This window comes from Ambystoma mexicanum, chromosome 3q (genome assembly GCF_040938575.1).
Source record: "Ambystoma mexicanum isolate Mex_15411 chromosome 3q, UKY_AmexF1_1, whole genome shotgun sequence".
In the NCBI taxonomy this organism is placed as follows: Eukaryota; Metazoa; Chordata; class Amphibia; order Caudata; family Ambystomatidae; genus Ambystoma; species Ambystoma mexicanum.
In genome coordinates, this window is record NC_090926.1 from 424055377 (window position 1) to 424199555 (window position 144179).

Genomic DNA, 144179 nt, shown 5'->3' on the forward strand with positions numbered 1-144179 from the left:
TTGTCTCCTATAATAAATGTGGAATTTAAAAAGAACATGATTTTTCAATTTGTCCAAGGCCCATGTGCACTGGCTGAAAAGTAGATAGGTGTCCTCGGGACCCTTAGTCAATCCCGTAAATTTGGTGACATTACATTTTCTTTTATCCATTACCAGTTGGTAAGCTGCGCGAATACTATGAATATTGAAGAACCCTTCTTGGCTAAAGATGCATCACTGGAAGGAGCTATGGCAATATGTATATTAACCATATCTAATTCCGCAAACTTTCATGGAACAGATATAAAGTGTTAAGTGAAGGCCACCCAACAACATTATAAAAAGAGATTTGACCAAGGGCACAAGGTGCAGGATCAAGAGTGGGAGGTAGGAGGCTGGGTTCTGATGTATAACCTGTGCGTTAAGGCCAAGTTCAAGATTGAAAAATGTTGCACCCAAAGAAAGTATCATCTGTGAGATGTGGCGTAGTGGTGTTGGAAGTGTGTATGAAGGGACAGTTGATGAGGGAAGACATGGCTGCGTCCGAAGATAATGATTGGTAAGAAATGAACGGGAGCAGGCTCAACTATATGAGCAAGTGCCACATACAACAGGTCTACCGTCAGGAAGTACAATTGATGGTCCTAGGCACAGTACCAAAGTATGTCCACCTAGAAGATGGGATGAGTAAGTGTGCAAATAGTTGTCCTTTCTGATTACTAGGGTATGGTTTTTGGCGGGTACCATTGTAGTGTTCTCTGTGGGGAGGAGGACCTGCTGGGTTTTAGTTGGGTGGAGTGAACGTTGAAGGTGGAGTGGTTGAGTGGGTAGAGCTGCCGAGTGGATGACTGTGAGAGGAGCTGTATTGAATAAATTAATTAACCTACCCACAGTGTCATGCATTTCTTCAGTGTATGGTTCCAAAATAGATCTCCAACGACATTGCCATGAAGGGGAGACCTTGCCATGGAGTGGGCTAAGGAGATGAGCTCCTCAAACCAACAACTAATTGGCAAAGAGGAGGCATTATGATATTTTTAGTGCCATGAATGTTACAAAAAGACTGTTAGATGAACGGATTTGACAATTCAGGTCCAGATACGTTAGGATGCCTTAACATCAAAAGGCTACAGACAGGCTCCGTCCATCAGCAGGAAGGGCAGGGGTCACAATCTCCTGAGAGAGATGAAATGTGGAAATGACTGTTGGGTGGCGGAACGCTCGACCACAATGGAAGGTAACTGACTCTGTGGTGGGGAGGAAATGGGCAACAAAGGAGGGCTCCAAGCTCTCCTATCCTTTGGGCCAAGGTGATAGCAACCAGAAAGTTGGTATTGAAAGGGACCAGGGATTTGATCCTAGGCATAGATATGAAACCATTCCAGAGGAGCATGCAGACGATGTTGTCTGCTGCATGGACCTCCACCCAGGTGTCCTGGGAAGTTCAACTGGTCACCCATTGATCCTGAGAGTGAACAGAGATGTTGCAGACTGAAGCTGTCTTGTAGAAAATCTGACAATGTCTCGTGAACCGCGGGTCAGAGCCACCAGATTATGGTGCCGCACCAGACAAAATATGTATCCAGTGCCAGAGCAGAGGGTAAAGTGTCCCCTAGATGTTTGCACTGCTACAGAAATGGGAGCATAGAGGCCTTGCCCTCTGAGGCCACCCTGTCGATGTCCAACCCATCCATTGCCAGATGATAATCTGCCAGGATGGAAGGGGGAATCTGAGAAGCAGAAACTGAGGGGCCTCTACCAGCAGGAGGAGGGGGGAACCAAGTTCTCTAGGTCCAGAAAAGTGCATTTGTGAGCCTGATTCACCGGGAAATCAAAGGAATGGGGAGAAGGGGTGCAGAAATGTGGAAGGACAGGTTGTGGCCAGTGTATAGACAGCGCCCACCCCTTGCACCGGAAATGTAGAGCAAAGAAGGGCAGTCTGTGTTTGAGTCTGCAGGCAACAACAATGTTCACCTGTGGAAGGCCGAAGTGGTGAGTGATTACACAGAATGCAGCAGTACTGATGGACATCTACTGAGAGGAGGTGACGTTCCTGGTAAGGGATTCTAACAGGGTGCTATAGACACTGCTGAAATGTGTGGCCTTCAGACCTCTTCTCTCCCCAAGAAATGAGCTAGAGAAAGGTAAAGGCCAAGGACACAGTAATATGTCCTCTATAGGGGCTGAGATACGAGCCTGCTGTTGTGTTGTCAGTTAATACCCTCAGCATTAGGGACCTGATACAAGAAGAAACCCCAATCAGAGCTCATCGGATGGTGTTCAGTTTCTTCAGTTGGAAGATCAGAAAGACTCCTGGGGGAACACCGCCCCTGATTAGTTGTGGCCCCCTGGTATGTGCCACACCCTTTAGCAATGCCACCACTGGTGACGACAGCTGGTAAGGGAGGATTGCGAGGAAGTCCCTTGAGGAGATTGTCCTAGTCTAGCCACCAATGAAGAGAGGCCACTACCTGAGGAGAGAACCCGACAGCACTTTGAAGTTTGCTGACTTTGGAGAACAGTGGTGGCCTAGATACCAAAGGCGGGTCTATATGTGCATACGTGGCTCAGTTGTGACAAACAATGTGGCCCACATCAAACCATGGATTCGTACCATGTCCTGCCTGAAGTCCTATTTAACTGACAGATCCAGCCCACATCCTAGATGATGCAGAGTTGCCTGAATTCAGGAAGACACACAGGTCTTGGTTATTTGGAAAGAGTGCTAGGATAAACAGGCGATTCTAAGTCGGAGTCAGCTGAGACTTCTTGAAGTTGATGAGAAAGTCATGAATGTATAGACCCACCCATGCACGCTTCGATCCAGCACCAGTCACACTGATGGGAGCAGCAGAAGCGCTGTCTGTACAATCAAAACAGCAACATTATAATTGGGTACCCCACATCCACGAAAGAGAACTAAAAGGGGATGGTATTGTGTTGCTGTGACTTCATGTCCATTGTCCTCTGATGTCACTTCCTTTGGCGATGCGCATTCCGTAGGCTACTCACACCCTGCCTACACCAACTAACTTTCGTTCAGGCAGAGCCCTGAGTCGTAGGGTTTACTGTATAGTTTTTTTTTTATAAAAGAGAACGCTAAGTATTTGACCCCTAGTCTCATTGTTTTCCTGTGCTATTTTCTCCTTCGTAAAATTGCATCTCTTTCCGAGAGCTGTGCAACTCCTCTGGCGCAGGGCCCATGTTGTGGTCGTCTAAATAAAGCGTTGATAATGATTTCATCTGTAGCTAAACGTTGCTCTGACCACCCGTGGTGTTCCGCGAGAAGCGCGTCGAAATGTGTAACCATCTATCCCTGCCCTTTGAAAGGGCGGCCTGCGATAAGTTGCACTGTGAAAATCCACGATAAATTTTACATCGAAAACATCTGTGTGTGTGTTTAGTATCACTTCTACGCCTGTTACTTCCAAAGTTAATGTTTTTCGTGCTTTGCCAGCAATAAACACCTTTAGATATCTCTTTTCCATTATATCTGCTCCGTTTAAAATTCAGCAGGTGGTACGGTGTTGTAAATGCACAACTCTCCCTACAAAAGGGAGCCCTCATTCTTAAAAATGGCAGCCCAGCCAGACGGGTAATATTCTCAGGGGGAGGGCGAGCGCAATCGCCATTAAGTGTGGAGCTGCCCATTAAAGCCCATCATTTTTACAGTGATGAGTGCTGCTAAGTGGGACATTGATACAGAGGACGTATGTTCCAAATGACATTTACGTCTCCCACAGGACGTGTCAGACATGTGATAGGCCTGTTAGGATGCCTGCACTGCTTGATGAGCGAAGCAGCGTTCTCCCGACGCGATCTGTCACGCAGTCCTGGCGGAGAGACACAGTGATGCGCCTCGCGTTGAGTGACAGCTGATAGGTATGACGAGAGTTACTGGGTAAATTGATCCTACGAGCGGGCGCGCCAATCGGAAGCCTGCCGAGTCCTCGCGGGAGTTGGGTGTCTTCCCGCTCGGACACTGAGATGTATGGGTATCTTCCTGACCCAGGCCGGGGTCACAAGCTGAGGCTCCATTGAACCAGCATATCATATTCAAAGGCGACGGTTACAAGATCTGGGAGCCAGGTATGCGCAACCGTCTCTCCCGTGAAGGGCTCAGGGTGTGAGTAAATGCGTAGCTCACAACTCACACGCTTTTGGCGGCTGTCACCCGCCTTGTAAACAGCTGACTCACCCGCCAAGCCTCCAGCACGCCCATTCATTTCAATGGGCCTCTCACCCTCCAAAAATAAAATCGTGTGTTTTCACCCGTGACACAAATGGTTGAGATCTATGTAAATTTGTACTCAATTGTTTTTAATACTCAGGACACATGGGATAGGATTGTTTGTGGACCACAGTTTGTGGACGACGTGCCTCATAAGCACACAGAACAATGTGCCAATGTTAATAGACCGCCGGGAGCGCATACGTAATTAGGTGTTTTAGGATGGGTATGGGTTAGGGGGATACCGAGTGCTAACACCAGGGGTCTGGCCACATAGTCTGCTCATGTGCGTGTTTATTTAATACAGGCTTATCCATTTCAATAACACCATCCAGATTTGGTGAAGAACTGGATGATTTGTGCACTTTCACACCAATGCTAGAGTAAGGTGGTGGCAATTCACTATCATTATTCAAACATGGCCATGTGTAGGTTTTGTCTCATTGGCATTGGAATCACAAGGAGACAACTAGTGTTGTCTGTGGGATCTATAAAGCACACCTTTACCATGAGTGCTTCAACACACTGGGCCTCATTACACGGAAGGAGGTAACCTTCTGGGTCCGGGTAGGCGGTATGGGGACTTACCTGGTCATTCCGACCCTGGAGGACCCGGTAAGTCCCCATGCCAATTACCATTCCCCGTTCCCATTCGAGCCCCCATAGGGCTCAATGGGAATGGGGAAAGAGCTAATTGCGGTACCGTTATTTGCTCTGAAGTCCCTCAGCGGGTCCCTTCCTTAACGTGTGGTCTGACCACACGTTAAGGACGGGACCCGCTGAGGGACCTCATAGTAGGCGGTAGGGGATTACCGTGTAATGAGGCCCATTGACTCTGGTGAGCTCGAAAACAGAATAACTAGATTTGCTCAACTGCAAGTCATGCTATTGAAGCATCATTGCATTGGATTGAATTTAAAATGTGCTGGTGCATGATTCCCTTATCCTCTTATTTGGGTGGTGTGCCGGCACAGATCCTCTTGGAGCAGTAACTCACAGTGGCAGTTCTAATCGTGGTCCCATGAGGGAAAGGTGCGGTCTGCAGACCCCTTACAGCCAGCCCCCCTAAGGGAGGTTAGGTCAGGGGCAACACACTCCTACTGGGAGCAAATCAACACTGAATAACATGGGTTTGATACCCAGTGCCGCGTTTAGAGGATGGAGGCCTTCATGAGCGTAATATATAAATAACCAGCTTCACATGAATTGCTACCGCTTGCTAGATCTATCCTATCCATTGCTTCCCCATACACACTCAAGGGGGTTCCAAGCGCACTCCTATCGGGAAATGACCCTTCTATTTGTCATCCATCTTCATAATTTAAGCAGACATGCATTGATAATCAACGTAACTTCCTGTCATTTTAATAATACATTTGCAGTTCAAAATGTAATTAAATTAAATCCCTTATCTATAGTATACATAATACCATTCATACAACATTACTTATGCAAACCTCCAATTATTCAGAATAAATCAAATTCAATTACTTGGAAAACCCTTTTAAAATTACACGGCACGCTGTAGCGGCCGTGTAGTTATGGTTAAGTTGTTAAACTCCTAGGAAGACCACTTTTTGGGCGGCTTCTAACTTTGCTCCCCCTGGACCAATCCTTAACAGACGTTGCCAGAGGTGTTGCTAGGTCTGGAAAAGACCCGGGGCTATGCTGATGTTAGAACTATTGGGACTGGGGGCTAGCTAGCCTTTTGGCTGTAGCTCCTGAGATTCTATCCGGGGCTACAACCAAAAGACCAGGGGCTATAGCCACCTTAGCCCCCCCCTAGCAACGCCTCTGCACGTTGCAAAAATAGTATATGGCCCGCTCTGAATTGTTTTCGAAAGTTGGGAGAGGTTTTGTGGAGGGGGGGCAAAGTTATACAGGGGTCCCAAATATATATTTTTTTCCATAGACTGAATGGGCAAAAACTTTTGCGCATGCCTACAGGCCGAACGGCTAGATGGATTTTAACCAAAAGATGCGAAAGGAGCGGGGGGCTTGGTTCAGAAAGCATGCTTTTATGTGTTTGTTGGAAATCCGACCAGCACTTTTGTTGCAAAGAACTGAAATGTACGTCTCAAAAATTAGTGATATCTGGCTCTGCTATGCGGACCCATTTCCCTGTTTGTTCCACAGACAAAAGTCTCATTGGCTTGCGGTACACCGTGATGTCGGCGAACATTGGACGCGGCCGATGGTTGGCTGGAGGGAAGCCTGCAGTCAGCCTTCGTTACAGCATGGTAGCTCGTGCTGCGACCTCTTACCATGGTGACTGGTGGCAGCTCAATTGCAGAAGGGGGGTGCATTGCACATGACATAAACATTGTAACATAGCATGTGCTATGTTGTGGTGAGTGTGATAAGCGCGTAGCCTCTTTCATGAATGGCTGGAGGCCTTGCATCGACAACTATGGGCCCTGGTTGCAAGTAGGTTTGACATTGTTGCCTTGTGTGTGTGTGTGGTGTGTCAGCATCGCATACATTGTTGGTTAGATGGGAGTACCAGAAGTGAGCTGACATGTGTATATTCTTGGTTCCATGGGTGTGGTCAATTTTAGAACATCCTACAGTTTTTGGTGTATGGCTGGAGATGGTGCAATGACAAGTCCTGCACAGTGCCCACTGGGTGCAGTGTTGGAATACTGCCAGTATACAAGAGGGAAGGGTTCAAGTGCATCTTCTATGTGCTTGGATACTGCAGTGTGTGAACTGGGTGCAATGGTCTAATAGTGTGTGCACAGAAGTGGACAGGGATGAACTGCATATTTTATGGGCTTGGGTAGTGCCCATGGTGCAGAGTGCTGACTACTGTACTGCACTGTGAAGTATTGATTGTAAGTAACTCCAATCAAGCAATCCCACTAAGTCAGTGCCTTGTCTGGGATGCCCAAGGGAAGCCCTTATTTATATATTTTTATGGCAAGTTATAATCTGGATGATGAACCCTTGTATAACACCCCTCTCTTAGAATCCCCCCTGACCCTACTGAGCCAAGAAGTAGGCTTGTTTTGCAAATTTAAAAGGTTTATTTGAAAAATTAAACAATATATATATATATATCACACTTTTATAATAAATTAATAATTGATATCACACTTATGAATATAATGTTGATCAACAATGGGTAATCTGACACTAGCACACTTCTTTACAATCAATGAGGAGTTGGTATAGGATGGATAAGGCAGCGAAAATACTTTTATGGTTTCGAGGCAAAAGCAATGAGGAATGAAATGCAGTACAGAAATAACTTGATTTGATTTTTAGCAAAAGATAATATAATCACTGTTTCTCTGGCAATTCACCCACGCCCCCCAATGCAATGTAAGAAATGGAAGGAGGAGCACACAGTTCTCAGGAATGCAATCAAATACAATACGAAATTCAGTTCCCCCCCAGCAAGCTTAGAGGTAGACAGGTAGAAGTTTGAAACACAGGCCCCAAAATGCTTTGAATGTGATGACAATGAAGTGAGAAATGTGCTAAAAATGCTTTTAATTCCCTCTAGATGGCAGGGTGGGTGATATCTAGTTTATATTAGCTCAGGTTCACTTTAGCGATGCTCTATGAGTAACTGGCAGGTTAAAACGAATTTTACCAAAGGAAAGCAAGGAGCTGCTGATTTGTACACGTGGCTGAAATTGTGCAAAATGTCAAATCGCGGCAAATTTAATCGCGTGCGTCGAGCGTAATTACGGAGGCACTATAAGGAGTAGGAAGTCGGTTCTAGGTTCGTTGGAAAGCCTAGAATCCTAGCTTTAAGATCGCTCCTAGCACAAACGGTTCTGGAGATACGGACGATTTTGTGAAGGTAGTTTTTCGGATTTGAAATTTAAAAGTTCAAAATGACAGGTGACAGTTTTCAGCTTTAAAAAGGACAGAATGACACACACGATTCCTATGAGGTAGTTCTAAATAGGTTAAAATAGTTTGGATTAGATTATTTTAAACTAAGAGATTGGTTTTGCACAGTGAGTACTCACACTATATTTTTGAAATAAGCCGTCAGGGTCTGGTCAGGTTGGACGGGACTTCCGGCGGGTGGTTCTGAAGTCCCGGCTATCTGGGTCAGCTCTGCTCTCTGAGTCTCTGGTCTCTCTGGATCTCTGGTCTCTGGAGGTTGATGGATTTGAAGTCTGGAGTCTCCCGGAAAAGCGTCCCGCAAGAAAGTGGAAAGTGAATGTCCCTACCTGTCCTGCACTGTCTGCTTTTATGTGTTTAGAAAGTGGGTGTGTGCGTGGCATAACTGAGCCTGCCCCTCTCTACTTGTCATTGGCCCAATTCTCCCCTCTCCCATGATTGGGGGAAGGAAATGGATTGTCATCATGATGATGTCTGTTTATGGGTCAATTTGCCCACAAATCTATATTTGATTCAAATACATATTTCCCAGGTACACAAGTGGTTGACATTACATGTACATATTACAGATGAATTAAGACAGGTCTCTGTTCAAGCCCCATGTTCCTGCGAGCTGGGATTCAGAAATGACAACATTTTGCGCTTTTTGGTCGGTTTACCAATATCGGACATTTACCAAAAATTACACAAATGTGCGCAAGGAGTATGGACATTAATTGATGAAGTGTCAGATTTTTAACATGCAGACATTTGGAGTAAGACCCTATTTTCCGCTAGCAACCCCCCAGAATACACCACAGGGTCCTAACACCTCTTCAAATGTGCACAGAAAAATCCCAAGAATAATTATATTATTTATATAATTTTGATCAGTCCGCACTATGAGTTATCTATCTTTTTAAAATTATGCCCTGGTCAAAAAGGGGTGTGGCTTCCCACATCACATGGTGGAATAACTGGTTTATCCACTTCCCCAAGCTCAGTTTGCTTTGACAGGCACTGTCCCTCCCAGTTTCTCCCAAGAGGAAGCCATTTTACGACCCCCCCAATATAACATTTGCCTGAGCCCAGGACAGGGCTTTGTTCAACCTCCTGTAGTCTGCAGGTACCCCTCCCTTAATTCAATCAGAGAGGTGTGATCTCCTATTGGCAGGGGCAGCAGGATGCAGCTAGGCCTGGGAAGAGTGGCTGAGCCGGTTTCTCCTATCGGGGGTAGTTGTCAGGCAGAATTCAGCTAAATGTCACTTTAGTTCCCAGTTTTCTACATTCAAATCCAACTTACATGCAGCTATTTTTTTATATATACATTAAATAATTACTTCCTTCAAGTCATTTCAGAATATAGTTTTACATTGTATCCACCTCTTAGCAAGTCTTTCCTTGGCCTGGTTTTGGTTAATTTGTTCAGTTTTACACAAAAGTCTGGTGGTTTTAAAACGCCGGCTTTCTGATAGTGGTGAGCACCGGTATTGCATCCATTTTTGACATTAAGAAAATGAATTCCCCACAGTTCTGGGTTGCTTTTGGCAATCAGCATTGCCATTCCCAATGGTTTCAGGCTACTGTGTGTGTAGCCCAATGGTGGTTTTAGGCAGTGCCCTCCTGTGCTCACAACATAGGCAAAAATGGGTGGCAGCCTATTCTTCATGTTTTCCCTGTGCACTCTCTGGGGAGTTCTGGCCATCATGATGTTTTCAATGCCAGTACTGCACAGTTGTATGGTAGGGCTTGGCTGCATGGGTAAAACATCCCACATGGTTTCTGAATAGATTGTTGGGAACAGGGCCACTGCTGTGAACAATGTTTTGGTTTGGTTAGTAGTAACAACATGGTATGTGAATGAAAGTGGGTAGGGGTGCCGGAGGCTGTGTTATGTTTGTAGATTCTGCTGTTGCATGTTTCCATGTATACCTGTATCATGGTGCAGAGGTTGGGAAGGAGTACCGGTGACTGTGGAACATTTGTGGGTTGTGGTACTTGGTCACATGTTGGCATGCCTGGTTGCATTACGTTGTGGTGGGTGTGTCCAAGGCCTAGACTATTGGGTGCATGGTCAAAGGCCGTAGGCCGTAGGCCATGCACCCAAGAGCCAGGGCCTTGACCACACCCACTGCAGCAATGCAGTTTCGACTCTGCATCGGGAGGTGGTGATCTGTAAAGAATGGTTGTGGAACACATGTTAGACTTGATAGAGCACCGGAAGTTAGCTGACCTGCGTATATTGTTGGTTCCATGGGTGTGGTCATTGTTGGAACATCCTACAGTTTTCGGTGTATGGCTTGAGATGGTGCAGTGACAAGTCCAGCAGTGTGGCCACTGGGTGCAGTGTTGGAGTACTGTCAGTGTAGAAGAGGGCAGGGTTGAAGTTGATCTTCTATGTACTTGGATACTCTGCTTTTTGCAGATTGGTGGGAGTAGGGCCAATGTTGTGAAGATTTTGTGGTTTGCTTGGCAGTGACACAATACTTAGTGACTGGAAGCGGGTAGGGGTGCCGGAGGCTGTGGTATGTTTGTGGATTCGGCAATCCGTTACATGTTTCCATGCATCACTGTGTTATGGTGCAGGGGTTGGGTAGAAGTTCCACTGGATATGTAACATTTGTGGAGTGTGGTATCTGGCCACATGTTCTTGTGCATGGCTCCATTATGTTGTGCTGGGTGTGGGCATGGCCTAGACTCTTGTGTGCATGGCCAAAGTCGTGATGGGTGGTGCTCTGGATGACTTTGGATGGTGAAATCCTCGATTCTTTTGCAGACCTTTCTACTGGAGGTGCTTTGGAAGCACACGCGACGGGCACTCTAAGTGTTTAACAGTAAATATGGAGTGCTGAACAGAAATTATAGTGTTGGATGCAGAGGTCTTGCATGTCAATGGTGCATGTGTTTGTGAATATTTCACAGTACCCAATAAAGGAGTGCTGGAAACACCGACAACTATGGGCCCTGGTTGCAAGTAGGTTTGACATTGTTGCCTTGTGTGTGTGGTTTGTCAGCATTGCATACATTGTTGGTTCGATGGGAGCACCAGAAGTGAGCTGACATGCTTATACTGTTGGTTGCATGGGTGTGGTCATTGTTAGGACATCCTACAGTTTTAGGTGTATGGCTGGAGATGGTGCAGTGACAAGGCCTGCAGTGTACCCACTGGGAGCAGTGTTGGAATACTGCCAGTATAGAAGAGGGAAGGGTTCAAGTGCATCTTCTATGTGCTTGGATACTTCAGTGTGTGAACTGGGTGCAATGTTATAATAGTGTGTGCATAGAAATGGATAGGGATGAATTGCATATTTTATGGGCTTGGGTAGTGCCCATGGCGCAGAGTGCTGACTACTGTACTGCACTGTGAAGTATTGGTTTCTGAATAGATTGTTGGGAACAGGGCCACTGCTGTGAACAATGTTTTGGTTCGGTTAGTAGTAACAACATAGTATGTGAATGAAAGTGGGTAGGGGTGCCGGAGGCTGTGTTATGCTTGTAGATTCTGCTGTTGCATGTTTCCATGTATAGCTGTATCATGGTGCAGAGGTTGGGAAGGAGTACCGGTGGCTGTGGAACATTTGTGGATTGTGGTACTTGGTCACATGTTGGCATGCATGGTTGCATTACGTTGCGGTGGATGTGTCCAAGGCCTAGACTATTGGGTGCATGGTCAAAGGCCGTAGGCCGTAGGCCATGCACCCAAGAGCCAAGGCCTTGACCACACCCACTGCAGCATTGCAGTTTCGACTCTGCATCAGGAGGTGATGACCTGTAAAGAATGGTTGAGGAACACATGTTAGACTTGATAGAGCACCGGAAGTGAGCTGACCTGCGTATATTGTTGGTTCCATGGGTGTGGTCATTGTTGGAACATCCTACAGTTTTCAGTGTATGGCTTGAGATGGTGCGGTGACAAGTCCAGCAGTGTTGCCACTGGGTGCAGTGTTGAAGTACTGTCAATGTAGAAGAGGGCAGGGTTGAAGTGGATCTTCTATGTACTTGGATACTCTGCTTTGTGCAGATTGGTGGGAGTAGGGCCAATGTTGTGAAGATTGTGTGGTTTGGTTGGCAGTGACACAATACTTAGTAACTAAAAGCGGGTAAGGGTGCCGGAGGCTGTGGTATGTTTGTGGATTCAGCTATCTGTTACATGTTTCCTTGCATCTCTGTGTTATGGTGCGGGGGTTGGGTAGAGGTGCCACTGGATATGTAAAATTTGTGGAGTGTGGTCTCTGGCCACATGTTCTTATGCCTGGCTCCATCATGTTGTCCTGGGTGTGGGCAAGGCCTAGACTCTTGTGTGCATGGCCAAAGTCGTGATGGGTGGTGCTCTGGATGACTTTGGATGGTGAAATCTTGGATTCTTTTGCAGACCTTTCTAATGGAGGTGCTTTGGAAGCACGCAACGGGCACTCTAAGTTTTAAACAGTAAATATGGAGTGCTGAACAGAAATGATAGTGTTGGCTGCAGAGGTCTTAGATGTCAATGGTGCATGCATGTGTGAATATTTCACAGTACCCAATGAGGGAGTGCTGGAAACACTGACAACTATGGGCCCTGGTTGCAAGTAGGTTTGACATTGTTGCCTTGTGTGTGTGGTTTGTCAGCATTGCATACATTGTTGGTTCAATGGGCGCACCAGAAGTGAGCTGACATGCGTATATTGTTGGTTGCATGGGTGTGGTCATTGTTAGAACATCCTACAGTTTTAGGTGTATGGCTCAAGATGGTGCAGTGACAAGGCCTGCAGTGGGGTGGGGCCAAGCCTGATTTGCATATGGTCTTTCCCTTCTGTAATGGCTTGGCAGGCGAAGAACGGTGGTCTGGAGGGTTGCCCAGAGCATTGCCAGTGGTTAAGATTAAGTCTAAACCTTCCAGCCATCACCTCTTTGTTTTTGCTATGTCACCCCGAGTGGGACGGGTATGCCCAGACGTGGGTCCCGTGCCTGCTGGGCCTAGAGACCCAGGCTACTCCTCACTGATGAGCCCCAACAAGGGCGAAACATGTTTGGGGATGCTTGTGGTCTCGTGCAGAAGGGATGTGGCCTAGCAGTTCGGGCTGGACTGCCCCTTTTGGGGTGGGGCCAAGCCTGATTTGCATATGGTCTTTCCCTTCTGTAATGGCTTGGCAGGCGAAGAACGGTGGTCTGGAGGGTTGCCCAGAGCATTGCCAGTGGTTAAGATTAAGTCTAAACCTTCCAGCCATCACCTCTTTGTTTTTGCAGTGACAAGTCATGCAGTGTACCCACTGGGAGCAGTGTTGGAATACTGTCAGTATAGAAGAGGGTAGAAGAGGGTAGGGTGCAAGTGCATCTTCTATGTGCTTGGGTACTGCAGTGTGTCAACTGAGTTCATTGTTCTAATACTGTGTGCATAGAAGTGGATAGGGTTGAACTGCATATTTTATGGGCTTGGGTAGTGTCCACTGCGCAGAGTGCTAACTACTGTACTGCACTGTGAAGTATTGGTTTTGTGCACTGAAAAGAGTGTTGGGAGCAGGGCCACTGCTGTGAACAATTTGTTGGTTCGGTTGGCAGTAAAAACATAGTATGTGAAAGAAAGAGGGTAGGGGTGCCGGAGGCTGTGTTATGTTTGTAGATTCTGATAACTGTTGCATGTTTCCATGTATAGCTGTATTACGGTGCAGAGGTTGGGTACGTTTGTGGATTGTGGTACTTGGTCACATGTTGGTTTACGTTTCGGTGGGTGTGTCCAAGACCTAGACTCTTGGGTGCATGGCCAAAGACCGTAGGCCGTAGCCCATGCATCCAAGAGCCAAGGCCTTGACCACACCCACCACAGCAATACAGTTTGGACTCTGCATCAGTCAGAGGGTGGTGATCTGTAAAGAATGATTGTGGAGCACATTTTAGTCTTGGTAGAGCATCAGAAGTGAGCTGCCATGCGTACATTGTTGGTTCCATGGGTGTGGTAATTGTTGGAACATCCTACAGTTTTCGGTGTATGGTTGGAGATGGTGCAGTGACAAGTCTTGCAGTGTGGACACCGGCTGCAGTGTTTGAATACTGTCAGTATAGAAGAAGGTAGGGTTGAAGTGGATCTTCTATGTGCTTGGATACTCTGCTTTGTGCAGATTGGTTGGAGTAGAGCCAATGTTGTGAAAATGTTGTGGTTTGGTTGGCAGTGAAACAAAACTTAGTGAATGGAAGTGGGTAGGGGTGCCGGAGGCTGTGGTATGTTTATGGATGCTGCTAACTGTTACATGTTTCCATGCATCGCTGTGTTATGGTGCTGGGGTTGGGTAGAAGTACCGCTGGCTATGTAATGTTTGTGGATTGTGGTATCTGGCCAAATGTTCACATGCATGGCTCTATTATGTTGTGCTGGGTGTGGGCAAGGCCTAGACTCTTGTGTGCATGGCCAAAGTTGTGATGGGTGCCAATCTGGATGATTCTGAATGCTGAAATCGTGGATTCTTTTGCATAAGTATCTACTGCAGGTGCTTTGGAAGCACTCGCAACGGGCACTCAAAGTGTTTAACGGTAAATATGGGGTGCTGTACAGAAATGATAGTGTTGGATGCAGAGGTCTTGGATGTCATTGGTGCATGCGTGTGTGAATATTTCACAGTACCCAATGAGGGAGTGCTGGAAAAAGAACAGCGGAAAGGGAAGAAGTACTGTCCCTGCTTTACTGCGGTGCAGCCCTCACTGTAGCTGGGAAAGCACACGTGCCACATCCTGCCATTGTGAGCATGGTGGGCATGGAAATGGAACTGTGGGGATTATCCATTCAGGTGTTCCAAATACTCTGTGTGGTCAGGTTGGTAGAGATGGAGATACATACAGTGCTGATTGTGGGTGATACTTTTGTGCATCAGGTGTGCCGTGCAAATAGGCATTGCTGATAATTCTGGGTTGGAAGGAGTGGACGCTTTGTGGGGCAGTCTCTATGAGTGCAGTTTCCGTGGGATGGTTCGCCTTTGCAGATATGTGGCTTCTGGGGCTACCATTTATGTTGTGGTGGCACATTATGGAAGTCTACATTTGGGTTGCATGTTATGTGGACGTTTGCTCCGTCACCTGAAGAAGTTAGTTGAATGCAGTGATTCTGATTTTTTCCACTGCCAAGGTCGTTTTCTCATGCATAACACCAAGAGGAGTATGGGACCATGCCGGTGTAATTTGTCCCGAGCCACAGCTCGGAAGGTGTCTTATAAACAGAAGTATGTGTGAATTTATGCACACTGCTGGGATGTTCTCCACCCACTATGAGATCATGAGGTTGCAAAATATGCAGTGGTTCTATAACAATGGCATTTATTTGACCGCCATTAGCAATGCCATTTTCCTTTACACTGTGCAAGAAATGTTGACCAGAATTCGGTAAAAATATAACGAGGAGAAGCAATCAGAAACTTATATGAAAAGAAAAAAAGAAGTTGTTTGCAAGCATGTAAAAAATAAACACGTAACAAAAAAAAAGAAATCTTTTCAGAGCCACCACTACAGACCCAATTCCTTACCCAGTTTCAAATTCCCCCCCTTCCTAGCACAATAACTCTGCGGATTCTGGGTAGTTTCAGCACTACACGTGCCACATCCGGCTCTTTTCAGGATGGCAGGCATGGAAATGGGACTGTAGAGGCTAACGTATTGCTCAATAAGGTTTCTGGTTGTGGTGTTTATGAAAAAACTGTGGCAGAAGGACTATTTGTACAGAGAACTGCACACGGCTATGGTTGAAGTGTGCAAGGTAAGGGGAAGGCATCCTGTTTGTATGAATGCACTGTATGTACTTGTTGTACGTTGCTAAAAAACATTGAATGCTGCTTTTGTGCGATATTTGTATGAATTTTGTAGGAGATGGGTAAGTGCGGAACAAAATTTGTAGCATTGTCGGAAGGAAAGAAGAAAGTTAGTGTTCGGATATCAGAATGGCTAACATGGGTAAATGAAAACATTGAACGCATATTCCATTGCAGTGCACTAGATGGTAGGTGATGGGAGAAAGAACAGTACGTCTTGTAAGTACATTGTGGACATTTAGTGGCAGACAGCCTGCTCACAGGCACTTATAACAGAGTTGTACAAATATTGTACAGAAAATGTTTCTACCTGTACTTTACGGTGATGGGTGGCTATGTGGATGAATGTGGATGCAGAAATCTTGGGTATTTATTTATTTATTTAATTTATTTATTCAGATTTATTTGAAGCGCACGTCAGCCCGGGGGCATCGTGGCGCTGTTACATGAAGACATACATAATATGGTTACAGTGGAAGGAAGATGGTTACAAAGCAATTTTCATTACAGGATACATTTCGTATCAGACGTATGCGTATGCGTATCCTTCACGTAGGTGAAGGAGTGAAGAAGTTAGTTGAATAGAGTGGTTCTGAGGGATTTGCGAAAGGAGTACAGCAATGGTTCTGCTCTAAGTGAGTTGGGGAGGGCATTTCAGAACTTAGGTGCTATGTGTGGGAAGGCAATGCCGCCAGCTTTGGCTCTTCTTACAGTGGGTACTCAGAGTTGGTTGGTGTGATGGCTTCTTCTGGGACGGATGGAGGAGTTCTTTGTTGTAGTTTCGGATAGGTAGGGGGGTGCTGTGTGATTGATGCACTTGTGTGTGAGAGTGAGGATTTTAAAGTTGATTCTTTCCTTGACTGGGAGCCAATGGACGAGTCTTCTGGCCTGTGAAATATGGTCAGTTTTGGGGATGTGTAGTGCAGCGCGGAGGGCGTTATTTTGCACTATTTGGAGCCAGCTTAGGTTTTCTGTCGATGTGCCTGCCAGGAGGGCGTTGCAGTAGTCCAGTCTGGCTCCTATAGTAGCTCTGGCTATGGAGAGGCAGTTTGGCGTGGTAAGGTAGGGTTTTATGGCATAAATGAGTTTGGTGGTCAGAGCAAAAGCTGAGGCGACGGCGCTGGTTTGTCTGGTTATAGAGAGTGTGGCGTCAATGTAGACTCCTAATGTCTTGACAGCAGATGAGACAGGTATCTTAATACTGTTGATAATCATGTGAGAATAATCGGGGCTGAGTTTAGTTAGTTTTTCGCTGGGGGCTAGGATGATGATTTCGGTTTTGTCTCCGTTTAGGCAGAGACACTGATAGCCATCCAGGTTTGGATAGTGGAGTAGATTTTGAGGAGGGCTTCTGAGTCTAGATCGTAGTCTCCGGAGAGGGGGAGGAGAACTTGCGTGTCATCTGCATAGTTTGTGTAGGCTATGTTGAGGGAGTCCAATAAGTCAAAGAGGGGTTTGGTGAATAGGTTATAAAGGGTCGGTGCAGTGACAGACCCTTGTGGTTCTCCACAATTTATAGTGGTTGGGGGCGCTGTCCTGGTCAGAGTACACTTTCATGGCCCTACCTTCAAGGAAGGATGTGATCCAAGTGGTTGCCTTGTGAGAGAAGTGTGCAGCATTGAAGAGGTGAGATGTGAGAATGCTGTGGTCGACCAAGTCAAATGCAGCAGAGAGGTCGAGCAGTAGGAGGAGAGCAGGTTTGCCTGTGTCCGTTATTTTGGTAATTTGATTCTTTAGATCTAGAAGGGCAGTTTCAGTCGCATGGTCTTTGCGTAAACCTGATTGTCAGAACTTTCAGAACTTTCTACTGGAGGTGCTTTAGCATCAAATGCCACTTGCACTATGAATGTGATAAATATGAAGTGTTATACAGAACTGACAGTATTACATGCTGACGTCTTCAATGTGATTGGTGGATGTGTGTGTGACTATTTAACAGTACCCAATGAGGTAGTGTTGGACAAAAAATAGTGGAAAGGGAAGAAGGACTGGTCCTGCTTTACTGGGGTGCGGCCCTCGCGGTACTTGGGGAAGTGCGCGTGCCACAGTCTGTGCTACTCATCATGCGGACCAATGGAAATGGGACTGTGGTGATTATCCAATAAGGTACTGAGGATGTGGTTCACAGGAAGGGGCAGTAATACTGTTTTTCATTACTCTCCGTAGTGAGGAGGGCTGACATGGAGAAACACATTGTGTTGGTTTTGGGTTATGCCTTTGTGGTAGATCTGCACAAATATATGGCCAGGAAAGGCACGTGATGGTGATTTAGGTTTGGAAGGAGTGGACGTGTTGTGGTGCGCTGTCCATGTCTGCAGTTTTGGCATTTTTCTTGACCTTTGCACACAAGTGGCCAGTTTTACTACAGTGCACGTTGTCGTCGTACATTATGGCGGCATGCATTTGGGTTACATGACTTGTTCGCGTGTGTTCAATCAACTGAATAGGTTGATGAAGGCAGTGAAGAGGCTTTTTCCCACTGCCCAGGTGGTTTTTTCTGCCATAACACCAAGATGTGTATGGGACTATCCTAATGTATGCTGTGCCCAGCCAGAGGCTGGAAGGGGTCTCATCAATAGAAACATGTGTGATTTTTTTTTTTTGTCCACTCGTGGGATGTTCTTCTGCAACCATGACAGCATTCATTCGTGAAATGCGGTGTGTTTCCATGCAAATGGAATTTCTTTGTCCAGCATTGGTAATGCTCTTTTGTTTGCCCATATACTGGAGGCATAGAAAAGGTTATTGTAAGAATGTGAGGAGGAGAAGAAAACGGAAACCCTATAAAAACCAAAAATAAAAGCGTTTCTCTAGAAGCATATAAAAAAAGGCTCTTTTGAGAGCCACCGCTGAAGACGAAATCCCCTACTCTGAGTGCAATTTATTCCCCCAAGCCTGCACACAGCACCAAAGCCACATCCAGGGCTTTTGAGGATGGCGGGCATGGAAATGGGACTGTGCAGGCTAAGAGATTGCGCAATAACATTTCTGGGTGGGGTGTCTACACAGAGGAATGTTGTTCAGAACTGATAGTGTTACATGGAGAGCTCATCACTGTGATTTGTGGATGCATGTGTGACTATTTATCAGTACCGAATGAGGGGTTGCTGGAAAGAAGATAGTGGAAAGGGAAGAAGGGCTGTTACTGCTTTATTAGGGTGCGGCCCTCACGGTACTTCGGGAAGCGCACGTGCCACATACTTCCCTTGTGAGCATGCTGCCCTTGGGAATGGGATAGTGGAGATTATCGGTACTGAGGGTGTGCTTCACAGGAAGGGGTGTTAATACTTCTCTCCATTACTGTGCGTAGTGAGCTGGGTTTACATGGTTGCCATTACTTGCAAAGGTAATGTAGCATAGCAGAAATTGTTCCAAACTCAGTTACAGCTCACAGCTATGTAGTCTGCTACTCAGTTCTGAAAAGCTACCAACAGAATGCAGAGCAGCTCAGGGGTGTGACCTTTTGTAGGGCTACTCCAGAGACCTTGCAACCGGCAAAGAGGCATACATCGTTGAACCAAATACATACATGTACAATGGCACATTGTGGGGAGTTTGTAAACATGCCATTTCCCAATAACACTTCGTAGATTGCAGAACATTGCACTTTTCTACTGATCGTGGCCATGCCATAAAGGCCCACGCGCAGGGTGGGTGCGGTCCCATGGTGATGTCGCTCATGTTCTCCATGGGGACGGCTGTCCGCAGGACGTGTTTTGGGTGGAATATTTTATGCACATGTGCACAGGTGTCCTATCCACTCTGTTGGGATCTATGAAGTAATTAATAGTGTGACACATGTTCGCTGGCCATTTTGGGTCATGCTGGGTGCTTGTAGGGTATAGTAGGTGGGATGTTTATATGTACAGCTACCTGTAGGACGTGGGTCGGCACCTCGACCTACTTAAGGTTTGTCACAAATTTCTTTGCATATGCTGGACAGGGGCAGTGTTACCAGGAGATAGAGAAAGAGATGTGCATTCACGTACTTGTGTAATGGACAAACATTCGCTCCCACAACTAGTTATAGGTGGTTCACAAGGAGCGAACATGCGGTTCGTACTGGCGTGATGCAGTTGCCGCCATTGTGATTGCGGATAGGCCGGGCAGGTGCGGTGTCAGTAGGACACCTCCTTTTTTCCTTAATTGCAGTAAATCCCACCAGTACTGTGAGCCGCTGAGTCATAACAGCATTTTGAAACCAAAGGAAAAGGCACATGTACACTCAGCAACAATTTACATATCAATGTTTACTTCCACACATTCATACATGCCATTACGAAAGGTAGGGGGTAGCAGACGTGGATACTTATTGTTGGGAATTTGGGATTTGCACAAGTTGGTCGTGAGGGGAGGAAGGGATTGAGATAGCAGCGTAACGTCTCTAATCACACAGATTTTGATGGGCTGGCGGGCTGTGAAATGAGGAAGGGGTACACGTGCAGGTTGGGCAGTTGTATTTTATTTTGACCATACTATGTCCTTGTACATCATCTGATAAGGCGGCAATATTGTTCACCAATTCCTCAATTTTGCCTTCTAGGCTGTCCAGCTTGCTGTTTGCAGAATGTCTTTCTTTTTCTGTGCCCGTATTTTGTTGTTGAAAGGGTGCAGCTTGTGCTGACTTGCTTTCCTTTCCAATATGTTCTCTTAAAGAAAAAAGAAATCTGTTAGGTGTACATAAAGCAATAGATATTACATATTTTACGTTTCAGAGTGTGGTGCGTACCAATGGGGTTACTATCATAAGTCATTGTGTCATGAGCAACATTTTCTTCCAGCCACTCTAAGGTGCTTGCCACTGCTGCGTAAAAAAAGAAATGTTATGCTTCTCAAATGTTGTATACTGCACCACCTGTGCAATTATCAGACAAACTTCAGGGTGCTTACTACGTTGTAGTGACGTTCTGGTCTCAGTACTTTCCAGTCCTTACTCTGCCCGTTCGTCCTTTGTTACCATGTAAAGTAGCAGTGCAGTAAGATTGTTGAAGGCAGACGTCACTTCTCTTGTTGGTGCATTCTGTTACGGTGTACTCCATATGCCTTTGTGCTGTTTGTTTCATAAGTACACAGTTTGAGGACCTCCCCTTTTTTCCATTGCACTTCATGCACATGATGCTGTTTGTATATGTTCCTTGGGTTTGATGAATGATACCACTGCGTAAGAAAGCCCCAGCCTTTCTGAGCAGGTTGGATGCCACCCGAAGTCCGCAGCCAGATGCATAGTCCACGACTGCTGTGCGCATTAACAGGGTGCCAGCAGTTTCAGTATGTTCTACAGTACATCTTTACAAGCTAAAGGTATCCTGGTAAAAACCTATGAAATTCAGTAAAAAACTTTGTTAAAGGGACGTTATGGTTAAGTTGCACTAGTAAAAACCTATGAAATGCAATGGAAATTCGTTGTTACAGGGCTGTTATGGTTACAGGTAATGCTGAAGGCAATGCCTACGTTTCTACATGAGGTGGTGCATGTTATGTTATGTTACTTGGCATTTATATAACGTCTTATGTATCATTGGTATGACCTCAAAGCGCTGGTAGGTTGAACGCCCTCAGGAACCATAGTTCATGTCAGTAGAGAGAGAGAATGTGGTATGGTGCGTGGGCGCACCGGATATGTGTGCAGTTGGTGTGGTTGTTGCACGATAGCTGCTTCATAGCGGTAGGTGTGGTGCTGAGGAAATCAGTTGGATGTATTCAGTCTGGAGGGTGGACACTCAGACTGAGTTCTGGCTGCATTAGGTTTGAGGAGAGGCCTAAACTAGCTGGAATGTGCTGAGCTAGCTGTGTTTTATTAGGATGATGAGGTGTTCGTGGGGTCATGTTTGTATGAGAACAGCTTGGCCGAATGTGTCATAGCATAGCTGTGTTCTAGTTGAGTGATGGTGTATAGGAGAGAATAAGCATAGTAGTGTGATATGGTGGTTTATCAGTGAAGCGCTTGCAGTCAGGCACGGGAGCAGGACAGGGTAGTGTACATAGCGGGATACGTATATGAAGCGGCATGGGGATACAGGTACATAGCTGTTGTTCCGTCTGCTTCATCCATTACATCCGCTTCATCGGTTCCATCTGCTTTATCCGTTTATCCGATTCATCTGTTCCGTCCACTCCATCTGTTCCATGCACTCCATCTGTTCCATCCACTTCATTTGTTTCATTCATTCTATTGGTTCCTTCCGCTCCATCCGTTCTATCCACTCCATCCGTTCCATCCACTCCATCCGTTCCATCCACTCCATCCATTCCATCCACATCATTCACTCTATCCATTCTGTCGACTCCATCTGCTCCATCGGTTCTATCACCTCCATCCCTTCTGTTCAATCCATCCGTTCAATCCACTACTTCATTGACCCTATCCACTGTGTCCTCTCCATCTGCTCCATCCACTCCATCCACTCCAAATCGCTCCATCCACTCTATCTGTTCCGTCCGTGCCTACCACTCCATCTATGCATTCACTCCATCCGCTCCATCCATTCTATCCACTCCATCTGTTCTATCCACTCCATCCGTTCCATCCACTCCATGTACTGGAAAGAAATCTATAATGCAATGGTGTTTATATCAATACATTGGTTAATGAACTATTTATGTCATAATAGTTCTTCCAATGATCCCGGATAGTTTTCTGCCAACATTACAATGACAATCCCTTGTGGAGGCTTTTTGTGAAAACTAAATCCACATGTGATGTCATCAGTGATGTCATCAATGACATTTGTGAAGTCATCTTCGATGGCATGGGTGTTAGTCCTTGCAGTGCAGAGAGGTAGCGCAAGTTATGGTTGCTTAGCTCACCATAACTGGCGAATTTCTGGGGTTTTTCGGTTTTACCTGTAACCATAACGGCCATGTAACAACGTATTTCCATTGAATTTCATAGGTTTTTACTAGTGCAACTTAACCATAACTTCCCTTTAACAATTTGTTTTCACTGAAAAAAAAAAATATATATATATATATATGTCTTTAGCATCACTTAATTCCTATCAGATCACAGCAAGTCTAGCAATAATGTTCTTCGTTCGCCATTGTGCTTATTTTCTATGTGTTTCAGGTATTTCAGTCCTTCTTCAGGAAGTACAGATCTGTCTTCCTGGCAATAATTAATCATGCCAAATTGTAGTAAAATATCTTGGAAACCTATATGTGTAAAAGATCATCCAAGTGATTATCTGCTGACCTTATCCATCAAACGTTCATGTCCCGCTTCATATAATAACTTTTTCAGATGCTGGAATTAAGGAAATCAGTAAGATTATCTTGAAATCACGATTTATGGTAGTAATATTCATAACAAAATGCTTACTATTTTGTTGTAGAACCCTAATGTTCTCTTACCTACCGATTTTTCAAACCTATAAGCCAGCTAGTTGAAGAGATTTCTATTCCTCAACATGATTTCTATCTCACCTCCTATAGCTCCACTGCCGCTCACCTGTTATAAAAAAAAAACAGTATTCTGTAATATAGTTCTCCCTTTAGAATATCCCATTATTGGTCAATTTTTCACATGCACAATTGTCTTTCCGCAAAATACATAAGGTGTCTTGAATCAAATGATCTGCTCAGACCTACGGCATTCTTTGAACTCTGTTTATAAATTTAAGATGGAGTCAAGTGTGGTTACTTCGCATCATGATGTCACACGCGCAACATCCACTGTGTGTCGCTGCCATCTTTAAAGAAATTCACAATCCCTTGCGGCAACCACCATCTTAATATTATTCTACTCCATCATGGTTTATAAAATTAAAATATTGCCACTTCTTTTGTTGCTACAAAATTTATAAGGTTCCTAATACAGTAACCTAATTTAACATCTTATTAAGGTTTAACAATATCACCATTCTTTCAATGTCCCACTAAAATAACTAGTTGTCTTATATTTTTCTCAATTACCTACCCTTGTCTTCTAAACATCTCATCATTCCATCTTAAGAAACAATCTGTTGGTAGCCAAAGTTCCTGTGTGTGTGTCAGTAAGCAGTTGTTTTTCTCAGCCAACTAAATAACGTTTTCAAAAAATGCCAGCAACACGCAGCCATCACACCATGTGACTACAGTTATTATACTCATTCCAAACACCAGGGGTGAATACATTGAGTCTCACCTTATTTGAGTGAAAATATTAAGGGAAGAACACAAGGCATTTATTTAGTTGGCTGAAAAAACCCCAATACATTTCAATGAAGGGAGTTTGATTTAAGAAAACAGTATGTTACAAACTTTGGGACCCTTTCAAAACAAACATAAGATGCAGTTATTCAAGGACAGGAAAAACCCTGAGGAAGCACACCTTCTGTGAATATCAAATCCACATTGTGTGAAACATGCGTTGGTCTACAGCTCAAAGTGTTACAACACAAATTGTGAATTGTGTTACACATGTTAGAGAAGAATGAACCAAATTATTTGATGTCATACCAAACGTTCATGATTAAAAGCTGTTGATAGAATCTAAGCTGTTATTTGTTGTGAGTATTATATATGTTTCATGTGCAAGTATCAGCACACCAATTAATGCTTATATTTTAGATTAGATACTGCTGAGCAGGCCTCCAGATAAGGTGCGTACAAGGCCTTTTTACGCATGAAAATCTTGTAAATACGACAGCTTTATTTTCCTGTGTACATTTACACACAAGTTTAGAGGAGAGGGTAGTGCAAAGGTCAGGTTACTTGACAGAAACCAGAACGCTTCTTTTGATTTTTATCTGCATGGAGGTAATTGCAAGCCATGTATAAACGCCTCTGAAACAGAATGTATTTATCCGAAGCCTTTCAAAAAAAGAAACTGTACACTGTGACAAAAGAAATGGTTTCTTTCCATTCCGCTTCCGCTGTGTTGCTTGCTGCAAACAGAAGCACTGTGCATATTTATTTTCCTAGCATTTTAATATTGTAAAATTAATAAAATGGAAAACTTGCAATTGAGAATTAATATTTAGTAACAAATTATGCTTTTCCCAGTGAAAGCAAACCAGTGTTGCACAATTGTATTTTTCTGAGTTCCTGAGCTGTGTGCATAATCATGCGAAGGCAGATCATTTTTACACTTATCATTTAATTTACACTCTAACTACAAAAACAGTGTGTAAAATGATGACTATGAACGGTCTAGTTTACATCCATTCAACCTTGCAGTCAATGGGGTACATTACTATAAATGTTCAGTGTCAGTGGCAGCAGAGTCTTTGTTCAAGGGTGAGTGATGGTCATTACACCAATTACAGGTGTTCTAACTACTCAAATCTTCAAGACTACAATTAAAACATCCAAAACCTGACTCTCCAGGAAGTGGAAGCGCTGTTAAAATAAATAAATGAAAGTTACATTTGTAATTGAAATAGAAACTCAGCAAAACCTGTCTCTGTGATAATCCAGATGGGTATTTAACTTTATGTAGCACTTCATACATGGTTCGTCCAACATCTAGGCACTGTTAATATTATACCTCAGTCGATACTCAGTTATCCGACTTCTGAAGGATGTTAGCCAATAAGATTGCTCAGCCGGTTGGGCACTCGTTGCTGCTTACTCTGTGTGATCTGTAGGATGCAGGTTTGAATCATGGCAAGGCCAACTCAGCCTTTCATGGTCGATAAAGGATTACCGACTTCCCTTTGGTGATAATTGTGTTCTATGTACAGCGCTTTGCTGAAAGTGCTAAAATGCGCTTAATACCCAGAAGTTTCTAAGCACAGACCCGGGGATCGAACCAGTGTTTCTCTGTGTCATTTTGCTTCCAAGGCGAGCATGTTGCCCCTGCGGTATCCTCCCGACACAATAAATATAGAATGTAGCATGGAGTACTTGCCTCTCTGCACTGTTGGTTGTATCATAATATTGGCATACCATTAGGTAGTAATAGCTCCAGGAAACAAGGACTTATTAACCATCAAAAGACAATTCTGCTATCGAACGTCAAAACACACAATATAATTCATGCTTGCTTTACTATGCAATTGGCTAGGTATTTATGTTTTCAACATTTAAATATATACACAAGTGTATATACAGGTATATACAGGGGAGATCAACCATAGAGAAATAATGAAAGGTGTATTCTTTCACAATGCAGAAAGCTGCTGCATGGTTATGATTTCCATACAGTTTTTGCACACGTCGGCTGTAGGTCACATATATTTTACGCTCTTGCAAAGGAGAAAAGTCATTTTTACTCTCTTGAAATCACATTTACTCTCAGAGTTTAAAACTAGGGAGTAAAATACTCCCACCTAAAAAATCTTATCTGGAGCACTGCTCCTGATACACAATTGACCAGTAGCCAATACTCTATATCACCTGCATTTTGTCCTTTGAGATTTGAAATGTATTCTTCCTTTGACCCGTATTCAATGTTGGATTGAAAGTGCTGCTGTTATTGTTCTCTTAGTACGAGTAATAGTATGATATGATGTGGCATTTATAATGCGCCTATACATAAGTGTTTTAAGGCATGACAATGGAAGTGGGGAACAGAGGAAGGACACAAAACAGCAATCTTACTAGGCCTAGTGACATTCAGATCGCGCAAGTGCAGGGGAACGGAGAGAGGAGAAGTGCTGGGTGGGAGTGGGAGGTTGGACAAGTGCAGGACAGAGGAACAGGAAACAACAAGCAGTGCAGCCAACGGGTGCCAAGAGCAGGTGTTCGGAAGTGCAGACAACAAATAAGGGGACTGTGGAGCTATAGATACAGACCACAAATGCAGTAGCGTTCTTGCACCTGTGTTCAGAAGTCTTTGTAGCTTACTTACTAGATGGCGTTGGGACACCAAGGTATTTGTTATTAGCATAGTCAATTCTCAATAGAACAAGAGATATGACTGTGATTAAAATATGTGGAAAAGTGAGAGTGCATTGATGCGTCTGATTGTGCGCCAGTGGTAAAAACACTTCTTGAACACTGGGTCAGTTTGAGGTTCCACGGTTGGTTGCTGTCCATCAGGTTGCCTATGGGGTATGACTGAGTTGATCTTTGAGATCTTTGAGACGCTGCACAGGCGATGTGAGATGGGTGATGTAAGAGGGTAGCCTGGCGGTTTCTCTCTTATCCATGAGGTATTAAGTCACCCAAGGTAGTGATGCGGTGCCTAGGCCTACTTATTCAAGTCTTGTAATTACGAAGAGCTGGCTGACAGTGTCAACAGCTGGAGGGATGCATAAAAAAAGAATGGACAACTTGCCTAGGCACTGCTCCTTATGCCTCCCCATATGGTGTTTCCTCTGGGAAATTGGGTCTTAGCTAGAGAAGGTTTTTTTTGTTGGCCTTCACATGAAATATAAACAAACCATAAGCGTTTTTCTTTTTTTTTACTTCTTGGAATTCAGATAAAATGCAAACAAACCAGAAGCATTTCTTGTAATTGTTCTTTTGTAGTTGAAGTCTGGTTACAAATTGTGCATTTGTGCGCATCTTCTGGGTTGGCATATGCAACATCATGAGCAGTGCATGGGGTGGCCTGGCTAAAGTTGTTTTCCGATCGTGGTAGACATTTTGAAGTTTAGCTGCTTTGCACTACAACAAAAATGTCTTCTTAAGAAACTGCATTCACTGAATTTCTTTGTTTTTAAGGAAAAATCCACTTAACCATAATGCGTCTTTAACCAAAACATCTCACTGAATTTGTATTTGTTTAATGCCATGCAACAATGCATGTACAGTACCCAGGGTGTATGGTCTGCAGACATTTCTGGAGAACTTAGTCCTGGAACGAAAACCTTTAGCCATCCAGTAGACCCACTGGGCATCGCCCAGCGCATGTTGCAGCACATCCATGACTCATGGGGATGCCACAGGACCCAGGGCATCTGCCGTTTTTGGTCTCCAAGACAGCAGATTCGATCAACAAAACCACTGGAGTCCGACTCCAACAAGCACTCCCTCTGTACATGAGAGGACTGACGGAAAAGGCAGACTGCCTTCCTCTTTTAGAACTCGAAATGCGTTGAAGCAACAAGAAAGGAGTTAGGGGGGCCAGAGATCAGCAGGCGACATCCTTCCATGAGTGCTGAGACATTGCAACATTCAGAGGCACAGCACGACCAGGACGCCCTCTCCCAACTGATGGTAAGCAAAGCCTGTGCTCGTTGTTTGGGGGGGGGCATTTTGGCAGAAGTCTAGCGTGGTGCTCTCCTTACTTGCAGGAGTTCCACATCAAACTGGAGGTCCTTTTAGCTTTTTCTTCATCTTTGGAGGATGAAACGACTGCAGGCTGCAGAGGGAGCTGGGGGTAAACACAGCAGTCTCTCTTCTTTGTACCAGATGGTGCATGATGCCAGGGGGTCCAGGCACCTTGTGGGGCAACCTACCTTCTTCAGCAAGCTGCGAATGACGGTTGCCCTGGACCTTAGGCACACCTTGGTGTTCTTTTTTTCGACATTGTTTTTTTCTTCGGCAATGGGATTAAGGGAGCTGTGGGCTTTCTTTTTGGAGATGCTCTTCTTTCTGCCCACAAGCGCTCAAATGTTTTTTATGGCATGCTGGCAGAGGCGTAGCTAAGATTGTCTAACAGGTTGGGCCTGCAGCTAATGTAGTTTGGCCCATCGCAGTGACATTAACATTTGTAGGTGCCCACACAACGCTGCTTAGTGGGCATTTACATATGTTGGGTGCCCTTGCCCGCTCAGGCCCTATCCTGCTTAACCCTCTGCACGCAGGTATCTTTGTTTTTTTAAATCTCTTTTCTTTCCAGTGGTACAGTACTCCCGAGCTCATGGTGCATCGCATGGAGGAAGGCCGAATTCCTCTTCTTCACTTATTCTCTGCTGTAGTGCGGATGGAAACAGCGTGAACACACCTAAGGCATGCCTGACACCATCTGCAGGATCACAAGAGGGTGGGTGGGCGCTCCTCCTCCATCAAACATCCCTTTGGCTTTCCTCTTCAAAAGCCTACCAGAATGGCTTTAATGTTCAACATGGGACAGCACTATATTCCAGGGTGAACAAAGGAGTGCCACGCAAGTTTCTCCTCACCAGAACATTTGTCCAGGTGTGCCCCTGGACAGGGATATACCAAATAATTCCATTTCAGGAAAAATGGCCAATCCAGGTAGGTGTTGACTTTCAAAATGGTGTCCTGATATCTTTATTCACAAGGCTTGGTTTAGTTTTAAAAAGAAGATAAGTGGCTAGGAAGATAGCTCAGGGGCAGCGCGTTTGTCTTGGAAGCAAGACAACGCATAGCAAAACAGGTTTGAATCGCACTTAGAAACTGGTCCATGGTATTAGGCGCGTTATAAAAGAATAATTATAAAAAAAACTGTTTAATAAATAATATTTTACTCCACTTGCATATCTGTGTGCTTTATTTATAATACAATCATTCCGGATTTATGTGCGGTTACATTAAGGCCACCCAAAGCCTTATTCTGGAGCAGGAAGAGAGTGGAATGGGGAGGCTTTTGACCCCTGACTCTGCTCTGTGCTGTTATCATCTTTGGGCCTTGAAGGGCTCTGTGCACTCTGGGACAATAAGAGGGTCCCATCGCCACTGCAGCCGAGCCAAATAAGCTTTTTTTTTTTTAAGTGTGTATGTATTAATGAATGCTTATGTTAATATGTTTGTGTGTGTGTGTGAGAGAGAGAGTGTTTGAATGATGCTGTGTCCATTTATGACAATACCAGAAGGAAGACCAATCCTTAGCACCATCGGCTGGGTAACCTAACCAATTGCCAAGTACATCAACAATATACTTGTGCCCCATGTCCCCAAATACCCGCATACCTGAGAGACACTCATTCTTCAAGAGGTGATCTGGCAACCTCATTACCTCCTGGTTACCTTGGATGTCAAGGCTCTCTATACCACAATTGACCATGCCCTGGCACTCAGAGCCATTGACTTCACTTATGCCGAAGCCTCAGCATCCTTCTACTCCCACTTGGAACTGACAAAAAAATTCTTGGAATCTTCACTAACTAACCCTGTGTACATTTTTAACAATGTGTACTACAAACAGACAAAGGGAATCGCCATAGAAGCCTCATACACGCCAGCATGGCCACCCTTTTTATGAACCATTATGAACAGGTCCATGCTCTTTACAATCCAGGCTTTAACCACCTGATTCCTAAATGGTATCGATATATTGATGATATTGTCAGGCACAGCAGACCAACTGAACACCTACAAAGAATATCTTAACAATAATCAGTTTGGGCTTGAACTTATAGGAATACACAGTGACCATTCCATTGACTTCCTGGACATAAATATCACTGTGAATAATGAGGAACTGAAAACTACCACCTACAGAAAACCCACCGAGGTCAACTCTGTACTTTTTGCTACCAGCTGCCACCACAGAACTGCAATTGACAATATCCCCAAATGAGAATTCATTAGAGCAAAACAAAATTCGATGCTGAATGAAAACCTTTGCACAACAGATTCTCAGAAAGAGATACACGGAAAAAGTGATTGGTACTGCAATCACCATGGCAACTAACAGGGCTTGCAAGACCCTACTGGCCCCTAAAGCCAGAACAGAACCACAGGAAGACACCATCAGATGCGTGACCAGGTTTCACCAGGATAGTCACTAGGTGCAGAAAATACTCTGCAATCACTGGCACCTCCTAAATATCGATACGGACATCCAACAATGGATACCGACCAGGCCGCAACTGTCATGCACCAAAGCACCCACCTTATGCACCATGCTCAGCCCATCATACATGTCAGCCCGGAAAACCAAGAGACAGACCTGGCTCTCATCAACCAAGGCAGCAGGTTTCCACAAATGTGGAACTTGCACCATATGCCCCCATGTGAGGAATGATAAGAAAATTAAAACAATGCCAAGTCAATTAACTTTAATGGAACTCACGACCACAAAGTCACTGAATTCATAAATTATCAATCTAAATTTGTCATCTATGTCCTTATTTGTACCTGTAACCTCAAATATATTGGCAGCACTATCAGGGAATTGAGAACCAGGATTAGAGAACACCTGTGTCTACGAAACTCAGAGAATGCAAGATATCCGTTGGCCTTGCATTGGCAGGAGAAACACCAGCTGGACAAGAAAGAGGACATTCAAGTCATGGGACTCAAACTCATCAAATGCCACTCAAGAGGTGGTGATAGAGAACTCAAACTACGACAACGGGAGGCCAAGCTAATCTGTAAATACAGAAGTGTCTGCTTAGGCCTCAATTCCGATGAAAAGCGCAATGGGTTCATTTGAAACTACTGCCACTGTAACTGCTTTTGATAAACCTGATACCTGGTCCATAGCAGCCATCCAACCTCAACCAGCCCTTGTTCCACACTCATCCATTGGACCCATCCCAGTGCCCAGGCCACTCACTTCCATCCCCTCGTCTTCAGACAGACACAACTGACCACCACAGGCCTCAGTATTACTAACCCACACCCCTTCTCCTTCCGTTTAATTACTGCCACCCCAACACTACCGACTCAGTGAAAGCGCCTCTCAACCTGCCCCCACCCCATGGCATGGCCCCCCCCCTTCACACTTTCCCAGTCTCTTGTGCCCCACTAGACATTTACAACCCGAGGCTTACTGGCAACACATTCCTCCTCTTCTATTCTTGCACCAACACTCTGTAATGCCTAAATCACCAGCATCACAGATTTATTTCCACTCTCCAAGCCCCACCACAGCGGAGAGTAGAGCCTCTCCTTATTCGCCCCAATACTAGCCACTCATTAACACGTCAGTCACTGGTTACATTGGGAAAAGAGCACCCAATCAGAGCATTGGCCCCTTTTACCATTGCAAATAGAGCAGCCAAACAGAGCCTCTCTTGCACCTGACTCACCATCCCACCGGCAGCTGGTTAATGTATATTAATGTGAAACAAGATGGTGGACGGGACCAAAATATTGCATTGACCGCTCTTCTTGATTCCAGAGGCCAACCGGCCCAGGCAGGTAAGTCCCCTGTTCATGGCCTTCCCCACCCTGAGCACCTCCAAGAGTCTTCCAGCCCCTCTCCACCTACAATGCCACAGCACAACTGCATTACCTCGCTCATCCACCAACCCCACACTTACTGACCCACTGTATTACTTTTTGATAACCTGTGCCACATATTGACGGTCCACTGTTTGCAAGGGCTAGTATACCACCCAGCTTGCCACTTATGCGCTACACCGAGCAGACCCCCACCATAATTTATTCAACTGGAGTGATTGTCACTCCACTCATGCAAGCGCCAGCACACCACCCAGCTTGATAGTAATGCGCGACACCGCACACCACTCATAAGCCCCCTTTGGATGGTATTGCGATTGCTAGCTCCCTCCGTTCCTTCGGGCATCCGCCACTAAGATACATTCATTTAGAAATGCTGCCCCCTAGGGACACCCTCTTACAGGGCACCTCAACATTACCTTGCCTGCCCACACCACCATTAGCAATATTTACATGACAATGGCCCTCTTGTGCGTGACAGCGCTTACTCAGAAACTCCTCAGAGGGCCAGGACTCACAGCACATCCCGCCTCACTGTGCCTCAGCCAAGCTGCTCCGCTGCGAGCTCCAGCAAACACTCGCGTGTGGCACACGTGCACACCACCACCACATGAACCCAGTCAATCCACACCACATCAGAGACCATAGCAGTACTCAGCGCCATGCTATCCCACCGGACAGCCTGCATAATTCTAGATCACAGGGACCCCCTCTACCAGGGTAAAAACTGGCCCAACACTACCCACCCATTGTGAAGGATCGCCACACCCCCATGCGTGGCCCACCGGCATGCCACTGCATTGACATTTGAGACACCATCCATGGTACAGACTACCTCAATCACTAGTGCCCCCCGCTCATTCTGGCACATGTCATATGGCAAACCTCCATCACTGCCATTACTCCCAATAGGGACCACTTCCAACCTGGCACCTCCCTTGACTCCCCCGGGTGGCCACCACTTCTGGAGGACCACTGTGATAACCACCACCACTCGACTCGTAACAACGTTGTACCACTGCGCCACTCATACCCAGATCTGTGCCCAATACGCCAGGCACCACGCCCACCCCTTGTTACCTCTCCATTGCCCCCCCACATGTTTTGCCCTCACAGCCTCTAACCAGTCATCAACTCTATTGCTCATTTTATCCACAACAACACTGTTTATACCTATGGTTCATTCTCCTTCTCTCTAGTGGCTAACCAGCTTCCTTAATCAAGGACCCTAACCACAATATATTACTGGTAAGAACCTTAACAGCCAGATACTTAGACTCCTGGCACTAAGCCCACCCCACTAACCTATTCTCTCAACCTTAGTGCAATCTCTCTATTACTACAATATGTACCCAACTGGGCCAATATAACATTAATTATTACCTATGTTGTACCTTAGCATGTACATGTATATAATTGTCACGCCACTTCTCAACGCACTTTACCACATTGTATTTAACAATTATGTGTGTCATCATTTCAAATGATGTATGTTTTTCCATACTTTTCATCGTTACCATTCACAGCAACTCACCACGTCACCAACATGCACTCTCACGTTGCCAAAAACAGCAGAGCCTTCATAAAGACCCTTGGTTGAAACACGTGTTGGCTTTCCCCATGTGAATACCACTACAGGTGCTCCGAAAAACTTGGCAATTCTTTGCCCATTAAATGAAGACTTCACGCACAATCAAATATCATGACTCATCATTTACCCATGCCACCAGCGCATCAGTGAATTGTTCACGAATCCAGCACCAACACAGACGTGGTTTCCATTCTTTCCTCATACCTCCCCACACGGGACTTTGGGAGCTTGCCCCGCAGAAACCCTGAAACTGGCAGCAGGAGAAACTATTGATTTTAGAACTAGATCAGCGCAGGGATCTGTTTTTCCTTTAAGCTCACACCCTCAATGTCTACACAGAGTTTAAATAAGGGTGCTTGAGTGGATGAGTGGCTCTGTCTTTGTGTGATGTGTCCTTGGTGTGTGTCAGGCCTCCCTGCCCAGTCATGTGTTTGAAGTGGTGGGGGAGTAGTGCCTTCACAATACTGATGTTTTTGCAGAGTGATTTTGACATATGTGTGCATGGTGGGAATAGCGTCAACATGTTTTTAATGCCAGCATATGGACATTTTTTGGGCATAACCAGTATGATAATGTGTTCTTATAGTGAAAATATTGGCATATATTGAATGCAAACCATGAGTGTGTTCTTTCAGTGGCGATATTAGCACTTATTGGGTACATCCGCATGAACGTGTCTTTTTACAGTAGCAATTCTGGAATATATTGAGAGCACTAGCACCATTACTCGGTTTCCCTACAGAATCAATTCAAAACTGTATAGGTCTTTAACAAATTCTTTATAAAAATGAGTGAGGTCAAATTCACCATTTCAGCCCATTATTTTAGACATTTTCTCGGAGGGAGAACCCCTGTACTGAGTGTGTGTTGTTTTGTATGTGTTTAATCTGTACACCCCCCGCCTCCTGTGGGCCAAGGTTGTGCTCTATAAAAGTTTAAAAGAAAATAAAGAATCCCTCCTCCTTCCCCAAAACCGATCTAGATTGTTCCAAACCCCTTGCTATGCTCAGTTGCTTGCAGGAATTCATGGGAAATATTAACCACACTACACTAAAAAAAGATCACCAGCCACCACTGATCCTACCTACCCTCCTGTAATTCATGGCAGTGTCATTATTCCTGTTAATTACAGATTGTAATCAATCTGAACGATGATATGTTTAGGCCCTATTTTTTGTCAATTCAAGAATGTTATTTCTTTGAAGTGAGCAACCATAGTACTAGCTCAGCCTCCGCACACATTCCATCTGCGACCTGCCTGCTTACACTGCCAACCCAGAGTAGAGTTCGGAGGATGTCTAATTCTATACTGAAGCAATGCAACATCCAAATGAGTAGCACCTCAGTACTTAAAAGCAACTAGGAAGTGAAATACCATAGGAGCCCTTTGCCCAGCCATCGAGCCAGGGAGTCGTAATCTGAAAATTAGTTCATGCTATATACCAATAGCTCTGAGAAGGGCCTGGGTCGCTTTTTCAGTGTCTCCTGGCTTAGTGGAAGGTGTAAACTGTGCAGTAACAGGCCCCACCTTACAAACCACGGGTTAATTCCCTCTTTTCTCTTTATAGTTTCTATTCTCTGCTTTCCTTTCAACTCTCGTGTTTTCCATTCTCTCCCCATAGCTGCACAATAGAAAAAAATACATATAATTTGTTACAGATAAACCTGAAATCCCTACAAATCCCCCAGAAATGGGAAGGAGAATTAACCTCATACGACTGGATATAAGACGCGGGAAATAGCAATTTCCCTTCCCTTGGCCCAGGAATCAAGCTGTATTTGAAGCAGGAAAGTAATTTATAAAAGCATAGCTTGGGATTTTCGAGAGGGGTTGGTGACCTTTGTGCTTATCCTGCTGTCTGCATATTGCTGTCGCTAATTGGATGACTTCCTCTTTCTCGCTGCCTTCATGCCCAGCGGCGACGGCACACCGGGCCGGATTTTCCCAGAGGCTTGCAGATGTTCTACCAGAGTTTAATAAAGATTTGATATTGTGGCTGGTGAGAAAGCAAGTGTCCCTGTAATCGCAGGGCCCTGCAGGAGGATTTACAGGCGGGCGAGAAGGGGGATCTACCATGGGACAAAAAGAGGATCCAGAAGGGATCAGGAACACCTGATTCAAGAGGGATGCATATTCAGTGTGTGACTGCCTGTAATAGGGCAGCGCATTGTGGAGAAACATCTACAGCCAATGGGCAGTTGTGGTGAGAAGCTCTGCTTTAGTCCTAGAAGAGGCATTGAGGGCCTTGCATCCCCGTGATAACCAGCTCTGATAGGATGCTCTTAGGGATAACCCTGCACAGCATGGTGTAGCGGAGGAATGGATCCGATAGGCTGCCATCATAGAGCATCTCGTGCAGGCCTAGAGCATGGAGGAGACCTAGTAGGACTTTTGAAGCTGTAAACATCTTCTATGATAGGTTGTTGTTGCTTTCAGGACCCTGTGTTAAGGGCTTGGCCTCCCACTCTAATATCACATCTAGGCTGTCTTTGAAGTGATACTCCATTCTTGGATTTCTTCTTTCTCCTTGGTTTTTAGGCTTCTATGTGTGAAAGCCGGGTTTGGCCAAAATCCCGTTTTGTGTTAAATTGACACAGTTGGCAAAATATTTGCAGTCGCTGGCTTTAAGATTATGCATGGCGCTACGAATGAATAGAGGTGTGGCATGTCAGAATAGTTACATGTTTTCTGTGACAAACAGAGGCCAGATTGAAGAAAGGTTGCACGGGTACAAGTGCAAAATTGCACGGTATTAGCACTGGGGCAAAGTTTGCCCTATTTTTTCAAACACTGGGACATATTAGAAAACAACTGCATAATGACAAGTGCAATTTGGCATGGTTTAAGCACCAGGGCAAACATTTCTCTCGGGCAAAAAAGAAACATTTTCACTGCATTATTGCAACAGGGCAATGTTTGCCCTGGTGCTAATATGGAATGTTATTAGCAGTAAGGCAAACTTATCCATGCTAAAAACAATGCATTGAAAATGTATCTTTTTTTGCACAATGACAATGTTTACCCTGGTGTTTACACCATGCCAAACTGCACTTGTCATGGTGAAATAATGTCTCTATATGTCCCAGTGTTTTTAAAAAAATAGGGCAAACGTTGCTCTAGTGCTGATACCGTGCCGCTTTGCACTTGCACCAGTGCAAGGTTTCTATAATCTGGCCCCAGAAGGTATGTGTGCGCTCTCCATTTGCAACCTCTTGACTGTCTCTATAGCTTTATAAGCGCTGCCCGTGGGCTTGGTCAGGGCAGAGGAGCAGATGCAGCCATAGGCATTTTAACACGGCATAGTTCTTTTGGCCGGTGTTTTGAAGCACCATTAGAATCAGTTGCCTCAAGTGCAATACAAAAGGAGCTTGACTAGTCTGAATTGCAAAGACGTGAAGCTATGTCTTTTGTTTACATAGCCCCCTCCGTGGGGAAGAGCATTGTAATGTAGTTTCACTTCATACGGGAACTCCATCTCACTGTGCTTTTTCCTTTGTCTCCCAAGCTTGCAGTGGGGACACGTACGAGGGAGGAACTGGTAAGAGAGAATATAAATCCTAAAAACTGTACTTTACCTGGGCCCAGCATTCCCTGCTACGGCTGATCCTCTGGAGCGCTAAATGTACTTTTTGACCGCCCTGACAGTGGAGGACATTCCTATTTTTCCTCTTAGTTGGCACCTAGAGATGTCACAGTGTCATTAGAATTAGAATATACCCTTTGTCACACTCCAAAATGGCCGGTGGCCATACCGCTTTACAAGTTGACCAAATCTCCTACCCAACACTTCCAGCCTGATCGCCACTCTAGGTTTCCACGCCGTGCAATGCCCCCTCACAGTTAAGCTCCATCCTGGTCATACATGCAACCCCTTATAGAAAAAAGCACTCCCCACAGCACCCAAAAATTCAAGCACACCGTAACTGCATAGTTTTCAGGGAGTCCCATTTCTTCTTGACGCCACCATTTCGGGCCACCTTTCATTTTGTGAGAGAGTACTGCCCAAAAGCTGTAGTGCTGTAGCAAAAGCACCCCCTTTGAGGCCACCTAGCAAACAGCTATTTTGTTTAATGACTATAGCAGCAAAACCCAAATACAGGCAAATTGGAAATCGTTTCCAGATAATGGCAACGACATTGCCAATAATACAGGTTCCCTTGAAGTGTTGGACTTGGATGGACTATTTTTGGGGCAAGGCAGAAAAAGAAAGCTTTTTGTCCATTAATACATTTGAGAGATCTGACCCACAGATTAATAACAAATAATAATTGCAAGATGGAGGGGATCCATTTGTTCAGGGACATTCTAATGGGAAAAGGCTGGGCTTTGGCTGTGCCTATTTGTAGGGTTTGGGCAATCCCGTCCATTTTTATCCAGTGTGCTTGGTTGCATGAGGTTTGACATTTTACATGGCTCCTGTTCAGGTAGATGCTTACAGGTTGGTGCTTGGTGCTTCTACTCGCCCGCATATCTACTCCCCAGTGCCCCAGGTAAGATTTTTAAGTGGGAGTATTGAGAGTAAAAATGAATTTCCTCCTTTCCAAGAGAAGACAATAATGTGGCATTCAGCCCACGTGCAGAAATGCAGCTGTTGTGAAACCATTGTCAAGCAGCAGCAGTCCATATAAATGCAGGGTTTCCTCACAATTAAGAGATAAAGCACCGGATGCAGCAGCACTAGCAGCCTCTCACACATGCAAAAGATGACCACTCACACTCTAAGCTGTCCTTGCATGCAAAGAATAGTTTCAAAATCAGCACACGATTTTTAAAGATTTGTTCATAGAGAGTAGGTCAGTTGGACAGTGAAGGCTTCTTTCACACAGAAAGAAAATGTGAATCAAGGCAACAGCAATGCAAATCCTCATCATGTAGAACACGTTGATCAGTGCAAGATAGAGTAAGGGTGCACTATTCCCAGTCATAGGACATAAAAGGAATAGATCTCCACTATGCAAGCTCCCCTCACATAGAACAGGTGCAGCATAGACTGCAGAAGTGCACACTCCCTCCTCGTATAGATAAGGTACCCCATATTTCTCAGTAGATCATGCTTTCCTCACATAGAGTTGGAACGTCGTGGACCTAAAAACTGCAAGATTTGAATGCATGCAACCAGATCATTTGTGGGTCACAGCAGTAGAAGAATAGAGAAGGAACTGCATGGAATGAAGCAGTGGAAGCACCCCCACACAGAACAGGTCAAAAGAAGTGCCTCAGCAATGTAAGCTACATTCACATAGAACGGGGATAGCATAGTCCTCCGCAGTCCAAAATCCCATCACAAAGAACATGCTCAGCAGGGACTTCAGCGATCCAAGCTCCCCTCACCGCACAACCACGGCAATGGGAGCGCCACACACAGAAAGCAGGAACAGGTATTAGCCACTGCAGTACAAGCTTCTCACAGATGGAACTAATGTGGCATTGATAGTCAGTAGTCCAAATATGGAGGCTATCTCTGCTAACTCTGGCATCAGAATAACACCAACAAGTGGGTATATTAGGTAGAAGCAGGGTCAATCAGTCAATATGCCTTTCATTGCTCCTCTACAAAGGTCTGCGCATAATAAGGACTGAGAGGACACTTAGCTGGTGGTCTGCCTTTACCTCCAGCCCTCACACAGAGACCTGGTTCAACTCAGAGATTCCTCCTCTCAAGGTCAACATGAAACAACCCCTGCACCACAGACACACATCTCACTCCCCACCACTTCTAAACACCTACAAGGATGCCCGCTCGGCAATCACCATGATTATGGGTGCACTTAAGTGACGCTACATCAGGTGTCCAGTCATTTGGTCGACTGAAAACTGGTCGAATGACATTTGGTCGACGCAATTTGGTCGAAAACCAAATGGTCGAATTTTTTTATTTATTTATATATTTATTTTTCGGGTTTTCGTTTTTTAAAAAAAGGGGTTTTAGAGAAAAAAAGGGGGTTGGGGGGACCCCCCCCAAAAAATAAAAAAAGGGGTGAAAATAAAAAAAAAAAAAATTCGACCATTTGGTTTTCGACCAAATTGGTTCGACCATTTGTCTGGTCGACCAATTATTTTTGACCAAATGTCTGGTAACCGCTACATCACACATGTAATACTCTCCCTTCACTTTTAACCACCACACAAACCCTCTACTACCATACACGCTTCCTCCTCTCAATCTGACAATGACTTTGCCCTCTACTTTTCATGCAAGATCTCTAAATCCTCTCCACCCTGCAGAACCCCCTCCTTTTTCAACCATTCTGCCCCCCTTCTTCATTGTGCTTTTGCTCCTTCTCCCTGATTTCAGACGTCAGGCAGCCAACTGGACATATAGTCCAGGTGCTCCCCTTTGCTCGATGAATTATCAAAAATATTGCCCAACCTGTTCATATCTGTGCCTTCTTGAAATCCTCTACCTCACTATGGGAATGTTTACTGATTGTTTCAAGGAAGCACTCAAGAAGCTCTTTGCTTACCAACACAGTCCCACTAACTACTGGCCCTTCCCCGTTCTCCTTAACTATTCTAAAATACTGGTGTGTGGTCTCCAAAAGGATACAAAGTTACCTGTAAAGAAACGTGCTGTCTGGCACCCTTAGTCTGATTTTGTGCAGCTGAGGCACCACAGAAACAGACTAGACCCATGTCTCCAACTCTATCCCTGATGCACATTACCTAAAGATCTCTTGTATGCTCATTCTCTTTGGTCACCAGATAGCCTACAACACTGTGGATTGCTCCTCTCTAGTTCTAGCCCTCTCATTTCAGGATCCAGGACAATGCATTCTTAGGGATTACCTCCACCCTCTCTTATCGAATTTCTCTATCTCCTGGAAAAGGGAAATCTCTGATGCCACTCCCCTGCAGGTGTTTCCCCTGAGTTCTGGAACTCTGCCCACTGCTCTTTCCCCAGTACACCTCCACCATCACTTGCTTTTGAGTTTTCTTACCACCTTTTTGCGGATGACACTCATATTCGTTCAATTCCAGACTTCTTACCAGACCCCTCATTGAAGCTCTGCCTTTTGGCTATCCAGTAATGGATGTCACATTGCTCTCACATCCACGACCCTTTGACCATCAAACTCATTTATCTCCCTGCCCACAATTCCTCACCCACAATCTTGTAGTCCTAGGTGACATTGACCAGAATAATTCCTCACTTATACTTCTACTTTGCTGCTGTTATCAAACCACTATACGTGTGCCAGTCCTCTTTTGTTGCCTCTGTGTTTTCAAAGTGTGCATGTGTTTACGCATATTCTGAGCATATGATCTATTCTTACATGCATTCTGAGCATAATATATGTGCATATTGTGTTTTGACCATTGCTAAGAATACTAAGAATATTACCTCTGTATTGTTTATGCAGATGGTGTTTACATGTCTTTGGAACATTTGGGATGCAAGTCTGCATAAAGGAATACTTGTGTGTAGATGGTGTGCACAGGGTATTGTAGAGTGTGTGTATGTGTGCGTATGTGTGCGTGTGTGTGTGTCATATGCATGCGGGGTAGGTGTGTGTTGTATTGGTGGGGCTGTATTATGGAGTGTATTATTCACGGTCTATGCCTGCTCCTCCCCACTTTCTTCCTCAACCACCACTCATGCACACTTCTCATCCCTTTTCCTCTACACCATCAATCCTGCATGCTCCTATTCCAGTTCTTCCTCTACCATGCCTGCATGCTTCATGTCCACCACAGTTTTAACTGCATGCTTCTATTTTTTGCTTCCTTCGCTATTATGGCCTTGTGATGGAGTACATACACTGTTTAGGAATAATCATTCCACACATATTTTCAATGTATTTTGTTAGTACCTATTGTCTATTGTGCTAATTTCTATTCTGCCATTCCATGCATACACATCCCATGCATATTGAATATGCGTGTTGCCTGTGGACATTGTGCTACTTTTTATTCCACACCAATTATCGGTGTGCATTTATTCCACGCATGTTGTTGGTGGTCATGGTGTGGGCTTGTATCCACATGTGTTAATCATTAACGTGCATATTTGTTGTTACTCGGGCCACCCACACGGGTCTAAAATAAAGAACATTTTGGGGATTTTAAAAAGTGAATATCTCGAGTTTGGGTGATTCCATTTTTGAAAGTTTTACTATATGCAGCAGTTCCTGTTCAAGACTATTGTGTGTTGATGTGTGTGTTTGGAGCATATTGCATGAGTGTTCACTAAGACAGTGTGGTTCTTACGTGGGGGGGCTTGCAAATGGGCTGTTTGTGGGTGAGTAGGATTGTGTGTGTGTGCTTCTTTGTGTGAGTGTGTGGTATTTTAGAGGGTGTGCATGCGTAGCCATTCTTCGTGTTCTGTCAGTCTTTTTTCTGTGCCTATTGTGCTTTCATGTATTTTGCATGGACTGTGGGTGCTTGCGTCTATTCTGTGGGTATTGTTTGCGCCTATTCTGCTCTGTCAAATTTTCCATGGATTTTGGGCGAATGTATTTCTTGTAACCGTGTTGTTGTTTGGGATCGCGTGTTCTTTCAAGCTCATGAATCACCCGGTGCAAATGCACATCTAACTTGATTCTTGGTACTTCGGGGCCTACTTCACAATAGTAATTAGCTTGAGTTTGGCGGATATCATGTGTTTTCAATACTTGCACCTGTATCAAAGACTTGCTGTGTGCAGACAATCTCCAAGCCAATTTCGAGATATAGTTTTCTGTCTATGGAAAATGTAATGAAAAAAAAACATTCTTTTTGAATGTGAAAAGAAATATGACAATTTGCCAAATTTTTCATTACTGTTTGAAAGCCGCCAGATCTTTTGCCTGCCAAATCTGAAGAACTTTTATGGACGAAGTCCAAAGAAGCAGAATGAAACATTTTCAAATTTTCCTATGTAAAATCTCATTTAAACATATCTACAGTGTTGCTGTGGTACAGCTATCATATATATATATATATATATATATATATTTATATATAGTACACAGCCTGCGATAGTGGCTGTGGTGTTATGGTTAAGTTGCTCATCCCATAGGAAGAGCACTTTTTGGGCAGCTTAAAACTTGGTCGAATCCTCACAAAACTTTGCAGAAAAGTATATAGCCTGGTCAGATTGAGGTTTCGTCCAGGGGGGCAAAGTTATAGAGGGCTCCCAAATGTGGTGAAATAATTTTTTGTTCGTGTCTACAGCCCAAACCGCTGGATGGATTTTCACCAAATTTGCGGCAGGAGCAACGGGTTGGTCCCGAAAGTGTGCTTTTGTAAATTTGCTGTAAATCCATCCTGTAGTTTCTTTTAAAATGGCCAAAAAGTAGGTAAACATTTTTTTTGCGATATCTGGGTTTGGTTTGCAGACCCACTTCTCTATTTGGTCCGCGGACAGTCCTTCGATTGGTCCAGATCCAGAGAGCATGGTGAGGTCCTCGGACATCGAGCACGCCCCCGGAGTGGACGCTGAAAGCGCAAGATGCGTAATAATTTTGGGAAACGCCCACCATGTTGGATTCACGACAGCGTCCGTTGTCCGGGAACATTGCGGTAAAAACATATTAAAAAACACAGCATTGCACTTGTCAAACTAATGAAACAATCTCTGGGGAGCTGAGGGGTGATGAGGATGGGATAGGATATGGCCACAACGGGTGCTGTCTGTGAATCCATCATGGCGGGCTATGATATAACTTTGGTGCCTGGGCAATGGGCCTGGCCCTGAGCAAGGACACATATGTACTCTGATTTGCTTATTGGGGAACGCTGCATGACCAAAGCCTATGCCCATGGATTGTAGAAACTAGACATGAGCACTGGCCATTGGTCACATTATGAGGGTATTGTGAATACTAAACTAGGATGCATGGCAGGTGCAATGGATAACAGGAGTGGTTTGGTGGGGCTTGGGTCATTGTCGAGCCTCATGCCCAAGACAATTCAACCATGACTTGCGTCCTCAGCATGTGCTGCTGTTAATGACACACATCAGTATGCAGTGCAAAACATTTGTTTCTTAAAGGAGGTTTACGGTTATTTCATATATGTTAAAAGAGGAATTATTAATAACTTATTTATTTTAACATGTTTTATTGGCTTTTATTTAAGTACAGCTGTGCATATATCAAATGCTTTACAACTTATCAAATGTGTCCATACTTATGTAACAGCATTTCAATGTCAACAATAAACAAAATAACAAACAAACAACGTTCTTCACTTGTCAGACAGCATATTTTCTCGCCCTCTTCGTGCGTGTTCAGTGAAACAGGTGACCCACCATTGGCAAGCGATATCAGAAGTTTAGTGGAGGCATTTAGGCCGTTTTCAACTTCGTAACTTCATTGGTTGATTAAGATTAGTACGTGGGGGCCAGGCAATGATCATGGGGGTTTGTCGTCTGATGGGTGAAACACGTCCCAAAACCAACGTTTTCCATGCTGCACACCTGCCATTTCCCCCTGGCTCTGATCTGCTTGCACCCTCCATATACAGTGATGTAACATCATGAAATATTTTCACTCATAAAAATCTATGAAATACACAGAAAAAAATCTGTTAAAGGGATGTTATGGTTAAGTTGCACTAACAAAACCCCATGAAATTCAATGAAAAAACATTGGTAAAGGGACATTATGGTTACAAGAAAAACTGAAATACCCTTAAAATTCATCAGTTATGGTAAGCTAAGCAACATTAGTACCCGGCACGCTCTGTCCATGGGAAATACTACACGTGGATTGGCTCTTTTCTGAGCCATACCACACAGTATTCCTGTGGACGTACGAGCCTGCCTGCGTTTGTTCCCGGCGGGGGCCTGGCAGCCCTTTAGCCAATGAGGAGGCTCAAAACTGGGCAATCCCCACTCGGAGCCTCCCCAGGCTGGAGGCTGCCTTCGTCCCCCACCGGAGACTCAGGTAAGTTTTTTTCCCCCCACCCCTTCCCTTACAAACTATCCCCTCCCCACCCACCCAACCCCACTTACCTTCTTTTTTCTTTTTCTCGGGAGCGAACGCGCTGGGAACACTTCTGTTCCCAGCGAGTCCACGCCCAATGGCTCCCATGGAAAGGGAAAATGGACTACGTTTCGGAACAGAAAAAAATGCCATTAGTACCCCAGTCTAACGGGCCGGGGTACTAGTGGCTATAGGCAATAAGACCTGAGGCGGTGGGCCAATACCGCCCACGGTAATGCCCCCGGGCCTTCGTTAACTATGGCCACGGGGTCATTATCCGGGGTAGTATTGGCCCGCCGCCTCGGGTCTTATTGCCACAATAACTTGCGCCACCTCTGTGCACTGCTAAGACTAACACCCTGGACATCAAAGGTGACATCACAAATGTCATTGATGACATCACTGATAACATCACATATGAAATTAATTTTTATTAAAAGTCTTTAAAAGGGGTTGTGTTTATAATGTTAGTAACAAGATGTCAGGTGTGATCGGGAAACCTATCATGAACTACTTTCTGTATTAAAGAATGAACTCATATTGGAATGTTGTTGTTAATACAGGAACCTAATTATAAATCCACTACTGCAATAGCTGTAGCATGCACTATAGAAGTACAATATGTTTAATCTTGTAATTTTGGATAGTAAAATAATGAATGGTACCTTGTGAGAGCTTTGAATAATGATGAACATGGAATAAATAGCTAATATTTAATAATTCAAGACTTACTACACACTTGTGTTACTATAAACAATACATACGAAGACCCACAATGCATACAAATCTGAGGCCCATACAGTGAAACTTCAGCAAGGAGGAAAGAAACAGCACCACCAAAAATGTACAGTGACATTAGACTTTATAATGAAGTACACAAATTCATTGTGTATTTGAGATTTGGTTACTTTCCCATGCATGTGCAACATGAACTGAAGCCAAATGCTAAAGAAAGTGCCTTAACAACAATCAACAAGGTTAATGTCTGCATGTGTAACACCTTTTGATTTTTTAAATTGATCAAAACCATGTGGCCTAGCTATGTCAGTGAATAAAAAGAAGTGGCCGGTTTTACTTGTAATCATAATGTCTCTTTAGCAAAGTTCTTTCATTAAGTGTATATATATCACACGGCCCGCTGTAGCAGCCTTGTGGTTATGGTTAAGTTGCTCAACTCATAGGAAGAACACTTTTTCAGCGGCTTATAACTTCGCTCCCCGTGGACGAATCCTCACCAAACTTTGCAAAAAATGTATATGGCCCGCTCTGAATTATTTCGCCAAGTTGGGCAAGGTTGCGTGTGGGGGGGAATTATAAAGGGGGCCCACATTTTTCCCCCATAGACTGAATGGGGAAAAGCTTTGTGCATGGCTGCAGCCCGAAACGGCTGGATGGATTTTCACCAAATTTGCGCCAGGAGCGGGGGCTTGGGGCAGAAAGCATGCTTTAGTGTGTTCGGTTGCAATTGGACCAGTAATTCTTTAGCAAAACAGTGAAATGTATGTCCCAAAACATTAGTGATATCTGGGTCCACTGTGTGGACCCATTTCCCTGTTCGCTCTGCGGACCGAAGTGTCATTGGCCTGCGGTACGCTATGCTGTCCGCGAAAAGTGCACTTGGCTGGAGGAAAGCGTGCTGTGCGTCAAAGGTTTCGGGAAACGCTGCCATGGTGTATCGGAGGACAGTGTGGCAGTGTGTGTGGCAAGGGTCCACAGTACTCTGTGCATGGCTGGCCCTTTTGTACGTAGCAGTGTGCGTATATTCAAAATAGTCATATGTGGAACTGCTCTGCCATCCTGCCATCCTAGTTCCCAGTTCACAGCGCGGCCAATAGTTTGCTTGCACTGCGGTGAAGGGATGTGTGAACAGTGTTCCATGTCAGCGGCCTGTTGTATCGGAAGAGAATGCAGCGGGAAAAGGATTGCGTGTGCCCAATATTGTTTGACAAGTGTGCAGTAAGGGGGGCAGTGCCGAAACCAATCTGCAACTTTGCAGTGCACACAGTAAGTGGCAGGCATCCCACTGTTGTGCATGCATTGTGTACATGATGTAATATGATGTGCGAATGTGCTACAGCATTCATAATGCACCTACACACAGCAAACCACAACGAGGCAAAGGAAGGCACACAGAGGGGAGACAGAGACAATGAACCTACTAGCCTAGGTGTCACCCAAGAGAATGAGTGGTGGGAGGGGAAGGTAGAGTAGATGGGAAGAAGAAGAAATTACAATAAGTACAAATGCAGGCCAATTGTGCCAAGTGTACGGATAAGTGCACAGCCGAGGTGGTGGATACACTGTTAGGCATACATGAAACAGTTGTCAAGAGCGGGGATTGTTAGAAAGCTAGTGTAGGGGTTTGCCTGGCAGAGGAAGGGGACATGGGTTCAACATGATAGTCATGAGGTAAGTAGTGCAGATTAAGTGTACGTCATGCAGTCAGCTGGTGAAATGAGCAGAAACAGCAGGCGCGAAGAGAAAGACTTTGAGGTGCCACCGCACCCGGCAATGGTTCCCCTCAAGTGTCAAGGAGGCAGGTGCATGTTGTAGAGGGAGTCCCCAGGTGAAAAATCACATCTACCAACAATTGCTTTTTTGTAGAATCGTGTGACCCTGAGGGAGGTGGAAAGGGATGAGGGAAGAGCTTGCACACTCACATATATAGGGAGTTAGACTTAAAGGTATTGTGGTTCCAGGGGCCTTGCAAGGCCTTCTGCATAATGCATAGTCTTCTACCTTCACTGCTTGCAGCCATTGGGAGCTATTGCCAACATTGTAATGCAGGACAGATACCATCACAAGCCACACATTCCCTTTATGGATGCGTTGAAGATGGCGGAGAGTGCAAGGGCCCACATTTACCAAGAACTTCTGGGTAGGCTGCAATATTGCAGCCTACCCAGAAGTACAGCTGTGCAGACAATGATCTTTTGGAACGTTGCTTTCCCTGGGTGCGATACAATCAATTCTGCTATATATGCCATTTTTGTACACTTTATGTAGGAGGTGGGTTACTGGGGAAAACATTTCGTACCAATGTGGGAAGGAAAGAAAGGAATTCCTGTGTGGAAAATACACTGTATGATATGGGTCAATGCGAACTTTGGAAGTACATATCACTAACGTGCTACTTCACTGTAGGGGATGGGAAAAACTAGTATGCCTCTAAAGACCATAATGGCAGCTCAGTGGCAGATACCGAGCGCAGAGGTACTTATAACACAGTAATACGCCTAGTGCACAAACATTTTTGGTACCTTACATTTGTGGTAGTGGGTGCGCAGGTGGATAAATGTGGAAGCACACATTTTGGAGTGTATTGCCGGCATTTGTAGTGAACGTGCTGGCAAGTGACAGTACCGTAGCAGACTGATTTTATAACAGTACCTATGAAGTGTTGTGCAGCACAGCCAGTGTTAGTTGGTAATGTCTTCGACGGCATTGGTGGAATCATGTGTTGGCATTTAGCCGTACCCAATAAGGTGGTTCTGGACAAAAGGCAGTAGAAAGGGAAGAAGGACTCATCCTTATTTCCTGGGGTGCGGCCCTCGCGGTACTTTGGGAACCGCACGTTCAAGAATCTGGACTTTTCACGTTGTTGTCCATTGAACATGAGAGTTTCGGCATTATCCAATCAGGTACTGTAGGTGTGGTTCGCAGGAAGGGGCGTTCAGACTACTGTATATTATTCTCTGTGTAATGAGGCTGGTTGACATGACGAAACCTATTGTGTTGTGTATAGGTGATGCCTTTCTACTACATCTGTATGAGTATGCCCTAGAAAGAAACTTTGCTGGAAATTTTGGATTGGAAGGAGTGGTCGCATTGTGGAACGGCGTGTACAAGCTCAGTTTCGGTGACATGGATGCACTTTGCAAACACCTGGCAAATTTAGGTAGAGGCGACGTGATCGTTATCCACCTTGGCAGCATATACATGGGTTCCATGACTTGTTTAGGCTTGTTCCATCGACTAAAGAGGTTGCTAAAGCTAGTGAAGAGGCTTTTCCACACTGCCAAGGTAATGTTTTCATCGCTAGTACCACGAAGAGTGTGGGCCACTGATCATGGGTGTTGTTCCGAGCCAGACGCAGGAAGGTGCCTCATCAACAGAAGCATGAATACTTTTTTGTCCGCTGCTGGGATGTACTTCTGCAACAAGGACCTCGTTAGTGGTAGAAATGCTGATTTTTTTTCACCCTTCAACCAGATGGCATTTCTTTGTCACCCATTGGTAATGCTGTTTTGCTTGCCCGTCTACAAGATGTGGTGAAGAGTTTGCTTCACCAATGTTCGCACAAGGAAACAGAAAATTAAAAAAAAGGAAAAGAAGGTCTTCCTCTAGAAGCCTTTACAGTACAAAAACCAAGAAAGCTCTTTTAAGAGCCGCCCCTTACAACAAACTTCCCCTACCCTGGTTGCACGTTATGTTCCCATGCTTGCACGCAGCACGAAAGCCCCATACGGACATTTTTAGGATGGCGCAATGGAAATGGGACTGTTGAGCCATAGACATTGCGCAATAACATATCTAGGCAGCCTGTGTACGTAGAGGACTATTGTACAGGGCTGATACTGTTACATGCAGATGTCTTCATTGTCATTGGTGGAAGCGTGTGGAACTTTTCAACAGTACGCAATGACGGTGTGCTGCAAAGAAGAAACTGGAAATGCTACAAGAAATGTTTGTGCTTCATTTGGGAAGGCCGTTGCCGGAATTGGTTACACGCACATTCAATTTACCAATGACATTGCACCATTGGGGACTATCGCTGCTGAGGGTGTGGGTGTCCCCAAGGCCCGTGCATAATTTGTGCGTACCTAGGCACAGTCACATGGCTGGTACTAGTTGCAGGCGCACTTTAGGTGAGCAGATGTGGTGCCCCATTACTTGCAGGGCACACCGAAGCTCAGAAAAGGTGGAAACACATTACAAAGCACTTCTTCGGTGTGCCTTTGGGCGGATTGTTGTGGAGATTTTTCATACAGAAAGCAGCCGTATATTGTTCGTAAACATGCATGCATGTGCAATGGCGATGTGTTTGTAAGCCTGCACTTTCCAAAAAATACTGTGCACATTGCTCAGCCATATGCTTTGCCGCTGCTGGAGCAAATGGCTGTCGCTGTCAGAGTGTCCGGTTCTTGCACCCAAACTGAGTGCGCACGCGTACCGTCGGTGTGGTTGCCTGGTCAAGTTCTCAATGGTGTTGTTACGCAGCTGGAAAGGCAAATCCAGCGACTTTGTGGATAGCGGCTATGGAAATGGGACTGTACAGGCAAAGGGAATGCGAAACTACATTTGTGGTCGTGGTGTGTACACAGAGGGCTGTTGTAAACAATACTGTGATAACACAGAAACAACGGTTCTCCAGGAAGGTAGTCATTCATACAAATCAAAAATGCAAAAATAGGGCAAGATGATTGCTCACATTCTAACACAAAGGAAGGGGGCCACCCGGCTCAGCGTATCTCACCCTAAGAAGAACACCCTGTCCCTCGCAGGAGTGCCTTTCCCTGGGTGGCGCGTGATGTATCACCTATCTAACAGATATAGAGGAGAGAGCTGTCCATCAATCTTCTATACTAGTGGCAATGTCTAGAGGTAGACAAAGGGATTCAATTCTCGTTAGAAGCTAAACAAATGGTGTTCTCCAGAGTGGTATAGCAGTATTACACTGAACTGTAGATTAGATTCTGTGACTGCTGGGTCTTAGACATAGGTACAACCTGGGAGGCAGGTCAACTGTGTCTATTCTATATACAGTATAATCATTTAATGCAGCCCGTAGGTCACTCTGGTTTAGAGTTTCAAAAACAGTACAACTGGAGAACCCACTGTTGGGTAATACACTAAACAGGCAGCCGAAGGGGCTGCAGGGCTAAAAGTTGGCTCTTTTAAAACCTGCTCACTCACGCACCACCAAGGGAAAGGCACTCCTGCCAGGGACAGGGTGTTCTTCTTTAGGGTGAGATACGCTGCCCCCTTCCTTTGTGTTAGAATGTGAGCAATCATCTTCCTCTATTTTTGCATTTTTGATTTGTATGAATGACTACCTTCCTAGAGAACCGTTGTTTCTGTGTTACCACATGTTTTCTTGTTAACGGTTAAAACGACGACCATGGCTGTCCATGCTCTTTAGCTTTCTCAAGCTTTCCCTGTTTGTTTCTAGAGTAAACAATACTGTGACATGGAGAGCTCTTGAATGTTATTTGTGGAAGAGTGTGCACGTTTTTCGAGTTTACATTTTTTGTATTACTTTTAAATAAGAACACAATGCGCACTACCAACCCAAGGGCTTTGAGGTGCTGTTCCATGATATTGTCTTAGTTACATGGATTTGTATTATTTACATGGGGATACTTGGCTCTTAGTTACAGTGATGTAATTTTACAAAGACCTTACACACAAGCCAATCCGAACACACAAGATTACAATCAATGTGCAACAGAGAAGCCACTTTACAGTATAAACTGTTTTAGCAAAGACACTCCTGCTCACGGCCACCAAGGAAAGAAGTCTCTTCTTCTTCCTATCCATCAAAGAAACATTGCATTATGAATCCTATTCCATTCAACTAGTACAAAAATCATTGACACTTGTCTGGTGGAATTATAAAAGGAGCTGGGAAATCATACGTACAATAAATTAACCTAAGAGTACTTTGCACCTCCTGAAGATTCACACTTTGTGGTGAAACACATGTACATGATTTATTTATAGAACTAAGGACTGTTTTCTGGAATGATTTTGATGTTTATGTGTCATACTGTTTAATTACAGATGTCCCATATTGACATACTTGTGCTTGTTTGGTAGTAGTTGCTGTGGGCGTGAAATGTATAGCTCCTGCTAACTGTTGACTTTTAAGCTGGACAGGCCCTTCTCTGCTACAAGTAGCATGTACATTGCTCCCAGCTACCCTGATTTTGGAACCCTTTATTGTATGTTTGCTCACATTTTGTCTCAATTTCTGTGATGCTTACTTATTTCAATGTAACATTACAGTTTGTAACACCAAGTACACTTGTTTTTTGTTAAAAACTGTAGCTTTTGTTAGGTCTCCACAAAACAAAATCTGTTTGATGTCAAGGTACTCTTTGCTATTTAAAAGGTTACTGCATTTGCCTACTGAGTACACCATTATCACTTTCTTTACTTGCTCGTGCTTACTTACTGACGTGTCGTTTGTTTTACCAAGACCTATTAAAATGGTTCATTTGTATAGACCTAGTACATGTGTCTTCATTTTATACATTTTCCACTAGGTTTGATTGAGTTCTAAAAATCCAAAGTGAATGGTGAGTTACATTGTTGTTATTGATATGTTTCAAGAGGAAAATGTGTTGTGCTAAGGAAGAAACTGGTGACACTATGTACAAGTCACTCATTTGGTTCTTCTCTTTATCACGATGGGTCAGAGGATATGGGATGGAGCCCACCAGGCACTCCGCTCCTGTGATCTCTTGAAGGCCATATGCCAACTGAGGTAATTTCCTGTGATGTCATAAGGTGCTTGTTAATGTAAAATAATTTCCTGTGATGATATGTACTGTCATTTCGTTGCGTGAAGTTGATGTGGCATTTCCCGTTATGTCATCAAAATGATGATTGATACGTATGATTGTTGAAACATTCACATCCATAAACATTTTTGGGCACAGAATGTTAGCATGTATGATTTTGGACGACTGTCCACTGCACTGCGTTGTGTGCATGTGGCTGGGTGCACTATGCACACTTTTGGCAATTTTCAACACACTAACAGTGCGCAACACGTGCGCCGACCATTTTGGGAAGATGCTGTCTACTTATAGGGTGCACCAGCTTGAATGCTTATATTTGCATACCTCTCTGTATGACGTGGGTGCACGCCCCGACCACATTAATGTTTCTTCGCATATGCTGCAGTCATCGTACGGATGCGTCAATTGTGATTGTGGGTATTCCATATCACAGTTATGTTTTGCTTATTTGCAAGCATTCCAAGGAGGACTGTGTGCTGGCGAGTGAAATTTCAGGAGAAAAAGCATATCACCCACACATTTAGCAACACTATCATTATTAATGTTCACTTTTGCACATTCCTACAACCCATTAGGGAAGGGGGTAGCAGAAATCTATACTTACTGTGGGGAAATGTGGATTTCCAGAACTTGGTTGTTAGGGAAGGAAGAGATTGCTGTGTCACCCTCAATTCTCCCATGATGAGATTTTTGAGGGGATGGCGGTCTGCGACATGGGGAAGAAGAATACATGCAGGTGTGCCACAGCCCTTTCATTTTGTCTAGAAACATTTGTTTGATACAATTTATTTTAAGGCTTCATATTACAATAAGTTAATAAACCAGCTACTATATCTGTATGTGAACAACAGATTTGTCATGTAGTAAACTCACAGATTGCACTATATGCTTATATGAAATTAAATTACAGTGCTACACTTATGAATGCAAACTATTGCTCTTAACTATTTTTGTATTGCTTCATGAAGAAAATATGTGATATGCAAAACATTGCTGAAGCCATGCTTTCTATTTTAAGTGGTTTCAAATAGAGTAAGCACCATACCTATTGGCCTCTAATTGAGCGGATTGCGAAAGGGGTAGTTGATTTCACCTGTTCGCTTTTCAGTTACGCACCTTGTAAGGGGGCACAATTGTTCCCCATTTCTTTCCCCTTTGCCTTCCAGCCTCTTTTTTTTTTGCTGTTTGCACAATTTCTTTCCTTTGCTGTGTGCAAATGGTGTTGTGCAAGGATTGTGGATTCTACTGCCTTCCTTTCCTTTGCTTTCCTTTTCAATATGTTTTCTTATGGAAAACAGAATGTGTTTGCTGTACATGTAGGAATATATAGTACATAATGTACGCTTCACACTACAGTGCGTACCAATGGGGTTACTGTACAAAGTCATTCTGTTATGAGGGACATTTTTTTCCTGCAACCCGAAGGTCCTTGCCATTGCCGCGTTTCCAAAAACACATGTTACACATATCTACTATTGCATACTGCAACACCTGTGCAATCATTACAGTCTGTTTTGCTTCTGTACTACATTGTACCAACATTTTTCTATAAGCTCTTGACAGTTGTTACTCTGCCCCTTACTTCTTTGTTCCCATGTACAGTAGCAATGCAGCACTGGCATAACGGGGGCCCCGCAGCCCCCGTGGTAGGGGGGGGGCCCACTAGCACATGTCCTGGAAGGGGGCCCCACTTGGAGAAAAAAATGGAAAAAAAATATTTTTTCACAATTTCTTTTTTTTTGTTTCTTTTTGTAGTCACTCTGCCTTCATAAATACCTTATTTCTGTAACAGAAATAATGTATTCATGAAGGCAGAGTGACTACAAAAAGAAACTTTATTTTTGAAGTCTGAGGACTACCGCCCACCCCATGACATGGAAGACCCTAGGCTGGAGGCCCACATGTCATGGGGTCGGTGGAGCCCTATGGCTTCAAAAAGAAATAGTTTATTTTTGAAGTCACTCTGCCTTCATAAAGAAATTATTTCCGTTATGGTTCGTTCCTTAACGGAAATAATTTCTTTATGAAATCAGAGTGTCTTCAAAAAGAAACAATTTCTTTTTGAAGCAATAGGGCTCCCCTCAACCCCATGACATGTGAGTGTGTGAGTGTAATTTGAAATGGTGTACACTTAAATGTGTAGGTGGCTGCCTGTGTGAGTGTATGGTAAAAGGGTGCACACAAATGTATGGGTGGCTGGGTGTGCGTGTCTGGAGAAAGGGTACACCATTAAATGAATGGGTGGGTGCCTGGGTGTGTGTGCCTCTATGGTGAAAGGGTGCACACTTAAATGTACGGATGGCTGGGTGTGCGTCTCAGTATATGGTGAATGGTGTGTGTGCTTGTGTTCAGGGGTTTACCAAAACCTACATTTCAGGGGAGGGGGTAATCCTTCAAATGTTGGGAGAGGCGCTAACTTCATGGGTGGTGGGGGGGGGTCAAACTTATTTGTGTGGGGACATCTAACTTCTTTACGCATTTTAATGAAACTATTCTAGTGCAGCTTCAATGTTACTAGCAGTTAACTCTCTCCTTCAAGTCTGAAGCACTCACTTACGGACTGATGTGAGAATAAGCAGTCTCCTGTTCCCTCTCTACCCTTCCAATCACTCCCCTGGCATGCAAGTACTAAACCCACATCACAATTTAAATTGCCTAACACATTTGGCATTTGAATACAGGTACTAACAGTGAAACGCTTTACGTTAGTAATTGCTGGGCCCTTTTTACCAGCGAAACCCAGGTGCCGTTTAACATTTTTGTCCTGTTCTGTCCGGCAACTTCTCTGGAGGTCAGCCAGGTTGAGTCAACATAGCCCAGAATTTCAGGGGGGGCGGTGCTGAAGCCCAGTCAACTCAATGGTTTTACGCCACTACTTGTGTTTAACGCCTTGATGGTAATCATCATTACTCCTAGCCCTATTCTTCCTTGTCCCTGTACTTGTGTATGAGGCAGTACTTGTTTATGAGGCAGTCTGCCTCATACACAAGTACTGGGATGAGGTACAGGTACACGGAGGTAATGTCTGACTTAGCTAACTGTAATCTTCATTACTCATAGTCCCACTCTTCCTCATCCCAGTAATTACCTATCAGGCAAGGAGCCTCATACATAAGCTATGGGACAAGGAAGAGGAATGTGAAGGTAATTCTGGGCCTTCAAGGAGCCTCATACATAAGCTATGGGACAAGGAAGAGGGATGTGAAGGTAATTCTGGGCCAAGGAGCTGACTTTGGAGGTTGGGATAGGGGGTGGGAGAGAGAGGGGTGGAATTGTGTGATAAATTATAATGGTTGTCCATGTCCAGTTTAAGCAGGCATGATAGGTGGTATTAGTGGCTAGAGAGGCATTTTGGTGCAGCCAGTCTAGTCATTCCTCAGTTTGATATGACTTTTTTTTAACTGCCCATTTCTGATAAAGCAGTCCTGCTAAGTGCAATTACCGGGCTAGACTGGCTTTTGGCTGCTGCCAGTCTAGCCATTTCTTAATGTGGCATTGTGGATTTTTCTGGGCATCTGTGATGATATGATATAAGTAATTTATAACACGACTGTACACAAGTGTTTCTAGGTGCTATGAAACAAGGGAGGGAAGATAGAGGGAGGAGAAGACAAACGATCTTACTAGACCTTGTGTCATTCAGATCGTGCAAATACGAGAATGAGAAATGCAAGGGGGAAGGAATGGGGGAGTGCAAGGAAAAAGGTAGGGGAAAACAGGGCAATAATGCTCTGAATAAGTGCCGCCAGGGCAGCGCAGCTCTGGGTAGTGTAGGAGAACAAGGGACTGTAGGGTTACAGTTACAGCCCCCAAGTGCGTGATAGGCCCGGAGGCAGTGCAAGGGTGACTGATCAAGAAAGAACCTGGACTCAGTGAGACTCTGATGGTAGCCAAGCAACCAGTCAGTACAGCAGTCAGGTAGGTCAGCAGGGGAGGGAGAGAGAGAAAGCAGAGGAGAAGAGGAACAATTTGAGCTGCTTCTGGGAAGTTCAGGAGGACTGCTCAAGTTTGAGAGGGGCAGTGAGGCCAGTCCAGAGGAAAGCACCTGCAGAGGAGAGAGATCTGCCCTCCCCACTCTGCCTGAAAAAGTGTCAAACCCTTAGAGAGTTGGAGGTAGCTGGGGGAAGGGCTTGTGAAGGAAGGTATTTTGGAAGAGAGCGTTGGATGTAGTGTGGGGCTCGACTCCAGAAAACCTTGTGGACAATGCTAATCAGGGCTGGAGAGATACGATCCCTGGGCTTGAGGCCAAGGATAAGTCTTGCAGACCTGTTCTGGATTAGTTGCAGAGGGTGGAGAGTAGAGGAAGGCAGATTGAGAAAGAGGTTGTTGCAGTAGTCCAGTTTAGAGAGAAACCGGGCTCTGGAGACAGCGTCTGTGGGGGGGGTGAGAAAGGGAAGAGTCCCTTTAAAGAAGAGCAACTGGTAGTGTGATTTCTTGGCGACGTCCGAGATGTGAGGAGAGAAATAGAGAGTGGAGTCCGAAGATGACACCAAGGTTCTTTGCCTTGCAGTAAGGCTAAGGAAGATGGCCCAATGGTGGGCGGCCAGAGTGAGAGATGGAAAGCAGGGGGATGGGTACAAATGAGGAGGATCTCCTTCTTACTGGCATTAAGGCAGATATTGACAGTCAGGAATGAGCGAGAAAGGAGAGGAGCCTGAAGGAAAGCTGAGTGTCATCCGCATAACACTGTAAGTTAGAGGGGAAGGTAGAGATCAGGTGGGCCAAAGGGGCCAAATAGAGGTTGAAAATCCAGGGTGAGAGGATAGAGTCCTGGGGAATACCACAGTTAGTGAGAGAGGTGGCAGAGAGAAAGGGACCAAGTTTGGCCTGGGAGGGGAAGTTCAAGAGGAAGGAGGTCAGCCACTAAGGGGCCTGATCCGTGATGCCCAGGTTCTCACGTAGTCGATTGATCAGGATGGCGTGGTTGACTGTGTCGAAAGTAGAGGAAAGATCAAGGAGGATTAGGACAGAAGGAATGCTGGAATCAATGTTAGAGAGCAGACCTTCACGGTTGTTCAGGAGGTCAGTTTCCATACCTCTGGCAGCTCTGAAGTCAGACTGATGATCATGGAGACAGACAACCAACAGATTCAGTGTGGAGAGTAAGCTGGGAGATGGTCAGCTTTTCCAAGAGTTTGCCCAGGAAAGGGGTGATGGAGATTGGGTGATAGTTTGCCGGGCAGGTTGGATCGGCAGACTGCTTCTTGAGGAGTGGGTGCACAAGGGAGTGCTTGAAGGGAGCGGGGAATGTTCAGTAGCTAAGGAGTGATTACAGAAATCCGCCAAGGATGGAGCGAGGGTGTCAATATGGTCCTTGATGGTTCTGGAGGAGCAGGGGAGCACCAGTTTGGACGACACTTTCATAGATTGGACATGTATAGAAACCTCGTCAGGTGTTGTCAGAGAGAAAGAGGAGAAAGGAGGAGGAGAGGTAGAGATGACCAAAGGGGGGCCGAGAGAGGAAGAGGGAGAGGAAGAGGAGATAGATGACAGGATGTCCTGAGTTTTAGCAGAGAAGTGAGAGGCCAGAGCCATACAGTGGACCTGGGATGGAAGAGGAGAGGTAGAGACCGCAACACGATTGACAAGTTCCTTGCACATTTGAAAGAGTTTGGCCGTGTTGTTAGAGGCCGCAGAGCCCCGGACTTGAATGCCAACTCTCTTCTTGATGAGTGTTATTGCCTTGACTGGCATTTTGGTGCAACCAGTCTAGGTATGTCTAAATGTGGCCTGGCATGCTTTACTGTAATGTTATTACGTGTCTACACTGGTCAACATTGTGCAGCCACTGGGAAATGTTTTCAATGTGGCATGGCATTTTTAATAGCAAAGCATTAATGTTCCTGTGCATTGTTGGTGACTTGCATGTATTGGATTGGTGTCACCCTACAAAACAATTGCAAATACTCTGGCTTTTTAGCCAATTGTTCTACGAAAGTGTGCTGTATATTGCATTATAACACATATTTACATCTTTCTCTTAGTAGAGTGTGCGGCATACCCCTCCAGCAGCACGTTCATGCATATTGTGCAAGTGCAAGCGTGATAATCTAGGCCGGCCCAAAGTGTGGCACGACCCATGATTTGTTGCCGAGTTGGAGGTCCCCCTCAGCATTGCTCACGGGGGGGCCCCACATTTTGTGTTACGCCACTGCAGTGCGGTATGATTGGTTAAGGGAGACGTTCATTCTCTTGTTGATGCATTCCCTTATGTTATCCTCCCAATCTCTTTCTCCTGTTTGCTTTGTTCGCATACATTTTCAACACCTACTCCCTTTTTGTCTTGCCATTTTTTGCCATGCTGCTTTTTTCATACATTTATTGCATTATGTGATTGGCACCACTATGTAAGAGAGCTAGTGCCTTCCTGAGCAGGCTGCATGCCACCCAATGTGTGCAACCAGACGCATAGTTTGCGACTGCTGTCTGCGTTACCATGCTGCCAGCAGTTCCACTATGTTTTTAGTTCTTCTTTACAAACTTAGCATAAAGTTTAGATCTGCTAAAAACCAATGAAATTCACTGGCAAAAAACTTTGTTAAAGGAACGTTATGGTTAAGTTGCACTAGCTAGAACCTTTGCAATTCAATGGACAACCGTTGTTACTGGGACGTTAGTGTTACAGGTAAACCGAAAAAAACGAAAATCGCAAGTCATGGTAAACTAAGCAGCCATAACCTGCGCCACCAGTGTGCACTGCAAAGACTAACACCCAGGACATCAAAGATGCCTTTACAAATCTCATTCATGAAATCAATGATGACATCTCATGTGCATTTCGTTTTCATGGGTAGCTTGCAGAGGGGATTGTTATTGTTATGGTGGCAAAACACTATTCAACATCATTGGAAGAACTACAAAGAGAGAAGTAGGTAATTGAGCAGTGCATAGCTATGCACACCATTGTATGACACACTTCTTTGCAGTACATGAACCAACTCATGTGGAAACAAAGCCATTCTCTGCACCATGTCTCATTGAAGTGTAATATTGAAAATGTTCCCATGTCACACAGTGACATCATGAATGCTTTTGTTTTACAGTTTTGGGTACTGTGAAACATGTAAGAAGTAGCTACCATTCTCTTAATAACTACATAATGGCACTACTGTACAGAAAACATAAAGACACCACAATGCATACCAATATGAGCATATACAGGGAAATTAAAGTAAGCAAAAAAGGAGCACTATTATCAGTAACGGTTCATAACATAACTGATTGCCTTCATCCACAGAAATGCTTCCTGTGTTTTACGCTTTCTTCTTCCCCTACCATATCAATGTACCCCAAGGAAAGTAGTGTCACAACATATGAGAAGGATGACATACACAAGTCAGAACCTTTTCAACTCTTACTTACTGACTGTTAGTAAAGAAAAGCACCTCGCCTACTTTTTTCAGTGAACAAAAAAGAGGGAGCCACATATGTGATGTCATCAGTGATGTCATGAATGAGATTTGTGATGGCATCTTTGATGTCCTGGGTGTTAGTCCTTGCAGTGCACACTGGTGATGCGAGTTATGGTTGCTTAGCTTACCATAACTTGCGAATTTCTGGGCTTTTCTGGTTTTACCTGTAACTATAAAGTCCCTGTAACAACGATTGTCCATTGAATTGCAGAGGTTTTTGATAGTGCAATATATATTGTTACACCGGAGCAGAAAAGCTAAACTGGAATCTCCTCAAAAGAAATAATTAAAAAAATAATAAGAATGGCCTTCCCCATAAAATGTCTCTCCCACTGAATATGGATAATCAGGCTTTTAGACATCTAGGGTCAATGTTTTAGTCGGAGGTTACCTCACCTCCCCTTCTCTGGCGTTGCTTGCTTTGGGGGGTAAGGATTGTTGTTCTGCATGCCTTGACTGTTCTAACCAGCGCCCTAATGCTTTTGGGTTTGGTGCACTTTATAAATGATAAAATAAAATAAATAAAAATGAACTCTCTTCATCTGTCAAGTCTAGGTGCAGGCTTTTCAGGGTCCTGTATCCCGTGACTGACTTTGACAGAAAGTCTTCTGGCTGTAAGATCGATTGGTCATAGCAGCCAGGAGAGTGAGAGAGGGGACCTTGAGCTAGCTTAGTATACCCTGGATTACTTCCACTTCACCTCTCTGAACTGACCAGAGCCTCCATGCCCCCATTTAATTCCAGCTCCCACTCTCTGACTCGTGCTTGTGCTGACCAAGGCTGCTGAAAACCTGTTCTGGCTAACTAGACACTAGTCCTGCTCACTCTCAACTTCACTCCTTGATCTTCTCTGCTTTCCCCCCACCTCCTCTGTGCCACTCTTCTTCTGTTGTTATTGCTTCTGCAGCACATCAAGACTCTGATATCCATACCTCTTCCTAGACACAATTTCTAACACACACCAACGGGGAAGGTGCCATACACCTAATTTTCCTGGACTCCCACATGCCTGTGGGATGCACAAATATTGTGCTACACTCACTCAAGGGAACAGACACTCACACAACTATTAATGCACTTTCCGCAGTGAAAGGGATGAACAACTAATTTTGTGCACACTTCTCTGTGGAAGGTGGCACACATGAATCATTTACCACACTCCTGCATAAAAGTGGTTTACACACACATTTTATAGTTATAGAATGTTCCTGCTGGGAAGGGGGAGTACACCTACGTTTTGATGCAATACTGCAATTAGGGGGAGCATACACACATTGTATCTCACTCATACAGGGAAAGGGATGCACCCCTAGTTTTGACACACTCTCACTAGAAAGGGCATGCCCATACAGATTGTTCCACGTTTCTTCACGAAAGCAGGTGCACACCCAAAATTTGCAACACTCTCATAGGGAATGGGGAGCACTCACAATTACTAATTTACTCCAGCAGGGAATTGGAAGTGCACCACATTTTATCTGTACTTCGTAAGAAATTGGGTTTAAGCATATTGTGCAGCACTGCAGTAGAGAATGGCACACATATTATTTTTGAAAAACTCCTGTAGGAAAGTGTGGACACTGTAACTAATCTGTGGATGTTGTTCCCCTAGGGGAGACCTTTCCCATGGATCCAGGGTGTTGCATCCACAATACAATAGTCCCCCTGAGGTTGGTGCATTGAGGGAGAATCACAAGGTTGAGGAAACCCCTTATGGATTAGGGACAACCCTCCCCTGAGAACGCAGGATCCTTGCCAATCACCTGATTCTAGACCCCATTCCTACAACCCTAAGAACAATCCCTTCCATGATAGGTTCATAAGTAATGTCCACCCTACCATTCCCCTAGAAATTACTAGGGCAATGAAGAATAGGAATCACCTAAGTGAAATTTATTTTCTACTACTGTGACAAAAAGGAACCCCAGTGACTCACAAGGGATCCATAATATCAGTACTGTGATGAGGGAGAAGTGCGGAAGCATGAGGATTACCTATGGGAACCAAATTCAACATTCTAGTGGGTACCAACTTCCTATTGGTCCAGTAGCAGTAGAAATAGAGGAGGGAAACCAGGAAGTGCTGTCAAACCCTCCCTAGAGGAACCTGGATAGAGAATTGTGCTGCCAGAGAAGGTGTTGTGGATCAGTTTGTCTATCTGGGACACAGGAATATTTTGTATACTGACAAAGGGCCCAGCCCCCCGCGGAGGAACCCCAGAAGAGTAGAATCTACCAGAAGGAACAAAGGGCCAACAAGTCATTGGGTTTGGCAGGCAGAGGAGGCTGAAGGGAACAGAGATCGTCTGCAGTCGGCAGGTGAGAGAGAGCCATCCTTAGATGAGGAAATCCGAGGACGGCGACCCGGTGAACAGCGAAGCACTCCAGCACAGAGCGGAACGGGAGCACAAAAGTAGTCCAGGCACACAGAGCAACTTTTCGCACTGCCCGAACAAAATCCCAACGTCTGGAAAGCTTGCGGTGAGCAAGAGCACAGCTCGTGAAGTGAGCTGCAACTGGCCGTGCAGCTGCAGATGAAAAGTACTCGAATGCAGCAGGAGTCAGAGGGTCGAGCCCAAGGAAGAAGAATTGACTGGCGTAGACAGCGCCAATGCGAGAAAGGATCCGATCACTGCTTGAGCCTCCAGTGGAGCGTCAGTGCTTGGAAGTTGCGAACCACAGAAAGAGGCACGTGGGCTGACTGAGAGGTGCTAGAAGTCCCGGAGGATTTGGGGATAAGCAGCAGAGCACAAGATAAGAGGGTCTTGAACTCCATGAACACGAGAGAAACATAGAGACTCTGATCTGCTTCACAGGAGAGTAAACAAAGCAAACAAGAGCCAGTATTGCGAGCCTGGGACCCGCACCCATATGAGAGCAAGAGAGTGAGAGGTTCTGGACCGTGAAAGAAACAGAGACAGTGCAGAAGGAGGCATTTGCTTGGCAGGAGAGTAAACCAAGATATTGCAACAACACAGTGTGAGCCTGGAACCCACACCTACATAAGAGCCAGAGAATCTGGGACACTGAAAGAAACAGAGACAGTTTAAAAGGGGGGAAATGTTTGGTAGGAGAATAAATCAAGCTTTTGCAACAGCACATTGCAAGTCTGGGACCCGCACCCATATGAGAGCAAGAGAGTGAGAGGTTCTGGGACCCTGAAAGAAACAGAGACAGTGCAGAAGGAGGCATTTGCTTGGCAGGAGAGTAAACCAAGCTATTGCAACAACACATTGCGAGTCTGGGACCGGCACCCATATAAGAGCTAGAGGATCGGAGTGGCTGGGACCCTGAAAGAAACAGAGACAGTGTAAAAGGAGGCATATGCTTGCCAGGGGAGAAAATCAAGCTATTTCAAACACACATTGCGAGTCTGGACCCGCACCACATGAGAATAATAGAAAACGAGGGTCTGGGACCCTAAAAGCAAAAGAGACAAATCAGAAGGAAATATACGCTTTGCAGGTGAGGACACCAAGCTGGTATAATACAGCCTTGCATGTCTGGAAATCACACCCATATGATAGTCTGAGTGCACAGTGAAGATCAAGACGGATGTTATGGGGTCTGGGACCCAAGAAGATAAAGAAAATGACATAAGACAGGAGCTCCTCAAACATAACCAGAAGGAAGCTAGGGGAAAGCACTGGCGTTGGATAATCAGGGAACAGGAACCTTTTATTTATTGTTTTAACCACCTGAGACATTTGGAACATTTCTGTTGCCAAGAACTGTGATTATCACTTTAAGTTCTGGAAAGATCATCCTTGCACATTAGATTTAGGTTATTAGTGTTAGGGTCAGAAGCAGGTTCTTTTGACAGGACAGTGATGAACTATTTGTTTGACAGCCTGACGTGTTCCATAGTTTTCTTTGAGGCAGGCAAACCCCTCTAGGGACAGAGAGGGTGTTCTTCCAACCCTTTTCTTGGTTAATGAAAGTTTATAGCCAAACTATGTGACCTTTGTGTTTGAGCCTTACCTCTGCACCCTTACATCACATACACATTTTGTTGCAGGTCCTTGGCGAGAGGGGCACACACACACGTTTCTATACTATCGCAAGCGAGACACATACACACTCAACTAATGTTACTGCTCCCACATGGAAAGTAACAGAGACCCACAATTGCAAAGCACTCTTGCATGGAAGGGATGCAGTCCTAATGTATAGCACATTCCCGCATCAAAGGGGCTGCACACACATACTTGGTATTAGACATAAACCCGAATGGAGAGAGACTTTTTTGAGGGAACTCCATTCTCAGATCTGAACTGAGTATCTTCATGCACGGGACTTGTTACATGATATAATTACCAAATCTCAGCTAGGTATAATGAACTTTGTATGTCAGTTGATCCAGTCAGAGGAACAGCAACAGCATTTTAACAACAGCTTCCCTTGGTTGCCCATATCACTAGGCAATCTCTTCTAGGCTGATGATGGGCAATGTTGCCATTGTCTTTTCTCCTTGTGATATCGACATTGTGGTATATATCCACAGGTTTAGAATGGGATGGGGTAAGAGGTGTGAAGCTTCCATACAGTTCACTCTTCCTGCGCACCAAGTGCGACCCACCTTATGATGGTGATGTGTATTCTCCTTAACCTTCAAAGTCTTTTCATAAATAGCCTCCTCACCCGTCCTGTCACTGGTGGAGGTGTAAGGACCCGGTCTTGAGGCGTGGAAATAAACTTGGTTCTTGACTACAGGACATGTATTTGACACCCAGTGAATGGGGGAAAATGGCTCAATGCTCACAGAATGCAGCAATGGTCTGTATTACACCACTGTGACTTATTAGTCTTTGTTCTTTCTGGAAGGATAACTGTGCCTATTTATAAAATCTCTCTGTAAGCATACAAATGGTGCATCGGCCATCGTTCTGTCCTTTATGTTTCTAACACCCCAAACATTCTATCATTTGCATTTTTTCAGAAGGAAAGGGATGAGAAAACAAAAAAAGATTAAATGGCTACCCTGCCCAAATAAAATTAAACATATTGTAATTTCCCCTTTCTGCCAATGCCACCACAACATCCCTGTCCGTATTTTCAAATGCATTTGCGGTGGTGCTTCATAAAATGCATAAGATGGCTAGCCAATCTCACATCCTCCAGCTATTAACCCTGGCAAACAGTCGGGCCAGAGACTAGGCAGCGGGTCCCAATGTGCCAGGAATTTTTGTCCCTGTTCTCTGGGGTAGGAATTCTGAAACCCACACACCCTGGCAAGTTGCCTGGAATGGGTTTGAGCCTTTTGTGGGTGGGTACCTCACCATGACCACAGGAATAGGTCACACTGACTGGAGGGATATAATTTTTCATATGGCAGTGAGGGGATTTCCTTGGATACGCTTCTCAGTGCCAGTGCCACAGGTGGCTCAGGAAGACTGTTGTACCCTGTGAATTACTTGCCGAGATCAGGGACATCTTAAGCACTTGTGGGGCCCTGGGCACGGACATCTTTGGGGCCCCCTCCACCAAACCAAAGGAATGAAAGGATCAAGAATACTGGTAGCGCCCCCCACCCGTCGCGCTCACAACCTGGGTAATCTGAGCACCACACACACCGTGGGTAATAAACAGCTCTCAGATACCTGAGGGTTCATAGCGCTATATAAATGCTAAATTATTATTATTATTATAACCTATAGATTAATATGCTGTCTCGGAGCATAATAAGCATGTTTACTCCCTTTAAGTCCCCTTACCCTATTCATTCTTTCTCTAATCCGAATGATAAACAAGTAGCATTTGAAGACCAACATTAGCAGTCTATGAAGAGGTTACTCTTCTAGTACATACAGGATCATTTGTATTAATAACATCCAGGAAGGTATGCTTCCTGTAGTATTAATGCAGGACCATATGTAAAAGGTACATGTAACCCATAATGGACAGAGAAGTCACATTAGCTGCCTCACAGAATGCAAATGTGTGCTCCTGCATGGACAGACGAGACCAATTGGAAGGAGAAAGCTACACATAACGCAGCATGGATAGTGGATGCAGATTAGAAGCTACCAGGAAGGTGCCTTTATCCAGACAGACTGAGATTAGAGGTGGGACCTGGTTTTCAAACAGTGTTACCATTAGATATCAAAGGAACAAATGCCTGTGGTGTGCAATATAAATATGCTCACTATTAAAGTGGAAGCAACCCTATAGCCAGTGAAACCATGAATAAGTATTTTATGAAGATCATACCATGAGAAGGAAATCACTGTGAAGGGCTGATTATTTTGAAAGGTTTAGAGACTGGCAATATTGAGAGGTGAGGCAATACAGTATTAAATGAGAGGCCCAGGATCACACAATGGTTAAAGGATCAAGCTGAGTTTTGTGCCACCTCTGCAATTTCTGCATTTGAACACTTTATTTTCCAGTTCTTACCATGAACTAAAACAATCTCATTTTATAAAAACGTACTTGGAAAGTACACAAATACACAAATCACATTACCAAACATGAACATTTTTAAACAAAATATTATAGAAAGGTGTTATGCAAAATGGGCATGGTTCTAGCTTCATTCTCTCCATCATCGAGGGAAGTATATATGTACCAGCATACCAATTGATGTGATTTAACACATTTAATCTGGGTTTGTCTGTTGTATTTTAAGGCTTTAAATACTTCCAAAACAATGGCTTGTGACATTTTCATTTATAAACGTGCATGTGAACCTTTGACTTTTACCAAAAAGCAACCATTTTTTTGTGTCAAATAAGCAGACCTTAACATATGCTTGCCTGAAGCATGCAACCTCTAGTCCGTTCTCTTCTGTCTACCAGCCCTTAAACTCAAATGGCCTACATAAGAAGAAAGATCGAGTAATGGGCTAAACAATACCAGCAGCATGCAAGAAGGGAAACCTCACAGAAGACAGCATAGTAATGTAAGATATATTAGATGATTTGACCAGGATCACTGTCTGCTGGCAAATCCAGGAAACAAGCATGAACGCTTTCTTTCCATAGTCTTCAATTTGGATACTTATTCACCTCCTGGACTAACAGTTTATGCCATTGTTGGAGGCGATTGTCTAGGTTTTACAACAACCCATCTGAACAAACCAATTTCTAGACCTTCACCATGCAGATGATATGTTAATTTTTATAGCAACCCCTATCTGGTGCAGGTACATTGCTGATAATAGCATATGAACACATATCTATGCAGTGGGTGCTTCACACACTGAGCTAACTTCTGAACCATTGTGGCACTCAATTTATCAATATGCATTTCACTGTTGCCTATTGCACATGATCAACATAATTCCCACAGAAAGGAACAAATGCTACTGAGTTGTGCCGTAAGGAACACACAAACTGTGTATACCACAGTGAACACAGAAAGCAATACCTGTTGAATTGATCAAGGCAGAATGTACTTGTCAAAAAGGAAAGGCAATGGGTTTAGAGCCTCAGCAGCACCCCATAAAATATCCTGACATATGCTATTTAAGACTGGTGAACAATTTAACTAGGAATAACAATTTAACCTCGTAATGAGGCCCAACGTGGATGTATGAGTGTGTCATCGTAATGTGACAAGGTAACATCCAAGTTACAATGCAAAAATCATAGAGCTGATTGGAGGCCAGAGATTTTCTTATCAGCTGTAAAAAGAGTGTGCAAACTTTTAGTCACTAGACAAAATTATAGAAGTGACTAACAATCTGAGAATTGTTTCGTGCAAGGATATACATTCATTGGCTGTAACCTAATGTGCCTGCTTTTTGTGATGTAATATGACATAACATGAATCTGACTAGCTTGCACAAAGTTACGTAATTGTTTGGGGGAATGACTATACATTATGTGTAAATGTATGTGTCATATATTTTTAGGCAACACACTAGTGGCGCATAGAAAATCATATAATTATTTGAAGACAGTAGATCACTTTCAATGGCCACAAATGCTTGTGGCAACCTTTGTGATGAAACAAAATAGTAACAGTGAAGTGAAAATCGTAGAATTGTTTCATGGCAGCAGATAACATTTGATGGCTGTAACATATGGTGTCAATGTTCTTTTGTAATGCATCAACATACTAGTAGTAGCAAAAAGAAAATACAAATTGTGTGGAGATAGGAATGGCTGTGGCTGAGTTGTGCATCCTTTATGACTGGACAAAATACTACCTAGACATAGAAAATTAAAGATTGATTTGAAGACTGGAGATTATATTCAGTGGCTCAAAGGTGCAGATCATTTCAGGTGTCTGTAACTGATTGTGCCAAATGTTTGCAATGAGAGACAGTACTTCTTGATTAGAGAGAATCATAGAATAGTTTGGCAGCAGGAGATTACATTCAATCGCTGTACCTGAGGGCAGCAACATTTTGTTGTTATGAGACCAATTACAAGGTGCAAGTTTGTTTGTACCAGAGCAAAGAACAATAAGACTAACCATCTTCACTCTCCAAGAAAACTATCTGCGTGGGAATCCTGGGATCAGCTTGGGTACCACATGGGGTCCCATAAGGCACAAGACCATGCAGAATACTGCGATGAATTCACACATTCGGAACTGCAGACCTCCAACCAGCAGCCAATCACCATTTCCATAATCTTACCCCAGAAACAATTAGGTGTGCTCCAACATTTCTGTGGAAACCACACCCATTTCTGCTTCCAGAAGTGATGCCTATTTGTTCCAGATCAGTGTAACATAGGCATTGTGTGCTTACCAAAGGCTAACTTGGAAGAAAGGCTTTAACCTTTCTCAAAAGTCCTTCTTTCCGTCATTTTGTAATGAAAGCTGATCACCACTCAACAATTCCCAGTCATCCTTACTTTTCACACAAGCTAAACCGTAATTTTGCACCTTGGTATTTCTTTCTCGGGGCATTAACTAGGGTCAGAATGTACACATCATCATGGACATGAGAAACATTGACTACATCGCTGGGGCCACATATTGAGTGGTATTCCTGTACCCTGTCTTCTGGGAGGGAACCTGATACAGCTGTAATCCTGGGGGGACCACGTGCATGTGGTTCGGCATTCAGCATCAGGCCACATTGTGTATGCAATGAATTTGCTAACAGCTAACAGCTTTTAAATAACAATAAATAAATAAATAAATGCATTCACATTTGATAGCGCTGAGTGTTGATAACTGGGAGGTGGATGAGGTGGTGGCACAGTGGCTATGCCCCAGGCACCCACAACAGTGTTTGGGTTGTTGTTATTAATAGGTCTAAAATTCTCTCTGCCATATGAATTGTCAAGGCCATGCATGTTCCTTGCTGCTTTAACTTGTGTTGACATGTTTCATCAGCAATTGTCAGCCTGTGATGTAAATGATCAATGTAGAAAATCAGTACACAATTCAACCATGCCATGCCTACAGTGTAAGAAATGTACTGCATACAGTGCCACAGCACAACTTCAAGACCGCAAGTTGCACCAACTGGAATTACATTTTACACATGTTGGACATGCCAAGTGAACAATTAAATGCCATCCCTAAATAATTCAAATGTCATTGTTAAGTGGTTGGTGAGGGATGTGTCTTTGGTCTTCAGTCGGGGATCATGCATATCCTCAATGAAACATAGCACAAAATAACTCATAGTGTGATTTTGCGACCCATCCAAGTGGCTGCTTTTCAACACATGTGGCAGATGAGAACTCTGAGGGACCAGCAGAACACACTTAATTAGAATGTGCAAATACACAATGATGCATTGGATAGAAATTAAAATGTGTGATGAAAATGAAAGAACAAACAACAAGCACTGTGCTCAGCAGAACACCAGTGATGTGAAGAATATGGTCTTCTTTATCATCCAGAAGTTCAACCTCTTGTCTCCTACAACATTTTGAGCAATCTTCTATGAACACTAATGATGCCAGTGATAGCTAGAGATGAACATCCTCCTAACTCAGTCAACATTCTCAAGGTGGAAGATAGAAAAGACCTTCATCAACTCAGATGGTAGATGCTTTTCTTCTTGATGAATCTCACAAAGGTAGGGATGATTATCCACTGCATCACTGGGACAGTATTAGGTTGTCTCACTGTCTAGCAGCACTTGTGAGAGTATCCATAGAATTGCTAAGCTATCCACCAGCCACTCTGTCTGAGCGAGTCTTTAGTGATTCTGAATCTTTTACATCCGGCAGCAGAAGATGCTCATCGGTGCCCAACCGCCCTACATTGAGGAATATGTTGGCAAGACATGTAGCAATAACCAACACACCCACTCTGATGATGAAGATGGTTCACACTGTGAGAGAAGTGAAACAGGTTTTTTTGGTGGGGCTTGTGGTTGCGAAAAGTTGTGACTAAATAGCATGTGAGATGCCATTAGCAGCTGTGATACTACTGTTCTTCTTTTTAACCCCTGCTCCTGCTATTTCAGAACCACAGAAGTTGGGGGGATTACCACCTTCCAACAGGGCAGAAAGTGCCCTTCAGAATATTTCAGCATCTCGCTATTTCTTCTCAGGTTCTCCCTGCTATGCAATACTTGCAACCACAAATATAGCTCGGGGTCTCACCAGTAGTAGTTGTCAGGGTCTTCCTTCTATGTGTTAGTCACTACCACAATAATATACAGGGATTCCTCAACTGATGCTACCCTCACCCTCCCTTAATCAATTTAGTGGGGTGATGTGGGTTGATGGGAATACAGGTGAGCCACCACAAAATGTGCGATTGATCTGCCCACCCGCTCCCCATAACTGCCACTACACGTTTAATGTAGGCAAATGATGCTGGAACAGGCTATTCATCAATCTTTCAACATGGGGATTAGAGAGCAAACACACGGGCCAGTGTTAATGGCTGTGATTAAGTGTCTTTCTCATGCTGCCATGCTCTTTGGGGTGGTGAGGAATTACCTCCATCTCCTGTTCTGATAGTAGATGGACCCAATGGGGAATGGGGAGTAATGGTTAGCGCCCAACCTGTGATCCGGCGGTAATACTGCTGGACGGGTGGGCACTAATGCAAATAAAGTTGGGCGTTATCCCAGCCGGAATACAGGCCAACCCGTAATGAGGCCCAAACAATTTCAAACAAACCGTCCAATTCATTTTATGAAAGCCACAATTCAGGTTATATTGCATCCTTTTAACAAATTGTCTTACCATTTGGAAGATCCAAGACCTCTGCCCTGAATGTCATCACCCCTATAATGTTTGATTTGTTATCACCTATTAAAAACATAGTTCACCATTGCTTGGGTGATAGAGACTTACATTCTTTGGTGATCGCAAACATATATTTCGACCCCAGCCTATTTAAAGCTTTACAGTCTATGATTAAATGCTCAAGCGACTCAATCATTGAAATCTGGCCACAAAATGTGCAGTCAGAACTGAGATTGCCCAACATCCTTCTATAGCCCAAGACTTCCCTTGTTTGTAAAATATTCAACCTCAATCTAAGGAAGAGGTTACGATACCATAAGCAGGGGAATTTTGTCAGGTACTTTGGTAGTTGATTTACTCCTCTTCCTTCTAATTCCAGGTTCAGAGCTAGCTCATATTTCAATCTCTGGATAGCGTGTCAATCCAATCTTCATATGGTATTTGCTGTTTGACTTTCCCTGGATTTCTCAGCAAAACCTTTTTAGAAAGGTCTAGCTCTTCTAGCAAAGAGGTACAACCCCTTTTCCAAGGGTCTAGTTAACAATCCACCTCCTCACTAGAATCTCATTTTAATTTTTCAAAAGGAAGGGGGGGCCTCTATGTCAATACACTTCCCATAGAGTGCCAGAGTCTTCCATTTAATCACTGATTGCATTGACTGAGGCCCCAACTCGAACCTGATCATTACATTCGGGAGGGAGTTGGGGAGTCGCATCACTCTTTTCCAGAAGTAGCCTTCAATAGACTCCCAAAAGTATTTGGGCCAGATCTGTATGGTCTCGGCACCATAAATCCGGATAGGATCCACCTTCTGTTTAAAGAAGGCAATAAATGGAACCAAGGAAACTTTCCCAAAACTTTATGGAAGATTACCCTCTGGGTCATAAATTGTTTACATTTCAATTTGATGCTCTCCAACCGTTGCTTTTCACTGAGGCTGTGATTTACATAAATCCGTAAATAGGATAATGTGTCCACATGTTCCAGGAAATCTTTATCCACGCTCCACCTGAATCTCAAGGTTCCATTCCCCTTTTTGGGTTCTATGATGACTTTATTTTTGTTTTTTCTGACATTTATCTTAAAACCATTCAGCTCAAAATATTTTACCAATTCATTAAGTCTCAGCTGAAGACCAATTTGGGTCTGCTCTAAGATAAACATGTCATCTGCATAAAAAATCCAAGGAACAGGTTGTTTATTCATTCTGGGGGGAAAGGCCTGCACCATGTCCTGCCCCTCCTCAGTATCTGCCAAATAAAGATTAAATAGGGCAGGGGCAGCGAACAGCCCTGCCTCAATCCTCAACATGTGTTGATTTTTTCAGATAGATGACTCTGGATGGAGCGTCTCACCCGCACATTCGTAATGAAATATAGAGCCATAATTGCCTCAACCAGATCCTTGGAGCAACCCCAAGATATTAGTTTTCCCCACAGCCTTCCTCTGCTGATACTATCAAAGGCCTGCTCAAGGTCAATAAAAGCTACACACTGCCTGGACTTGGCTCCAAAAGTTCTAGTCTTTAGTCTTCAGCAGGAAAAGGTTAAGGCTTGTCCCCACTCCCTTGACAAATCCATTCTGCTTCAGATGGAGACGTCCAGCATCTCTTTCCCAACTAGGTAAGTGCCGGAGCAAAATGGATGTGAATATCTTTCCCAAGGTATCCAGGAGAGTTATTATATCTGTAGTTTTTTGGGTCTTCTCTGATGCCCTTCTTATACACTGGGATAATCAGAGCAGATTTCCAAGACTCTGGTACCTCCCTGCACTCTAGGATTTTGTTAAACAATAGAAGACAAAAATCAACCCACAGCAGTGGATTCTGCTTTAATGTGTTATTATTGAGACCATCCGGGCCAGCTGCCCTTTACGTGATACATTTTTTTAATCAAATCCACTTTAATGTCTTTGTCAAATTCAATAGCCCATTATAGATCTCTCTCCATTATTTTGTACAGTTCATTATCGTCCTCATTTCCCCATACCATTATAGAATGATTATACCAGACTGAGTCAACCCCCATCGGTAACCTTCTAGTAAAGAGCTTAGAAAAGTGCTCTACCCAATTGGCTTCAGACACTGCAGGCAGCACACTTGCCAGTTGGTAAACTTCATTGTTGTTTAACAGGGCCCAAAGGTCTCTGGTGTTTCTTTTGGCTATTATTTTTAATATTTCTTCAGCATCATGCTGGAGCCAGAGGGCCCTGAAGAAAGTAGCCAATTGTGATATTGTTTTTTTCTTTTTTTTATCATGTCAAATGTATCCTTCGTCTCTAGCCGGTTAAGATTTCTCAGGTCAGAACGGTAGATTTTTCTTTGTTCAACCAACCCCTTATTTTAGTAGTGTAATCTAGTTGCACCATAATGAGGGCCTAAAATACCTTTGGTTTGAAATTTTAGCAGCATCCCCTCGCAGTTCAGAGGGCTCCTTTGACGAGAGACAGTTGTTTTAGACCCTCCACTATGACAGGAACTTCCTCATGCCGGATTCTAAGACTATTTCCAACTTGGTTTATCTGTATGTTCTCAGTTTTCCTTTTTAACATGGAGTCTCCCATTTGCTTCCATTCAAGCTCTAGGAGGTGATGGTCACTATTCCCCATCGACATGACCACTAATTTAGAAACCCATTTGTGAATATTACTAGAAACACAGTAGAAGTCTAAGCAGGACCGTTGGTTGCCTCTGGACCATGTATAGTTGGCTGTTATGTCCCACCAGGTTTGGTTTGGCAGTTCAACATGATAATGTCATGCTCTTTAAGTTTGTTTATCCATAACAAGGCCCTTTTCTCTAGACAAGTAGGTGATAACATTGTACCCCTGTCATCAAAACATCTTATGTTGAGATCACCACAAATTATAATATGGGGATTATGATCTTTTATGTAAAACTTGTCAATTAAGGACATAATCATGTTAACAAACTTGATGTCATTCATGTACACTTGTTTCCAATATATGTTGAAAAGCACTAAGGACACTTTCAGGAAACCCCCCGCTTTCTCCCAGTTTAGAGTAACCATTGGATTTACGGGTTTGGGTTTGTGGTTTCCAATATACTTATACCTCTACTCAGATTTATCATAGTAAGCAGTCCAGACGATGGACGTCCCAGTCGATTTCTTTTTACCGGGTTACATCTAACCTCAAAACCATCACAAATTGGTGGAACACAGAGCCAAGTCTCCTGCAATCAAATCATATCATACTTTTTGAACACCAACCCCTCCATGTAAAAAAGGTGTTCATGGCCCCTTCTGTTCCAGGAACACCAATCTAGCAGATTCCAGTCTTCCTTTACCAGACGTTAGTTCTCAGGTTTGTGGGTTAAGGCCCCTGCCAGCCATGACCAGTAATGACCATTTGTTTCTTGCAGTTTCCACTCATGGCCAATTTTTATCAGCCTTTTACTATGTTTCGAGCAAAACAATGGGAACTCTCTAGCCCTCGGAAGGGGTGGAGGGGTAGTGGATCTTTATATATAGCTATCTAGGCCGTTGCAGATGTACCAGAATCGTTTTTTTCCTTGGATGTTTTCTTTTCCACTCTCCATCACACTTTTCATGATGGATAGGACCAGATGTTTCAACCCCGGATGACCCTGGAAGGTGTTTTTCCAAAATTTCAAAACCCAAGGGGAGCAGGTCTCCTGCTGATTCCAACAAAATATTTCGCACCAATCTAGAATTTATATGGAGCGTAGCCCATTCCATACGATTCTCATTTACGAATTGATATATCTTGTTATGTTATGTTATATATATTTGTATAGCGCACGGTCGCCCAGAGGAATCATGGCGCTGGTAGGGAAGCTGCAAGCTCAGGGAACACAATAAGGACAGAAACGTTAGAACAGGGTGGTCTTCAGAGCTTTCCTGAAAGCCAGATGATTAGCCGAGGATTTAAGTGATAGTGGCAGAGTGTTCCAGAGCATGGCTGCGGTAATAGAGAAGGCTCTGCCGCCATTTCTTTCCCGATTGAACCTGGGGACCTTAAGAAGGTTGGTTGTAGAGGAGCGAATTTCACGATCCGGGATATATCGGGAAAATGTAGCTTGAAGGAATTCCGCTCCTAAGCCATGAATTGCCCGGTGGACAATGCATAATGACTTAAACTTAACACGCTGTGCCACCGGGAGCCAGTGGAGACGGCAAAGTACCGGTGAGATGTGGGCGCCATAGGGGGACCCAGTGGTCAGTCTGGCTGCCAGATTTTGCATACGTTGGAGGCGTTGTAGCAGACCCGTCGGTTGGGATAAGTACAAGGAATTACAATAGTCCAGCCGTGAGAGAACCAGTGCCGCCACCACCGGGGGACGCAAGGTTTCTGGGATCATAGGTAGCACCTTCTTTAGAACCCTGATCTGGTGGTGTGCGGACTGACAGACAGCCGAGACCTGATTTGACATAGAAAGGGAGGCAGAGAGGATAACCCCCAGATTCTTTACCTTGTTCACAGGACAGGGTAGTGGACCCAACGATGTGGGCCAGAAAGCGGTGGTCCATAATGACGGGTTAGGAGGGGAGCCAACAAGCATTACTTCCGTTTTATCACCATTAAGTTTGAGCCAATTTTGGTCCATCCAGATACCGACTGACTTGAGGCAATCATGAAGACGGGCTGCGACCACAGATTGATCCTGATCAAGCCGGATCAGGATCTGTGTGTCATCCGCATAGGAATAACAATTAAGTCCGTAGGAGCGGATAAGTCAGACCAGTGCCCAGATATAAATGTTGAACAGGATCGGAGAGAGAGAGGATCTCTGGGGAACACCACAGGTGAGGGCACAAGGGGCAGAAAGAAAGGGAGGCATGGCGAGAGTCTGAGTGCGGTCAGAAAGAAAGGAAGTGAACCAGGCGAGAACAGAACCGGAGATCCCAATCTGTGCGAGACGTGATAGAAGGATGGAATGGTCCACCGTGTCGAATGCGGCAGATAGATCCAGCAGGATTAGGGCCCCTACTCCGCCTGCATCAACCAGTCTGGACATATCTTGTACGGAGACAAGTACACTTTCCGTCCCTCTACCAGATCTGAAGCCTGCCTGTGCATGGTCAAAAATATTAGAAGATTCCAAGAAGGAAGACAGAAGGGGTGAAACCAGAGATTCCAAGAGTTTAGCCAGGGATGGAAGAAGAGAGATCGGATGGAAATTGGCAGGGACGGTGGGATCAAGAGAAGGCTTCTTGAGGAGGGGAATGACCCTGGCAGATTTCAATTCAGGGGGGACCAGTCCCGTTTGGCAGGAGTTGTTAATGGCCGCAGTAATTTCAGCCAGAATGTCTGGGGCGATCGTTTTCATAATGATAGCAGGGATGGCGTCCTCAGGGGAAGAGGATTTAATCTTTGATATGGCTGCCATGACTTCTTCCTCACTAAACAGAGGGAAGGTCAACCAACTAGGAGACAAATCAGTGGGGGGGAGGCACAAAGTCGATGGTGTCAGGGGGCAGTGTCGTCAGAGATTTAGCAATGTTAGATCTAATCACATCAATTTCGGTGGTGAAAAAGGATGCAAGGTCATTGCATAGTTTTTGAGATGGCTTAACCATAGAGGTCAGCGACTCTGAGGAAGCAAGGGAGTGAACAATAGAAAATAGGGTTTTTGGTTTAAGTAAAGCATTTTCGATTTTCTGGGCAAAAAATGTTGATTTGGCGAGTTTAACGCTGTCTAAGTAGGTGGAAAGATTGATCTTGTACAGGTCTCTAAGCGCTGGATCGTAGTTAGTCCGCCATTTGCGTTCGACTTGTCTTAGTTGGAGGCGAGCATTTTTTAGTAGATCAATAAACCAGGGTTGAGACGGTAGTCTGCGGCCTTGAGTAAGTTTCAATGGAGCATGATGATTGGCGGCAGTCGTCAGTGTCTGAGAAAGAGTGGCAAGTGAGAGGGGTTGCAGGGAGATACAATTGGAAGCTATCAGGGCACTAAGTGCTTTAGGATCGACCGAGCGCCAGGAGCAGAGAGGCTTCTTGGAGGGTAGAATCTTGCAGGGAGGGGGGACAAACTGAAGTGAGCATGTGACCAGGTGATGGTCAGACCAGGTCACAGGCTCAATCGGACCGGGGATCAGCAAGGTATCCTTTACGAATATCAGGTCAAGGATATTGCCATGAAGGTGGGTGGGAGCTTGGATCAGTTGGCAGAAGTGAAGATCAGAAAGGCTGTCAAAGAAGGAGTTGAGTTCATCTGATCTGGGTAGATTGAAATGTAGATTAAAATCACCTAGTATCACCAGATTGGAGTACTGCAAATTAAGGTTGGCAGCGAGATCGGCAAAGTCTAGCCCAAAGCGACCAATGGGACCGGGGGGCGGTAAATAAGCAAGAGGTGAATAATACTAGAAAAAGAAAGTATGCATCAACACAGGAGGGCTTCCATACTAGATGCGGAAGGACAAGGTAGCTGGGTAACCGTGAATGTGTCTTTAAAAATAACAGCAATGCCTCCACCACGCTTAGGGGGAGGACGGTCCTGGTGTAGGATACGGTAATTTGAGGGGAGAGCTTGGGCTATGGCAGGTGCCGAGCTCGGAGTGAGCCAGGTTTCTGTCAGGCATAAAAAGTCTGATTGCCTGTATGAGAGCAGGTCCCAGATCTCACCAGCGTGAGCCGGGAGGGATCTAGTGTTTAAGAAGCATAGAGTATGGGCGGCTCTCAAAGGTTCTGTGATAGTGGGGGGCAGACTAGTATTGGTCTTAAGATCCTCAGATATGATGTTCCTTTAATTCGGCACACAATGTAAGAGTCTTAAAACATGTTCCCGATTGAGAATTAGGCCATCCTCTTCAGATATAAGTCTTTCTATTGTAACTACCAAAGTAGGGGCTCCACAAGGGCCCCCGGTTTTGCCAGTTTATCGTTTGATTCACCTCTTAGGATGAAAGGAGGTTTCTTTCCACAATTCCATGTCCTTTTGATTTAGTATGAGTTGCCATCTTCTTTCTGAGGAAGCCAGCTTATAATCCACTTGCAACCTAGGGCAGTTGTTTAGGGATCAGTAAGGGTAGGGGTGTTTTCTCCATTAGATGGTGGAGTTTTATTTAGCCATTCATCACCATATTTTATTTCCTCTGGCTCATCTTCCTCCTTAATTGTCCCATCTGAATAAGTAGAAAGATCTAAGCATTGTAGCATTTCTTCATCCATTACCATCTGTTCTGTATCGAGCTCGCTAGTTGAGTCACTCCTTTATGAATAGACTGTTGGTTATTTGGTTTCATCAATTTTATCTGTTTCGTTTTTATCAGCAGAAGTGTTGTGAACTTACACATGAATGCTCTTGAGCCATTGAATATTAGTTCGTTCACATTTGGCTGTTTTTTTAGGCTTTTCCTGTGCGAATCTACTTCTTTTTTCACCATCTCTTTAACCTTTGGTTTCTCAAAGATCAAAAAGGGTTTATAGAAGCTAGTCTTATCTTCTACCCCATTAACTGTTTAACTCTGCATCGTCCCTTCAACCACTTCAGCTACTGTTAAATCCACTTCAATTAGAGGACTATTCCTAGGGTTATCCACAGTTTTAGAATTTCAGTGATGTTTTTACACATTGAGTGTGGATTTATCCCTGGTTGAAATAATCTAGGTGAAGCATTCCGTGAGATCTCGATCCCCCTCTCCTATGTGCAGTTTCTCATCAATTGATCAGATTTTAACGCTGGGATCGCATCCAGAGGTCTAGATGACAGTTGGTCAGGCTGCAAAGATTCTCTGCATCAAGGATTACAAGTTTGCTGTTCTTTCGACCTATGAGTATTTTCCTGGGCCTTTCTTGTCCAGTTTAGAGTCTCCAGGATCACTGACATCAACAAATGTCTTTCATTAGCTTCCCCTCTTCCAAGATTGAACAGCCTCTCCAGCCATCGCGATGAAGGTTCGACTTCACTGTCTAAACAACCTCTTCCTGCTTCTCAGAAGGATTCCAGAGCAGTAGTTTTGTATGAGCCATTGCTAACAATGAAGCTTGATCTTTAATTGTATCATTCATGGACTCATATAATTTAACAAAAGGGTTCAGAGACACTGTTAAGTTTGACATTATAATTGATTGTATGCTTTTCTGAGAAGCAACTGGCTGTTTTGACTGTGCATGGATCCATCCAGTTGCTCAGAGTCCGAGGAGGATGAGGAAACCAATCTCTGAGGACTTAGCGCTCTCCCCTCAGAAGGCTCTAAGGGGGTCAAGCACAGACCTTCAAAACTTGATCCGCCTCATCTATATTTGTTTACGGGGTAACATTCGGTTCAACCCGTGTCAAGAGTGACTTATCTTTGAACCATGGTGTTTTGATCCTACTTTCAGTCAAAATTTCACCCTCTGTTTGTTTTTTTTATTAAACTGGAGTCAAAGAAAGTTGACTGTGAATGATGTCACTAACCCTTCTTTATTATTTTTATTTTTTTATTGTTGTTTTGGTCACGAAAATTAATCAGACCTTTTAACATATTTATAGAAAAAAGCATTAAAAGTAGAAAAAGAATAGAAAAGAGATTATTCTCATAAAAGTTGAATTATACATATAATAACTCAATTTTAATCATATATACATTCATTCAATTAATCTAAAAGAAAGATTTGAGTCCAGCAATATGAATCACCGTATTATCACTGTCAACTTCTACATTATTGCCATGGACCTTCATTTTTAAATGATTCAAATAATTCACAACTGCATATCTCATAGACTTTAAATTCCCATTAAACATTTTTGACCATAGTTCTTTAGTACATAACCGTTGATCAGCTTCAAACAGAGGCTTAAAATACAAAATTTGCAAAGGCAACACAATTTGACACTCCACCATAAGATGTTTCAAGGTCTCAAGCATTTGTTTACAAAATCGACATGTATTATCATTTTCAGAGATGTTTCCCCATTTATGCATTATTTCCATAGTAGGCCATATGTTTAGTCTAAACCTCATGAAATCCTGACGATGACTCGGATTAGGAGATTGCTGTAAGTATTTTTCAACCTGACAATAAACTTTATGTACAAATGGATTTCGATTAAATTTCTGTATATTCATACATGCTGCTCTTGTCTTTATCCAATCCGATTGCCATAATTTGATTTAAGCCTTGTTTGGGTTTTGTATCAACAAAGATTCAGGTATGTCTGCGCCTTTTAAAATTTTTCTTGCAAACGCACACCAAGATCTTGCAAATGTTTCGTTAGATGTTAGTAGATAATTGGCTATAGTCAAGAGTAAGCCATTATTGTTTTCTCTCAGAATACATTTTCTATACAATGTACATATCTTCCATTTATAAATTGCAAATACTGAGATGAGACCCAACTCGTGCCTAATTACCGGCATGGATTCAGACAATGGAAGTAGTAAAGACTTCTTCCAGTATTGATTTTCGTATTTCACCCAATAGGTATCATTTCAAAAATGTTTCGATTCAGAACCATACAGGATAGTTGGAATGTACTTCTGTTTATAATATGCAATTAGTGGTTCAATGGAGAATTTGCAGTATTTGGCTCGAATAAGTCTCATTTGGGATAAAACTGTATTCTGTTTCAGGTGAAGATAATCTTCATATGGCTTATCCATTTTGCAAATATTCACACATATTCCCAGATAGATGTAGGAGTGAACTACTTGCAAACTGGTATTTTGCAATCTCCACTGATTGCATTTATGTCTGTATTTTAAATCAAATTGCAATACTTGTTTTTTTTTTTAGATTATGCTAATGCAATTTTTAATGGCATACACATCCTGTGCATTCAGCATGTTCTGCAATCCAATTGGAGTTTTTAAAATGAGAACCATATCATCTGCATAAAGAAGCCAATTAATTGCTGACCCTTTTAATTTAATTGGATCTGTTATGAGGTTACGACAGCCAAGGCCAATGTCAAGAATGAAGAAATTAAACAAGGCAGAGGCCAACAAACATCCTTGTTTAAGACCACGTGTGGTTTCAATCGGGTCTGTTAAATGTCCATCATTACTCAGGCGAATTTGGATAGAAGTATTAGAATGCAATTCCTAAATCCATTTTGGAATGTACCGGGGGCAACCCAAATCAGTTATTTTTGTAATAGGAGTTCCGTAGGGACCAGGTCAAACGCTACTCTAAAATCAACAAAAGCCATGTATATAGGTTGCTTAGTTTGTCTGCTCTGAGCAATACTCACATTCAGAGCAGTTAAATTGATCGTCGTACAAGTCCCTGGAATAAAACCCGTTTGAAACGGGTCACAATGATTTCATTTATTAAGCCAATTATTAAATTCATTTAGAATCAAACACGCAAAGATCTTTCCCGGACAATCCAGTAGGGCGATAGGTCTATAAAATGTTGGATTGGCACGATCCCCTTTCTTGAAAATCGGAACAATCACAGATGTTTTCCAAGAATGAGGACATTTCCCAGATCTCATAATTTCAGAAAAAATGATATATAATATCTCTGCCCATAGAACTGAATCCTGCTTGATTAATCCATTATGAAGCCCATCCGGGCCAGAGGCGCGAGAGGTACTTAATTTAGCTATACAATGGAGGATGTCATATAGATCAAAATTAACGATATGATCAGCAACAATACCATTTCAATCAAGGCTCAGATCTGGAAAAGGGGTGCGGTAGATGTTATCAAAGTGAATTATCCAATCGCGCTCCAAAACGGGATTAATCTGAGCAGATGACTGATATTTGCAACATGCAGAATTCAAAAGTGCCCAGATACCCCCTGATGATTTGACAAGGATCTGTTTCAGCATGGCTTTGCCATCACGCTGATATTGTAAGGCACGTCGACCCAAAAGCCATCTTTTGTACATATACTTTAGCTGTTTTATCTGATCATAATTATCACTCAGATTCATGGGATGCCTAGACAACATCTTTATATTTCGTCTTAAATCACGCTTTTTGTTTTTTACCTCCAGGTCAAAACAGTGAAGGTGATTAGGGCAACTACCAAGAGCTTTCATACATCCAGAAGAAAACATTTGCATCGCATGTATATAGCAAGGGCTGTCAGAGACATTGGCTCCCCTGTGGCTCTCACTCAAAACTTGCTTATAACAGAGTAGTTTAGCCCTCGACCATTTTATACGATTACCCGCATAATTTACAATTAAGTTTGTTGAGTGATAATTTACAGATCTCAGTTGAGAATGGTGCCAATGACAGGTCAAAGTTACTTGACTGTGGTCACTCATTACTGTGGATTTTACATTAAAAGATAAAATCTTTGAGAAATAGTGGCTGTTGACATAAATGTAGTCCAACGTAGAATGACAGCCCTCGCTATGCCATGTACATCTAGGGGGAACATCTCCCTGAATCGCCCCATTCAACATCACATAATCTCTGTTAGCCATTAGCTTAATCCAGCGATGTTCGTCCATGGTTCTAGAAGACACAGATTCAGACAATAAATGTAGATTCAGGTCACCCATAATGAAGGAGTCCACAATAGTTTTGTCCAGTAAAAGCTGATCCAGTATACCATTGAATTGATCAAAAAAGTCATCTGAGGTTAGATGTTTCTTACCCCAATAAACATTTACAATGGCACAACAAGTTACACCTCTTTGTATTTTTATAATTTGAAAACATGGCGATGGAGATTTATGCCAAACCACATCGAAATTTTTATCCTTGTGGAATGCCATCATTAGGCCTACCATCGGCCTCCCTGTACAAGCTACGATGGCAGGAACTAAGTATATATCATAGGCTTCCCATACTGGGGTAGTACGCAGCCACGTCTCCTGGAGGACTATAATGTCATACTGTAGAAGGTCTCTACTTTCGATGTTAATAAGGTGTTTGAAGCCCCTAGTGTTCCAGGAGATGAGGCTGATAGAGATAGCTACCAGGGATTGTTATGAACTACCACCATAATTATGGTGCATCCAAGCATCGTTGCTGTTTGAACCATCATTTGAAAGTAAGCCATTTTTGTCCCCAAAAACTCTAGATTGAGATACGCTCGATTTTTCCACCAGCTCATGCGCATCTTGACTTAAAATAAAGCCCAGCTTGTAAAAAGCAGTACGCGCTATCCATAATGTATTGAGTATCACCCCAGATTGAATATACAACCTCGCCTCAGATAAATCAGGTGGGTTAACAAATTCCACTAAGTCAATGTCCGTGGAGGTTAGATCTTCTAAGGCCGTTATTTCGGCACAGATGTTAAGCACACTAGCACGATTCATATCATATCCGGCAAAGGGGTGACCCCGACATTTAATCAACAATCGATGATGCCTTTTATATTGTGCATGGCTCTTGATGGTGGAGGGAAAGGAACTAGGTTCACTGTTTTATGGTAGGATTGACCTACCTTCAAATTTTTGAAGAGCGGGTCTAGTAGCACTCATTGATGACAAGGCGTCATTATCACCACTAGGCAGCCCCGGTCCTTTCAAAAGCGAATTGACTTTCGGATAGGTGGTTTGGAGAATCTGACTGACTTCATTTGATATTTCTTTCTTAGAGACCAACATCAACTGTTCTATTTTTTCGTTCTCCTTGTTGTAATTTATAAAGGAGGCACGAATCTCATCACGTAACTCTTGTAGCGTGCAGTCTTTAGAAGTCACCGAACCTTCAACTATATGAAGACTCTCAGCACGCAAGTTACATTGCAATGGCTCAATTGCAGCCATGACCATAGGTATTGTTTGATTGACTGAGGCCATTTGTACTTGTGGATATTTCATTAGGTTTGAGGCTAGAATACAGTCTAACGACTTTGACATAGGAACAGATTTTGCTAGCGATGTTAAGGCTGCTGTCGCTACTAGGTCATCAAGAGGTTGATATACTAAAGATGCCTTATTTTGAGACTGAGATTCATTCATTCATTCCTATAACTACACCCTTTGGGGCAGCCCTCTGCCCGGCAGCCCCCTGCGGCTAGGGCCCCAATGCCAAGGGCGACTCCTTCAGTTGCGGCTCCCTGTGTGTCTGCAGCTGTCCGCAGGGGACGCAAGGCGCATGTACTTTGCCATTTCCACCTTCGCGCGGCCCACCCCACCCCACCTACACCTGGTCTCTTCCTTCGCATGGTGTCTTCACCTCACTGTGTTCTACAGTTGAGGTATACTTGGGTTTTTTCTCCCCTCGCAGGATTCTCTAACTTAGGTGGCCTCTGTACCTAATACTCATTTACGGTTCTGAAATGTGGTAAACTTGGGCTTGCCGGTCACGTCCTGCCTGCGTGCTTCTCATATCGTCTGTCTTCCCGCCCCCACACTCCCTCCTACTCCATGGTGCTCTCTATCTCGCCTATCTTCTCTAATTGCTTCTCTATTGACTATCCTGCTCTCCTCACTAAATCTGGTAGGAAAAGGTTTAAAAAGGACATCCTGGTATCCAACCCAGGCCTCCCTATCGCTGACACCTACACTAGTGCCTGCTCTAAGGAAACTCTCACTGACATCCTCTTTTTCGTGCCTTCACCTGACCTATGGACCCTTCATTTGGTCTCTGTGCTCTCTCCTTTTTCCTCTTCTCCCATTAATGGTGGCACCCATTGGGATGTCCTCTTGGCCCCCTTCCGCTCCTCTAAGGCCATCATTAATGTCTACGCTAATGGGACCGTCTTGGTCCAAGGCCCTCAGGCCAACCTTCACCTCTTTGATAGACGCTTCCCTCGCCTCATCAACTTCCTTTCCTCCCCTGCTGTCCCCCCCTGTCTTCGGCTACCTTGCCTCTACCCTCCCTCCCTGCCCCCTCTCGCACTCCCACTTCACCCCCTTCTTCTACACCTCCGCAGGGCGTACCTCTGATCTGTACCCCTCCCCGGAAGTCCTTCAAGGATGGCAACCTTCTCCACTTTGCCACTCTTAACTTTCGCTCTGCCATCAAGCATTCCTCCGATATCTGTCGCCTTCTTGAGGAACTGGACCTTGACATCCTCGGTCTCACTGAGACATGGTTCACAGCCAGCTCTGTCACGAGCTTTGACAAACTCCTACCTGAAGGTTACAAGATCCTCTCTGTGCCCAGGCCCAACCGTGCAGGGGGGGTTTTTGCCCTTATCTTCCCCGAGTGGATTCCTGCCACTGTCACTCCTACGCAGACCTACTCCTCTTTTGAATGTCTTGTCTGCCGACTCTCTCTCTCTCCTAGCCATTCCCTTGCCGTGGCTACTATCTATCGGCCACCTGGTCAAATTTCCTCCTTCCTCTCTGAGTGGGCTGACCTCTGCTCCTCACTCCTGTCCTCTACCACTCAACTCCTCTTTCTTGGTGACTTCAACATCCACCTAGATGCCTCCTGTCCCCCCACTGGACTCTTTCGTGACCTCTGCGACTCTCACTCTCTATTCTCCCGTCTGGGCCTACTCATTCTGCAGGGCACACTCTTGATGCTCTGATCTCTTCTGACCTTCCCCTCTCTGTCCCTCTCTCCACTCCTCTCTCCTGGAGTGATCACTTTCTCCTATCCTCCCACCTCACCCTCCCTACCCCACAGGCAAAGCCACCCTCATCATTGCCACCCACCTTCTCGGTCATCCGACCCATGAAGCGCATGTCAGTTGCGGCTTTCGCTGCCACCTTCTCGCCCCCCCTCCCCCTTCGGCTGACTCCCACCCTGGCACAGCCCTCTCCTTGCTCCACTCTGCTATATCTGATACTCTTGATATCCTTGCCCCTGTCATGAAAATCCGCCTGAAGCCCAAAGCCAAATGTAACTCCTGGTATGATTCAGGTCTCGTCACCCTAAAACGCAAGTGCAGGGTGGCAGAGAGGAAATGGCGTGCTTCATGTTCATCCTCTGACAAACTGGCCTGCCGCCTGCTCCAAAGGCAATACCGTCTCTCTGTTCTCACCAAGAAGAGAGCCCTTATCCAAGCCCGCATCTCTGTGGCATCTAACAACTCGGCTGAACTCTTTAAAATCTGCAAGGAGCTTTCCAACCCTGCTGCAGTCTCTACCTCTCCTGTCCCCTCCCAGGCCCTCTGCACTGCACTGGCCTCCCACTTCATCTCTAAAACTCAGGACATCCTGTCCTCACTCTCCTCCTATCACCTCTCCCCCTCTCTTCCCTGCTCTTCCTCTGGCCCTTCTGCAGCCACCCCTCCTCCCTCCTTCTCTGCCTTTCCCCTTTTTTCTGCTGACGAGGTTTCCAGACAAGTCCGATCTATGAAAGTCTCATCTAAACAGATTCACCCCTGTTCCTCCAAAACTATCAAGGACCACATTGACTCCCTGGCTCCTGCCCTGGCTGACTTTTGCAACCACTCCTTCGCCTCTGGAGTCTTCCCATCCCCCCTCAAGCACTCCCTTGTGCACCCTCTCCTTAAGAAACCCTGTGCCGACCCCTCCTGTCTGGCTAACTATCGCCCAATCTCCATCACTCCCTTCCTGGGCAAGCTCCTGGAGAAACTGGCCATCTCCCTGCTTAACCTCCATGCTGAAGCTGTTGATAGTCTCCATGACCATCAATCTGGCTTCAGAGCGGCCAGAAGCACGGAAACTGCTCTCCTGAACATCCGTGAGGACCTGCTCTTGAACCTCGACTCCAACACTCCGTGTGTTCTCATTCTGCTCAATCTCTCTTCTGCCTTTGACACTGTCAACCATGCCATCCTGCTCAACCGTCTCTGTGATAACCTGGGTATCACTGGTCAGGCTCTGGCGTGGCTGACCTCTTTCCTTTCCAATCGACCCTCCCAGGTCCAACTTGGGTCCTTCCTCTCTGACATCTTTTTCTCCACCTGTGGCGTTCCCCAGGGATCTAATCTCTCTCCCTGGCTGTTCAACCAGTATCTGGCACTCCGTGCCCACCGCATCGCCGCCCTCTGCCCCAACTTTCAGTGCTATGCGGACGATACCCAGCTCATTTTCAGGCTACCCTCGGCCTCCTCCTCTCCCTCCCTCATCTCTGACTGTCTGTCTGCTATCCAGGAATGGTGTGCTGCCAATGACCTCTGCCTTAATGCTAGTAAGACTGAGATCCTACTCATCGGCACACCCACTCCCTCCTTCCCTGCAGCTCTCTGGCCGGCCTCTCTTGGCCCTCTTCCTGCTCCTACCTGCAAGGCAAAAAACCTCGGGGTCATCTTCGACTCCACACTCTCCTTCTCTCCTCATATATCTGACGTCTCTAAGAAGTCACATTACCAGCTGCACCTCCTCAGAGGTATTCTTCCCTTCCTCTCCTTCCCCCAGAAGCTCACTGTCTCCCGAGCCCTGGTTCTCTCGAAGCTGGACTACTGTAACAGCCTCTATCTTAATCTGCCTGCCTCCACTCTCCGCCCTCTGCAACTCATCCAGAACAGAACTGCGAGACTTGTCCTTGGCCTCAAGCCCAGGGACCGTATCGCTCCAGGACTGAAATCTCTACACTGGCTCCTAGTGGCTGCGAGGATTAAGTTCAAAACCCTCTGCATTGTCCACAAGGCCTTCTGGGGCCTGGGGCCTAAATACCTTCAACTCTCTCTTCCTAAATATCTTCCTTCCCGAGCCCTACGCTCATCCGTCTCCAACTCCCTCAGGGTCAGCCGCTTCTCGAAGCAACGAGCTGGGGGTAGATCTCTCTCCGCGGCAGGGGCCTCCCTCTGGAACAGCCTTCCTGCCTCCCTGAAACTTGAGGAGAACCATCTCCGGTTCCGGAAGCACCTCAAAACCTTCCTCTTCACTTCTACTTTCTCTCTCCCTCTCCCCTGCTAAATTCTTCACCAATACTGCACTGATTCTGCAATCTGGGCCACTCTCACCGACCTCGGTCCTGGGCCCAGTCACTCTTCACTTGCACTGCCTCCCTGGCAACCCCTGCACTGCGGGACTGTCTCTGTATCACTACAGCCCCCCCCACCCCCAAGCACTTGTCTGCACTTACCTTGCACTTGCCACCAGCTGGCCCTATTTATTTATTATTTTATTTCTATTCTACTTATTTGTACTGCACTCCCCACCCCGCCCCCTTCCCCTTGCACTTTTTCCCTTCCCTCTACCCCTGCACTTGCGCGGTCTGAATGACACCTGGCCTTGTTCCCCCCTCCCTGCCTTGTCGCGCCTTGAAACACTTGTGTATAGGCGCGTTACAAATGCCATATCATATCATATCATGATTTGAAGACAAACGCCTTTTTTTCTTTGCTGCTGTAAGTACTCTTGTTGCTTTCTTTTTGACATTAGACCTCTTGTTCACTTCACTAGAAAGCTGATTTACAGTGATAGGGTCAGACTGACCTGGAACACTAAAAGAGGCTATTTTAATGTTAGTAAACAGCGGGGCTAAAGTTGTTATCGGATCTTTCTTAGGTGGTTCTTTGGTCATAGAAGAAGCCTCCATCGGACACACTTGTGGAACTACAACAGCACCGTCATCAACAACAAGGTTAGAACAGGTAAATGATTTGGGCGCATCTGTAGCAGGCTGAATAGAGATAACCTTAACAGATAAACAAGTCTGAGTGCCTTGACTAAAGGTATTAGTCAAGAGTTTAGGTTGTTGATAAAACTATGTACTAATCTCATGCATGGTGTTGGCATGGGATTGCTAAGTAATTTCAATCAGATTTTTTATTTTGTCGTCCAACATCTCATATAACTTAGCCAAGGAAAGAAGCGCCGTATTCATTGCTGTAAGCGTGTTATTAAGAGCCGGCGCTTCAGGAAAGGAAAATCTATTGTTATTAAAAGTCGCCTGGGGATCCCGAATGAAATATGGATGATTATCCATGGGTGCCTGAAATTGTGTGCGCCTAGGTGTACGTGCTACAAAAGAGAGGGACCTATTAGACATATTGGGCAAAGATTTGTCAAAAAGAATGGGCGATTTATACAGCTCTTGCTTATCTTGATCCTTGTGCTTATGCTGTTGAGAGAGGGGCCTTCACTACTTGTCAAACTCTGCTCCCTAGTTCCATCATTGAGGTGTATACGATCGCCTGAGTTGGAGCAAATATATTGTACCTCAGCCGCAATATGTTCATGATCACTTGATGAGTTCATGAACTCAATTGCTTCATCATCAATTTCACCCATCAATGTCAATTTGTCATGGGCCATTCTTAGCAAATGCTCAGCCTGAACTGAACATAAGGGCGGATTTCCAGGCTCTATGCCGTTTAAGCCTGACAATAAGTCAATCGTGGCTTCAGGTATTTCAGTTATGCATATATCGCCTGATCCGCAAGCTAAAGCAATAGAGGCATCAGCTATTTCTTTATTAAGAATGGTTGCTGGTGTTTTGTTCTGCTCTGGTGGGTTCCCCTTCACCCGAGCTTCTTGTGCCTGAGCTGCAACTGACAGAGAGCACAATAATGTTAAATCAGGCACAGTGGTTGTATCCTTAATAGGAACATTTTTCATGTTGGAGCCGTCTACTTTACACAAATTACGAATGTCAACATTTAAAGAAATAGAGCGTTGCTTTTTCTTTTCAAGATTCTCTTTAACTCTCTTTGCTAAGAATACCTTTCGAGATTCCAAAGGAGTGACATTATATAAATCAGCATTAATTTTTGGCATACAAGCTTTTAAAGACATACTGTATTTAGACATAATATGCAGTACTACTTTATCGAAATGAAGAGAATAAGAGTCAGGTTATCAGTAATCAGATTAGAATGCCACCACTAGATCTTTGATGTAGTAAATAGCACTTTTACCTCTAGTCTTACCCGTGTACATCAACCGCAAGGGGCACGCTAAGAAAATTATTCTGTAGAGCACACCCCACTCCCCGTTCACCGTTAACAGTGAACAGTGTACTTAAATGTACTTCGATGTGCGTGCGCATGTGCGCTGCATACTGGGTAAAAGTACACGATGGGAGGAGGGCCAGGGGGCGGGAATTACTCACATACCAATCACTATGGCTCTACAAAAAGAAAAAGAGAAGGGAGTGTCAGTTTAAACTCACGAGAGTCAAATATGCACATTTCAATTCAAAAGACTACAGCTAAGGAGTAAGACATAAATAAGGCACACATGACCGTAATGAGAGAAAAAAAAAAATAATTGTCTGTGATGAGGAAGTGGCCGTAATGAGGTGGTAGTCACAATGAAAGAGTTCTCCAGTTCAAAGTTACCTAGGTCAGGCAAACACTGGTGCAGCACTTAATGACGTCCTCCTTCAGTGTAGCAATCCTCAGCTTGTTGCAAGTTCACGGGAAAACACACAGAAGTCCTCGCGCGGTGAAAATGCACACCGCGGTAGAGCAGCTCGAACACACTGTACCCAGTGAACAGTGTACTTAAATGTACTTTGATGTGCGCACGCATGTGCGCTGCATACTGGGTAAAAGTACACGATGGGAGGAGGGCCAGGGGGCGGGAATTACTCACACACCAATCACTATGGCTCTAGGTCAGGCAAACACCTGTGCAGCACTTAATGACATCCTCCTTCAGTGTAGCAATCCTCTGCTTGTTGCAAGTTCACGGGAAAACACACAGAAGTACTCGCGCAGTGAAAATGCACAACGCGGTAGAGCAGCTCGAACTAACCCTTCTCTGGCCTTCCATTGCATTTTGTATGTCTGCCTTATCTCAGAGGAGTTTTGTGGCTATAACAGAATGGTGGGTCTCAAGGCAGTTAGACAATAGATTTATGGAGGTAGTATCTCCTTGGAATTCACATTCTTCTGTCAAATTTGATTCTGCGTAATCAGAGGAGTCTGGGTGTGTAAATACATCCTCCAGATAAGCATACTCCATCTAATATTCGGACATCTCTTTCCACTGTATGGCTTTTTGACCAGTCACTGTGCCTTCTAGCTTCTTTGAACCCTCATAAACCTTATCTTCCCCTGTCTGGTCTGTATTAGATGGGGGAGGTAGAGAGATTCCTGCCACTTCCTTAAATATTTCCTCGATGGGCATTATACTATGACGGGCTCTAGATTCCCCACATGGGTCAAGTTGTTTTTTTTCCAAATGAGGGGACTCCTGTCTTCATGATTGATATTTGACATTTGGTTCTTTCAATTAGATAGTTGAAAAATGTTTGTTGTATCAGTGACTACTAAGTCCAGATCATTTGATTCTCCGGGTCATTCATAAAGAGCCTCAGGGTATTACTTGACACCATCGCGACCCTGGGCTTAGTATTTTTAATCACCTGAGCCGGTCAAAATGTCTGAGTCGACCGCATTAGATTCACATTCGGGTTGTCTAATTGGGGGATCTCGGGAAGTTTATGGGGTGGAGTACAGGGTTGTAAGGCATGCGATGGCACTTCATCATGTGTCCTACCCTGTCTATGGGTACAAGGCTGCTTCAGTGACATGACGCATCACCTGTCTACTCCTCCACTATAAGCGAGTCAGGTACCAAGTGACAGGTATACTATGAGGCCTTGAGCTCAGAGAAACCAAATAAGATGCAATGGGATGGACCAATCTCCAGGTGGCACTTGGGACTCGGCACTTGGCACAGTACAGTAGTTTGGTGAGGACGCCGAAGCAGAAATCACTCACCAATGTTGGGTTGCAGTTAGTATTTCCAGCCCACAAATCTCGCTTCACAATGCCGTCTCTCGCCACCCCGACTGCCCCGACTGTCCAGACTTCTAGACTGCTTCACTCAGCTCACACTGTGCAACTCGCCCCATGAGTAGATTAATATTTTAAGCAGAGCTCCGCCTCCACAATGATAGAGAGAGCAAGCAGACGCTCTGGACTCTCCTGCAAGATTGCTTCACTCAGCTCACACTCTGCCAATTCTTAATCAATTTACACTCTCAAACTATTGTCCATTTCTGGACTTCCGTGGATCCCATAACCATTCAACAAGTGGCTACTAAACAACTTCAGGTTCATATAGACACAAAATCCCTACTGACCACCTTTCACTCTGTCTTCAGACCCAAATACTCACCAAGCCTGCTTTGTTCAATGTCCGGGATGACATTTCCACACGAGATGAGGGTGCCCTGTCCCCCGATCATGCTGCTTGGAATGGCTGGAATAAGTGGTTGACCTATCTGGTATAATGTCTGATTGGTTCTGTGGCTTTATGTCTAACTACCTACAGAGTGTCTAGCTCGGATCCTTCTATCCTCCTGCTCTCTAGTCCATCAAACAGTCCCAAGGGGCTTTCCCATATTTCCCATTCTCTTTAATAAATGGTAAATCTATAATAGACCTCTTTCACAGCTTTAACATACACTTCACTTCCGACACTATTCTACATTCAAATCTCCTCTAACGTCAATCTCGTCCAGAACCTCCCTCAATGTCTGTCTCTTGTTAAGACATGGATACTTATGATATGATATGTTATTTATAACGTGCTTAATACCCAGAGGTTTCTAAGCGCGGACCCAGGGATCGAACCTGCATGCTCCATGTCGTCTTGCTCCCAAGGCGAGCATGTTGCTGCTGAGCAATCCTCCCGAGACAACTGGACAACAACATGAAACTCAAAAGCAACAAATTTGAAATCCTCATTCTGCGCCCCAAACATCTGTTACATAAACACAAGAACACTTTGTCTCCCCTCTCTCTCTGGCATCCTTTCATCCTTCTCCTCAAAATGCAAGAATCCGGAAATCATTTGAGATCCTGACCTAAGCATTAACTCTCAAACTTGAACTCTGCTGAAATTATGCTCTTTCACCTCAAGTCTCTTAGAAAAAAATCTCCTTCATCCTATGTATTAATCAAGCTGCCACTGTATGCTTCCTCATCAAATCATGTATCGATTATGCAAATCCATTCTAGGCAAACAACCACGCAAAACATACTAAGAGACGACGACTAGTACAAAACACAGCAGACGGTCTCAACGGTGGATTCCTCAAATATTCTCCTGTTCCTCTTTTTCTCAGAGCACTCCAAGGGCTACCAGTTAAACACTGCATCGCGTTCAAAGTATTCAGCTTTGCCTTTAAACATGTACATGGCCCTCCTTATCTGAAAGACAGGAGGCCTCCCTACCACTACCTTCACTCAGGAAATCTGATGCTTCTGAAAGTTGCCTACTCCAACACCACAACAGAGGAAACAGAACATTCTTAGAGGCAGCTCCTTCTCTGTCGAGACTTCTTCCTTCACGTACCCACCATCCTAACTCCCTGTTACAAACTCTTTAAGAGCTGATGTTTTATTCAAATCTATTCTGTTACTGTGTGCTTTCCTTTGAGTATCCTTTAAATTCTGTTCTGTATGCCTTACCAATCTTCCCATACACTTGCCCTCCTGCCTATACCCCATTTTGCAAAGGGCCTAGAAACCATTACTTGGTGGTGTTCACTATCACACGAGATGCAGGTTTTGATACTTTGTTTTGGACTAACTGGACATAATATGCAGAAAGGATTAGCTTACAAAGGCCCACAGATGGCTTCATCAGATCGAGCAGTGCACAATGATTTCTACAAAGTTGTTTACAAATCATTTCACACTGCACCATCTGACAATAAAGTCTGCGGGCCTTCGTCAGCTAAAAATGTGTACCATCTCAGCATATTATTTTCAGTGCAATAAAAGGTATGCAAACTTGGATCTTGTGTGATTTTAAAATTGGATTAACACAGCGCTGGACTTTTTTCTTTGCACTGGGGTTCACTATACAGCTTTAAAAAATATATATATATGTATTGTTTTTCTTTCTTCATTGGAACAAAAAAGACAAGCCAATTGGCTTTAAAGACCATTCACATATTGTGTTTGTCACATAGGCAAAGAGTTTTATTAAGATGTTTTTTTTCTACTTTTTGGCTTTTTGAGATGAAAGGAAGCATGGCACGGGACGGAGTTCAAATAACAAACAATCAGAAAAAGATTTCACCAAGGCTTTCTCAGAGGGTAGGTGAGACTTTAAGGGCCTTTCCAAAAACAAGCACAACACAACATAAGATGTCACAAACGGAATGAAATGTTTAAAACAAAAACGCATGCATAAACACTTTTCTAGTGTGGATCAGCCCTTTCCTTCCTCTGATGGACAAGCACAACTCACAGGTAAGCGAAGATGTGAGTGTTATGAATTGCTATCTGGCAAGGGTGTGAAAGCATTGACTTTTTTAATGTGTTTTAAGTAATACAATGATGAGGGTAATTCCATCTCTGAAAGGGAATTCTGCTAATCAGATTCCCCTTTCATAAGCTCCATGCCAAAAGCATGGTGTGTATCTGTGCCCTGCTGCACCAGTATCCTGATTGTAGTGTCTGCTGTGATGAATCTCGAGTATTTGTCTCTTCTCCCCAAGGGGGAGCCCCCGGTTGTAAGGTTAGGGAGGTGAGCCCACTACGCAATACCCTTCATAGTGGTAGAGGCAAGCGGCACCTCACAGGGAGAGACTCCCCCTTTAGGGACAAGGACTGCAGCTCTCGGGAGGAACTCCCTAAAAGACCCTTCAAATTGACACCAGTATGTCTGCCTGATGACAACAGCTCTGAAGAACAAGATGAAACTTGTTATTGCCATCCCGAAACAGAAAATGTCCTAGTACAATTCCATTCTATTGGGATGAAGAAGATGCGCTATGGAGGTAGAGAGAACCAAGCAGAGAAAAAGGAATAGCTTCTTACGCAGGAAAAGCCCTCCAGCTATGTAATCCCAGAGAGTGGAGGAGTCTGGGGAATCAAAAACTTAGCTTGCAAGGTTCAAAGTGAGTTATACACTGACTGCAAGCAGCAGAGATGATACATGCATCATTCTGCAATCAAGCAGAGCCGTGGCCTGTCAGACATGATAGGGTCAGTAGCAAATAATCCAGCAGGAAGTTGAATGGATGCACGGCATCCTGATGAGACCGGGGGTAGAGAAGTACTAAGTGGTGGCTCGACCACAGAGGCTCTGTGGTTGATTAGAAATACAACCAACAATGACAAGACCATCTCCATATGGCAGGTTTGGGATGAGTGGAAACCCGACGTACCAAATCGGCCACCAGAAGAAGCAAGGAGAGAGAGACCGAGAGGGCAGTAACGGAGGAAAGGAAGGTGATCCACAGACCATGAAGAATCCGGTGACGTTAACCCTCACCACAGAAGGTAACAGGGATAATGAGTGACCTGGGATGCGATTGTGAATCATTATTGAAATGTTCCTTCTTGTCCCAGTCACAAGAGTAAAGATGTAATAAGGGTGAATGAAAGTTATGATTGGACTGCTCCTACATGTCAGAATCATGAGAGCAAAACCATATGAAGAGTGAATGAAAATCATTACTGGAATGTTCCTACTCATCTCAGTCACAAGAATAAAGAGATGAGCAGAGTGAATGGAAATCATTTCTGGAATGTTCCTACTCAGTCACAAGAATAAAGAGATAAGCAGAGTGAATGGAAATCATTATTGGACTGCTCCTCAGTCAACAAAGATATATTGAGAGTGAATGAGAATATTCAATACAGCCAAGTAAACCCAATACAAGTAGTAAAAGGAAGTCTGAACAACAAGTTGAGTACAGAGTACTGAACAGTGTATCAGTCAGACCAAGAAGGTCCAAAAGACAGACAAGATTCAGTCATACAAGAGAAATGAGCAAGAAAACAAACTTTGGGAAAGTGCCTGTTAAGCGGCTTCACTTCAACACTACAGCTAAGTCAATGCCTAGTCTGGGATGCTGAGGGAAACCCTTATTGATATATTTTTAGGTCCAGGTCATGTACACTGAATGACAACCCTTTTATATAACACCCCTCTCTTAGAATCCCCCTGACCCCACTGAGCCAAGAAGTAGGTCTGTTTTGCAAATTTAAAAGGTTTATTTGAGAAATATAACAATATATATCTATCACACTTTTATAATAAATTAATATTGGATATCACACTTAAAATATGACAGTGATCAACAATGGATAATGTTCTACTGGTAAACTGATTTGGTTACTTAGAAGTAGTATAGAGGATGAGGTTGCTGAAATGCTTTATGGTTTCAAGGAAATGCAAGGTGGAATAAATGCAGTACAGAAAATAAACTGATATGGTTTCACAAGAGATAATATGTTCACTTTTCCCCTGGTGGCAATTCACCCCCCCTCCCCTATATGCAATGCAAGGAGATGGAAGTAACACACACAGTCTTCAGGAATACAATCAAATACAATACGGAATTCAGTTCCCCCCCCCCCCCCCAGCAAGCTTAGACAACAGGTATGCTTTTTAAAACACGGGCAAGAGTGCTTTGTAATGTGGTGGCAAGGAAGTGAAAAATGCTAAAATTGCTTTTAATTCCCTATAGGAGGTTCAGGGTGATTGGTAGACACTTTAAATCAGTTCAGGTCAGCCCTAACAATGGTTCAGGGATGGTTATTAGGTTGCAAATGAATTTTAGCAGTTCAGGCAAAAGCGGCTATCTTTTTACAGATGATGAAATCTGGGCAAATCGTAAATTGCGGTAAATTTTGCGAGTGCGTAAATCGCGATTGCGGTAAATGTATAAGGAGTCAATTCTAGGCTTGTTGGAAAGCTTAGATTCTAAGCTTTCAGAGGAAAGTTAAATCTTGTTCCTAGGACAAACGGTTCCAGAGATACAGGCGAATTTGTGAAGGTAGTTTTTCGGATTTAAAGTAAACTCAAAATGACAGGTGACAGCTTGCAGCTGCAGAATTGACAGGTGACAGCTGTGCAGCTTTAAAAATAACAGATGACACGATTTCTAGGAGGCTATTCTAATTAGGTTAAAATAGTTTGGATTAGATTATTTTAACTAAGAGATTGGGTTCTGCACAGTTCTGGCGGATACTCACTCCTAATTTTTAAATGAATGGGCCTCGTCACGGATCTGGTCAACACGTCCAGCAGCGGTTCTCTCTGCTCGGCGGGTCAATCAGGCACCGGTTCTGCTCACAGCAATCCGGATCTCTGGTTCTGCTCACAGCGGTCTGGGTCTGGTCTGCGGTTCCGGCAAAAGTTCTTGGCAAAGAATTCAACCAGCTCGCCCGGCTGTTCAATAGTTTGGTTAGGTTTGCTTGATTCTGAAGGCCTGCTGAGAATACTTTTGCTTGCAGTGGGCCTTCTAGGTTCAAAGTTCTGTTGTCTATGGGTCCCTGGTTCTGGTCTCTGTCTGGATGGGATGTCGGCCGTCAAAATGCTCCGCAGAAATGGAAAATGAATGTCTCTACCTGTCCCAGCAGTCTCTTTTTACGTGTTTTGGAAGTGGGTGTGTGCGTGGCATAACTGAGCCTGCCCCTCTCTACTTGTCATTGGCCCAATTCTCCCCTCTCCCATGATTGGGGAAGGAAATGGATTGTCATCATGATGAGGTCTGTTTATGGGTCAGAGGATCCTCCCCTGGTCAATTTGCCCACCAATCTATATTTGATTCAAATACATATTGCCCAGATACACAATTTGTTGAAATTACATGTACACATTATATATTCCTTATGGTCCATGCTTGTCTGCCTCTGATCTTCCTGGGGGCTTGCATTCAAAAATGACAACATTTTGCGCTTTTTGACTGGTTTACCAATATAGGCGATTTACCAAAAATTACACACATGTGTGCAAGGAGTATGGACATTAATTGATGAAGTGTCAGATTTTTAACATGCAGACATTTGGAGTAAGACCCTATTTTCCGCTAGCAACCCCCCAGAATACACCACAGGGTCCTAACACCTCTTAAAACGTACACAGAAAAATCACAAGAATAATGATATTACTTATATAATTCTAACAAGTCCGTACTATGAATTATCCATCTTTTTTAAAATTATGCTCTGGCCCAGATGGGTGTGGTTTAGGTTCCAAAGCACATGGGGGAAGCTTCTGTCTGTCCCCGCCTCCAGCTCAGGTGGCTCCCAGAGGCACTTTTCCTCCCACTTCTCCCAAGAGGAAGCTATTTTACGACCCCCCCAATATAACATTTGCCTGAGCCCAGTACAGTGCTTTGTTCAACCTCCTGCAGGTGCCCCTCCCCTAATCTAATCAGAGAGGTGTCATCTCCTTTTGGTGGGGGCAGCAGGATACAGCTAGGCCTGGGAAGAGTGGCTGAGCAGGTTTCTCCTGTTGGGGGTAGTTGTCAGGCAGAATTCAGCTAAATGTCACTTTAGTTCCCAGTTTAAATCAAACTTACAATTTTTACATATACATTAAATAATTACTTCCTTCAAGTAATTTCAGAATATAGTTTTACATTGTATCCACCTCTTAGCAAGTCTTTCCTTGCCCTGGTTTGGGTTCATCTGTTCAGTTTTACACAAAAGTCTGGTGGTTTTAAAACGCCGGCTTTCTGATAGTGGTGAGTAACGGTATTGCATCCATTTTTGAGTTGTCTTGAATTTGACAGGAGATTTTTGCTATTGTTTTAATGGGCATCCTTACATTTGAGTGGTTATGTGGAACCCCACCCCCCCACAAGAAGGTTGAATCTTTAGAGTGGTCTAGTGCCCATGATTTCAGCAAATTTTTGACATCAGTAAAACTGATTTTTTGAACAAAGGTCTCCGGTATTAGCAATCTTGCAATGTTTGGAATGGACATTTGGAGCTTGCACTCAAAGAAACAGAGGTGATTTAAAAGCACTTTTGCTCTGACAGGTGCTCCTATTTTTCCTTTGGCACCACCTTTCAACCCTGGCGCTTTTGGTATGCGCACAACTGCGCGGTTCTCCTGGACTCTGGGATGGAATGATGGGCGGCGACAGCTCATCCCCACATCTACCCAGTCTATTGATTCAGCATGGGTCAAAACCCTTCACATGCCCCAGAGACTTGACAATGGAAGGTTCAAGGCAAATTAACTATTAAGGGATATTCCCAAAGGGAACAGTAATTGTTATCAAAGTAACCAAAGGAAAAAGAGAAGGACCAATCATCATAAAGCAAAACAAGGAAAAGAAGCACAAAGCGAAACTTTACTATGTGAACTTTATGAGTGACTACAAGAGATTATTTGAAGGTTATTGAAGAGTGATTAAAAGTCAAGTCAGAAAACCTCATGAGAAGAGATACAGTCTCTTTTATTTAAGTTGTTAGAAATAGTGGTATGGCCAGATAGGTTAGAGTTGGACAGTTCTTCATTTTTAGATATTCACTGGTGAATGACAAGAACCTTAGCTAGTTTTGTTAGGCAAGGAAGCCTTGTCGAATAGGGAAATCTAGGCTTTACCTTATTCTTTGATCAAATAATGTGTGGACTGTATAATCAGAGTCCTTGTCCTCCTTCTGACATACCACAGTGCTCTACGAGTGGCACCAAGCAGGTTTAGAAGTCACATGTGCCATCTTGAAAGCCACACTTAAAATATGTGGCACATTCCAAAAACAGCATACCTCATCAGATCCTGCCCTGGTGGCCCACTAAACTTTAAATGCAAGTCAGACCTGAGTTAGGGTATGGTTGCCAGCATCTCTCTGAGTTATGCCAGTCATGTTAAAATGATTCTACACATGTGCCTACCCTGTGGGCCCAGTTCAGCTGTGGAATTATGTGTATTCCTCCCAGACAAGCCCCAAACATGTCTGGTGACAGGGCTGTAGCCTTGGGGGATTGCTTTTATTTGTTCATTTGTAAGGGCAGGTAACGCCCGTTCCCTAGGACAGCCACGCCACATGACTCTGGCCTGGGATCAGAAACCCAAAAGCACACCCATTCACAGAGTGCTAGGCCTCACACCTGAGCTCTGTATTTCCAAAGGCCTTCGTTATTACAGATGCAGAAAGGGGGCGTGGTTAGTGTTGCCAGAGGGGAATCTGTACAGTTTTCAGAGGGTTCTACTATCTTGATTCTCTCTGTCTTTTTCTCTTTCCCATTCCTTCCACTTCCTCTGAAGCAAAGCACTTTGGGTATGACATCAGAAGTACACACATTTCAAGAGCAGGTATTGGACCCCTGCAGTGGGCTAGCTTTAGTCCAATCCCCTGTGGCATTTCCCCTCTCAGAGAAGGGTTCCCACACCACTTCTTGGAATATCTTGAAGCAAGTTTGGATCATCACTTGAGAAGATTTTGTTGGACTCTGCTGAGAGAGCAATCCTTTCTGAAGTCCTCCAGTGGTGAGGTGAAGGCAGGTGTTTCAAAAGCAGAAACAAGCTCTGTCCCGTAACCATCCCCAGATACCATTGGGGCTGATTTTCTGCCGTCACAGTGGTACCCAGGACCTTACAGTGTTGGAGGACCCCTGAAGTTTCTTGTCAGCTTCACCAGTTTTTGGGAGCCTGAAAACAACGACCCGTCTTATCCCTGATCCCCTGAAGTGGGACTCACATCAATCTAAAAAGTGACCTGCTGCTGGAGCAAGACCATCTCTCTGCCAGCCACAGTGGTACCCAGGACATCACTGTATTTAAGAACATCTACAGTTTTGTGCCAGCCTCCCCCATGTTTGGGAGTAGGAGAAAATTATTAATCTTGTCCTTCAGCCCCTGGATTGTGACTCACAGCACCCTGAGAGCAAAGATAGCCAAGATCTTAGTGGTTTCACCATTGAACTGCTTGGAGCTTGTTTCATAAACTGTATAACACATTTGAACCAACAGGGCCCACTGTTGCTACCTTTTGCTCTATCCCAATCTTCGCACAGCGCCAATAAGTCTGTTTCAGCACTGCTCTACTACCAATAACTGCAAATACGGTACTAGTGACTGCTAGCTGCCTCCTTGATTTACTTGAGACTGGTTAGGTCACTTTGAACCCCTTTTGCTTCGAAGTAAATATCCTTTTTCAAGAACATTGTTGTTTTTGCTGGCCTTCCACCCTGATTCATTACGCAGAGGGCTGCATCTTCCATCCTTGCCTTTTCTGTGTTCTTTCCTCAGCGGTGGATTTTGTGTGATTCTTCTCTGGTTAGTTAGTATTGTATTTCGTGTGTTTAATTAAAGTGTATATATTTCTATAAAACCTTGATTGGACATCCCTTTATTTTAGTCTGTAATACTTCGCTTTTTGGGTTGCTACTGAACCACATTCATACCCCTCTGAAGAGTATAGCCTTCTCTCAACCCACATTACCACAAAAGGCAAAGGATGTGTATCTCTTGACTGTGCTGTTTTACCTTTTTAGTTGTGTTGGCTCTCGATTTGTAGAAGTGTGAGGGCTGAGTGAGCGTTTTGGCCTTTACTCATCCTTGGACAGAAGTCAATATGGTAATTTGGTCCTGAAGAAGGGACCATAGTCCCGAAACACGTTGAGTTGTTTTTAATAAAATATCGGCTTGGAAAAAGGATTCAAGATTTGCTAGAAGATCATCAGAAGATTAATGATTAAATGCTCCTCACTAATGATTTTGAATGTTTGACTAGTTTTGCCTTAATTGAGTGAAGTGGACGGGGGTATCCCTACCATTGAGACCCAATTCTTTTGCAGGGTTTTAGTGAGAAGAAATAAATGTGTTGATAACATGGGGTGGACAGGCCTGCACAATGGGCCTGTTTTGTGCGGTTACCGTGATATTCTGTTCCTCTTACTTATTCACCCTTCCGCCTTCATTTCCTCTTGCCTTATCCCCACATCCTTTTGAAGTGCAGAATTTGTTGTAAAGCGTCCAGTATGTTATTATTCACTCTTAAATATGTCATATGTCATTAGTCCCTACATAGGGGCAAATCTGCTTTAAAATTCACTATTTTGGTCATTTTTGGTTTTGGATATACATATAAGCTTAAATTATCGCATTAGACTACAGATAAGGAGAAATGACATAAGAGGAGGGGCAGAAAGCTTGTTGATGCTGTTTGGCTATTTAGCCACTCATTGACTTCCAAGGGTCATGCTAAACCCTATGGCCATTCCCACCTACTTCCTGCCCCTAATACATCCTCCTGGGATCTCTTTTGGCTAGATGTTTCAAGCCTTACCATCATAATGTGTGCTCAAAGTGTCTGCCAGTGGTTTTTCAAAGCAGTCTTCAAGAGTTAATGACGTAATTGGAGCTGGTGTAACAGAAATGTCTCAACCAGGTTTGCATTCGGCCATTCATTTTATGGGCACTATACATGCCCTTCACTGAAGTCCTGTTAAAAAAAAGCATTGGCAAAGCCAACATTTTTTACCTGTGTATGGGCATTAGGCATTTGTCAGGCACTGCTATTATATGCCCAGGCACTCACACCATTTTCCAGATGCTACCATTCATGGCCAGTTAATGCCTCTACGGCAGTTCCTGGCAAGTGCCTTTCCCATGCCTAGACAAAACCCCAAACTGTTGGCATTGCCAATGCTTGTCTTCAAATGTTCGTGTGGGGTTGCTGGGATTGCTCGTGCATACTAGTATGGAGCCACTTTGAATAATATTTCCAGGCATATTTTTATTTGCAGTCTACCCCTGGTTGTTAGGAAGCACAATCAAAACACGAGGTGGTCAGGGGGATGTTTTTAGAGTGAAAACTAGGCGGAAATTGAAGAGTTATAAAACATGTCATTTCAGTTGAAAAGTGGCCATGCATTGTTATGAAGCACAAGCAATTCATTTGTCCTTGACACCAAAATATATGAAAGCTGCACAGAGACTTGGGGCATGATTCACAGAGCGCTTTCCAATGTGATTGCGCCATTATAAAACGTTTCTGTGAATAAGGCCTGTGGTGCTGGCCCTTTAAGGGCACGCACGTGACAGAGTGACGTCCACTCCGTCGTGTGCGGGTATAAGTAAACGTGGTCTTCCCGGCGGCCTCAGAGCCACCAGGGAGCCCGCACTAACAACACAGAGTCTGAGTGTCTTGTGTTCGGGGAGTGGGCGGCTCACGGGGCGGCTGATCTGCGACACCGCTAACAGTGGCAACGAGCTGAGAATATTTACCCGGGAACGGCAGTGATTTTCAAAAGTGCGCGGATGATCGCATGTGAGGCACACCTTACGAAATATGCTGCATAGAGGGTATTGATCCACCGGTTTGACAGCCATTTTGTACAATAGGCCGGGGAGGTCACGGCTTCCTACGAAGCGCCGGTGAGCCATCCAGGCTCAATTTTTGGACTATCTGGTGGCAGATAGCCACTAGAAGCAGCACCTGCTTTTTAGAAGTGATTTCTTCACAGTTTTCACTGTTTTTCATCGAGTGATTGGGTGTGGAACCAAGGATGGCCTGTTGTGTGTATACACCTTGGGCCCACCCTGCTCAGTTTTTGGAACCTCTACATTGCTTGGCATCTGCTCTGCTGCACTGGAGAAACATTGTGTCTGTGGGGTTGCCAGTGGCCACATCCAGGGCCCGTCTACTGCAGAGGACTACCTACAGTTGTGGTGGTGAGTTGCGGACCCATTTCTTTTGTATCTGTGGGGTGCCTGTGCGCTGCCACCATGAGCCAAGGACATACTGCAGCCGCTGGTCAACAGCTGGCCGCTCCTGTAGTTGGCCAACAACAGCCACCCATTCTGCCGCCAAGACCTCTACCCAAACCACCTGGCGGACTGCAGCCAATGTCTGAGTTTTATGTCTCGGCGCTCGATCGAGTCTGGGCCAAGGTGGAAAATGTGAATGGACAGGTTGGAGATGTACTTCAGGGCCACCATGGAGACTAGAGATGACAGTAAGTTGGCCACCCTTCTGCACTGTGCAGGCCCTGCGGTACATGAGATATGCCTTTCCCTGCAACCAGCTGATGGGTTGTATACGGCGGCCAAGGATGCGCTCCTCAATCATTTCCTGCCCATGGCAAATGCAGATTATGAACGTTTCTTGATGGGTGCAGCACGCCTAAAGGATGATGAGACTCTAGATGTGTTCTATGGGAGGCTGTGCAGACTGGCCGTACCATGCGCATGGAATGACCCAGACACAATGATAAGAAACCAACTCATCCAAGGGTGTGTGTTTGGCAAATTGCGCCGCCAGATCCTACGAGAGCCGGGCATCACCCTTCCCCACATCCTGGAACTGGTGAGGTTCCATGAGGTCTCTGAATTGTGGGCGACCAGAATGGAGTCTGGAGTGTGCCCGAGCAAAACGGAAGACATCTGCGCTGTCGGCAGAATCCAAGGGTCTAGACACCCCGCGGGCAGCCAAGGACCTAGAGGACAAGCAGTGAACAGTTCATACCTGAAATGCGGGTACGACCTCCCACATCCATTAGAATGCCTGGCAATAGGAAAGTCGTGTGGCCGGTGTGGAGGGGCTGACCACTATGCCCGCATGTATAGGTTGGTAACACCGACCGTTGTTCCCAGAGGGCCCGTCAGGGCTGGCTCCTTCCGCCCACAGTGATCATCGAATGTGGCCCAAGTGGACGAAGGGGACAATGGTGCCTCTCCAGAGGGTGATGAGGAAGAAGAAGAAGAAGAAGAAGAAGAAGAAGAAGAAGAAGAAAATATGTTCTTCGTGTCCAGTGTGGGCGTCCTGAAATCCAACTCCAAGTGGCAGCACAGGTGCAATGTCCTGGTGAACGGGGATTCCATACCGATGCTGGTGGAGACTGGGGCGTCGGTCAATGTGATGGCCAGGGAACACTATGACACTATGTAATCCCCATCGGTCCTGGCTGCACCGAAGGCGCAAACCTTTACATTCAGGGGCGAACAGCTGATCCCGCTGGACGGTGCGTGTGTGGCATGCGTGAAATATGGTGACACCTCGGTCCAGGCCAGGTTCTATGTCACACCGGTGAGCAATAACACTCGGCTGTGCTGTGCTGCGGCAGAGGCCCTTGGAATCGTGACAGTTGCTTACTCAGTGTGCCTAGACGACATACAGGTGCTATTGAGCAAACACTCATCTCTGTTTGAGGCCATAGGACAGATGGTGGGGGAACCTGTCTGGCTGCATATAGATGAGTCCATTCAACTGGTGGCACTCAAACATCGACAAGTGCCCTTCCACCTCAGAGATCTGGTGGATCAGGAACTGGATAACCTTGTTGGGCTGGACATCATCAAAAAGGTGGAGGGACCCACCCTGTGGGTTTCTCCCATTGTGATTGCCCGCAAGCTCAAGCAACCCGATGCAGTGAGAATCTGTGTGGACATGCGCCTCCCCAACAAGGCAATAAAACGGGAGTGGCACCTAACCCCCACCATTGACAACATCATAACGAAACTGCAGGGGGCGAGGTTCTTTTCCAAGCTGGACCTCAGGGCTGGGTACCATCAGCTGGTCCTACACCCAGAATCACACTAGATTACAACCTTCACTACGCACCGGGGGCTGTACAGATAAAAAAAAGACTCCATTTTGGGGACTCCTCAGCGGCAGAGGTGTTCCAAAACATCCTCAGAGGGGCTCTTGCGGACCTGGAAGGACTTCTTAACACCAGCGATGATATCCTGGTGTTTGCTAGGTCAGAAGCTGAACACCTTGCACGTCTGGCAAAGACATTTGAGCGCCTTCGCTCCCTGGGACTCACTTTGTACAGGGACAAGTGCGAATTTCTCAAACCACAATTGAGTTTTTCGGCTTTGTGTTTAAGGCGGATGGCGTGTCCCCTAATCTGCGCAAGGTGAGGGACATAAAGGAGCAAGGCCACCGGAGAATGTCGCTGAGGTGAGGAGCTTTCTGGGTATGGTCACGTATGTGGCCGCTTTATCCGGAACCTGGCATCCCGCTCCTAGCCGCTGCAGACACTAATGAAGAAGGACACCACCTGGCAATGGGGGCTTCTCGAACAGGCGGCCTTCGATGACATCAAGAGCACCCTTGCTGCAGAAGACACCATGGCGTTCTTCGACCCGGCCCTACAGACTGAGATTATCGTGGATGCCAGCCCCTACGGCCTGGGGGTGGTCCTCACACAAGTGGGGAATGACCAGGAGGTCTGCCCGATAGCCTACGCCAGCACAGCGCTCTCTGAGGCCAAGCAGCGATATTCGCAAATTGAACAGGAGGCACTGGCTGTGCTGTGGGGCTGTAGACACTTTCGCCTGTGCATCCTGGGAAAACCAGTCACAGTGATCACGGACCACAAGCCTCTACTTCCCATAATGACTGGCTCCTTGTCCAAACCACCCGTGAGGATAGAGCGTTAGATGCTGGTGCTCCTAGAATACGGGGTGTCGCTGATCTACTGCCCGGGGAACAATAACGCTGCTGACTACCTCTCCAGACACCCGAGAGGGGGCACCCAGCCATCAACAGGCCCGGTGGAAGCGGATGAGCATGTATGGCTGGTTATTGAGGCGGCCACCCCTAACTTGGTGCAAGTGGAAGAACTAGAACAGGCATCAAAGACTGACAAGTGTTTCGGGGTTCTGAAGGTGGCAATGGAACAGGGAGCCTGGAAGACGGTGTTGGAGTCCCTGGGCCGGAGAACAAATGAGGCAAAGGTGGCCCTGGAACAGCTCTGGAGGGTGCGGGGAGAACTAATATTCTTGGACTCTGGGCTACTGCTGAGAGGTGACAGGATTGTGATTCCTCAGGCCAAGATTCAGCAGATCATCACTCTGGTGCACCAGGGGCACCAAGGAGCCCCCAAAACCAAGGCTCGCCTCCGGCAGAAAGTGTGGTTCCCTGAACTAGAGAGGAGAGTGGAGGAATTTGTAGCCTCCTGTGTGTGGTGCCAGGCAGCCTCCCCAGCACAACGTGAGCCATCCATCGAGACGATGTCCAGGGGTATGAGGCCGTGGGAAGTGGTCCATGCAGACTTTGGATCCACAACCAGAGGCACCCACTTCCTAGTGGTGGTGGACGAATGGTCCCGATACCCAGAGGTAGAATTTGTGGAGTCAGTATCATTTGATAGAGTGGTGGTAGCACTGGAGAAGATTTTTGCCACCCACGGACTGCCTAAAGTCTTATGCTCCGGCAATGGGGCTCCATTCCAAGGGGAGAGCTTCGCCAACCTCATGAAGCACTATGACATCCACCACAGAAAGGTCACTCCGCTGTGGCCTCGGGCGAACAGTGAGGAGGAATGCATGATGCGCACGCTGAACAAGGTGTTTAGGATCGCTCAAGGAAAGGGCGAGTGCCTACAAAGGGCACTATACGTGTTCCTGCGAGGATACAGTGCCACCCCGCACTCATCCATGGGAGTGGTGCCAGCGGAGGCACTGTTCCAGCGGTGCTCGAGGGACATAATAACGGAGGTGGGGGAGCGAGAGCCGGTCGTCATCAACAATGATCAGGTGGAGGAAGAGAGAAGGGCACGGACAGAAAGGGAGAACAGGAGATGTCTAAGACCACCAAGGCTCGCCCCGGGAGATGAGGTGCTGGTGAGGAACCGGCACCCACAGGGCAAGTTGTCTCTCACCTATGACCCGGCTCTGCTTGACATGGTAACGGTCAAGGGATCTATGGTAACTGCATCCAACGGAACGGCATCTGTCACCAGAAACGCCAGCTTCTTTAAGAGGCTGGGTGAGCCAAGGGCAGAGACTATGGGGGACATGGAAGCACTGGATGAAGGAGCGGTTCGTCCCTTCCAGGTGGAGTCTCCGACCCGGGATGGGCCAGGCGAAGAAACACCGGCCAGAGAGACAGGCAGGAGGTACCCCCTGAGGACAGGGTGAGGGAAACCTGCCCGTTTTATGGACTATGTGATGGACTAAGCAGTGTTGCTGTGTGATAGAGACTCTCATTCTGTTTGTGGGGTGCCATTTGGGGATCCAGAGTGGGCACCAATAAACGGGGGCAGCTGGGTTTTGCCATTTGTGTGCTTTTAATGTTTGCTAGTTTAGAACCTCACTTTTCAGTTTTGTTGTTATGAAAAAGTAGGAGTGTGGCGCTGACCCTTTAAGGGCGCGCACTCGACGGAGTGACATCCACTCCGTCGTGTGCGGGTATAAATAAACAGGGCGTTCCCTGCAGCCTCAGAGCCACCGGGGAGCCCGCACTAACACGGAGTCCGAGTGTCTTCTGATCAGGGAGTGGGGGGCCTACGTGACACCGCTAACAAGGCCCTTAGTTTGATTTGGTTATTTTCACAGAAAACAATTCGTTCCATAGCCCTCAGTCAAACACCTTCTGTGGGGACTAGATCTAATCAGAAATCTTAAAGTTGGCTTCTAGCCAGGGATCAAAGTCTGTCCGGTCTGCTATCATCAGCGAAACTGCATTTTATGAAAGCCCTCCTTTAATTTGCACGCTCCACCCGCTTGCCACACCATGCTTTACTTTCCGTTCAATGATGAAACTGTTTTGTGAAAGAAAAGCCTTTTATGTACTCTGCCTTGTTCTTTCCCACTTTGTTCTCGCTACATTTCAAAATGAAACCGTTCGCTGGGTACCTTATTCTCCAAATCATATATATTAAGACAAAAAAAGACATCAATTATCAATAGGGAGCTGGCGGGCAGTTTCGTGAAACCGTAGCTGAGCTATAATTTCTGCAGACAGGCCGCAATAGCACTTGGCCGTTGGTCTGCGTTGAGCTGGATGCGCTACAGGGGTGCTCAGCAGCAACATGTCTGCCTGTTGTCAGTGTGTGTGGCGGGGGTGGGGCGGTGTGTGACGCACTATGAGCGGTGTACTAGGACTGTCATGTAGCTGAGCCCTGACTATCCAAGCCCTTCATGGACACCAGACTCTTAGCAAGGGAGTATCAAGCATTGCAAGAGTGTGTGCGGGACTAGCCAGGAAAAAAAAGTCCCCCAAATGCAGTCCACAAGGTCTCATTCGCGCGGTTTTGCTTTGCATTTCATGTGCTTAAATAATACTTTATTTATCGCAATGCCTTGGAAGCAAACCACATTACAAAATAAACTAGCCTTTCATAGTAAACTATGAACTGTATACATTATCATAGAAATATGTTGAGCAATAAGAATATGGCTTTAGTTTTATTCTCCATATTCTGCATGGAAAGTCACAATAGCATCATGCAGATGTGAGCCCAACAACCCCCCTTCGGTTTTAAAGCCATAGTACTTATTTCATAACACATGCAACATTATGCACCCTTCTCACTTCTGATCACTCCTCCTATTCACATTTCTAAAGGGACAAAAGTCCCTGTTAAAAGTCCCCCCTCCCTCCCATCAGTGCCTAATGGCTCGCAGTGTAATGCTATGTTGAGACAGAGCAACATGAGAGCCCCTCTGCTGTCTGAAGCTCCTTGGGACATTGCCCTGGCAGCAGGACACCTCTCCCGTTCAGAAAGGGTAGGGTGTCCTGCTGCCAGGACAATGAGCGTGCTGAGTAGGAATTGCTCAGCACACATTGTCCAGCCAACAGGGCACCTTTCCTGTTGGGCACCTCATTGAGGGGCCAAACGAGAGAGGTGTCCCACTGACAAATGTCCCGGTCTGGCTCTCAAAAGAGCATGTGGAGGGCAGCTTTACCCCCACCCCCGCACTGCTCAGTACACCACTGTCAGTGATTCTCAAGCTTTAAACGTGCCTGATTTTTTTTAGATTTGCTAATCGGGGAGCATCTTGGGATGGGAATCGTGACTGACCCTACCCCAGGCATGACGTTGCTTCAAAAAGCCCAGTGTGTCCTTAATAGCAAACACGTGCAAGTGTTTGCTTCACAGACCAATCCACCTTTTCTGACAAACTCACATGTTCGAACATGTCCAGGCTAACATGTGAGTGGTTATTTCCCTGCCACCCCAGACCTGTCTGGGTATTCAAACCCTAATTGTCCAGGCCCCCGTCATGGTCACCAGTTTGTCTGACATTGTAATCCTGCTATTGCTTTCACGTGTCTGGTCCTCGACTCAGCAGTTACTCTATGGAAGTGATCCATCTTCTGACAGAACCAACTCCCAAAAATTCCTACTTGTTTTGGGCTCCTCCTATCCGGGATATCTAATCAGGGTCGGCTGAAGATGTTTTAGGGTGGGGTGGAGCCCATTTCAACATGGTTGTCCCCCTCCCTTAACACAAAATTGTTAAAAAAGAGGCACTGTGGGGTACTTAAATTATGAGGTCAGAGAATGCAGCACAGTGGTTAATAGCCGCCAATTATCACAGGACAGGCAACACACAGGGAGCTGGAACACTAAATGCCAGCTGAAAAGCCATGAATCACTCTTTGACAGTGCAGTGCTAATGTCCGGAAAACCGGAGTAAAAATTAAATGAGGGGATTCAAATATTCCTGCATAATGCAGGAGGGAGGCGAAAAGCCTAAGGGCAAAAGCAAAGGCCATCTGCATCATTCCGTCTGTACATAAGTAATGTCCAAATTAAAGGGAGTATGCTTTTTGGATCATGAGACCGCCAACATGGGGCAGCTGTATGGGACCCCCCCAGAGCCCTGGGGCCCATTATAACAGAAATAATTGAAAGGCCCTGACACCATCCCTGTACATAATCCATCACCATAATCAAATCACTTCAGCTTTTTTTTCTGTCCTCCAAGACTGTGAACGCTGGGAGGCCTGCCCGTTTGACTTACTTACCTTCCTGAAGTATGACCCACGCCGCTATCCTTTGTGGGGCTCAGTCTTATCATTACCTGCCTTTGCCCCTGTTGGACTTGGGCACAGAGCAGGAGGGTGGCACCGGGCCTGGTGAGTACACGTAAAACCTCTGGTATTCTAGGTGGACACACTTCCAGGTGCATCCGAACCTGAGGCAGGGTCGGACTGGGGCATACAATTGGTTCGTGCACCAATGAAAAAGTGTCCCACCGTTTAAAATGGCAATTCATTCCTTTTGTGACGAACTGAATAGTACCCATAGGGGAGTTTTTTCATACAATGTGGTGCAAATTGCGCAAATTTACACAATATTTATTCAGCAACAATGGTCAAAACTACACGCCACATAGTGAAGTAACTCATCAAACTGGCCCACATTGGCTAACAAAGTGGCCCACTTTGACCAAACCAACTGGCCCACACTAGCATTTTGCGTTTTTGGTGCAGGCATTGCCCTGTTGCCCTATATGCCAGTCTGAGCATGACCTGAGGGTGCCTGCAAAGAGCTCTCCATAGATGAGCAACTCGTGAGTTGTAGAGGTGGGGCAGCAATGGAGGTTTGTGGGGTCTGAGATATGTTTTCTGTGCTAGGGCCATTGTGGTTGCAGGGTAGGCTGCACGGTGCTGATGTGAATGGCGTTGTTACTTCAGGCATCCCTGGGTATACAATAGTTATTTGGTGGTATGCGTTTCATGACTTTGCATACTGAGCCACATCGAAGGATACCTGTTCTCCCCAGCGGGCGGGTACCATACATGTGTGCATGGGGACTCTGAGAATTGGCCTTACTTTGGCCATTGCTTTCCTGGTTCATGAATCCATTTCCCCCACGCAACTCATGGTGATCAAGACTGTACCGGCCACAGTCTTACCCCCAGAGAGTCTGGTGAGGGCAGGAGGGGGCAGGCGATCAGCAACCACCATTTAGCCCAATCTCTGCTGCAGGAAGTAATACCAGGGGTGGGGCTGCCTCCACTTCATCCTGATCACGTGGACCGGGGTGACTTTGGCCAGGATGTGTACTCAACGAACATGGATGTTTATTAATGTCACCTTGCAAGTGCAGACCGACCTCTGTACAGTGCTGGAAATGGAAATGATTAACTGTGGGATCCCACCAGCAACGGCGGGCCAGGGGTTGGAGAACACAGGAGATTTTTCTAAGCCACTCACCATTCTTAATACACATTTCCATTTCAGGAGATTAAACAATTATTAACACCTGGACAATAACCAAAGATGGGGGGAATGTTCCCTATGATGTTGTATACAAAGTATAAAAGGTACACAAATGTTAAACCTACAAACCTTGCTTTCTTTAAAATGTTTTGCAGAGTTCAATCCTAAGAAGCACATTCCCACGTGTTCTGAACAGTTCAACTGGTGTAGTGGGCAAGTCTCTTTTTCAGCTTCCATACTGCTTACACGTGTTCGAATCCCGGCTTAGGCAAAGCAAATTAAAAACGTCCACAGGGTTTCAATGGTTGTCCTGGAACCCCTGTTCTGGGGGAGGGTTCTCGGATGCTGGAAAATACGGCCCAATGACCATCACTGCCTCTATTACCTACTTCCTTCTCTGCCGAGTCTCCCTACGTTATGGGATATGTGTGTTCATTTGTGATGGGTCAGGGTGTCTGACGGTGGCTTAGGCTGCACAGTGACCTTCCGTAGTTTCAGGGCAGCAGGTGGTGCCAAACTCGCTTTTCCAGCCAGCGATGTCTCTTTCTACCCATGTGTACTAAGCATGAGCTTAACCTGGATCGACTGTACGAATGGTGTGCTCTGATGGAACAGGAACTTCTTGGCATACGTGCAGTCAGATGCAGGTCTTGGAACAGGATGCTATTGGTTTGCAGTTTGTGGGGTGGGGAATGTTCCCAGATGTGTGTAGTTCCTTGTTTCACCTCTATGGGGTTCATGATGCCATTCTCAGTACGCACCACCGGTGGGTAGTGTTATCCTGTGATTTGCACTCCAGATATGTGGCATTAGATAGAGGCAGGGGCCACCATGAGCATTTTTGGCAGCAGAGACAGACCTATTTAGTTCTTCCGGTTGTGCTGTGCTCCTGCCTGTGGTGCGCACAACATTCTGGCCCACAGAGCGTGGTTGGCTAGAACCTCAATCTGTATCCAAAATCCAAGTGTCAGGTTCCTGTCTGGGCATCGGAGCTCCTGGTAGGAGACAAGAGTCATTCAAAAATCCGCCTGGAGGAAGTCTGGCTCGTGAAGTAGCCAGTGATTTCTGCAGCTTGACTCGTGATGGGGCTCGTTCACAAAACTCATGGTGGGCAGTGACCAATAGGGATTGTGCAGGGTCCCCTCTGCAGTTATCAGTAGCTACCCTGTAACAGCACACTTACTTTGGACCCAGAAGCAGCATGGACATGTTGGGCTACTGTGAGTTGGAGGCGAGTTCTGCTGTTCCAGGGCTCGCTAAAGCACTTAGAATACTCGATTGGATGGACTACTGGGATAGGAAATGCGGCGCTCCTGGTTGGTTTTTGGCAATAGGAACTGTGATGCACTTAGATTGGTCTGTCGAGGTGGAAATTGTGATGCACTAAAATGGATTTTGGGGGTATGTAACATGACACACTTAGACAGATGTTTAGGGGTCAGAAATATGTTATAGCTCATAGGTGAGAACCAGCCCAATGCGCCTAAAGCCCTTTTAGGACAGACTATTAATTGCATCAAGAAGATGTACTGGGGGGTATAGCGCTCTTTCATCGATTGGTGAAATTTCGATGTTTTTTTCTCCTGGGTACATTTTACAGAAAAAACTCAGCGAAATATGTAGGGTGTTAGAAAAGTATATATATGGGGTGGGGGTGGTCGGAAATAGGTAAAGACAATGGGGGATGGGGGCTTAGGGGAGGGGGAACCCCCCAAAAATAAAATAATAAACTATTTTGTTTCTTTTTTTGGTAAAAATACTCGGGGGGGGGGGGGAGAAACATTGAAATTCCACCCATCGATGAAATGACATAAAACCGTACTGGGATTGGTACTGGACCAATCATTTTGATATCAGCCCACTTACAATACCAGCAAGGACAGCCAATGGGGTTGTGCCTGGATATGTGGATGGCCTGACATGGCAACTAGAGGAAAGCACATGCAGGTTAACACAATTTGTTCACTTAGATCACTACACCTACAAGTTTCAGCCCGCCCTTGTTGCTCAAAGATATATGTTAGCAACCCCCATTGCACTTATAACTGCTCAGGTTAGCCATTGTCCTATACATTGGTTACATGCAGGTATCCCTGATATAGCACTTATTAGACGGCTTTGGTTAGTGGCTGTAGAGCGTGTAAGATATGTAATATCTATGTCTATTTAGTATATAGGTCTATTGCGCTCAGAGAATCTTATTAGTATGGCTCCCATGGTAGCCTGCCTTTCCCACCAGAAGATGATCCAGGGTGACCAGTCTATTGACCTTGGTAGACTTAGCAGTACCCTGCCCATAGTGCCTAGAAAAAACATACAAAGTTAGCTGTCTTTTTCTTTTGACAGAGGACCAGAGGTCAAAGCGACATCAAAGATAGGCTCCATCTGAGCTTAAGGTATGTATCAATGCACGACTTCAGTGGACATCTGCTGAAGGCACGGCTTCCCATCCATGCACCCTAGAAAACAGCTATGAGTATGACAAATTCAGTCTAGCTGGTCACTTAACCGTTTCACACTGAAGCACCAGACTTGCCTCAACACCTCTGTCATTAGACTACTGCGACAACCTATGCCAAATTTGGTCTAGCTGGGTACATATCCATTCTCCTGCACTAGAGCTCTGTCATGACTACCCTCAATCGCCACCCACGTGCCTGAACTCTCGGGCTGTTTTCTGGAGCCTAGCCAGGCCTCCTAAATCCTATTCTTGGTCAAATATGCACACGCATTCTACTCCACATCTTAGAACGTTCCCATACCTGGACTCTGGTGCCCAAGTGCGTTGCTACCACAAAGCGATTTGAGGCCATACAAACAGGAAAAAGTGCTATATATAACTGACTAATAAAATACAATACTACACAATACAATGCAATACTATCAGATTCTCACAGCAGCTGTGGACTTTCCCACTGCATTCATTCCAAAGACCTTGCGGCATATCTACTTTGCTTTGGTCTCCCTGACCAGTGGTAGTATGAGTTCCTAGACTAGAGTCAGTATAATCATCTTGGCCGGTAAAATAGCTCAGCGGGTTGAACGCTTGCTGCTGTGATCTGAAGTTTGCAGGTTCGAATCCCGGCAAGGCCAACTCAGCCTTTCATCCTTCTGAGGCCAATTTCGAATGGGTGATATTGTAAGAGGATTCAATTCAACACTACAGCTAAGTCAACGCCTAGTCTATAATACTGAATGAAAACCCTTATTGATATACCTTTATGTCCAGTTCATGCGTTCTGGATGACTACCCCTATATAACACCCCTCTCTTGGAATCCCCCTGACCCCACTGAGCCAAGAAGTAGTTCTGTTTTGCAAATTAAAAGGTTTATTTGATAATTTAAACAATATATATTATATCACGCTTTATAATAAATTAATAATTGAATAGCACACTTAATCTGATATGATAAAGATTAACAACGGAGAATCTGGCACTAACACGCTTCTCTATAATCAATAAGGAGTTGACATGAAATGGATAAGGTAGCACACAGGTGAATAGGAACAACAGAAGAAGGTGGTACAAAATGCTTTATAGAGTTCAAATGGATGGAATGTTGAATGAATGAAATGCAGTATAGAAAATCCTCACTATGATTTCAACAAAACAATGTAATCACTTTTCTCTGGCAATCCCCTCCCCCCCTTGATACAATGCAAGGAAATGGAAGGAAGCACACAGTTCTCAGAAATGCGATCAACTGTAATTCAGTTCACCCCAGCAAGCTTAGACTACAGAAGTTTGAAAACACAGGCCCAAATTGCTTTGATATGTGCTGGCAATGAATTAAAAAAATATGCTAAAATGCTTTTAATTCCCTTTCAGAGGTTCAGGGTGAATGGTATCTAGTTAATATTAGCTCATGCTCACTCTTGCAATGATTCAGGAATGATTAGCAGGTTAAACGAATTTCTGGCAAATGGAAGGCAAGCAGCAGCCGATTTTACATGTGGAGAAATTTGCAAATCGCGGTAAAATTCGCGGATGCGTGTTCCGCGATTGCGGTAAAACTATAGGGGGTAGGAATGCGGTTCTTAGTGCGATTAAAAGCTTAGATTCTCAACTTTCAGATGAAAGTTACTGCAAGTCTCTAGCACAAACGGTTGCGGAGATATGAGCGATTGAATAAAGGTCGTTTTTCAGATTTGAAATTTTAAAAGCTCAAAAAGACAAGTGCAGCTTGCAACTAGAAAATGACAAGTGACAGATTTGGAGCTATCAGGCAGTTCTACTTAGGTTAAATAGATTGAATTAGATGAATTTAAACTAAGAGCTTTGGTTTGGTACAGTTTGGCGGTACTCACAAGAGATTTTAAACAGGAAGGCGGCTTTGTCACGATCTGGTCAACAGGTCTGGACTTCGGACGGTCTCTGGGCACAGCGTCTGGTCTCTGGAACTGCTCACAGCATCGGGGTCAGCACTCTGGATACAATGGCCTGGTCTCTGCTAGGCACCGGTTCTCTGGGTCGGGTCCTGCCTTCTCTTTGGATATTTCTGTCACCGGGTTCTTGCAAAAGTTCTTGGCAAAATTCAGACGGCGTCAGCCGGCTGTCTGAAGAGTTCAGTTGCAAAAAGATTTTGAGGCCTGCTGACAAATACTCTTGCTGGCAGTGGCCTTTCTGGTTAAGGTTCTGAAGTCTCTGTTTATCTTGGAGTCTAAGTGTTGGCTCTTTGAAATTTGATGGAGGTAAGTATGGATTTTTACGGCAGAGCTTCCAGCGGCAGATGGAATTGAAGGTCCCTATCTGTCCTGTCTGTCTGCTTTTATGTGTTTTGAGAGTGGGTGGGTATGTTGGTCATAACTAAACTTGCCCCTCTCACTTGTCATTGGTCAAATTTCCATTCCTCACTTGATTGGCGAAGCTAAGTTGTGTCAGAGTGATGTCATTTTATGGCTTGCAGATAGGACACTCCTCTGTCAGATTGCACACATTCTATATTTGATAACAAAAGACATATTTCACAGTTACACAGTTGCTTGAAATTACATATACATGGTGTGGCTGAATTTAGCCATGTCTCTGTCCAAATCTGTTGTTTCTAAGAGCTTGCATTCAGAAATGGCACATAATTGACTTTTTAACTGATTTTTCAATTTCTGACATTGACCCAACTTTACATACATGTGCGCAGGGAGTATGGACATTAACTGATGAAGTTTCAGATTTTTAACATGCATACATTTAGAGTAATATCCACTTTTCCGCTGACACCCCCCTGAACATACCACCGGTTCTAAAAACCTCTTAAACTGTGGGCAGAAAAATCACAAGAATTATGGTATCATTTATAAAATTTTCACATGTCCGCTCTATGAATGATCCATCTTTTTAAAGTTATGTTCTGGCTCCAAAGGGGTGTGGTTTCCTCTCAGCACAAGGTAGAAATACTGGTTTATCCAGTTCTGCCAAGCCAGCTTCTGTCTCCAGTTTCTCCCCCTCACAGTTTCTGCCAAGAGTAAGCCACTTTTACGACCCCTGCAATATAAGATTTGCTTGGGTCCTGAAAGGCTCATTGTTCAAGAGGAAGCCATTTATGATCCTCTCAATAAACCCTCTGCCTGGGTGAAGGGAGTTGCATTGTTCACTCTCCTGCAGAGCACAGGTAATTCAATTATCAGATAGATGGTATATTCTTAGTGTGGCCAGCAAAAAGGCAGATAGTCCTGGGAACACAGCTGTAACTCAAGTTTCACTCCTGATGGGGGTAGTTGTCAAGCAAAATCAAGTTCCTTAAGCCAGACTTTCAGCTAACTGTCATGTTTTTTGTTGCTTTTTAAATTAACTTGCAATTTTACACATGCAGCTAGAATGCTGATTCTAAGTGCAAAACTATGACATTTCAACAGTTACAAAGGCATGTGACACCAAACATAGGTCACTCATTTAATCTAAACATTTTCGATTTTAGTGTCTTTAAATCCAGTGCAACTTAAACTGCTGACTCCATAGCTCAGCCAGTTTTGTTATAAGCATTGTTCTGGACTCTTCATTTCCCAGATTTTGTAGGCACACAAAACTCCATTCTGCCAAATGTCTGCTGGTGTTCAGTGAATATTTTGCACATATTGTAATGTTTGAAAATAGGCATTTTGAGCCTGCCTTCAGAGAAACACAGGGTGGTTTTAAACTGCCGGCTTTTGGATAGTGGTGAGTACTGGTACTGCACCCATTTTTGGGATTTAAGAAAATGAATTCCCCACAATTCTAGGTTGCATTTGGCAATCAGCATTGCCATTCCCAATGGTTTCAGACTACTGTGCGGGTAGTCCAATGGTGGTTTTAAAGCGCTTTGAAGCTAACCGGCGCTACTGTTTTTCCTTTGGCAACCCATTTCCCTCATGGCAACCCGGCCTTTCATTCTCGCACTGGTGGGTGGCAAGTGAGGCAACCATTTTGGTGGGCGCACAAACTGCGCAGCTTTCCTGGATTTCGGCGCACATGTGGGTTTTCCGCCATCTTGAATTTTCTAAGCCCACAGCACCAAATGTTGCAGCATGATTACTTGCACGTGGGTCAAGACACCCAACAATATTGTATGTAAATATGTGCTCTGTAAAGCGCTCTGGGTTAAGGCGCTATATAAATAACACATCATTATCATTAACTCTGGGTTGGATTAGGAGATACAGTTGTCTCAAGCACCCATGAACAGTGGCCCATAGCAACACATGCCAACTTGCTCCTTTCATGACAGACTGTTTGACTAGTGCCCAAGAGTGTGTTTTTGCTCAAATGTGTTACAAAAGGGTATTTTATAAGGAATATTTGTTCAGTAACACTAGACAGAACTGCCAGTGTCCCAGAGAAATAAGTGATATAACTGGCCCACGTTGCCAAAGGAAACTGGCCCCACCAACCTGTTGAACTTGCCCTTCAGGCGATTCCATGTTTCCCTGTTGACCAGTCCATGCCTGCTTTCAGCATTACATTTCTTCTCTCTTGCCGCCCATGTTCAGGCTTGGCCCAGGGCTTTGGTATGCAGATTGAGACCATTAGCCCTCTGCACGTGGGTGAACTAGGCTTGACTTTTTCTATGGGGGCATCAGCTGTGGACAAGTGGCTGCTTAATAGGTTTTTTTTAATTAAGCAATTGCTCAGAGAAAAATGGACTGGTTTTTTATTGGACAGCAATCGAAGTGTGGTCAAAAGTTGGTGTGGTTTGCTGGAATCTGCAGAATTCCTTTCTGCTCCTGTCAGCAAGCCCATTGAGATGATGACTCGCCCTGTGAGAGATGGGTTCGGGGGACATTGGATTTAAAACCTTGAGCATTCATCCTACTGAGTTTTGGGCACTTTCCTCGTTTAAGCACGGACCTTAGAATCACATGGCACTCAGCCATATAAGAGTATTCCTCTGGTAGTTGGAAGGCTTGTTGATGGTTAGACCATCAGCCGTGTGATACCTGCAGCATCTATGTGTGGATGAGATGTGTAGGCTTGATTTTGGGCCATGTTTTACTCCTGCTCCACTGCATACGTTCAATGATCTTCCTTTTGATAGGCTGAGGTGACGGCCAGGTGATTACTGCACTGTCCATGACAACCATGGAAGTTTGTGGTTTTGTGGGTTTCCTGGTCTCTTTGGTTCTCTTCTAGGGCATTGTGGTTGGCCTGAGTCTGGCAGCTTCTGTATTATCCAGTTTGAATGACGAGGGGTTGCCTTCATTGATCTTGTCTTGGGTCCCCTAGTCATTGGCTGGCTCCTTACGACTGACCCTGATGATGTTTAGCTGGCCCTCATTGATGGCTATATAGTGTAGATGATGGGTGAGTCCACTTAGAATGATAGTCAGCCTATGGTTTTCTAAAAGGGTGCATTATAGACATCTCAGGTGGAATTGAGGAGGCTCTGATGAGATTCCTGATGTGGTGCAGTCATATATGTCAACTGTTTCCTTTCCAGTTCTCTCGTGCTCTCTCTTGGTGCATTAGAACATATTGGCCGGTATTCTGTAATTGTGTGGCGGATTGGGTAAGGGGTAGTGACTTATGAAACTTTATGGGCATGCTCCAATCATACGTGACAGTTTTGGTTTTGATACACTTTCACACAGCATTTATTTTGTTTTCTGTTTGGCTGTTGAATGAGGGACTATTATGGAGTTAGTCTGCATTGTCTGGAGGTGCTGGTTCTTATGTATGGATCTGGGGGCCAGGTCATCTCTCTGTATTATTGTCTGCGTCTTAATTATCTTGGTCTGGCTGGTCCATTACTGGTTGCCTACATGCCCAATGGGAAGTGGCTTGGAAGCAGAGTCTGGTGGAGTATATCCATGTACTCTGTCCCATAAACTGTTGGGCTTTCTTCCATCATAGTGTTCCTTTGCAGGTTCTGGCTGTTTTCTTTAACTCCTTTTAATATACCTTTCTCAGCAGGATGTTCCTCGAGTCTGAGCACCCGATTCATTGCAGGATTGTACTGACATGGTTGATGCGATTGTACTGACACGGTTGATGCAATGTCTAGGTACCTGTGCCACCTTGTAGGGATGCAGAGCAGTGGGCCGCTTGCCTTTTTCTTTTTGCTCTAGTCATGACTGCTCTTCATTGTGTGTCTGTGTTCAGCTGCAATGGTTGGTATATGGTCAGGACGCCCCAGGGACCCCCTCATATGTTTTGTGTTCAAGGGAGCTCCACCTTTGGAGGGTTTGAGCAGATATTGCACTTGTCGAATCAGCATTAGTTGGCATGCTTCATATGGTAATTACTGGGATGAGAAAGAGGAACATGGAGGTAAAGATATGATTATGCACCAGTAATCCTCATTACTCCTTGTCACTCATCTTTGTTGCAGTACTTATGACCAATTTACCCCACATTTTTTGGCAGATCATCCCACAGTCTTTGGTACAGCAGGAGGATTATGGGTATGATAATTAACTATATATCTGAGATGAGTCATAGGAGGAGCCAAAAACAGGATTTGTTTTGAAACAGGCCGTGTCGGAAGGTGAATCGCCTTCATAGAGTTAGGACTGTGCTGAGGAAGAGTACCACTAGGAGTAATGACGATTACTGGTAGGTAATCAGAGCATATGACAGATTCTGTACCAGCTCCTCTGTCCTATGGGGGCTGGATCTCCAAGCAATAACAAGCCTTCAGTGTGACTGTTTCTGCACCACCATGACCACTGACTCTCACTACATTTCAAGACTCATAGATGCAGCTTCAGCCTGTCCAACCTTAAAGAGATTCTAGCATTGAAAAAATTGTGAGCCTGGCATATGACTGTCTCTACCGGGGACAATCCGAGGATTTGTGGAACTCTGTGTGGCAGAATACATGTGGGGTTCCAGAGTGTGCATATGTATTGACATCACTGGAAGAGATATCAATCTATTATAGCCCAATGCTGCATACAGTGATACATTACAAGAGGTTGTCATGAGGAAACCAGGAGACTAATCATTTTGAAATGTGCTATATTTCTATCTTCAGAAATAGTGCCTGCGATTATTGTACGTGGAGCCACACTACTGTTTAACCATGAATGTGGATTTTGTAATAATTCACACAATGAAAATTATGTCCTTTTAGGTTCTGCGTATTTTGGCAGATAAGGCACAGTCGCATTGAATGAGTTGACCAGGAGCACACCCGTTATTTATATAGTGAAGCCAGGTCATAAATCCCCTTTGTTATGTTGGCTCATGAGCAAACATGACCTTGGGTTTGATCGGTATACATATACATTAATGTTTGGCTTTCAAGTGCTAAAAAATCCTTTTTTGTAGAATGCATTTGTAAAGTGTGACACCCCTGGGTCTGGCGCACATTATAAATAAATAAACAAACAAACAAAACAAAGTACACACTATGCATATTAAATTAAACAGAAACGTACACCAGTCCGAATAGAAGCATGTACACCAAGAGTATGATTATATCAGTATAAGAGGGGGACTGTCTCTGTATCCCTACAGCCCCCCTTCCCAGCACTTGTCTGCACTTACCTTGCACTTCCCACCAGTTGGCCCTATTTTTTTTTTTATTCTACTTACCTGTACTGCACTTTCCCCCCTGCCTTTCCCCTTGCACTTTTCGCTTCCCATCTCCCCCTGCACTAGCGCGATCTGAATGACACCTGGCCTAGTAGGATCGTTGTCTTTCTTCCCTTGTTCCCCCTCCCTGCCTCGTCGCGCCTTGTAACACTTGTGTATAGGCGTGTTACAAATGCCATATCATATATCACATCAGTATGTCCACAGTCCAGGTGGGGAAAGTAATGAGAGCCTTGAATATCTCGCCAAGTTTTACAACTGTGCTTCTAAGACTTAAAGTCACCACCCAAAACAAGCAGTGTGATCGAGTCACCTGCTCTCAGTCACTTCTCAGACGTGCAGATTGGTGCTATGCACATTAGAGATCTATTTAAAGGAAATCAAAATGTGTACCGGCCATTGAAATAAAGTAGGTAGTTTGAAAAGTGGGGTATATTTTTTAATACTGCGTGTAGCTGTCAGTGTCTTATACAATGGCATATATTCCAGTGGCTAACTGGAACTGTGTGAGGCCTTCACATGCAACAGGTGCCATTTCTGTCGCCCTCCGCCAGCAGTTTTCTGCTTTAGGAAGGGCATTTAAATAAAACTCCACACCGTGTGTCAGGGCGGTGTGGAGGAGTACCACCTCCACGCTACAGTTTCTAGGCAGGAAAAGTAGTCATGCTTGGGTGGTTGCTGCCTGTGGCGAGGCCTCCGTGCTGAGTGGGGGCGGGGGGAGTTTGATTGGCACGCTACAGAGTCTGCCCGTGCCTACGGGCGCCAGTCCCTCAAAGGCACAGGACCACCGGGAAATATCGAGTTTATCATTGGACCACGCGAGCAGTGAGAGGAGTGGGGAGGGAGGTCGGGGTGGGGGAAAGTGGGTTCGATTTAGATGACAGTGAGGAGTGAATAATGGTAAGGCCATGTGAAGAAGGTACAAAAGGAGGCGGGGAAGGGGGGAAAATCTGGTGGCCACCATGGAGAGAAAGGTAATGCAGCATTGAGTGAGGAAGTAAGATCCAAACAGAAGGGGGAAACTAGACGAGTGTGAAGGAAGCAGTGAAGGCGAGAGGGCAAGAAGGAGAAGTGGAGAATGAGAGGCGAGTGAGGTAGGGAAAGAAGGGGTGTTCATTGGCATAGCGCGAGACAGAGGGAGAGGGAGGGAGAGAGAGAGAGAGAGGGGGGAGAACCGGGGAAGAGATTGACTAGGAAAGGAGAGGAATGCGAAGTGGAAGAAGGAGCACGTGAGGGAGGGAACGGGCTAGAAAGAACACATGGATGATAACGAGGAGGGAAAAAGTGCTTCGGCAACATTGCGACAGAAAGACAGAGAGGAAAGGGAGAGGGAGATCGTTAGAGGGAGAAAGAAAGATGGGGCAGATAGGGAGAAGGGAAATTAGGCAATCCGATAGGGAGACAGAGAGAGATGAGGAGGGGAGGCGGCGGGGGGGGGGGGGGGGGGTTAGGCTACGCACAGAATGAGAGAGATATGGGGTTGGGTAATTGTGGATTGGGGATAGAGGGATGGCCGGAAGTCCGAGTTAAAGAGGAGCAAACGAAAGGGAGTGAAATGATGCAGCGAGGGAAACGCGAAGGCATAACAAGGTGGGCGAGGCAGAACAGGGGACATATGCAATAGGGGATGGGGAAATGAGAAGAGGGAGGGGAAGGCAGACGAGAGAGGTACACACAGAGCCCGGGAGCAAGAGAAATGAAGAGAGAGAGGTTGAAAGTGGGAGGAATTGGCTATAGTTGGGGGACAGCTCAAATTCACAGGCAGTGGGTCTGCAATGTGACAACATTGAAACACAGGCAGCTGCGCACACAAGAGAAAGGCAGCCACACACGTGCAAAGACTGACCGACAAACACGCCAGGGGCAAAGGCACACAAGCACGTCTGCTCACTGCTACACAGCTAAACACACACGCACAGAGGCCCACAGGCATACACCCCCAGACACCATCGCAAGTCCCTGTGAAACCCAGGACCCGGCTCACATCCGACAAAGTCTTTATAGATTTTCCTCACATCGACAGCTGCTGGTGGCGAGGGCCAGGCCCGGAGCGCGGTCCTCCCCTCCGAACCGTGGCGATCAATAACTGTTACCACGGCAACCGTAGGACTGCGCAAGGGAGCGCAGCATCTCTGGTTACGGATGCACAGAAGCCTTGCTGCCATTGGAGAGGAGAGATCGCCGACTGTCTGCTGCCCAGATGCAGGCACTGTACCCCTTCATAACGCTAGGCCTTAGCACACGAGGTGTGGGGCGAATCGTGGATCACAGGCCATGTTCAAAGGGTCTTGAAAGCTTGCTCACGAGCAAACTGTTAGTTACTTTACGTTTACGTGCGGATCTCAATTGCTGCTGTAGAAGCCAATCAGAGATACTGTTGTTGCATCATGCATGCACATGCATTGCAGTAAGCTGCACAACGATAGCTACCCATCCCTTGGTCCCCTCTGGAATGCTGCAACATATTATAAAGAAGCTTTACAAAGGAAACAAAACAACACTGAACACATTGCCCCTAGGAGAAGGACCCGTTGCCCATAATGCATCTGAACACGTTATGTTATTTAATTTATTTAAGCATTTGTAAAGCCATAAACGAATACACAGAACAAGGGAGATGGACTGGAAGGGCAAACTACCCCCCTAATAAAAAGCACAAAAGAAAATATAAAAGCAGATAAAAGAATACAATACAAAGTAAAAATCAAGGGATACAATCGGGCACAGGGATCAAGTAGGAGCAGGCAGATTATGTAAAGTAAAACGTTTTCAGTTTTTCCTCTCAAACTGCAATGATAGTCTCCAATAGAAGGGTGTCAGGGAGGCCATTCCACAGCACCGGGGCAAGGTAGTCGAATCCGCGTATAACCGCTTGATCCATCTTCACACGTGGTACCGCAAGTAGGTTGCTATTACTTGACCCCTCACTGATCAGATCATCTGAAGACTTTGCAAAGAGTAAGAAGGATTCATTTGGACCCGAGCGGAAGGTACAATCTACCTTACATCTTCTTCCAGTGAAGGAAGGCCAGGAGTTCCAAGAGGGAAGCAAGATCCCTCCCCTAAACGTCTCCCAGGGAACAGTGGGAGATACCAGACTCGGAGGACCCGTCGAGCAGCTCCAGAACCGGTACCCAGCCAACACACAGCATGCCCTGCTAGGTTCTGACAGCAAGCTTCCTAGGTGGCAAGTGCCAGAGCGTCTCTGGACAAAGGACAAGGCTGTTGCCTGCTAACACCCTCCTGAGCCTTGGGCCATGCACCTTGAAAGGACACAAGTCCTGCGAAGAAGCTAGCAGGAATGCTACAAAAGCATCATCCAGCGTCCATCTTTGTAAGGACAATATCGAGACAATCGAGTCCTCAAACCGCATCTGGCTGCACCGCTGACTGTTGTCACGCTGCAGTGACCAGAGCCATCTGAGACACCTCGACCAGCATTCCAGATCCGCCAACCAACACACAGACAATGATTCTTGGGCCAGAGCCGCCGCAACAGACAGCCTGCAGACGTACATCCAGCCTCACTTGCCAAACTAGTACCCGCAGAGCTGTCTCCGCCACTAACTCTGTCTCAAATGCTGCAAAGCACCCGGAAGTGCCTCGACGCTGTCATGCGCCAATAACTTCTTCAGCACCAGGGAGATTGTGGGTCTGCCCCCCAGGCCCTTCTCCAAAGGCCCCTAGAGACAGTTACAACCCTTTGCCCCTTTGGTGCTGGAACCAAATAATCTTGAACTATAAGCCTGATTACTTTACCAACTACCCTCTTGTCAGTGTCCAGAGTTCATCCCTTTCCGAATGGTCTGTCCTCTGTGTTCCTTTGCAGTGTGGGTTGAAATTGAAGTGTGCTAGAACTCTCTATTGTAGTAATAATAAAGTAGATATTTTTATGCATCCTTGACTGGACAGTCCTTTTTATCATTGGGTAATAATTGTATTTTCGCTGTGTTGCAACTAACCAACGATCCACGACGTTGCGGAGATAAGCCTACCATTCCATCCACGTTACCAAAATTGGGCCAGGAGGTCTTATAATTCACTTGTATTCCAATCTTTTCGGATCGCTTCTGGTGTACTAGAGATGTGAGGTTGATTGATGGTTTAGAAACCGATATTCATCCCTGGACTACTGGTGCCCCGGAAGTTGATTTATCATATTGGTGGCAGAGGTGGGATCAGTTGGAGCTTTGTGCACAGGTTAGTCACCAAACGATAAAAGTACTGTTGCAGGCAACGTTTAGTCACTGCTAGGTAATTGTAATAATCATGTTGTTTTACATGGAGACAAAAAAAGGCATGACTAAGCATGTCCAACGCGTCTTATGTCAATAGAGGGGACTTCCCCACTGCCCTAAGGTTAATAAACCTGAGTTGCTGACTGTTGGGTAAGATTTGCACAGAACGGTTAAATCTTCCTTTCCTGGTTCAACCCCAGAACTTATTTGCTTTACTAGTGGGAAATCTTTCATTAATACCTCAGTGAGTGGGAACCTTTTTCCACACTCACATAATCTTTAACACTTTTTATGGGTGTCATTTTTAAGACTCTACATAGTATCTAACAACTTATTGGCAATAGGTGCCTGTTTTTGCTGGGTTGCCCTATGGGCTGCCCTTTTAACTTTCTTGTGCTAACCTTGAGTGAACTACAGTTCCCAAGGGTAGAAAGGATCTTTGCATCCCTTTTTACATTTTATTCTGTGAGGCCAAAACACCCCACCTTAAGTGGACTGTATCCCCTTCACATTAAAACTGTAACAATTCTGTTACAGTGACAAAATTACCTTCAATGGCTGTTGGCAGTGATACCTTGTATTAATTTGGTGCACCTTTACGGCAGGCTGTGTTCACAGCTGGAGTAAAGGGACCTAAGGGTGTCAATTTTTACCAAAATGGACCCTGTCTTCTTTTTTTGCAATTTTTGTGTTTCTTGTCGTTTCTTGTTCCTTCGTCTGACATCCAGGGTGGGAAATTCCTTTGTGTGATTTTTGTCTTCGGTAGGAGTCCCCTGGACTCCCCGCCCAGACTCCAGTCTGTCTGTGAGAGCAGGAAGTGATGGAGGAGTCCAAAACACCCCAGCCCTATGTCTTACGCCTTGCTTGAATGGGGACAAATCCCAGTGGAGGGCTGGCTGTCCTGATTGGACAACCAGACCGCCCCTTCTTGTAAAATGCGGGGAGAGAATGCAGAGGTTGTGCTGTATTCCTGATAAATACTGCAAACCTAGAAGCTGAAGATATGTCGACCACTGGAATTTAAACCGAAGAGGATGATGAAGGAAAAGCTGAGGGAATGATTTCCAGTGACCGGAGAGCCTGCTGTGTAACCGGAGACTGTTGCAGCCCTTCCTTCAAATCAAACTGGGGTCTCCGAAAACGATGACTCCGACCCAGAGCCTGGTGTAACCCACTAGACTCGAGAATACCTGCAGTCTGAGCCATCCCACGCATAGCTGTGACCTTGCGTTGTTGCAATACACCAATACCCTGGGACCACAAGCCATCGTATGGTGCACGGTCTTCGGAATTCTGAATCTTCCTGAAACTTTGTGGGCATCCTAGAAGAGTGCTGGACCTTTAAAACAACAAGACTTCAACTGCGATTTTCTGTCTTCTTCTGTGCTCCTTGAAAAGGTGCCAAATCTGCAGAACCACATTCAGCCATGAGAGAAACCTTGCCTAGAGTCTTCTTCATCGATTCCTGCTGCAAACTCCCTTCTGCGGTCTTGTTGTCAGTCTCCACAACAAGGAATCAATTGACCGGGTATTTGGCTGTAGACCCTGAAGTTCTCCTGCTGCAAAATCTTCTTCAATGCTGAGGTACTGTGTTGGCTTGGGTATGTACTTACCTTAAGCCTGTTAGGATTTCTTTGTAGCTGTGCGTTGTTGTCTGTGATGGGGAGGCCTCTCATCCAATGCACCCAGTCCCACTGCTAGAATCCTGCTGGGGTGTCTTCTGTGAAGCCCTTGGACCCTTTTCTAACCCTAGAAGTAAAGTAATCACCTGTTTGCCCAGTTTTCCTAAGGAACTCTGACTTGTGCTACTTAAGAACCTATTCTGATACTGCCTGTTGGTCACTAGTCCTGGTGACCCCCCCTTCTGCCACTGAGAACACTCATGCTCCAAAAATAAGGGAAAGACTGTCAAGGGATTGGGACTTCTGCCTAGAAAAGAAAAAAAAAATGTTTTAAAAGTTACTTACTTGTAAAGAGTTGGTTGGTAACTGTAATTCTAAGAGTGAACAGTTACAAAGGTTCTTACTGCTCTTGAATGTGTGATGCACTATTCTTAAAAGTATGGTTAACATCTTTTCTCCCTTAGCCACCGTTTTGCCAATCTAATAGAAAGTAGATGTGAAGGTATTTTACTCTCCTGTGATTAGGTTGTGCCTCTTCCCAAAAGTAAAGTATTGGTATCACCAGATTAGTCCCTTGAGGATAATTGTATGAGTGTCCCCCAACTGGGTCTTGCTTCCCCTGACCTGCTGCTAGCTTGTCCTTAATAAGTCTGCATTAGGTTGTTGCCTAACTAGAATAAATATTCAGTAAAATGTAACATTGGGTTTTACTTTCCCCCTTCATTGTGAGGTTACACAAAGTATGCAGGTTTTACTTACCTTGTGTTAGCTGTGTGCCATCCAAAATAAGTTACAGGAGTTACTAATTCCATTAATCTGGGGTTCCCTGATTTCAAAAGCACCTGTAATTGTATATTACATCTTTAGGTTTTTCTCACCTAGTATAACTGTGTGTTATGACAAAATTAGTTATAGTTTTTTTACTGCACCTAGAACAAGTGTTTCACTATTCATCAAAAGCATATTGTCCAGTTGACTGATTAAGTGATTTGTGCTGAGAATCATTATACAACTGGAAGGGTCTACTGCCCTTGCATTACTGAATGGAATTGTAAAAAGTAACCAATGGTTTTTGCACCCCAAGAATAGGCTTGACCTATACTGAATGAGTATGAAAAGGGTTTGACTTCCCTAGAACTACTGTTAGATACTTCAAATAAGGTCTATACTTGGGTCTGTGTACATTCAAGTATAGTGTTGTGTTTTCATACTGTGATTTCATATAATGTCTTAGTACTTACTTAGCCCTACATTTATCTGGGCCTACCTGTATTTAAATAAATCCTTTATTCTTTACAATACATAGTGTTTCAGTGTTTCTTTGGATTATTTCTATTACAATTTCACTTGTACTCATTCTACAGCCCTCTCTCCCTCCTAAAATAAGCCTGCCTGCTCTGCCTATGCTACCATATACTCAGGTGCTACAGCCTTATACCAAGAGTGGAGTCTTGTACTGCCTCAGTTGAATGGTTTTACTAAGCCCTTAGTTGAACTTCAGAAAAACTGTCCTAAAACTGACCAGCCTCCAAGCTTGGGTAGAAGCGAGGATGGTTGGATAGAAGACCGCAGGGGATGGGCTAGGCCTCATGTACCCGAATCGACAAGACCTTCTGGAGGGGGTAACTGAGGAGGACGACCGCATGAGCAGTGTTACTCACCAATCATCCCATCAGGGGGAGGGGGGTGAGTTGTGGTTTCTCAACACTTGAGGGTGTTAGTGAGGACGGGGGGTAGTGCGCCATCCCGCAGGTCCCAGGCCTCAGCACAGTCTCTAAGGGACCCAGTAATTGTTCCGGCTGTTAATGAGGTAGCGGCTAGAAATCTCCTGCTTGAAGAGAGGAGACTAGTGCTAGAGGAACAGAAGCAGCGGGACAAGGTCGCCATTGGGCGGGACATGGCCGCCATAGAGCTGCGCAAGCTGGCGCTTGAAGAGAAGGAAGAGGCCAACAGATCCACCTCAGATAGGCCCAGGGGGCACATCCCCAAAGACTTATTACAGGCCTATGAAGTGGGGAAGGATATTTTCGACTGGTTTGAAGTGTTCAAGCTGGCATTCCGGGCTGCAGGAGGTGGATGAGGTACTGTGGGGTGCAGCCCTAACGAGTCGCTTACTGACACCAGGGACTGATGCAATTCTTCAGTTAACTCCTGAGGAAAGACCTGTTTATGAGAGCATAAAGGCAACCCTCATCAGGAAGTTCTGTAAAACCCCAGAACAGTATCTAATGAGCTTCAGAGAGCTCGAAAAGAAAAGTGGGCAGACATTTTAAGCGTTCACACACTTGTTGAAATAACTGGGCGGATGGATGACTGGTAACAAAGTTGACACATTTAAGGGATGTACAATTTGTTTGAGTGTAAGCATGTGTTGAAAAATTGTGAGGTTGACCTACACCAGCATCTAGTGGACAAGACTATAACAGATCCTTGGAAGCTTGCAAAGGCTGCCGACAGGGTTGTGAGTACTCAAGGATAGGAAAGACAAAGATCCAACCTAATCCTCTTCAAAGTCAGGTCCCCAAAAGAGCAAAGGGAAACCCCCAAACTCTAGTTCAGCCGTGCACACCGAAAAGAAGAGCGGGGGCATCCCTAATATTGGGACACCTGCATTCTCACCACCCAAAGGCTGTTTCATATGAAGGTGCTCAGCCATAGGAAAGGACATCCTGCTAGCAAGGGCTTACCCAAGCAAGCCATAGTGAATGTTGGTCTCGTGGAGGAGGCCATCATTAGTGTGGGCCTCTCAGAGGAGTATTTCCCACTAAGCCAGGGAGTGGCCGAATGTGGATTGGTTACACTGAGTGGGAATGGTATTGGATCTCCAGAAGAGACCCCAGTTCCCAATAATACTCAACTCTATCTAGAGCACGTGTACATCAATGGACACAAAACTCCTGCGATCTGAGGCACCGTAGCTAGTGTCACCTCTGTCACCCGGCAGTGGGTACAGCCAGGCCAGTATATTAATGGGCCTGAGTTGTGCATCAGTGGACTTGATGGTAAGAGTAAGTGCCCCTTGGTGATAGTAGAGTTCAGCTGGCGAGGTGTTACGACCCAGCGCTGTGTAGTGGTGAAATACTCCATCCCTGTCCCATGTCTGTTGGGTAATGATCTTCCTGATCCCCAAATGATCCCAAATGGTTGCAGCGGCTACAAAATCGAGGGCCAAAGAGAATGCCATATTGAATGCTCTGAAAGCCTTAGGGCCTGGAGTGCTTCCAGAGGGCTTGTTGGAAGGACCGGCGTGGCAGATAGCCCCTTCTCCAGTTCCACAGACTACTGAGTCACCTACTCCTACAGCAGAGGGGCTAGTAGCCATGGAGGTCCCTACCTTGGTAGCAGGGGACCCTGTGCCTTCAAAATCGCCTGGTTCAGCACAGGAACCTGAGGTGGAGGACCAGGAGGGCGCAGATCTGAAGGGTATGCCCAAGCTGGATGAGTTTGCAGCAGCTGGGGGCTCAGATCACACTGACTTCTGCACAGCCCAGAAAGAGTGTCCCACTCTGGCAGGTCTGTGGAAGCAGGCAGAGGAAGAGGCTGAGGGTGAGGGCCCTCGACTGTTCAAAGTGTACTTGGAGGATGGACTCCAGTACAGTGATCCAAAGGATTCTGAGGCGGAGGACACCAGAAGGTTGGTAGTTCCCCAATGCCACAGATAGTTCCTTTTGGATTTGACTCACCAAATTCCTTTAGCGGGTCATTTGGGAGTGACTAAGACATCAGACCGGTTGTCTGTGCACTTTTACTGGCCCCAGTTTGGGGTAAAAGTTAAGGAATTTTCCCGGTCCTGCCCAACTTGTCAAGCTTCTGGCAAGTCGGGTGGTGCCACAAAGGCCCCCTTAATTCCACTACCCATGTTTGGGTGGCCTTTTGAGAGAATTGGCATGAATATTGTGGGTCCTTTGGATCCTTAAACCAGCTCATGGAACCGATATATCTTGGTGGTTGTGGACCACGCCACGAGATACTGTGAGGCTGTCCCACTGAGGAGCATCAAAGCCCCCGTGTATTCAAAGGCTCTGATTGGATTCCCCAAGGAAGTCATTTCTGACAGGGGATCAAACTTCATATCAGCATATATGAAGGCTATGTGGGAAGAGTGTTGATTCGGTGCTCTACCTCCTTTCATTCACAAACCAACAGGCTTGTTGATTAGTTCAACAAGCCACTGAAAGGCATGATAAGTGGCTTGGAAGAGCACCAGAGTACAAAATGGGATATTCTCCTCAGTTCGCCTACAGGGAGCTACCACAGAAAGGAGTAGGTTTTAGCCCCATTGAACTTCTGTTTGGACACTCTGTACAAGGTCCCCTCAGTCTAGTGAAGGATGGATGGGAAAGCAAAAACTCATCCCCGTCACGAGATGTGGTGGACTATATACTCGGCCTGTAGAATGGCAAAGTACATGGAACAGTCAACAAAGAATCTAAAGGCCAGTCAGGAGCTGATGAAGCACTGGCATGACCAAAAGACCACAGTGACAGTCTATTCTCCAGGCCAGTGGGTGTGGATTATGGAGCCTGTCAAACCCGGTGGCCTTCAGGACAAGTAGACTGGGCCTTCCCGTGTGCTGGAAAAGGTCAGTGAGGTGAATTATCTAATTGATGTGAATGAAACTAAACAGATGTGCAGGGTTTTTCATGTCAACCGGTTAACAACCCATTATCCCAGACCTCCTGCACACTGAAGCCACAGATGGGTCAGTTGAAGGTGTCAACCTTGCAACAGACCTGTCAGAACAGCAACTGACAGACTGTCGCCGTTTACTGGGACAGTTTGCCGGTCTGTTTTCTCCTGATCGCGCAGATTGGTGCACCCATGATGTGGACACTGGAGACAGTAAACCGGCAAAGAGCAGAATTCACCGGATATCCGATAAGGTCAGGGACACCATCAAGGAGGAAGTTTCCAAGATGTTGTCCCCAGGAGTGATAGAGCCTTCCCACAGCCCCTGGGCTAGCCCAGTGTGTCATGATCACTGCTTCCACGGAGCCAGGACCAGCCCAACGTCCTTGGAAGCAGGCCCCTAACCCTAATCCTAGGCACCAGCCGGTCCCCACTGGGACCTTTTGGACCTTGTCCTGGCGCCGGTGGCACCAGGCTCATCAAAACCATTGGTCCCGGCACTGGAAGCGCCGGGCTCATAATAGGTGTAAGGATGCTTGGGTGGACTTACCTGCAGCAGACCATGCTGCTTACTTACCAGTCACTTAGAAGCTATCTAAGAACAGGGACTACTTTCCTACCTGGGTGGGGCAGCTCCACTCCCTGGATACAGCACTGGAACTCTTCTGGAAACTGGAACTCTTTTCTTACCTAGGCGGGGCCGTGGAAGAAGACGCCTCATCACCCCAAGGCTATTTAAACCACACCCGATAGATGAAGCGTGCTTCGCGTTATTCTGCATCTGCAGCAGAACGCTCACCGAGTCTGCTCCGGCTTTTCTTCTTCTGATCCTGGACCTGCAAGAATCTACTTGCCATTTCCGTATCCAGACATCATCAGCACCTGCAAAGAACAGAAACAACAGGTTAGCAAGGCGAACTTTACACGCAGCTCTTACTCACCTGATCCATCGGCTGTGGCCGCTTCGTCACGCCGCATCTCCACCTGCAAAGGCAAAAGTATTGCCATACTCACCGGCACGCTGTGGATTCCGGATTTCTTCGTTCTGCATCGCCGCCTGTAAAGACAAAGCATCGTTAACTACTTACTGGCATTCCGCGGACTCCGGCGCTGCAAACCAACATCTGAAAGGCAAAAGAAAAGACATTAAGCAGGTATTTACTTACGTCCATCCCGCTCGTCGCAATAAAACGCCTGCAAATACTCCGGCGTCTCTTTAACACGAATTAAGCTGCAAGGAAAGAGACAATTAGAGCGCTTGCCATACTTACAAACTTCCAGGCGCTTTACTTCATCTTCCATCTCAAGAGCCCTGCAATACATAAGGGAAAAGCATTATATAGAGTCTGCATATAAACGTGCCACGCATTTAAAGACTATACAGACAAAAGGTGTCCAGAAACTCACTGCTCGTGCAGACAACGACGGTAACCATCCTCTGAATTCAAGAGGCCTATGTTTCACCAGTGAAGGAACTGGCAACGGCACCCTGCACCAGACGCAGATGGAGAGCCCAGCATTCACCTATATAAGGTGAGCACGTTGACCTGGGGGCTCTACGAAAAGGCTGGGAAGAGAGAGGGAGAGAGGGACATTCAACTACCCAGACCATTAACCCCCATATTCTTTCACCTGCAGAAACCTCACTCTTCGAGTCCGACACACAGTGCGAAGAGGTTCGACCCCAGAAGCCAATCGAGTCCTGCACATCACTTTTCGAGTCACAGACGGCTTCCTGCCAAGACCTGCGCCTCCGTGGGAATCAGGTGAGCGTTACACAGTGGTGCTGGTCCCTAAAACGGCCAGTAGTGGGAAGACTGACGTTTGCTTTTGTGTGGACTACAGTGGGCTCAATTCTGTCACAAAGACAGATGCTCACACCATTCCTCAGGCAGATGAGCTTATTGACAAGCTTGGCACTGCCAAGTACATGAGTACTTTTGCTTTCACAGCGGGGTATTGGCAGGTTGGCTTGACAGATGGAGTGAAAGAGAGGTTGGCATTCGCCACCCCGGAGGGACATTATCAGTTCACTGTGATGCCCTTTGGTTTGAACAATGTCCCTGCCACTTTTCAGAGGATGGTTAACCAGGTTTTGTCTGGGCTGTAAAACTTTAGTGTCGCCTACTTAGATGACATTGCTGTGTTCAGCCACACCTGGGAGGATCATCCCACCTGAAACAAGTGCTTCAGGCACTGCAGAATGCAGGCCTGACTATCAAGGCCGCGAAGTGCCAGATAGGGCAGGATACCGTGACTTACCTAGGCCACCTAGTCGGTGGAGGTAAGAAACAACCTCTTGAAGCAAAGGTACAGGATGTGAATAAGTGGGACATCCCTACACACAGATGCTGTAGGTGAGAGCCTTTGTAGGCCTCGCCGGGTTCTACCGGTCATTCATCAGAGGGTATGGGACCATTGCCATGTCCCTGAATGATGTAACATCCAAAAAGATGCCAAAGAAGGTAACTTGGACCCCCTCCTGTCAAACCTCCTTTCAGGATTTAAAGGATGGATTGTGCAGGGCCCCAGTTCTGAAAGTGCCAGACTATGGTCAGGAATTCATTATCCAGACAGATGCCTGAGTTTTTGGGATTAGAGCAGTGTTAGCGCAGCTGAACTCTGAAGTGGTAGAGAAACTTGTCACCTACATTAGCAGGCGGTTGGGCTTTTTTTGTTTCTTTAAAAGAATGAATGATGGGAGATGAACCTCTATAAAGTGGTGAGTGACGCCATTCTATTTGGTCCTGTGATACGTTGTTTCATGAAGTGAACAGCCCTATATGCGCCAAAGCAATATCAGTATATAAACCGGATGAAGATCTTTAAGAATTAGGGAGTACACCAACATTGCATCTGAGGTTTTGTGCCATGATGATGGTCCTTTGGGATTAATGAACTTGGCGGTTGATGCTAGACACAACTCACCAAAAGCACCGGAAACACAATGGGCCTCATTACGAGGTTGGAGGTAGCCATGGCGCTATTAGCGCCATGGCTGCCGCCAAACTCATTCCGACTCCGCCCTGGTGAATGGAGCAATTACCAGTCCATTCCAAGGTTGGCGGGACCGGTAATTCCCCATTCACCAGGGCCTTCCCCATTCCCATGTGAGCCCCCATAGGGCTCAATGGGAATGGGGAAGGCGCTAATAACGGTACTGCAAATTGCGGTACCGTTATTAGCTCCCGAGTCCGTTTGCGGGTCCCGTCCTTAACGCCTGGAAAAACCAGGCGTTTACGGGAGGACCCACAAAGGGAACTCATAGTAGGGCAGTAAGGGATTACCGGCACAGGTGCCCTTACCGGTGCCGGTAATCCCTTACCGCCCACCTCGTAATGAGGCCCAATGTGTTGACCATAGAATGCAATCGGTCTCTTCTTTTTTGGCCACAGAGAGCAATTAGTTGCCTTTTTTGACCATCTGTCACACCTGCCAACCTCACTCCCTTGACATAGTAGTCAAGTTTTTTAAACAAAAAACGGCATATTGTGAAGATTGCAGCGCAACAATTGTATAATGTTTTAAGTGTATGTTGAAGTATTGTATATGTGGTTTTCGTGCCATCATGAATTGTGTGCAATGATATATATTGCATTATTTCTCTTACATTTCTGATTATTTACACAGTTCATTGTTTTCCATAGTCCACATACCTATGCAATTAAGGGCAGGGTAGCCTGTTTCCTTTTCCTTTGTTTCTTATATGCATGTCTTTCTTTTGAAACAGGGCCCCCATTAACAAAAAATAGAGAAACACCCAAATAGTGTGTACCTATGACCTCATACATACAGGACGTTGTTGGTAGGGACCCCAGGACTGGTTCATCAAGGTAGGCTTAGCCTACACCAATCACTGTGGCCCACTTGACTTTAAAAGAGGGCTGAACCCCACTTTTGGCAGATCATCTGAAGACTTCATAAGAAGTAAGAAAGAAGAACTCAGCCTTGGACCCTGGCTGAAGGTATAGTGTGTCTTACATCTTCCACCAGTGAAGGAAGGCAAAGAAATCCAAAGAGGGAAAAAATATCCCTCCCCTAAACTTCTCCCAGGGAACGGAGGGAGAAAAGAACTAAGAGGACCCTCCAGCCACTATAGAGCCGGTACCCAGCCAGCGCACCATTTGAAGCTCTGCAGCAAGCTTCCTGGATAGGGAGTGCCAGAACGTCTCTGAACCTACAACCAAGGACAAGGCGGCTTCCTGTAACACACTACGCAACTTTGGGCTGTCTGCCTTAAAGGATGACACAAGCCCATTGAAGAAGCTAGACGTGCCTCGACAAGCACCTAACTCCATCTGCCTTAAAGGACATTTTTGAGCATGTCGAGTTCCTTGATTCGCACCCAAAGGCAATGCTGACCATTGTCAAGCTGCCGTTGCTTAAAGACATCTGAGACATCTCTACTAGTGCTTCTGAACCGCTGATGAGCACTGGGACAACTATTTCAAACCTGAACTGCCATGTAGGCCAGCCTGCAGCCATTCATCCAGCTTCGCTCGCCAAACTGTTATGCCGCATTATACCTGTAGTGACTCCCATCTCAAACTTTGTTACAGAAGCCTGCAAAGCGCCCTGAAGCCGATTCGACCCTGTAGTGCACCAAGAACATCTACAGCACAAGATATATTGTGGTTTTGTTCCCCTGGTCTTTCCCAGAAGGCCCCTAGAGACATTTTAAGACCCATTGATCCCTTTTTTCTAAAGCCATAAAATCTTATCAAACTGTTGTGGTTATTAACCATTCCGCCTACCCTTCTGTCAGTGTCAAGAGTGGATCCCGTTCCCTTCTTTGAAACTGTCTGTCCTCTGCATTCCTTCATGGGCTGGGATTTATTTTGTAGTGTTGTCAGACTGTCTGATCTGATTAATAAAGTAAATATTTTTAATAAAACTTTGACTGGGCACTTCCTTCATCATTCAGTAATAATTGTATTTTTGCTGTGTTCCAACTAACCAACGATCCACGAACTTTCAGAGATAAGCCTGCCGTTCCGTCCATGTTACTAAAATTGGACAAGGAAGTTTATAATTTGCTTGCTCCCATCTGTTAGGATCTCTTCTGGTATATTGGAGGTATGGCAATGATTGATGGTTTTGAAAAATATATTCACCCCTGGATGACCGGTCCCCCTGAAGTTGATTCGTCACAGGGAGAGGCAAAACCCCGGGATACACTGCACTGAAGAGAAGTAGGATCAGCTGACACACCATTATTAAAGGCTCTTGTCTCTCACTCTGATAAGAAAGATATAATCATAAGAGAACCATAGAAATTGAACATTTCGCTAAAAAGTTAGAATATACCAATATGAAAGTTCCATTATATATATATATATATATATATGCTAAGGTGGCCCTTAAAATACGACGATTTGGCGAATGGCTTCACTCCACACATGATACGCAGCTCCAGTATAAGCGAATCACTCGGCTCCAAAGATAGAGCTCGAAAACTCGTCAGATTCAAAAGAATCGGTGCTGGAAATGAGACAAGAATGGCAGAGCTTTAATTTGGGGTACTGAGTAAGGAGATGACGTCCAGTTTCCCAGCCAAATTGCAGACTCGACATAGTCTCTCATTACGGGGTAAATGTATCTAACAACCTGTGTGCTCTCTAGTAGATAAGATATTAAAACGTAATTGTACCATAAATCTACACATGTGTTGAGAGCACAACTTAGATAGGATTGAGTCAGATTCCAAAAAAACCCTGAGAGCTATACAATGCGTAAATGAACTCATTATTTTAAACATTTTCTCAGAGGGAAAAGACCTCCAAAGCCACCTGTATTGGCTCAGGCTCCCTCGCTATGCTTGTCGCTCCTGTATATTCGAGGCAAACATTTGCACCCCTCCTATTAAAAAAACTCACCAGCCACAACTGACACACAGACATCAATTCCTAGCATTATCTAATCAGGAACATCAAGGACATATAGCAGTATCACATGAGAAATATAACCCACACCGTACATTATCAAACCAGGAACATCACAGGCACTTAGTATCTAAAGAGAAACATTATCAACACCTAGCACTATCAAGCCAAAAACACAGCCAAGACAAACCACTATCAAAACTGAAGCATCAATATCTAGGATCATCAAATCAGGAACATCATGAATAGCTAGCACTCTCACACCTGGAGACATCATCTGCATCTAGCATATGCAAATCAGAAACATCATGAAAACGTAGCACTATCCAATCAGAAACATTGTCAACACCTAACTATATGAAAATGGAAACATCATCGGCATCTAACATGGTCAAAGAAACATGAGAGGCACTTATCACAGGCAAAGCAGACACATCCTTAACATTCAAAGATAAAAGGCCTTATTCTGATTTTATATTTTCTCTGTAAAGCACTTTGGTTAAAAGCGATATATGAAACTCAATAAAAACAAAAATACAAATATTTTGATATCTGAATAGTGTCTGGCTAGTAGAATTCCTGCAACTATGTCAGTATCCAGTTATTGACTTTCCTTCAAGGATGATTAAGGCCATGTCCCCAAGAGAGCGATGGGAGCTAAGAATGAATGCCACTAAGTATATATTGCGTGTCTTGTGATCTGGCATTGTGTTACTGGCAGCCAGTGAATGAGAGCCTTCATTCCCTACTACCCTTCTGAATTTCTGAGGGTTTGTTGTGCACCTGCCATGAACATTGGCGGAGAAAGAGGGTCTTCGCAGTGGGCTTGAGTAGCCTCAGGTGTGGAAACCCAAGATAGCAGGTCTGTGCTCCTGTGGCTTTGTTTGGTCCTGGGATGCCATATGTCTGGTATTTTGATGAGCACACGTCTAGCTTTTGGAGGGTAGAGAAATTGACTCCCTTGGGATAATCTTAGTTCCCAAGATGCGTTTTGTCCATCAGACAGAGGCAGGAAAGATAATTCAGGGACGCAAAACCTTTGCTCTTTTTGGGTGTCTTGCATGACAAAGTGTCAATTATGGGTTAAAACATACTTAGAATTAAGTGGCACGTATGAAATTTCATGTTTGAATCATTCCTTGTGTTTCCAATGGCCAGGCAGTGATGGCTGGTTTGAACCTCATTTCAGGGTTTTAACCTCAGAACATATGCTGGTAAGACGTAATGACCGGCACGATTTACTAGTCGGTGGATGTCAGTTTTGAGGTTGTGTAACTGAATGATACCTAATATATGGGACTTAAATGTGCACTTACCATTAAGAAAGAAACATTGTTGACGCCTTGAACTAAACATCGACATCTACCACTATACAACCTGAACTATTATTGGCACCTGACTATATCACACCAGGAAAAAACATTGACAAACTCATGATCAATGTAAAATCATGTATTCCAGAAAATGGTCCATTGCTTATTGTTCATCTTCCTTATTGGCTTTGTTAGTGTGTGAGTTGTTCTTATCCTTCATGGGGTGTCCTCATCCTTCACCGATCATTTCTAATTATCCATTGGTTATGTCCTCCTACTCTGTTTCCCTTTAGCTACAGGCAGAATAAAAAAATCATTGACTTTTAAGAAGCTGCAACTCAACGGATGCCCTATTTTTGTCTCTCTTGACAAATGTGCTTCTGGGCATTTCCCACAGGCTCTTTTGTCTTATCGTACCTGTTAATGGGCGAGCATATCCGGTGCCAGCAGCGAGACCGTGGGAGCTGCCTTGACCTCTCACTGTCCTCTAAACCGAATGCATAGACCAGGTCACTGCATTCCCACGGATGGGTTCCTAGAGAATTACTTGGCCTCATTTACCAGGCAAGTGTGAGCATGGCAAATTTGTATTTCTTACATACAAATATTTGTAAATATTTGCATTATAAGATACTACACATATCTGGGAGTGATCATTGATGGATCAACTCAAGAGACAATGATGCAGGAAACTTCATGGGTTAAAGCAAAGCAGCTAGCCACCCAAATAAGATCTATTGACACCAAATTCGGAAGATTTTCGTTCTTACCGGCAATTCAATTTTATAAAGCAAAAGCAGTTCCCTCACTCATATACGCAATGGATGCAACCATTACGATGCCAACTACCATATGGTCAAAGTTAGAAGGAATGATCTGGAAATCAGTGCTGGGTCTGCCCAAATCGACATCTATGATCACTATCAGGCACGAGTTGGGCCTCGTATCTCTAGCGGGTTCCGTAGCCCAAAGTTCCATGCAACTTTACAGGAAAATACTGCTACCGGACTCATTAACGATCTACAAACTGATAGATGATGAAATTAAGGGCAAGAAATTTAAAACGCTCAACAAATGGGTCGTACATCAAAAAACAAAACTGAATGGCGTTGCTTGCACAGAAGACGACCTGAAGAACAACCCGCAAAGGGTAAAAGCAAAAATGGACTACAAAGATTGGATTGACAACATGGAGAAAACAAAGGAGAACAAACTGCTAATGCACCTTCCTCACACATTTAACAAAGTTAAAACCCCTCTGATCCACTGCATTAAATTTCCGAACAAACTGCTACGAAAAACATTCATGAAATCAAGACTCAATCTGCTAATGATGCATGAAGTTTTAGCCATAAGATCCATTTCAGGCTTGAATGAATGCTGTCTCTGCAAAAATCTGGAGCAGCCGGAAACATTAAGACACCTCGTAATGTCATGCCCAAAAATGAGCCAACATAGAGCAGTCTACCTCTGGCCACTACTTACAGGATCGGTAACCATCTATGAAGATACGATCTGGAACCGATTAATCTCAGGTGAAACCACCAGATGGTCTTTGGCAATTGTAAAAATGGTGAACTTGGCATTGAAAAACATCAACACGCAAAAGACCGCCCAGGACCAAAGTGAAACCTGAGTAGGCTACTCAGTGTGGACATGAACTGTCGGATGCTGTGAGGACTCTAGAGGTCCGTCGGGGTTTTAACTTGACTTCAACTTGAATTGATACGAAATCAATCTTGTAAAAATCACACTTGATAAAACACAAGTAGAAAAATAAAAAAAATAAAAAAATTATAAGGGTTTTCAGGTGTGCAAGCCACCCAAACACCATTTCTCTTGCCTGTGAGTCTGCTGTGGAGCACATTCACTTATGTATTATTCCCATTCTCTCCACTCTGGCTGAAAGGCAGTCTGGTTGGGTGTCATGGGGTGAATTGTTGTTGGCTTGCACCCTCAAGGATTCCCTCTGTGCCTCCGAGTCCTGCGGGGTGGCCTTCTTTTAGCAAAATGTGCTATACACGGAGCAAAGCGTGTCTTAGCCTTATGGTACCAGTATTTTTTTATCATCATCATAATCATCATCAAATACTTTTATTTTCCGCATCGCCATAAAAAGTGTGTACAAAGCAACAATCACAATGAATATATACTAAATATACCACAGTAAAAACTCCATTAAAGACCTCATGCAGTTTGGGTCATTGTACTGTATCAAAAGACGAAAATCGAGATCAAAAGGTCCAGTGCAAATCCCACATGGTTCTGAACATTTGACTCATTGGGATGCCAGCACTCATATCAGCTAGTTGTTTTAAGAAAACGTACTTCTGTGTAACCAAGCACGATAGACATAGGTCACAAATGCCAAGATCACCAAGTTGTCAGCTGTGCTCCTTGACGGTATCGTTGCTTCATGCATTTGTCTAATATTAAAATTAGTATTTTTTACATTTTATTTTATTGTATTGCTTGTAGCCTAAGCCTAGCTCCAGAGCAGTGGAGTGCGTTAGAACGGAAGGGTGCCAGCACTGGGCTTGGCATTTTATACTGTTGCACAGTATTATTGGTGAGGGATGGAGGGAGTTTTATTAATCTGGCAAGTATTGCAGAAAGAGACATGTTATTAGTGTTTTGCGGAACTGGAGGATGATGTGGGCATTTAGAGCCTCTGCCGGGATTGAGATCCAGATGGTCGTGGTTTGGCAGGAGAAGCGCTGCTTGTGAATCTTTTCTTCAGTGAAAGAAACGAGCAAATAACTACATGTGCTCTTTGTGTTCTTTAGATATAAATATACTTTAATATTTACTCCCAAGTGATATAAAGTTACAGTAAATTGACATGCTGGCACCCTGTGAAGCACAATAAACATGTAAGTAAATCTTGTGTAGGGTGGGTATGGATTTTCATGAAGCAAACCCTATTAATCATCTTCTCTGACAAATCCGAAATGTCTATCGCTTCTACCATAGGCTTGTGCTACACGTGTTTTTATTCTGCTCTGATGACCACCAACCTGCTCCACCTAACAGGTAACTTCACCCTCCCAACTGATCATTTAAGAGTGCCAGCATCAGAGGAAATGCCAAGCATATCAATAAACACTCCCTGCGCATGGCCTACTGACCTTTAAGAGCCGCCTACCTGGGAGGCTGTGGTAAGAGTGAGGTGTTACTGACCAGTGGAGTAGACAGGTTTGTGGCTTGAGGGGCTTTACCCACCACAATGCCCACCCTCATTGCCAGAGTACCCAACCCTGCAGTTCTAAACATCATCAGCAGTTTTTATGGCTGCGCTTGACAGCTGATGGGTGTGCATATTGCCTGATGCATGTGCAACTTAAGTACTATACTTTTTTGTAGCGCTGCAAATGGTAAGCATATTACGGATTATAAAGTTGAATGTGTCAAGAAATGATTACTACCATCTAACCTCATCACGCAGGCACTTCTGGGGTTTGTCTTGGAAATAGTACAACTATGTGTGCAGGATGTCAAGTTATTCTATGACAGTTTTCAAATAATCAAACATGATTTGATTTGATGTATGTATTTGTAACGCGCATACCCTGTAGGGACCAAGTGGAGACTGCATCTAGGCGCTGATGTAGAAATACCAATTCAAATGAACTGCACAGGGCTATCTCAAGGATTTACAATGTTTTAGGAACACTTACATAAAGAGGTAGGTATTTAACTGCTTCCTAAAAATAGTCAATGAATCAATCCGTCGAAGTTCCAGCAGAAGAGAGTTTCAGGACCAAGGCACAAAGGAAGAGAACCGTCTGCCTCCACAAATGGAACAGTTAAAAGGTGCTGCTCCATGGATCGAAGTTCTCGTTGCGGGCAGTACATTTGAATTTTTGTAGTCAAGTATATTGGGGCCAAACCATGGATGAATTTAAGGACCAGGCCTAAGACATTTTGTACAGAATGCTGTGCTGTACAGGGAGCCAATGAAGGCTCTTCCGCTATTGCAAAACTGTTGCCTTTCTAGGCAGTGAACAGATCAGCCTAATGGCAGAATTCTGAGCAACCTGCAGTCTCTTAATTTGACATTTTTGGGCACCCATAAGAGGGGCCTTGCAGTAGTCTAATTTTCCACGAGTAAGTATACCTATTACCGTTGAGCGGTGCTTTTCTGCGATGAGGGATCAAACAGGCTTTATGAGTCTGTGTTGATAACATACAGATGGAACCATCTGGCTAACCTGAGGATTGCAATCCATACTCGACTGCCAAATACAACTAAGGTTTTTTTTACTGCATACAAAAATTCACTTGGAATACCAAACAGCAAAGGACACGGCATTCATTGGACAGTGTTTATAACCCTTTCATAGAGCTGAGCGCAATTACCTCTGTCTTTGATGGATTTAAGTGAAGTTTGTTTTCCAAAATCAAGTTTTTCATTTTGTTGGCCGGGTCTGCGGCTCAGTGGACTAATGGCATCCACTACATGGATCTGTGTTTGACCTCATGGTCACAGGTCCAAATCCTGGCAGGTCCACTCAGCCCTTCATCCTTCCGAGGTCGATTACATGAGTACCATTAAGTTGGGTAACAATAAACATCTTTTATTACCACCAAGATGCCCCTTTGGGGGTGAACGTGTGCTTTACAAAAATGCCTGTTATGCTACGTTATGTTATGTTGGCACAGGACATAACTCGATCTATAGCCTCCCACGGTTGCTTAAGTCATACATACATTTGGATGTCATCAGCATATAAGTGATAAGACAGACTAAATTCAGAAAAAAATATTCAACAATGTACGGATGTAAATGTTAAACAATAGCGGTGAAAGTGAAGATCCTTGAGGCACCCCGCATTCCACAGGTAGAGCGTTGGAGAGGTAAGCCCCCATTTTTACCTGCTGGGTGCGGTTAATGAGGAAGGACACAAACCATTTCAAAGTTTTGTCTGATACCTGCGCCACCGAAGACAGCCTGGAAATTAGAATCACAAAGCTTAGCTTAGCTTTTAGGCTCACACCATATTGCAATCTGGTATTTGTAGTACAGCATTTAAAACACAGTACAGGAATACAAAATGACGAGTGTTAACAATGGCCGAACTTAAAGTAAATGATTACAGAGCTTCCTTTCAGCATATTTCTACGCGGCAAGTATGTGAATGAAGTAGTGTGGCGGGGAAGGTGGCCAGTGCATTGTCTATGTTGCTAGCTGTAGAACATTTAGACCGAGTAGTTATTGTGGGGACTGTTGTGGAGCAGAAAAGGAAACCATTACATTTTGTTGTAAGTACAGGATTCATACAACATCAACCTAACTACCAACCAATACAAAATTCTAAGAAAGGGGTGGTGAGGGCCAAAATACAGAGCAAGAGAGAAAGCAAAGAGGGACTCAGAGAAAGCGCAAGAGAGAATGGGGACACAGTAGAGAACCGGGGGCATAGGAGACCAATTAGTAGGGTCTTTCCCATGAGTGCAGGTGCACATATATGTAGGTCTCCAAAGATCTTTGTGGAACAAGCATGGATATTTTTAACTTTGAGTAGGGACATTTTTGCCTTTCATCTTATACAGTCAATAAAACGAATACCATTTGTTTGGCTAATAATAACATCTGGTATTTAGAATACAATTAATATTATCTATAAAACTGAAACATCACCATGTTTGCAGAAGTGCACAAAAGTCATCACTCCACTAAAATGTATTTCCCTACACTATAGGGACCCCTCTTCTAGACTAGTGTTTATACGTTGCAGGCCTTCCTTCTGGCTACACTGATGACACTAGGACTGCCCTACCCCCATTGGATGGGAACTCTCAGGCCTGCAATGTGATTGGCCCTAGCCTAGGCA